Below are 133,652 nucleotides of genomic sequence, written 5' to 3' on the forward strand. Positions count from 1 at the left end.
TAGCCTGGATCATGACAATAGCCTCCTGGTCAGTGTTCCCACTTTCACTCCTTCTCCCACACTCTTCTTCATAAGGCAGCCAGAGTGATCACCTGAAATGTAATGCAGATAATGTTATTCCTGGGCTTAAATTCCTCCAGAGTCTTCCCGTAACTCTTACAGTAATACCTAAACTCATCCTTGTGCCCTTCCCCTGCCTGCATCTCCAGCCTCACTTTCTGCCACTGATGTCCTGAGTTCACTCCAGCCATGCTGGCCTGGTCCCAATTCCCAGAACATACTAAGCTCACTCCAACTTCCAGGTTTGGGGAATAGCTCTTTCCTCAGCCTGAAATGTTCTTCTCTTGGCCCTTCACTGGCCGCCTCCTGGCCTTCCAGGTCTCAGTTCAAGTATCACCTGCTTGGGGGCCATTCCTTGATACCAAATCTAAAATAGCACTGCCCCTCCCCCACTTTCTAGTCCTCTAGCATATCACTGTGTCTCATTTTTTCATAATACCTGTCGTTACTTGAATTGTCCTCTTTGAAGTTTACATGTTCACTCCTCTAATTCCCAGTGCCCAGCATGACTTCAATTAATATTAGTAGTCATTATTATTATCACATGTTAAATGCTTACAGACATTGTGCTGAGTACAATGTGTTGTTTCATTTTCACGACAATCCTTTGAGATATATACTATTATGCATTTATAATAAGGAGCTAAGAGAGGCTCAGTGACTTCCTACTATTAAAGGATAAATGGAGAAATCAGGATTTGAAGCCAGGTCCACAATCTTTTAACTACTCAGTACTTAGTAAGTCTTATTTATCTTTGTAACAACTCCCCGCCACCCCACTCCCAGGCCCAAAAATGGTAGAATGGAATTGCAAAATTTCAGAAAGGAAGATGTCCTGAAGTCTGGGCTGAAGGTCAAGGGATATTTGCTGGGAGAGAGAACACTGACACGGACTGCAAACAGGGATAATGTGACACACACTCATTTTATTCCACAAACACATTAGCCTGTTGAGTTCCCACCACTTGCCAGCCTCTGTTCTGGTACTGAGGTTTAACTCCTATGAGAAGTTCATGCCCCCAGGTGCCTCTGCCCAACAAAGGGTCTTAGGAGGATGTTCTGTTGAATGTGCTATGGGGGCAAGGGTATCCAAGTCATTTCTCAGGCAGGGACCGGCCAAAGCCATCATCCAAGGCTGTGCCTCCAAGGACCTGTGGCAAGCCCAGGTGTGTTTATTTTGGAGAAGATTGGATAAAAGGGAGATCAACATCTTCCAAAGACTGAAAAACAATCAACTCATTTCCAAAACCTCAACTACCTGAGGCAGACAGAGGAGGGTGGGAAAGTTCCTGTTATTGTTTCAACTTTAGCCAAAGTGGAAAACTTGGATTCCAGCCCTTTTTAGAGCAGCAAAGCGCTTTCCTGAGTTCATGAAAGCCCTGTGGTTGACCCCCTAGAGGTGAAGTAGAGCTTGGTAATGGAAGACCCATCCCCTGGAAAACATCGCCTCGCCTGGAGATCCATCATTCCTCCCAGGCATCCTGGCTCAGCACCAAGCCCCAGTATTACTGAGAAATAATACTGACACCCATCTAATTATTATGGAATTAATTCTCTTTGATTCTGACTAGATCCAGTTCTGAAATTTAAATTCCAGTTGGATGCTGTGGGATAGGCGTTGATTTGCAGCTTCCCACAGAACCAACAGAAAAATGAGAACAGCAGACATGGCAATTTGGCCATACTCCCCTGCCATTATGGGATCATACAGAGAGCACACTGGTATGTTCTATTCCCATGAATTATTTGGGACATTGAAAAGTGTAGTCTTACAAGCAGTTAACAAACCACATGTGAGGAAAGAGTCTAGATTCCATTGAATTCTTGTGACGGAAAACTATTATGACAAAATGGAAGATCTAAATTCCAGAAGGCATCAGATTTGGGATTTTTCTCTGCAGAATAAATATGCAGGAGCCATTCTTCACACTGCCAGCAGTGAACTCCCCATTAGGCAAACCTGACCTGACACACCCTTGCATAAAACCCTTGCTTCCTGCTGTCTCCCCAGCTCACACTCTGCATTCCAACCGCACTGCACTGTCTCCCGTCGCTGCACCGCGCTTAATCATCTCTGGACCTTGGCACGTGCTGTCCCCTCTGCCTCCATCTATCTCTGTCTAGACAAGGTTAGGTCCCTCAGCCCTGCGCTCCCCTGGCACCTGGTCCTGCCCCATCATCCCACTTTACTGTAATTGCTTGTTTAACTCTCTGCTTTCCCCACAGACACCATGGGGGCAGGGACCGTATCTGTCTAGTTTGCCTCTGACTCCCCAGAGCCCAGTGTGGTTCCTGGCACAAAGTAGAAAGAGGAAATGGACTCATCAAGTTAGACTTTGCCAATCTGAATGATCTGTGTGTTGCCTTAAAAGCCTGGGATACACTAAGGAATGAAGACAGAAGAATAACTGGGTGGGGATGTGAGAAAACTGCCTAAATGGAGTGGAAGTCTCGGCCCCCTCCTTCCTTTCTCTTCAGCTTACCCCGCTCCCAAACTTATGAGCAAAATCCATGGATTTTTTTGCTGACCACGTTAACAGTAGGGACTATAAAATTCAGCTTTCCATCTGGTTCTTCATGGTCCAAGAAAATACAGCAATTTCAAACTCCAGGGAGACAAGCACTCAAATCATGAACGCTTAGACCTAGCCTGCCGTAGAATCCCCTCCGAGTGGCATGAATTTGCTCAGGAAGAAAAATGAAGAAAGCATCATTTACCCTGTAAGGATCGATTCCCTGGGGGTCCTCAAAGGGGATGAGTTTGATGTTTCCTCATAGCAATTTCCCCCTCTGGCCTTCAAAGCCAACCTGCTCGATCTGACAGCTGGTCCTTGCTTCCCTTTCTACTCAGGCCAAGATGCTCCTTATCCTGAGGCCCATCACAAGTGAGCACTTTGCAGACAGGGCTGCAGGCTGGCCTTCCGATGGGAGCGCTTTAACATCTGTCCTCCTCATCCCAAACTGGCTGCTACTTCAATGCAAAGATGATGCATTTCCTCTTTAATGTTTCATGTTAGAACCAAGGTTAACTGAGAATTGCTGGTGAGGGATGAAACAAAAATCAACTCCTCCCCTATCTAAAAGCCTCATGTGGGACAACTTGGGCATGCGCGGGAGTCCGCCTGATTCCATTGCCCTGGCCCCCTGCACACCTCTGCCCCTGGAAGGAAAAAAAAAAGGACAAAGTTTCCAAAAGGCTGTCAGTAAGCTGATTTCCTGGTATTTGGGGCCCATCCAGAGAAGGGAGTTTTCAGAGCTGTGCTGGAACAGCCGGCCCTCGAGAGATTTGACAGCCAGTTTGAAGGCTTCAGGCAGTTTGGATAAGCATCTGGACTCTGGGTATTTTTCTGCTCTGTGATCCCTTTGAAGTTTATCCAACTTGAATAAACCTTCCAGAAATCTGGGGTCAGTAGAAAGCTTTCTTTAGAAGTCCCTCTGGATGTGCCCTGTTGCTTTCTCATGGGGCAGCCAGCCCATCAGGACAAGAGAGGTGAAAAATAGAGAAGTCAGCTTGAGAATATTACATTTCTATAACACTCATCTTGCTCTTTTTTTTTCTTACCATTCTTTTTACATATGGAGGAGGAGACCGCAGATAGGTCACGAAACTCCCAGTGGACTTTGAGGACCATGAATTTAGATGTGATCTCGACTTGCCCATGATCCCTTGACACTGATACAACCTGTTTTTGAAGGCCTTCCCTGAGATATGCAGAAGCACCACACATTAGGTTAACAAAGAGCAACAAAAGATGCCATTTGCAGTCCAGGAGAGCTGGTGACAGGGCCATGCACTGGTAGTCAGGAAGTTTCATCTCATTTCCCAGAGAAGCAGCCCCTGGTGGCCCAGGCTGGGGGCTGGGGCCTATCTCTCCTCCTGTTTGCTCAGCCTGTCTAATCACAGAATTGCTGGAGTAGCAAGAGACTGCGTGCCTCAAGGTGCTGCCAAGCTGATGCACACACCTCAGCACCTGGTGCCATTTTCCAAGGTAGGACCTGGATTGGCTTTGGATCACACTCAAGAAGTAAAGAAGGTGGGCAGAAGGGGTGGGGTACCAAATACTGGTTTCTTTAGGGAAGCAAATAGGGAGGGGCCTCTATGAGCTGGAGGTGGGGCCTTCAAACCTGCTTGTGGCCCTGTGGGGAGAGGCTGAGTGATGCCCGCTCTCTGATTTTGAGAAGTGTGCTATGAAGGGCAGGACACAAGGTCAAGAGGCCCAAAGATGACTCAGAAGCATCTAGAGAGGAGACCTGAGCAGGAGGCTCCCAGTACAGCGGCATCCCACAGCTCCACTGGTTGACCACAGAAAATGAGGAAAATGCCCTTTTTGACCCTGGGACCAAATGACAAGAGGAGGATGACGGGAGATGTAGTTGTAGCGCCAGAGAAACCGCACTGAAGTGGGATTGTAGATAGTTTTGTTTGTTTCTTTATTGATAAAAAAATATTAATAGGCATTAAGAAAAACAAAACATTCACAACCCATCACAGAATCCTGTAAGAGTTCATCTATTCCCAATGGTGTCCTTCATCTAACGGAGAGGTGATTTCAGCCAAAAGGCCCCTTCATGGTTTTCATGGGGGGGTACTGCTGCTCCAGTGGCATGGCCCCGAAACAGTCAGATGGGCTACAGTGCCCAGCCTTCCCCGGCTGGCCCATGGGGCCCGGGGGGCCAGGAATGCCAGGAATTCCTTGCTGGCCCATTGGTCCAGTGGCGCCCATCTTGCCATACCCAGGAGGACCTTGAGGACCTGGGGAGGAGGAGTCGGAGATGGAAAACCAGAAGACCCAGCTCACAAGAAAAGAAGATATAATGGTCACGGTAAATAATACCTTATACTTGGTGAATATTTCTCAGGTTACAGTGTATTTTCAGGAAGACCTGACCTGATCCTTACATTAACTTAACAATAACAATATTACTGACTAGTTTTATTGGGAGCCTCCATGTGCCAGGCACCAGGCAAGTGCTTTTTATGCATTATGCAATGAATTTTCACAATTTCGTGAGAAAGGAACTGCCATGTCATTGCGTAGATGAGGACTCAGGTGCAGAGAAGCCGCACTCATGGTAAGTGGTGACGCTGGCTTCAGAGCCAGGCCCGGGGCTTTGGTCATTTCTCTTAGGTGATACAGCCTGGCTTGAGTGACTTCACCAAGGTTATACAGCCAGCAAGATGCCAAGCAGGACTTGAACTTGCACTCCCTGCCCCACTCTGTCCTACTGTCTTCTACTGTGTCATCCAGCCTTGTTTAGGACTTGAGGGCACGCGTTGGGTCTCCCATTCCCCAGCACCATGCCCTAGTAGACTGTCTTACACACAGTGACATTACTATATACGTTGGTTGATAGGCTGGCCGTTATTTGAGGTTCTATACAACTATGTTATAAAAGGAACATAAAGAAAGGAGATCTCAGCTGGTCTAGATTTGCAGTCTCAAAAGCTGGCTTTTCCTACCTGGGGGACCAGGGAGACCGCTTTCTCCTGCAATGCCAATACCAGTGTCTCCTTTTTCACCTTTGGTACCAGGCAATCCTGGGACAAAAGAAATAAAATAAGTCCTATTCCTAGGCAGAAAAATGACACCCCTGGTCAGATAATTTGAAACACACACATACACACAAATATTATATTCACAACAGACCTCATGTAATGCTCACGTTTGCCCCAAAGAGCTACGTGTGTACCTCAGGAACCAGAGGGCAGAGCTACCTCTCATTCCTGGTAAGCCTTGCCGTCCTTCTCTGCCAATCTGACCAGGGAGCCCAGGTGATCCTGGAGCGCCTGGCCGGCCTGGAGCACCGTCCTTCCCTGGGAGCCCTGGTCGGCCAGGAGTCGCTGCCACTTCCATGGGGAACTGCATCCTGGAGGTGTAGTAACCCATCCTCTCTGTAAGAAAGGACAGGGACAGCTCACAGGGCACCCCAGCGCCTCAGAATGACTTCAGATGTTGCAGACAGGCCAGCAGCATGGAGTCTAAAATAGCCTTTCTTCAGAGGGACATCAGAGCAAGGAACTGTGGGGAGTGATCTCCTACGTGGTCTCCTGCGCCCTTGCCTCCACATTGCCTTCCACAGTGATCTTTCTGGAGCGCAGATCTGATTCGGTATCTCCCTCCTCCACCACCCTTCATTACTGGCTCATCACTGGCTTCAGAATAAAGTCCAGATTCCTTGCTTAGCATTCAAGGTCTGCTTCCCAAGCAAGATGCCTAACCCCTCCAGGACCGGGTCCATGTGTTCCCCAGTCCTTAGCTTATTAATCCTGAATGAGCAAACGAATAGGAAAAAAGCTTAAAATGAAATCACATCAGCCATCTTACAGTTGCTGCTCACCCCTCTATTTAGAGCTCACTTCATGCAGACTCGTTTGATATCAATTTTCTTGTCTGCCTCCTTTGCTCCAGTGGGGCCTCGGGGAGGGCAAGAGGGAACCATTTTATCTCTGAGCAGAGCAGGTGACAAGGAAGGTCTGAAGTCTAATTGAACACATGCCTGAAAGGGGCGGGGGTGCCTGGGGAGAAGATCTGGAGCCTAAGGGAAAGGAGGTGGGGCAGGGAGGGGAAGGAGCTGGGGAGTGGGCAGCACCCACTGCGACCCAGCCAGCTGCCAATTACCATCAAACATTTTAATGATCTCTTGTCTGATGAACCTCTTGATTTCATCATAATTCACCATGTCTCCCTGAGGAAAAAAAAAGAAAACCTGCCTCAATTACACCCCCAAGCCTGGTGCTGTCCCCCTGGGAATAGACTTTATGGAAATCAAGGATGGGGAGGAGGGCAAAGGTCCCAGAAGCCTACCACAGATACTTAATCCAAGGTCCTAACCCTCCTGAAACGGTACAAAACATTTTGTTCATCAGTGCATTTTTCTGGGGAGGGGGCACCCCAACACCCTCCCCACTCTCCCACACACAGTTAAGAACCATCCATACAGGAGTCATGTTCTTTTTTCATACAGTGTCAGCAGGAGCTTCTAAAATGGTGTATGTTCCACCCTGCATGCATGCTCTGGGGGCCAGTGCCCATGGCTGCCAGCCTTCTTCCTTACCATGGAGCCAGGCACCCCAGGCAATCCAGGGCTCCCTGAAGGTCCTGGAGATCCAGGGTGGCCTCTCTCCCCTGCAGGACCTGGTGGCCCAACAGGTCCCATGGAGCCACTCTTGCCAGGCCCGCCAGGCATGCCAGCTCTTCCCTTCTCTCCTGCTTGGCCCTTCTGTCCTGAAGGTCCAGGATCACCCTGCGAGGACAGGAAGCCACAGTCCAGCACTGCCAGGTACTGTCAAGTCTCCCTCAAGATGTCTCAAAGATCTGCCCTCACTCCATCACCACACCAGGCCCCTAGCATCACCCTCTGGACTGTGCATCCCGACAGGTTGCCCTGCCTCACTGCCCCCAGAGCGGTCTCTCTAAAAGATAGATTCATGGTGTTAGTCTCTGTTTAGGAATTCTGATGGCTCCCAGTTGCCCCCAGGATAAAAACCTAATTCCTTGGCCAGGTGTTCCAGACCACGCACATGGTCCTGATCACATCTTCTCCAGCCACACCTCCCTGGCTCTCATTCTCTGCTGCTCCGCTAACTGTCCCTGTTCTTTGCGCAGCCTCCCTGACTCCCAAGGCTGAGCTGGGTGCTCCCTCCCTCTGATCCCACAGTCTATGTCTAATCTTCTGTAAAACCTGCCATGCTCTAATGTAAGTGTGACTGGACTAAATGAGCTTCTATTGTTCAGGGCCCTCTATTTCCTCAAGGCTGGGACAGAGGGCCTGGAATGTAAGCAAGATCAAGCAGATGCTTGCAAAATGCGTGCGTGAATGAAATCAATCAACCAAGGAATGAATGAACACAGTACTTCCATTTTCCCAGCCCCAGCCAAGAACCCTGCAACAGCCCACATGAGAAGTTTGCAGAGATGAGGCTGCTCTGAGTTCTTCCCACTTCTTATTCCCCACCTGCTGGCCTTGCTGTGTCTCCTCTCCAAAGCTAAAGTTATAGATAGGAGTTGGACGTAATCAACTCGTGAGCTTCTCCTCCTAAACCCAGCCAGTGCCCACTCACCTTCGGACCAGGCAGTCCATAGAGTCCCTGTTTTCCCGGGGGTCCCTAGAGGAGAGCCAAAGCCAGGAGTCAAGTCTGGGCAGCATCTCTGAGCCATCCTGGGTAAGCAGGGGCCATGAAGGGAACATCTTCCACAGCCCTAGGTCCCTGGGCTGTGTCCACCTGGGCTCTGTGTGAGAGAGGACGACAGCCTCCCTCCCTCTGTTGACTGGCAGCTGGATGGGAGAATGATGTCCCCTAGGACGTGGCCTTGTATGGTCATGTTGGGTGGGTCCCTTGTCATAAACAAAAAGGGGCAAGAAGTCAGAATGCAAGGGTCAGTCTATGGCATACTGGGGGCTCTGGCAAGAGCTGGCGTCCAGGAAATGTTTGTTTGGAATTATTATTGGCTCTTTTTGACCAGGTACATGGTAAAAAAAAAAAGGAAAATGCAAGTCTCACTCTCACCCTCTCCCTTAGTCCCCAGTTCCTCTCCCCAAAGCAACAAGGACCAACAGTTTCTTGCATGTCTGCCCAGAGATAGTCTGTGCATATGGGGGTACGTTTACTGAATGAACAAAGGGGCTGGGGTAAGGCGAAGAGCAAGGAGAAGCACTGCCTAGGGAAGAGGAGAAGCCAGTACAATGGTACCTCTTTGCCAGCTGCACCATCCGCACCAGGCTCGCCCTAGGGAGTTGAGAGCAATGGAGACGTGAGGGGCACATGCCCAGCTTGGGTCACGTGCCTCACCTTGCCCACCAGGCATGCCCAGCCCCCTCCCACAGCCCCAGAGCCCTCACCCTCAGACACTCTAGGCACAGGCTGTGGGAACTTAGACCCCACCCCCAGCACAGCCTGGTCCCAGAGCCCCATGCTGGCAGTTCCCAGACTGAGTTCTCTGGGGAAACAGCAGTCTGTGCCTGCCTTGCTCTTGGCTTGAGATCCGGGCATCTCCCACACACCCTGGCTCTGAGTATATGTTAAGCGTTTGCTGAGTGAAGGCGTGAACTGTGAATCTCCGTTCGTTCTTGATAAGGTCCCTGGGATCCACTAGGACAGCCTGAGCCTGCTCCCTCCCCAGAGCAGGGGAGGCTGCTTCCTGGGCCCAGCCTGCTTCTCGGGGGATGCTGGGGAAGAGGAAACTGTGATTGCGAGGCAACTGGCAGATCCACGCAGGGAACTTGGAGGCTCCCGAGCCCCCAAGGTGGGGAGGGCTGGAGGGCTGGGGGAACCTGCCTGCCCAGGGTGCAGGGCAGGAATCTGAGTGAGTGGGAGGGGAGACTCAGTCCTCTGGGCAGACGGGCCAACCCACCACTCCTCTCCAGCTGGAGTCATCCCCCTCATTCCAAGCCACCAGCCTTCTGGTCATCACACTGGTCCTGGCAGAAAGTCTGCTTTGGCGGAAAGCACCCTGAACTGGGGGCTGGGAGATGGGTTCCTGCCTCAGCCACCCCACGAAGCTTTCCACCCCTGAGACTGGCAATCTGTTCCACCTGATGTGATTCACTTGGCTGGAAGCTTCAAAAGGGGGAGTGCTGCAGAGCAGCTAAGGACACAAGAATCAGGCAGGCTCTTCTGGTCACTAGCTGTGTGACTCTGGGCAACCTACTTAACCTTGCTGAGGTTTGGTTTCCTCATCTATAAAATGGGGACAATCAGACCTACTAGACAGGGTTGTAGTACAGATTAAATGACAAAATGTCAAGCACTTAGGTCAGTGCTCAGCACACTGTCAGTGGCCAGTACCTCACAGCTCTTAGTACTGAACCCTAGCTGAGGCCAGGGAGTGGCCTCTGAGTTGCCAAGAGAGCTAGAGTAATAGCACTGGGTTTCCGGCTCCTGACATTTACAGGTGTTCTGTAGTTACCAACCCCGGGTGGGGGCTGGGGCAGCACACGGGCCAGGTCTCCCCTGTCCAACACCTAATCGGGATCCGCTCTAGTGGCATATGGTCAGAGGTGGTGGCTGGCGTGCGGCCAGCACGGCACTGGCGGGCACAGCTTCTCCTTTCTTCCAGATATGATGTGATCCTCAGGCACAAGCTCCCCACCACCATCTTCCATGCTAATAGCCTCTCCTACCCAAGAAACCCCAGTGTGCTGTGCTGCACCCCACTGACAAAGCCAACCAGCCCTTTCCCCCAGGGCTGTGCGGTGAGATGCGGGGTCTTACCGGGGGGCCAGGGTGTCCAGGTGAACCAGGCTGGCCTGGAAGGCCTGAAAGGCCCCTTTCTCCAGTGGCTCCTCGGTCTCCTTTCAGGCCCTAGAGAAAAGGAAGGGGGATGGTGAGGGGGAGGAGGGAGGGAAGAGTGAGCCCACATGCCCAGAGGTAGAGACCCACGTGTGCCAGGGATCATGGCCACTGCCGCCCAGGCCCACGGTGAGAGGTAGCACTGCATGAATGAGGGGCAGGGCCCTGGGCTGGTTTCCAGCCCTCTCCGAGGGCCGTCACCACATGCTAGTTAGGGGAGGCAGAAGAGGCAGATGCCAGGGAAGGAGGGGGATGGGGACAAACTGTTCTCATCCCCTGTCCCCCCACCCCTCTCCCTTTAGAGAAGCCCACAGCAGAGCAGGGCCTGGGAGGGAGGGAAAGAGGAGCACATCACTCACCACTGCAGAGATCCCTGCTGGGCCCGGCTGACCTGGAGGCCCTGGTGGCCCCTAAAGAGAGACGAAATCAGTGGGATGGAAAGAGGCTCCAATAATAAGGCCTGGAGAGGCAGCAAGGGGTCCACAGCAGGAACAAGCCCTGAACTTCAGCAGCTCTGTTCTCTTCCCTAAACCCGCCTTCCCTTCTGGCCTTGCACTTGAGCTTCTGCCAGAAGAGGTGAGCCAGAGCTCACAGGACGCTCATGCCTGCGCTCGCCCACTGAACAGTGCACCTGGGGCTGAGCCAAGGCCGTGATCTGGGAGCCCAGTGCAGAGGGCAAAGGCCTGAGGGGATTGACCCTGGGGACTGGTGCTTCTGAGGCCTCTGCCTCCTTCTGTGCTGTGGGAGGAGCAAAGGCCAAGAGCTGGGTCTGTACAGCAGGGGGTCAGCATCAGCCCCTGGGACCACACAATAAGCTCCACAGCCACAGCCTTAAGAGCTTGCAGGCCTCCTGGGCCTCCTGCTGCACCCCTTCCCCTGGAGGCCCAGGAGACCCTGCCTGGGCCCGGGCTCTGTCAGAATGCCCTCCCTATCTCTCCACCGTCTGAGGCACAGCTACATGCCAGCTCCCTGGTAAGAGCTGCCCCTCTGAAGCCCAGGGCACACAAGCCTCTCTCAGAGCATTTCCCTCCACACTCCCAGATGGAAAGGTCCGGAGGCACGGACTCTGCCCTACTCATCTCAAATCTCCTGGGGCGGGAATGTCCAGCACTGGGACTGGCGCACCGCAGGGGACTGGGCTGGATGGACAGAGGTGAGAGGAAGAACGTGCACCCCCTGGTCCCCAGCACCACCCCCAGTCAGTGTCCAGTGGGGACATAATTCAGAGTGTGTTGATTCCCTTCATGTGCAGTGTGAGGGGTGCTAGGCTGACCTAGGGTCCCCAGTCCAAGGCCCCTGGACACCTTGAGATCCAGCATAGTGATGAGGACCTGAGAGTTCCTTTTTTTGGTCATAAACTATTTTTAACATTTCCAAAAGCCTCCTGGAAATTGTACATCCAGGTACAATAGGGCTGCAATGAAACTCTAGTGTTTCTCTCTGGAACCTCATCAGCTCGGCACCATCACCTGATCAGAGGCACTCATCAGCAGTCACCTTTTACTGATGAGTAAAGTAGATGGGAAATTCATTATTGCTTAATAAATATCCTCTTCAACTTGCCCCTGGTCCCAGGAAATTCACCATGCATTTACCAGCTGCCCCAGCCAAATGGGAGTCGTCCTCAGCTCTGTTCTTCCCACTGCTCTCTGCCCTCTGCCCCGTCCAGCTCATTAGCAAGGCCTCTACCTCCAAACACATGGCCCACCTGTCTGCTGCCACACCGCTCCACATCCACCCTTCCATTGCTGAGAAAGCCTCCCGTTTGTGCCCCCTCCTCACCATACCCCTGTGTGCTCAATCTTCTGCATCCCATTCCCACTCACACCCTTCCTGAACTCCACTCCAGCCAGGCAAACCCTGGGGCTCCCCAGACACACCAAGCCTCTCCCTGCCTCAGGCTCTTTGCATCAGCTACCTGCCACCCACACCTACCACCACCACCTGGACATTCTTCCCCCAGACTGCTGGACAGCTGGCTCCTTCTTGTCACTGAGGCCTCATCTCAAATGCCACTTCTCTAAAGGTTCCTCTGAAGTAGCCTTCCAGCCCCTCCCTGTGACATCACATGACTGCCTGATGCTTCCGCATTCATGTGCTCGTTTGTCGTGCCAGCATGGAAGCTCTGGGACCAGGGGACCTTATCTATCTCACTGCCATAACCCAGTGCTTGGAACAGTGCCTGGCATGGAGCAGGTGCTCAATAATTATTTGTTGAATAACTGAAGGATCTTTGACAAGTAAATTGGAACATGCCCAGCACATAAGAACACGGCTAGCAGCCTGGGCACCACTGGATTGGGTGAACCCAAAGACGCCTATTGCTTCTTCATGCTGGGGCTGCTCCTGTGGCCACTTCTATCAGGTCACCACCCAGCCCAGTGAAACCCTAACTCACAGAGGCAGAGACAGAAACAGGTTAACTCACAAGATGGCCGGGGGGACCAGGTCTTCCCTGGGGTCCCATGGCTCCAGGCTCACCCTGCAGGATCCAGAGAAAGGAAGAAATGACACAGAAACAGGCTTGCACACATGGGCTGTTGGGTGGGAAAGGGCAGAGCAGAGCAGACAGAACACCAGCTGGCGGCGGAGCCGAGCTGAGCCCTGGCCTCCATGCCTAAACCTTCCAGGGCCTGAGGGACCAGCCCTGCCGGTGACCATTACTGGAGAGAGAACGCAGAGCCCCCAGGCCAAGAAGGCCAGGCCCTGCCCTTTTAGGTTAGTGACCCAACGGCCTGTAGGGAGGGAAACAACTCTTGAGAGGCAGGAGAAGGTCAAGATGTGTGGTGTTGGGCACAACCTCCCCCAGCAGGCCAAGGAGAGATGGCAGCCACTGGGCCAGCGAGCAGGGGGGAGTGCCTGTGTCCCAGACTCGGCAGAGCCCAGAGGTGGTCCAGAGGCAGCGTGCAGAGTCCCCAGTCCCTACCTCTGCTCCGGGCCGGCCACTGCTGCCTGGGGGACCTGGTTTTCCACAGTCACCCTGGAAGAGAGAGGGGCAACTGGAGCTCACCAGACCTCCCCTTGGCTCCCCGAATCCTAAGGCGACCCTTCATCAGAGGGGTCCTGCCACCAGCCCTGGCTCTGACTAGTGGCCCTCTGATGCCCTCAGGATGGTAGATGGTGAAGCCCCGACCCAGTCTGCCAGGCACCATCAGCCTCAGAAGGCTTGGATGCTGGGATGGCATCTTAGCCAGGGGTCAGGTGGCACGTCCACTCCGGTTAGGCTGCCACATCTGCCTGGGGTCAGGCCCTGAAGAGAGCCAAGAAAACCTGCCTAGAAGAAATCACCAGACCTTTACCTTGGGTCCCGGAAGGCCAGGATGTCCTGTTTTTCCCTTGAAGCCCTGGAAGAAAAAGCAGGGAGCTGCCACATCCCTTACCTCAGGCCGAGGCCACGTCCCACTCCTTCCTCAGGTTAAATAAATCAAACCCACTCAGAGTCCAAACAGGGCCCACAGAAGATCTGGGTTTGAGTCACCCCACCCATCAAGGCAGAGCCTGCACCTCTCAGCTTTGGGACCGCCCAGCACCCAGTTCCTTCCTACAACTCAACTTACCGGGGGTCCCATGAGTCCAGGGGGGCCAGGGGACCCAGGATCCCCCTAGGGAAAGAGATGGAGGCATTGAGGCAGAAGCTTTGCCCAGCTTATACCCACTCCTTCCCCACTGTCTTCCCCTTTTTTCAGCCCCTTCCCCAGCAATCCCAGGACAGAAGGACAATCGTGGACAGACGGGGCAGAGGGAAGACTCCAAACAGGGCTCAGCCTTGAGTGAACCCCAGCCCCTCTCTGAACCTCAGTTTTTCTTCTTTTGGCCGCAGAAGGGGACTGCCCTTGATGGCCTGCCCTTTGCATGGCCCCATCCTTCTCAGATCCCCCAGCAAAGCCAGATCCAAGGAGCCAGGGCCACTCAAGCCCTTCCACGGCCAGAGCCTGTTCTTTCTGACACCCAGTCCAGTTTCTTTAGTGGCCTGAGTTTCTGGATATAAATTTATGACCTTCCCTGCCTGTCTTTGGTGAGACCCAGGGCATCCCACCCAGTTAGGCTACCAGGAGAACCAAGAGACCCAGGGGATCTGGTGCCGTTGGAGAAATGGGGTGTGAGAGGCAGACTGGGGCAAGGCAGGGGCACCCCTGATGGAGATGGGGAGGATCAGTTCCCTTCATCAGGATTCCCTGACTTTGGCTCTTGGGGAAGGAAGGAGAAGGAAGGGGGTGCCCTCCTCCCCCACCAGGCCATTGTCTCACCCTTAAGCCAGGCTTGCCATCCTTCCCATCCAGACCATCCAGGCCAGCAGGGCCCTGGGAACAGGAAAAAGGCATTTCTGCATGCCTGTGCCGGAGCCTGAGGAGGTGGGAGACCGCCCCAGCCCTTCCACCCTCCCCACCCCTTACCCACGTCCCACCCCGACCAAACATACACGTGCACACATGTAATGCACGTACTGCCTGTCTGTCAGGCTAAGAGGCCACACACTCACCTGAATCCCAGGAGATCCTGATGGCCCAGGAGGACCAGGCATGCCTGCTGGGCCTCGAACCCCTTCGCTGCCCTGGAAATAAGCCCCACCCCAGCAAAGTCAGCCGGGCCTTGCCGCAGCCCTGGAGACGAGGCTCTGGGCCGTGAGACTTGATGACTATAGGCTGTCAGGATCGCGGGTTCCTAACCCCCATTCTGTTTTGACCTAACCGTATATATTTCACATGCTACTCCCAAGGATCTGTCTTCATCTGCAGACATCCCCCTTTCTGCACTGCTCCTATTCAGTCTGGCATCTTCTCCAGGGTTGACCCAGGGACTGTCATGGTGGGTGCTCAGTAATGCATGTGAACTGAAGGCACACGTTGGTCCCGACAAGGTGCCAAGCCCTACATAACCTCCAATTCTTCCAGATTTAGATTGAAGAGGATGGTTCCTCTCTGCAAGGAGCTCACAGTCCAGGGAGGGTCACAGGCCCACCACAACTGGGGGCAATGCAGCCATCCATGTGCCCTGTGGACAAAGAGGCCCTGGGAGTTCAGAAGAAGGAGCAGACCACTCTGGCCGCGGGCCAGGGAAAGTGTCACAGAAGTGTCCCCAGACAACAGTCTCTGAAGGATGTCTGGGATTTGGGCAAGTGGAGAAGGGCATGCCAGAGGGAACTTCAGAGGAGGAAAAAGACTGGGAAGCGGTTACATGCCTGGCCTAGCCAGGGTGTCTGGGGAGCTCATGTGGTGGGTGGGGTGGGAGGGGAGGCGGGAGGGACACCCTCATTGGCAGAGGACCCCGAACACTGCTAGACCCTCTCAAACAGGCCAGTGGTTGTCAAATGGTACTTGTCGGAGCCCTGGGGTTCCTGGAGGAGGCCTGGAGCTGGGAGTACCAAGTGGGAGCACAGACAGTGGGAGTCTAGGACCCCTACCCTTGCCTTAGACAGAACAGCACCGCTTGAATCTGTTTTATATGTTGGGGGTTCACATAAGCTTTTGTGTAATGAAAAGGCTTGGGAACTACAAAATGAAGTGAAAACCACCACTGCAGGCACTGGGGAGCCACTGATGGTTTGAAGCAGGGGATTGATGCGATCAGAAATGGAATTAGAACATTTATTGGATAGGGAAGGGGGAGGCAGGCAGCTTAGTGGGAAGGGCTTCTGCACTCCCTAGTAGGGAAAGGGTGGCTGCTCTGGAGCAGGGCTGTGGGGGAAGCCAAGGGGAAGAGATTCAACTACAGACCCCAGAGCTGGGAGAAAAGAGCTCTGGGTAGCAGTGTAATGCCACAAACTGCCAGGGGGGGTCAGCACAGCCTCAGGAAATGTCAGCTCCACAGGGACTTGGGATAGGGAACCACTGGCCAGAGGTTTGGGATTCTCTGCAATGACCAGCCTAAGGAGAGCAGGCAGTGTTGGGGTACAGCGCCAACACAGAGGGCTCTGGCAGGGCTGCCACCCAGGTGCCCCACAGAGAAGGAAAGGTAGCACCCACCACTGCCTCCACCATAGCTAATAGGTGCTGGCTCTTGGGGGGCAGTGTGGCACTAGGCTGGGAGGGAAGTCTCAGCTCTGTGTCATCTTGCTGTGGAAGCCTGAGAGTCCCCCAGCCTCTCCCAGCCTCATTTCCTCACCTGAACAGTGAGAAGGCAGCCCAAGGTGGCCCCTCTGTAGGTCACTTCCAGCTCTGAGAGGCTGTGCTATTGTGCTTTCAGAGGAAGGAGGCTCCCCACAAGGCTGCAGGCCTCCTGCCCTGCCCTCTGGACCATGATCTGCCTCCAACCCACGCTTAGAAGTCATAGGGGCTTGGGGCTTATTACACAACCTACTCATCATATCTGGGTCACCAGAGGTTGGGCTGAGATGGGGCTGTCAGCCCCCACACCAAGGCAGAGCAAGTCCCCAAATTTATCAAGCCAAACCTAGGGGCAGCCAGTGTGGGGGCTCCCCAGACTCGCTCCTTCCAACCTTTGTCACCAGGTCCCTGGCCACGCCCACCTTTTCTGAGGATGGGGGACACCTCGAGCATGGCTGCCCTGGAGGCACTCCCCGTTCCTGCTGTTGGCAGACCCAGAAGGCAAATACCCAGAGCTCTTCCTGCTGCTGGGCTCTGGGGTTCCCTCAACTCCTCACCTTCCCCCTTGAGGAGATGAAGCTGGCCTGGGCTGGCCTGTCACATGCTAGCCGCCAACTCTGCCACTTTCCCACACACCATCTCCTGTCAGGCAGGGACCTCAGCTGCCATCCCTCAGGGCCCACTGGTCTGCCCCAGGCCCTGTCGCCCAATGGTAGTGGCTGAGCCCATCCTGGAGGTCTCTTTGCCCACCATTGACGTAACTGAGTCAGTCCTTACATTTGTGCAGGTCTGATGCTGGGGGTAGGACAGGGCGTGGGAGCTGCATGGCTCAGATCTGTGACTGTGGCCAACTTGGGGTCCTGCTCACCTTCTCCGCTTGGGGGCCAGGGGGGCCAGGTGTGCCAGCTTTGCCTGGGAATCCAGGGGGACCCTAGAGCAACAAAGGACCAGGCGGGAATGAAAGCGGGGCTGAAGGTGCAGCTCCCCATCTTTCTTCCTCCTGAGTGTGCTTCACCATTGTCAATGGGATGCACTTTGACTTCCTAGAAGCACCACCCAGGAGCATGCCTGGGGCTGGCCTGCTGGGCTGAGGCCCACCCGGGAGGCTTTGCTCTCCAGGTCCCGGCTCCTGGAGTCAGTCCTGGCCACCCAGGCTGTTCCTCTCATGCCTCCTCCCTCCCTTCCCCAGGCCCAGCCTTGCCCAGCTGGGTCTGATCAGGCCTGTACCCCTCCACCCCGACCCCCACCACTCCCCCCAGATGGGACCATAACAGACAGAGCTGGCTTTGTGTTGTCTTCACTCACCGGTGGGCCTGGAAAGCCTGGCTGGCCTTGAAATCCCTAAGGGAAGAAGCAAGTGACAGTTTGCTGTGCTACCCACTTCCTCCTGCCGGCCACCCAGGTGGAAAGAGTGACAGAGTGAGGAGTGTGGCTGCCTCACGCCACGGGGCCTTGCCCTCCACTCCGCCCAAGGTGGTGGGCAGGTGAGGCTCCAGGCCTGAGATGAGCAGTTCCACCTCCAGGGTGGGCGGGGGCTGGAGGACTAGAGCCAGTGAGGGTGACCACCAGGGAGGGGACCCGGAGGGGACCCGCCCCTTCCCTGCCTCCCCCACCCCCGCCATCCCCTGGGATCAGGACAGCCAGCCGGGACCAGTCGCTGCTCACCTGGTCGCCCTTCTCGCCCGAGTTCCCTTGGGGTCCTCGCTCTCCTCGGGGACCCTGTCACCGCAGAGAACAGTGCAGCTGGAGCCCAATTGCCCTGCCCTCAGACCCCAGGGCAGGCCCAGGAGCCCTCATGGCCGCATGTCCCTGCCCTCTTCCTCACTCACCACTGGACCTGGGGGGCCTGCAGGGCCTTCAGAGCCTGGAGGACCCTAGGAACACACAGGAACAGAATCACTCACCCTGACTGGGGGAGATCTGGGGATGGGACAGGGGACGGGGCACAGAGCTGAGGCAGGGGGTGTGGTGGGAGGCCCCTTTAAGCTGGCCTGAGCTACTGAACCAGCTCTGCTTAGTCCTCACCCACCCACCCACTCCAATCCAGCCAGCAACTGATTGCCACCTTTTCTTCTTCAGCACAGATCTGATTATAACACACTTGCTTGAAAACCTTCCATGGATCCCTCAGCCAACCAAATGGGGTGTACATTTTCCAGCCATGCTGGGTTTTGAGGCATCCTGGGATCTGGTACCAACAAGCCTTTCCTGCTTTGCCTCCCTCACCCTCGACTACTGTTCCCTTACATACCCCTGGGCCTTTGCACAGCTGTCTGCTCTATCTAGAATGTCCACCATCCCCCCCCCCACCCTTTCTATGTATTTGAAACCTTACCAAATCATTAGATGGGTCCAATCTGTTCCTGAGATGCTTCTCCCCATGGCCTCCCACTCTGGGATTCCCCAGTGCAGACACCCCTGTGCCTCCCCTGCCCCCAGCTCCATTCAGGGCTCAGCTCAAAAGCCTCCTCCTCAGAAAGGCCTCCCTGACCTTCTGTCTAAAGGCAGCCTATACCCTTCTCCAGACCCTTGCCTCGCTCCATTTTCTCCATTGGCTTTCTCTCTCGTGATTTCTATGTATTTTTTATTCATCTGTTATCTGCCCCCAACCCACCGACTCGAATATGAGCTCTGTGAGGGGAATGGGTACAACTGCCTGTTTTATTTATCACAGCATCTTCAGAACGGAGTCTAGCACCCAGAGGCCCATGCAAAATATTGGTCATTGAATGAATGCATGCCCTTGCTCGCTGCTTCACTGACATGCCTGGTGGGGGAGGTAAGATTACAGTATTACAGTTCGGGAGACTTGCCCCAGTGTCCTCAGCTAACCGCCTGGCTGGTGCATTCAGCACGGGGCCTAGCACTCCCTGGCTCCGTGGAAGGTGGCTCTGGGCTGGCAGGGGACAGGCCAGGTGGCGGGGCGGGGTCTAGAGTCCCAGGCCTGGCTCTCTCAGACCATCCCTGCCCACCTGCCTTTGTGAGGAGGAGGCAGCTCTCCTGCCAGCCAAGTCCCGGCCCGCTTCCCCTTGGCAGCCCGGCCAGCCCCTCTCCATGAAACCTGCTGGGATTCTCCTCAGATTCTGCCTCCGCAGCAACCAGCCCACTGCTTCAGCGGCAGCTGGAGTGGCTCCGGGGGCTTGGAAGCAGGGGTCATGTCTCCCGCTTCCCAGGCCACTGGGACAGCCTCTAGAGGTGGGGGAGGCACAGGCTGGGACAGCTCCGTTTGAAGCCCTTCCTCACACCCCCGCAGAGCTGCACTCACCGACTCTCCCTTCTCTCCTGCGGGCCCAGCATAGCCACGCTCCCCCTTGATGCCCTGACAAGCAAGCAGAGAGAGCAGAATTAGCCAGTGGCCCGCCCATCGTGGTGCTAATACGAGGGGTGGAGACTGCAGCTGGCATGCAGACTGGCACTTAGAGGCAGATGGCAGCGAGGATGGCGGCTGGGGGAGGAGAGGGGTGGGCCACTTCGCACCTGCCACTGTGGCCCTCAGTGGAAAGAAGGGATGCACCCACCCAGTGGGACAGTGTGCCTCCCCCTGTGTCCCCAACTCTCCCAACCCCTGCAGGAGGCAGATCTCAGTCCCTGGGTCTGGGTTGCTCAGGGTGCTGTGAGAGTCTAGCCTTCTACATGCAGAGACTGCAGTGGACCTCCCAAAGGGGAGTGGTAGGACCGAGCTACACTGCCCAGGGGACTGACAGTGGAGTCTCTGCCCAGATGACCTGGGCTGAGATGCTTGGAAGGGAGGGAGCCTGCTTGAGGGATATCCAAGCCTAGTCTTGTTCTGACCACCACCCAAGGCTCTAGTACCCCCAGAGGCAGCATCCCCTTACTCACAGGCAGTCCTGGGGGGCCCATGGCACCTGGGTAGCCAGGTTGCCCTGGAGGACCCTACAAAGAAAGGTAGACATGATGGACCAGTCCCCCAACATTTCCGTCTCCACTCCCTGAGTGAAAGGTAACCACAGCCAGAATGTCTAAAGCTGCTACTCAACAGGCACACGCCCACCCCAGGACAGCCACCACCTTGGGTCATTTTCCCAAGGCTCAGGTGCCTTGGGTTGTGACTGCCACCACAGGCCTGGGGCTGGGTGACTAGCACCAGCCTGATCAGGACCCTGGGAGCTAAGCCAGAGGAGAAAGCCCAGAGCAGGGGTTGGGGCAGGCCTGGGAAGGGGAGGGAAGGGGCATGTTGACCGCTGCTGGTGGAGGGAGGCAGAGAACCCCCAGGGATGCTGATGGAAGCTGGGAGACAGGGGTGTTTGCCCCATACAGGAACTGGGCACATGGGGCTCCACCTTCTGGGTCCTGAGGGAGTGTGAATACCCCCATCCCGAGGGACTCAAGGCTGAGGGGCAGAGTTTCAGAAGATAGTGCCCACCTCCCATCTTCCACCTGGCAGCCATCCCTGGGGCCCAGACTCCGTCTCCCCAGAGCTCTCCATCTATCTCCATCCCCTGCTGCCTCTTACCAGTTCCCCCTTCTCTCCTGATGGGCCCCTGAGGCCTCGCTCTCCTTGAAGACCCTTGGAGAGAAAAATCATGAGTAACTGCAGGGGAGGGCAGTCCCCAGCCAGCCCCAGCCTCCTCCTTCCTGCCCGCAGCCCTCCGTTTCTGGGCCAGGCACAGGTGGGAGTTGCTGGTTGCCCCCAGTACCCCCAGCAAGGTGACGACAGGGGGTGTGCCCCAGCGGGGTAACTGTTAGAGGTATGAACTCTCGCATAGGGGTGCCCCTCAGGAGCAGAACCCCCAAGTCAGGTAACTACTGAGATAAGCTCCCCCCAGTAGGGTGACTCTCAGAGGGTACATCTCAAGCAGATCTCTGTCCCTGGTGTGCCCTACGACTGTAACTATCTGCGGTGTACCTTTAGGAGCGTGACACGTGTGCTTCCCCCAGAGGGGCGACTGTCAAGAGAGGTGTCCCTAGAGTTATGTTCCCCACCAACCAGGTACACAACACTTACCTGTCCAACCCCACCCCCTCCAGCCAAAAATCACCTTCTTTTAGGGATGCAGCGGGGAGACATGTGAAGGCTCCCTCCAGAGCAGTCCCTGTCACTTTTTACGGTGGAAAGGGGTATCAGTTTCAATCAGAGCCAGAGCCCCCGCCCCTCAGTCCTCACCCTGATCTTCGTGGGTTCACCACACCGCTTAGGGGCCATGTCTGCCCCTTCTCCCTCATGCCCTCAAGAGATGGTGCCCGAACCTTTCCACCACACAAGACAGATGGCTAGACAGACAGATGGCCCCTTCACCCAAGCAAGCAGGAACAGACAAGGTCCGGCCAGAATGAGGACGTGGGGACAGATGGAGTGACAAGGAGGGCCCTGCTCCCTAAGCCTCCAGCACCAGGCCTAGGAGGAGAGGAGCCAGGCCCCAGGAACATGGAATCTGACAAACAGGAGGTTAGTTTCCGTGACCCAGGAGGGAACAACAGTGAGGACGGGGATGATTTAAACACACTTGTGACGATGACGAAGGCAGAGCAATTAACGACACCTGGCAGAAGGAGCAGATCAAGACTCTGGGCACAGAGGGGCAGGGCCCTCCGACACCCAGAAACTCAGCTGGCTGGCCTGCCTTGCCCAGCCTGGGAGCAGACCGGGACTGGAGCCGAGGAAAAGGAAAGGAAGGGGAGGGAGCCAAGCATTTCCTCTGGGACAATGGGAAAGGTGCAGGTAGGGCCGCCTTTAAATCCCTGGGGTGCCTCTGGACAGCCCTGCCAAGCAGCAGGGCAGCAAACCGGTGCCAACCTGCAATGTGAAGCCCTAAAGCTTTGGCATCTCTGCCAGGCTCTGTGCCAGGCACCTGGCAGGGCCCCAAGAACTACTTTCAGCAAATCTTCAGTCAACACCAAAGGTGGGAGAAGCAGGAGGCAGAAGTGAGAAGGGGCGAATAAAGAGGCCCCTGGAGGCACCAGCTCAAAATAAGAAGGTAAAAGAGCACCTGAGGACTTAGGGGGAGTGATGGGGATCTTGGGAAAGAAAAGGGAACCGGAGAGGGCAGAAGAGAGAAGGTGAAAGCAGGAGATGAGGGAGAAGGGAAAATGGGAAGAAGGCAGAGGCCAGAGGATGTCCAAGCTGCTGGGACCTCGGGGAACCTGTGTCGTTAGCTACCACTGCCTGCAGGGGGACAATGACAAACACGGAGGAGGGAGGAGGGGGACGAGCGAGCGAAGCCACAGAGACCTGGCTGGCAGGCGGGGGAGGGGAGGTCGAGCAGCGCTAGGTTCTTACGGGCAATCCGGGGGAGCCAACAGCACCAGGGAAACCTGGGGGGCCCTGGGGGGAGAAACAGGCAGGTCACATCTCACAAGCACAGTAACCCGGGACACAGTCTGGGCTGAGGGCTGTCGGGAGAGGAGGTCACGGAATATGCTCGAGGCAGCGGGAAAGAGACTCTTTGAAAGTCTTGGCCCAGAAGACATGGGCTCCTTCCCTTGGCTCCGGAAGGATGGCTCCGCCATCGGCAGAGAGGAGAAACAGCCCCAGAGTCAAACGGCGTCTCCCCACTGCCCGCCTGCGTCAGATACCCTTGCTGGAATGGAAGCCCATCCTGTCTGCTGCCTGACCTCCATGCGCCCCCCGCTGGACAGCTCCCTGGTTCTAAGATGGCTCCCACCAGCCATTTTTTTCCTCCAAAGAAAGCATTTTCAGTTTTTCCAGACTTTCTTAGTCACTTCTATTTTCCTGCCATATCAACACCACAGAGGATTCCAGGGTAGATGCCCCCACTCTGGCCTTTGTAGACTTGTCCTAGAGATGGCCCTACAGAGCAATGGAGGGTACCTCCATATCAGCCCCTGGCCCCTGTAGGGACTGGTGTCACCGCAGCGTGAAGAGATCTGACCAGGTTGCCACCACTTTCTTGGCTGCTAAGACCATGATCCAGGAGCCAAGGCCCTCCTGCCTAGGGCAGCCTGGGTCCAATGTGCAAAACACCACAGAGATGGGAATGCAGAGACAGGGATGCACCCTTGAGGGCTCCCCTAAGCAGGACCACAGGCAGGGCAAGGTGGAGCAGGCCAGACCCAGGGGACTCAGTGGCCAGAGTCCACAGTCCCTGCAGATGCTCTGATGAGGGAAAGGAGTGGACAAGTGGAAGTCCCCCGTTTCTGCCCTGCCCAGCTTCCTGGAGACAAGGCAGCAGAATGGTGTCAGGGCATTGTGACCCCTTTGAGACCTTCTCAAGTGGGGCAGGAAATCACATATACTTACAATAGGGCCCGGAGGACCTGGGGAACCCCTCATGCCAGGTGGACCCTGTAAAGGAAGCCAAGGGAAAGGGGTGAAGGGACTCAGGCCCCACAGAGCTCCCATGGCCCCCCAACTTTCCTCCCAGCTCACAACAGCCAGAGTGAACAGAGGGCGGCTGATGCCAAAGCAGGACCATTCATCTGACGTTAAACCCTTCAACCAGTTCATTTAATCAGCCAACAAACATTTATTGAGCAGCTATTATGAATGAAGCACTAGTCCAGGGGCTAGGGACACAGCAGTAAACAAAACAGAAAAAACCCTGCCTCGTGTTGCTCACACTCTAGGGGAAAGGTGCCCACAACAGATAGCACAGGGGCTGCCACGTGCTGCTCAACAGGTACCTGTAGCATATTCCTAAGTGAAGGAAGAGACACTCAGGGTGATGGGAGTGATGCAGGAGGGGCCTGGGGGTTCTGGGATTGGGGGGTTACTTTAGAGAGGTGGTCTCCCTGAGGTGAGGCTTGAGCAGTGGGCTGCAGGGGGGAAGCAGCAAGTCCTGGAGACGGGCTGCCAGCAGAGGAGGCAGTTGGACTGGGGGAGAAGAGGAGCAGATGTGCTCCGAGCAGTAAGAGACAACGGGTGACCTGAGGCCTCAGAGGCCCCGAAGGACTCCCACAAGACAGGGAGCCGGTGGACGGCCAAGAGGACATCTGGCTGGAATGACACTGCCCCCCAGGAACTGAGGGCCACTTAACGTGGAAGCATTAGCCCTCGAGGGCCTGCCCGGATGAGGGCTCAGCCACTGGTCTTACCTCTTCTCCCCTCTGGCCGGGCAATCCTGGGGGGCCGGGCAGGCCGGGACTCCCAGCACAGCCTGGATCTCCCTCATCGTTGTCTCCCTGGAAAAGGAAGGAGATGGCAGGTGTGAGCAACCAGGGCCCCTCCTGTGGGCTCAGGACACAGGGCCAAGAAAGGACAAGAGCCACTCACCCGGGCCTCCTCAGCTCGTGGGCGCTCCCGCTCTGCGAAGCACTGGGGAGGACAACAAGGGACCCTCTGTCAGGGGGGACAGCCCGGCCCTCCTTGCACCAGGGTGCCCCGAGCCCAGCCTCCTACCCAGGCACAGTTGTCGAAGCCTGGCACACCAGGGATGCCCTGATCGCCCTTCTGTCCTTTTTCCACAAGGGCCGCTGGGTGGGCTGTCTGCCCCTGGACACATTCCCCACAGATGCTCTGAGGAAGGAAAGGGAGGCTGGTGGGCTGTGGGTCTGAGAAGGCCAGGATGGGCTGGATGGAGGAACCCCTTGGAACTCAGCCCGGGCATCTTGCCTGGAGTCCTCCACCCACACGCCCTTTCTCCCCAGCCACATCCTTGCGGCAGCTTTGCTTCATCCTCAGGGGACCCGATCCCAACCCTGGCTCTGAGTTTCCTCCAGCAAGCAGCTCTGGTGGGGCCAAGCCAAAGCCACTTTCCAGACAGGCGTGTGGGAGGAGGCGGAGGGGCCCGTGGAGGGACCATCTGTGCCGGCTGTTCCTGCAACCTGCACCTACTGTGGGGACACGCCATGAGGGTTTAGGCTGAAAAGGCAGTTCCAGCACCAGCTTCTCTGCACAAGGGAGCAATGGCGGCAGCAGCTGCAGGAGGAGCTGGGCGCTTTGCAGACACCCTCTGGGGTGGGCCTGCCCTCCCGCACCCGGGGACCCCGACTGTCACAGGCTCCCGGGCTCACTGGGCCTGAGCAGTCTTCCCGAAGAGAAAGCCCTCCTCTTACCAGGGGTTTCAGCCTCTTTGGGTCACAGAACCCTATGGAAGCTTGGGGGAAGCAATGAGCTCTCTTCCCAGAAAAATAAAACCCACTAGTGAAAACTGGACTATGATGTTGAAGACTCTGGGGCCTGGGGTCTGTCCGTGGCGGAAGTCCTGCTCCACCCTCACTGTTAACTGCAAAGCCGGATGATAGTGGGCTCCAGTTACCCAGCACCCAGGAAGCCAGCCTCGTAACAAGACTTTACACATTACCACATTCAATCCTGACCACACAACGAGGCAAGTAATCTTATATGCATTCTGAAGTTGGGAAAGCGGATGTTCAGCAAGACAGCAGGACACATCTGAGGCAAGGGCAGCCTGGCTGGACACTGGGCTGTCTGAGGTCACAGCTGGCACTCTGTCTGTAGGTCTGGACTTCCTCTGGGCCATGGGTGCATGTGGTGGCTGGGGCCCCAGGTCAGCCCCCCTGGAGTGCCATCTGACCCTTCTCCAGACCACTATCAGTTCCTGTTTGGGATCCTTCATGGAGCACTTGATTGAGATGCCATCAGATGAAATGTTATACAGAGAAATGTCAAATCCTGCATTTGGAGTCTACAGTCACATGCCTGGAGGCAGGACTTAGAGGAACCCCAGCTTGCCAGGAGCCTAGGGGAGAAGAGCTGGGGTTTCATTGCTACACTTCACTGTGATCCAATCTGTAACTGTTGCCAGGCTAACCCATCCTCAGGCTGCTTCTGGAGACATCTGCTGTCCGCGCTGGGACCTAGGGGTGGTGGGAGGCCCAGGGCACTGACTAGAGGGGATCAGGACAGCGGGACTCTGGAGGCCAAGGTGTGGGAGGAACCCCAGAGGATGTGAGCTGGAGGAGAGTCCAGGTCTTGTCTCTAGAGGTGACTGAGCAGGGAAGGTGTCACCCTTGGTACTCAGCCAGGGAGGCCAGGCCAGACCCCAGCTCTGGGTGTGAGCCTGGTATTATTGGCAGGCCCTAGCACAGGTGGACACTCCTACCAGGCCCAAGCCCCCTTTCTTGCACCACTAGAATTGCTTCTCAAACCCCATCTCCTCCCTGGTTTGTTTCTGGATTGACCAGAGTTTGGCTGAAGCCTTCTCCCAGGCCCCAGGCCCAGTCCCATCATAGAACATAACCTTCCCTTTCAGCCCCCTTCCGATGACCTACAAGAGTACTTCCACCCTCCCGCTCTGCTCTGGAAGCTGCTGGGCCCTGCCCCGGTGTGACCAGGGTGGTTCAGGGTCTTGCTGGTAGCTGCCGCAGGCAGGCTTCAGAGTTGGAAAGCCGACAGCCTCCACTGTGTGGGTACCTTCACAGGATCCCTTCAAACGCAAATATAACTATGTGTCTGCTACCAGCCAGGCCCCAAGCTAGGCCCTCAGAGACAGATGCTTGGGAAGCACACTCCCCACAAACAGCTCCATCTGCAGCTCCCTCGGTGCGTGTGGCATCACACAGCCGAGCACTCACTACAGCAATCCCCTTAGGAGACACCCGTTGAGTTCCTTCTCCCTCCTCTTATCCGCTTACCTTCAGGAGGTGCTGTTCAATCGGTAGAGACCCCTGCAAGAGACAGCAGGGCTCAGGCAGGTGAGGGGACGGGGGGTGGAGACTATGGGATCAGGCGGAGCCTCAGGAAGCCCCGAGCCCTCCGGGCTTCTCCCAGCCTCAGCAGAGGGAGAGAGGAGGGACCCTCCCCTACAGCTCAGGGGGCTGGCAGGGAGGGCAGGGTGGGGGTTGGACAGTGAGCTCTGGCCAGGACCTACCAGTTCCGCAGTTAGGCCCGGCTGTCCTGGCAAGCCGTTGTTTCCAGGCACTCCCTGCAGCCAAGAGGAGACACGAGTGAGTGGACCCCTCTCCAGCCCGTGGGTCACCCTGCTGCATTCCCACCACCCCCAGGGCCTCTTCCCCTCCTCCTGCAGAGCTGAGAGCCCTGGCTGGCCCAAGCTGGCATCTAGTCTTAACTCAAAATCTCCAGACTATTTGGAGGGAAAGCTGAGGGGGCCTGGAAGGGTAACCCCAAAATCAATCCAACAGGGAGTTTTCCCCATGTTAGGGGAGGGTCAGAAATTGGGCGGCAGTTCTTCCATAAGTAAGTATTGTTTCTTTTTGAGCTAGGTACTTGTCCTATGTTTTCTCATTTCGTCATCACGGTTATCTTGGTGAGCTAGGTGTTGTTACTCCATCTTAGAAACAGAACTCTTCAAAAAAAAAATTCAGAGAGGGTAACTTGCCAAAGGTCACAGGACAAGGAAGGTGCAGAGATGAGATTCAGAGTGAAGACCACTGGCCTCAACCCCTCTACATCAGCATCACTCCTCAACATGTCCCCCAGAACACTCCCGCATGCAGGAAGGTGGGGTCTTGGGAGTCAGACCTACCTAGATGCAAACCCTGTCTACCAGTATAACTTTTTACTTGGGGAAAAAGATTCTCTGTGCCTTATTTGTAAAACAGGGATAGTTTCTGTGGGGCTTAAAGGAGATCACGGCTGTAAGGAGCTTAGTACAGAGCCTGGCACGCATGATGCTCACGCAAAACGTGTGCTACCCAGACTGTCTGTTTCCCTTGCAGACTCACAATGCACATTTGCATATTAAATCCACCATGGAGGCAGGGAGTATGTTCCGTTTTAAATCCCCCATGCCCAACAAGGAGGAGGCATGCATTAAGTACGCATTGAGTGAACGCACCGCTGCTCACCCTGCTCTGCCCACACGGGATTTCCTCCGCCCGCTCTGAGAGCTGGCCTCCCTTCAAGTCCCAGCTCCCAGCAGCAGAACACACCACCATGCTCACCAGCCCACCCTATTTCAGGCCAAGCTTTACCAGGCCTGGGTCAGACCTGAAGTCAGCCTCCTCCTGCACCCCAACACTCTCTTGTTCTGCATCCTAAATGAGTTAACAGGGTAAAGTGCTTAGAACAGTGCCTGGCACAGGGAAAACACCTTGAACGTGTTATTATAATTATGCCCCTGGATTATTATTCACCCCCTGCTCCACTCTCCACTGCCATGTGTTAGTTCAAGCCAGATACTCTGTGATTTTTCTTTCCTGCCCCACTAAATGTCCCACTTGTTCTACTGTAGAAGTGAAGAGCTACCTATTCAATATTTACTAACTACAAAGCCTCTGACACATTTCTTAACCTCTGTGCCTCAGTCTCCTTTTCTGTGAAATGGATAAGAATGACAGGAGATTACATACATGGGCAAGTGCATGCTGTATCTCTCAGAGCCTGCTTCTGCACCTGCAGACAGAAACTTTTGGGCCTTCCCTTCTTTGGAAGGACAACAGGAGACCACCTGGCAGAGAGGGCCTGCACCCTGCCTGGCATGAGGCAGGTGCCTGTTAGCAGCTGCCTCCAGATGGTGCCAGCACTGGCACCAGAGCAGGACTCCAGTCTCTGCAGTCAGTCTTTTCTGCCCTGTTCCCTAAGCATGTCTAGGCAGGGTTCACACTCCATCAGCATGTGCTTGTTAATGGGTCACTTTGAAATGACTCTCATGCTTCCCCAAGCAAACTGCAAGCCCCCTGCAGACAGATTCCTGCTTCCTGGCAGTGCAAGAGGATGTCCGGGCACTTGGTAAATGTGTGGCTGCCTATGGGAGACTGAGAGTTGGCTCTAGTTCTGAGTTTTTGATGAGATGAGAGAACTGAGGTTCTGGCAGAGAGTCCCATCAGCAGTGGTGACTCCCCAGAGCAGATTCTCAGCCCAGGGTGGAGAGGGTTGGGGAGTGTATAAAATCACCCGGGCAGGAGGGAATCATTTATAAAAAGCTTCCATGTAGAACCTCACCCCTGCTGTTTTGAGAGAAATCTTCTGCATCCGTGGATGTTTTGCTGCCCTTGTCTAGCTTGGATTAATACTTAGTCTATAGGCACACACCTGATCATCTACATTTGCCCTCTTACAACACTAAACTATGTTTTCTACCTTTATCTTGCATCTACCTACCACTTCAGCATTTTATTAAAAATAATAATAATAATACAGGGAGAAATGTAGGATCCACGTATAAATCAAGTATAAAAATCAAACGAATATTCATATTTGACCTGATTGGTTATAGCTCATAATGCGTGATCAAAACCGAAGGTTTCTGTGATGGCTGCCCTTGCGCTGTTCACCATGTAAAAACTTAGTCACTATGTAAGAATTTGTTCTCCATGTAAGAACTTGTTCGTTATGTTTCAGAGGATTGGAGACTGACGAGAATTAGGCTTGGGGTGGATTAATGATTGTGCATTGAGCATTGACTCCCCTATACAGAATTTTATTGTTGTTAACAACCATTTGATCAATAAATATGAGAGATGCCCTCTCAAAAAAAAAAAAAAAAAAGAAAAGCTTCCATGTGATTCTGCTCTGCCGCTTTGGATGAGAATCAGTCCTCCAGGGGCTGGGAGCCAGACATGCAGAAGGCACTGCGTGTGCCTCCTAGGACCTCTGGAAAATGTGGCCTGGTGTGCCCTCCCCTGGGGAACTCTCCTGAAGGGGAGGAGGAAGTGGCAGCATCGCCAGTTCCTAGCCAGACAACCTCAGGCAAGATGCTTCGCCTCTTGGGGCCTTAGTTTGCCCTGCTGTGACTTGGGGATAACAACCACCCTTCTATTGGAATTGTAAGATGAAAGTGTAAGTTGGAGATGTAAGGCTCAAACAAATAAGAGAATGGATGTAAAATCTTAATAGTAGTCATTGTAATGGTGGCTAAATGCCTCCAAAGTATTTACTATGTGCCAGCTCGGCTCTACATATTTCACACAGATTAACTTGCTTAAAACTCACAAAAGCCCCATGAGGTATGTACTGTGATTATCTCCACTTAACAGATGAAATAGTTGAGGCGCAGGGAGGGTAAGTAACTTGTCCAGTATCACACAGCTAGCACATAGCAGAGCTGGGAATCAAAGTCAGACTTCCTGGCTCTGGAACGCCCACTCTAATCACAGCGATCCATCTCCTACAGCTGTCCCCTCACTATCTCTGGCCTCTTTGCTATTCCCCCAAACATGTCAGGCCCATTCCCACCTCCAGGCCTTTGCACCTGCTGCTTTCTCTATCAGGAATACTCTCCTCACAGGCTCACCATTTCCTTTAAATCTTGATTCAAATGTTACTTTCTTTTCAACGCTTTTCTCAAATATCTTTTCTGTGCCTTCGTCCCATTTTCTATGCCCACCTCCTGCTTTTTCTTTCTTCTTAGCACATATCATTTTCTAACATACAGTATTTTATTTATCTTGCTTATCATCTGTCTTTCTTACTAGAAGGTAAGCTTCAAGAGAGCAGGGATTTTCATTTCTGTCCACTGCTGCAGCATCAGCATGTAAAAAGAGGGCCTGGAAAATAGCAGATGTGCAAAGCTTCTTGTTCCATGAATGAATGCTGAAGGCTGCTCCAAACAGCGCAGCTCTGTACCAGCGTAAAGGATGGCTTGACCCAGATTCTGGGCTCCTAACAGCTGGCCGGGGCCTGAGTTTGCCCGATGTCAGTGGGGTACCTAGACTCGTACAGACCATTCCTTGAGAAGCGGCTGGGAGCATGCCCACCTGCCCTGAGGGATCAGTGGGCGCTCCACGCCACTCTGGGGAGCAGGAGTGCAGAGGGGGAGAGTGACCAGTGTATGTGCTGGGCGAGGGAGCAGCGCCCCCGGGGTCCGGCCTGGAGCATGAGTCCTACCACCCTGCCTCCCAAACGCTTATTCTCTCCTCCCTCTTTACCTGCAGCCCAGGCATTCCAGGGGGGCCTGGTGGTCCGGGAACACCTGGAGGACCCTGAGGGCAAAAGAAAGAATCAGACCCAGAAGAAAGGTCTGCCCCCTCACTGAGGGCAGCAGTTTAAGGTGGGCAAGCCGCAGGGTGCTGGCGGACAAGAGGAGAGGCAGAGGAGACCAGCGACACACACCTGCGGGCCCGGCTGCCAGGAGCTGCCCATCCAAAGTCCCGGAGCACCCTGGGTGGGAGTGGGGGTCGCAAAAGAAGGGGAGAGGTTATAGGCAGCGTCCACACCAAGCGCAGGGCTGCGTGGGGAGGCAGCTGGCTGTGGCGCAAAGCCCTGCAGGGCCCCTTGCATGTTGGGCCGGGGCAGGAAGCCAGGCCTTTCCCCCTGGGATGGGGGGAAGGCTCTCAGCACCACTTACCGGCATGCCAGAGAAGACAGGGTCTCCCCGGGAAGGGCAAGAGCACTCTCCTGGTTCGCCCTGAAAAGACAAAAACCTTTGTCAGAGGAGGGTAAGGTTGGAGGGCCTTCTGGAAACCAACATCTGGGAGACAGTCCAAGCTCTAGGGATGGAGAGGCCAGGATGGAGAGGATCTGTCTCTTATGATTGTGCCCAGTCCAGTCAACCTCTCTGAACCTCAGTCTCCTCATCTGTAAAATGGGGAGAACAATACCGAATGCACAGACAGGCATGAGGGTGGAGTGGATTAATGTACAGAGAGTCACTGCCACATGGCAAGCTCTCGGCCCATGGCGGCTGCTGCTACCATCGTTTTCCATTTCGGCAGCATCTGCTACACAGTATTCTTGCCTCCAGCTCAGCCGGGCTGCAGCTCCACACCTCTTGGCCCACCCTGGCTTCCAGGCCCTTCTTTCTTGGCCCCTCACTTCTCTGCCCCTGTGCCAATAGTTCTTCCCAACTCAGCTCTTGGTCCTGCCCTGACTCGGGCCTCATTGGAGAATGCACCTGCGCTGCCACCCCACCCCAGGGGTCTTAAGGGCTCCCTGGGTCTGGTCTCCTGGGTCAACAAACAGGTGGAATAGAAAGCAGGGCCCCTGCTTCCTGGAACCACGGAGCCAGTGGGTAGCAAGGAGTCCAGGTTAACTCCTTAGCTCCTGTTCTCCAGTCCAGAGCCCTTACCACATGCACAGGTTCCCCTGGTGACGGGGCTACAGGGCTGCTAATTTCCCCAGAATATTGGCTACAGATCCTTAGGACTCACCTTCTCTCCGTGAGGCCCCTTTTCACCCTGCAGAGAAGAAACACACAGAGGTGAGTATATGGGGTGTAGAGGCAAAGCCAGCTGTGGTTTCCTGCTGCCCCAAGACACGGTACTCACTGGCACCCCTCTGGCTCCCGGAAGTCCAGTCTGTCCTTGCTGCCCACCAGGGCCCTGAAGGGAGAGAGACCAGCGTTGGTGGGCAAGGCGGGACGGAGGTCAGCCATCTGGCCCACCGCAGGGGAGGGTGGTAGGACAAACAGAAACCACCCCAGGAACCCCAGGGCCCAGGTCCCCACACTGAGACACAGGAGAGGAGGGAGGAGGAAGGAGACAGGCGTTTCCTGAGCCCCACCTGGGTGTCAGACGCCAGGCATGGAGTGCCCGACAGACGGGGAACACCAAAGGGCCCCCAGCTCCTGCCCTGCTAGACAGGCGAGAACACTGAGGCTTAATGACATCTGGTAACAGACCCAACAGCATGACTGTGCCCAGGTCTGCGGTGCCCAAAGTCCCTGCCCTCTCCTCTCCCCCTTTAGTGCCCAATAGACATTCTCTCTGTCACAAAGCTTATCTCAATTGGCAATGGAGAGAGAGGAATTTCAGCCCCTATTTTATCAACAAGGAACTGGAGGCTCTGAAAGGCTGTCACTTGCCTAAGGTCACACAACTAGCACAGAGCGTGGGGCCAGGATTGAGAAGACTCCCAGATGGGATTCACTTTGAGGAAAGAAGCTCTGGAGACGTCAGCCTGGCGGCCCAGGGGCATTCTGACTGCTGCCTCCCTTTGAGACATGCCGCCTTCACACATGGGACTTGAAGCTCCATGGGCCAGAGCCGCCTTCACCTTCAGCCTTGCTGTTAGCGCTGCTGGGCAATACAGGCTGGCTGTGATTCCCAAACGAGACTCAATTTCTCACGGGGTCCATAAGACAGAAAAGATATGGCTCACTGGGCTACTTTCAACATTCCCAAAGCCCAGGAGAAATTATACATTTGCCCACAGCCCAGCATGGCACAGTTTAGCTGAAAAGTAGCATTTCTTTGATTTAGGCTAGAATTATAATATCTTGTAAAATTCTAGTGGGTTCGTGTGGAGCAGAAGCTGACTATTATGTGGGTCTTTGGTGAATGAAAATGAGGAAATGTATTTATTATTACTTAACCTATGCAATTTTTTCAATAGACACATCTTCTAAAACATGGGAATCATTGGTGGGACAGTAACGAGAGGTCTTTGAGGGTAAAAGTTGGAAGAGGTAATGAAGCTTGTCTAGATAGATCTGTGCTGTCCACTATCATAGCCAATAGCCACATATGATTATTTAGATTTTATTTAAAATTAAGTGACATTTAAAACTCAGTTCCTCAGCCACACTAGCTACATTTTGAGTGCTCAACAGCCACATGTGGCTAGTGGCTACCATCTCGGGCAGTATAGAATAGATTTCCATCATTCTAGATAGTTCTGTTGGGCAGCGCTGGTTTAAACGATCCCAAATGGCTTCAAAGTTTGAAGTGAGCGTGGGGGAGTTAACATATGGACTTTGAGTCAAACAGACCTGGGTTCAAGTCCTGGCTCTGCCTTCTCACTCTTTGGCCTTCAGTTTCCTTATCTATGAAATGGGGACAATAATAGCCATTCCATTCCAGGACTGTTGTGAGGAGTAAGTGAATTGCTGTTTGTTAAGAACTTGGCACAAGGCCTCAGCAGTCATTGCTCAAAAAATGGTGAAGATCAGCAATGTTATTATTCAGGGACTTCCCTCAAACAGTACCGTCTTCCTCCTCTGAGGCTGGGCCAGGCTGCGGCCCCTCTCCTCCCATGTCCCATGTTGGTGGGACAGGCAGAGACAGCCCTGGGCCCTCTTCCTAGCAGCAACATCCTTGTCCCCAGCAATGCCTCCAGCATGGCACACAGAGAGGACCCTTACCGGAGGCCCAGAGACACTGGCTCCAGGAGGTCCCATAGGTCCAGGAGCTCCTTTCACCCCTGGAGATCCCTGTGGAAGAGAGGGCGCAAAGGTGGTAGGGCAATCCAGCAGATGAGATGCATCAGACCAGGGCAGCCCTTGGATGGGCATCCACCACTCAGCTCCCGTGTCCCCTGCACCCATGGCCAGGACACTCCAAAGTCTGCAGGCCTGGAGGCTCACCTTGGTACCCTTCTCTCCAGCAGGGCCATGTGGTCCCCGAGGTCCCTGAGGCCCCTGCGGATGGAAGCACAGGTAATCAGCCCTTACCCTACAGTGGCCCCTTCTCCTGCCAGCTTCCTAAGGCCTAAAGCAGACGTACCTGAATGCCAGGCAAACCCTGGGCTCCAGGTTCCCCCTGTAAGTCAGAAAAGGCAGACTGGGCCACAGCTGCCCAAGCCAACTGCCCCACTGGCAGGCCTGGTCTGGGGTGGAGTGTCCACCAGTCCAAACTCAGGAGAGCTCCCCAGGGAGACTCTGAGGGGCAGAGAGGCAGGGGCCAAAGTCACCATCCCTGACAGAGGCAACGGCGAGCCAGGGCTACTGCCAGTCCCTTAGCCCAGGGCTGTGCCTTTAAGCATTTGGGGACTGGCAGAGCCTGGTGGTTTTTGGGGTATATGGGAGTAGGCTGCTGGCTGATGGAAGTGTTGGTGGGGGAGCAGGCAGGTGAAGGTAAGGCTGGAGACTCACCTGGGACCCCTGGGCTCCCATTCCTGGTGGCCCAGGTTCTCCCTGAAGAGGCAGAAGGATAATTCTTGGCTTGAAACTCCCCACTCACCCTTGACCTCTTCCTTAGTCCCTTCTCCTTAACCTTCTCCCCTTCTACCTTCTCCCTTCTCTGTAGCTGATCTCATTCCCCACTTCAGGCCCACTGCCCCCATGGGTCTCCCCAGCCCACCCTCACCCACACATACCTGTATGCCCTTTAGTCCAGGGGGCCCTTGAACTCCTGGTAGGCCAGGTCGGCCCTAAAAGACACAGATGGCCCATGGGTCCCGCAGGAAAAAGAAGGCAGGAGGGACAGAAGGCCAAGCCCAGGCTGGGAAGGACCAGAGGGCTGGCACTCGGGAACTCACCGGTTTACCAGGCCGGCCCACACCTTCCAGGCCTGGCTCTCCTTTGGGACCTGGCTTCCCAGGCAGTCCTGCCATGTCTGTCATCGCCCCCTGCAGGCTGGGGCAGGCAGTGCAGCCATCACCCTGGTCAGAGATGGGCACATGAGCCCGTGAGCCAGGGCTGGCAGCCAGGCCAGGAGGAGACATCAGAAAAGGGGTCCTAGTACCCTTCTGAAAGCTCTGCCCCTCTGCTGCCCCCTCAGCCTGGAAAGCAAAATAGTAGCTGACACTCCTAGCTGTTCTCCCTGCCTTGGAGAAGAGCTGAGACGCCTCGCTCCACCCAGTGATTCCTGCATCCTGTAAAACCCACAGCTTGACTCCACAGTTCCTTCCTTCATTAGCACTCGGCCTAATTTCTTTTTGTTCATGCAAAAAACTGCCCCCTGCCTGACTGACCTTTTCCCCTTTCGGCCCCATGGGGCCCCGCACTCCAGGCTCTCCTGACAGTCCCGGCCGCCCCATGGTGCCTGGCGTTCCAGGATCTCCAGGATTCCCAGCAACACCCTGTCAGGAGTAAGGTTCAAGGAGGGCAGAGGTGACTCCGCTGGGGGCAGACCGCCTCTTGGGACCCTCAGATATTCAGAGCCCTTTGCTGGGGCTGGGGGCCAGGCAGGGAGTGGAGAGTGGGCACAGGGCAATCAGGAGAAGGCAATGGGGTGGGTATCTGAGAGGATGTGGTACCCACAGAGGTTCTCTCACCTTCTGCCCCTTCAGTCCCCGCTCTCCGGCCTTGCCCTGGGGAGAAAGCACTTCCAGTACCCACCCACTCACACAAGACACCCCAAAGTGCCTGGCACTGTGTTAGACCCAGGGAACACCACAGTACACAAAACGGGCCCGAATCTCTGCTCTCATTCTAGGGAAGCGATACTGAATAGATTAAGAAAAGAGGCTTGAGCCAGAGTCATGCCTGGGTGACCCTGGGCAAGTCACTCAACCTATCTGTGCCTTGATTTCCTCATCTGTCAAATGGGAATGATAAAAATAGCACAGGCTTCTAGCTGGCAGAGCCCCTGTGAGATCAGAGGACCTCACACACGTGGAGCGGCACAGGCACCCGATGTACACAGGAATAACAGCAAGCACCACAGTGGTGACTCTCATCTCCTGAGGCCCACTGGGTGCTGCTAAGTCTTAGCTAAGATCGCACACATATCACTCCTATGCTTTACAACAAAACCATGCACAGGAATCCCAGGCACACAGAGGAAACGTTAACTTGCTCAAGTCAAAGAACTTGTAAAAGGAAGAGCTGGAACTTGAACCCAGGTCTGTTTGGTCCCAGACTGGGGCTCTTTCTGTACATTTTACCAAGCTGGGTCCCAGGATAAAGGCAGAGGCCTGTCAGGCCAGCTTCCTGGGCACAGAGGCACTGACCCCTCCAACAACGCGCACCCACTCTCCACTGTCCAGCAAGCCAAGAGACCCAAGCAAAGTCCCTCCCCTCTCTTGAGCCCAGCTTGTATCCCAGTGCTGAAGACCCCAGAACTCACCTGTTTTCCTGGCAGGCCAAAGCCTGGAGGCCCAGGGTCTCCCTTCTCCCCAGGAGGCCCGGGCAAGGCCACCATGGGGCTGTCCCCATCCTGCAGCTTGGACGGGGCTGGGCATGGCTCACAAGGCTCCCCCTGCCAAGCAAACACACAGGATTGGGGGGCCCCAGGCCAGGCTTGGAAGGGGCAACCTCTGCTGGGCAAGGGATATCTCAGGAGAGATAGTGGGAGGACAGGTAAGAAAAGAAGTCATCAGGGGTCTTAAACACCATGCTAAGGTGTCAAATGTTACCCTCAAGCAGTGGGGAGCGTCAGAAGGTTTGAAGTAGAGCAAGAAGAGTATGTGTTCATGAAATCTGCCCTGGCTGCAGCGTGGAAACTGTCGCCAGACTCACCTTCTCCCCTTTGATGCCTGTGGGTCCCACTGGCCCTCGTGGCCCCTACATAATAAAAAGACATGTGTGATACCCAGCATCTGCCTGCACTGTCCTGAGTCACAGTCCAGGCCTATCTGGCCCTGGTAGCGGGCAGCACCTCCCACCTTGTCCTGCTCCCCAGAGCTGGTGCCACGATAGCACACTTACCGGACTGCCGGCTGGCCCTGCCTCCCCGAAATCACCCTGGGAGCAAAGCAGAGAACCCTGGGTCAGAGCTGGGGGGCATTTGGGTGCCAGGTCAATCCCAAACCACAGACCACAAAAGGCAGCCCCTTGGAACCTGTAGGCTACCTCTGTCATTTCCTGCCTAGGGAAACTGAGGCCCAGAAAGAGACAGGAATTTCCCCCAAGGTCCTCAGGGAAATCCGTGGCCAGCCTGTCTGTGTCCCCAGCCTCACTTCACAGAATCCCAGCCCCACACTCAGCCCTGACCCAGCACACAAAGATCATTAATTCTCCTATCCAAAAGCTATTCACTGGACATCTACATGCACTGGGCACTGGGCGAGGGGCTGGTAGATAGCAGTTAAGAGCACAGGCAAACACGCCTTAAGGAATTTACACACTTTTGGGGTCAAAAAGGACTTTTTAAATAACAGTAACTGCAAATAGCAATGAGCGCTGTAAAGGAAATAAACAACCAGAGGAGACAAAGTAGGCGGGGAGGCCACTCAGGGTGGTCAGAGGAGTGTTAACCACAATTATCATCAGAAAGATGAGAATAAGACCAGTCAATGAAAGAATGGGGAAGGGCAGACAGGAACAAAGTGGGAGTTGCAAGTACAAAATCTAAGAGGTGGGAACAGTCTTGACATACTCCAAAATGGGAGGAGGGCAGTACATCTCAAGCATGTGGGAGTTGGGGAGGGGGAACCATATGAAGCAGTAAAGGCGGGCAGGGGCCGCTCACCAGGGTCTTGCTAGGCATAGCACAACTTCGGTACAAAGTCAAGTCGTGGAAAGATTTTCAGCAGGAAAATAATGTAACCCAAGTTCTTTTTACAAGGGTGCTGGGTGACAAAGGGACTGTTGATAAGCTGCTGTGGCAGCAGGCAGGCCAGACAGGGGGCTGCGGCCACCATCCGGGTGAGAGATGACGGGACCAGCCTAAGGTGGTGGTCATGCAGGTGGAGCGAAGCAGGGAGAGATGCTGCTGGCAGAACTGTCAGATGGAAAGGACAATGTGGACAAGGGAGGACTCAGGGTTGCCACCAGGTTTGGGGTTTGAGGAGCTGGGTAAGTGCCATTTCCTGAGGTGGAAGAGCAGCTGTAGGGCGGGGGTGCCAAAGCTCCACTGGAGAAGTGACAGGTGTGGTTTGCCCGGAAGAGCTGAGTCTGAATATATTTCAGTGTTTTTCACACTTGAACACTTGTACACCCACAGACCCCCTCATCTGAGTAACGCTGCGTCGTAAGTTCAGCGCTCTCACTGGTCTCCAACACAATCCTAAACACAAATGGTGATATGGCACTGAAACTGAGTGACCCAGAGGAATAGTGAAGGTTACAGACACTGGAGCAGATTTCCTGAGCTCGAATCCCAGTTCTGCACCCAAACACCTGTGTGAACTTGAGGCACTGACTTGGCCTTTCTGCACGTGTTTCTTCATCCATAAAATGGGAATAATGGAGTACCTACTCTAGAAGGTTTAGTAGGATAAAACAAGTTAATATATGTACAAGCACTTGGAGCAGTGCCTGGCACATGACAAGTGGTAAAGAAATGTTAAATATTATTATTTTAAGTGTTAAATATTATTATTTTATTATAAGGTAGTCTTAAATGTGCACTGTAGTCTTAAATGTGCACTGATGAGTGTACCTCGCTGTGGATTTACAGTGTGATATCTTGTCTATATCGGCTCTAATCTCTGCCCAGCCCCATCTCCCACCTCCCTGCCAAGAAGTCCTGGTGTCCCTGACATACAACCCAATCTCACCTTCTCTCCTTTCAGTCCTGTTGGTCCTGAAGGCCCAACTTTCCCCTGAAAAACAATCAAGTCACAGTCACAGCATCTCCACACTCCCGCCCCCCACCTCTCTGCAAAGCTCCACGGGTCCTAGAGTCCACCCAGATAGAGAAAGGTCAGTTCAGAATTATACATCCCCCAAGCTTGCAGGTAGCTAGACAATTACACATCCCACAAGCTTGCAGGTAGCTAGACAGCTTGGTTACTTGTTGTACAGCTGGGCACTCGGAGGTCCTAAGAGGGAGTCCTGGGGCAAGTAACCGGAGCAGAGCAGGCATGGAAGGAGAGATTGGGCTGCAGGCCTGGGACACCTGCCTCAGGGTCTCCCTCCTGGTCTCTGCCTTGACATCTGGGCCTAAGGAGTCAGGGAGGCCACTGGAGTGGGCAGGATGAGCTGGACTGGGCTGGGCTAGGGAAGCAGTCACTCACCGGAAGGCCAGGCAAACCGAAGCCAGGGGGGCCCATGTCTCCTTTGGCCTCTTTAGAGGGACCCAAATGCTGGGCCCCTACAGCTAGGCTGCAGGACAAGCAGGACTCCCCCTGGGGGAGGGAGAGAAGAGATGAGAAAGGCTCCCAGTTGTCAGAGGGCGGCAGCTAGGAGACTGGGGTGCCCTCACCTTCTCTCCTTTGAGGCCTTGGATGCCAGGGTCTCCCTGTAGGGAGAGAAAGGTTATGGGCTAAGACTGGGCATGTTGGGATACCCCAAACTTCCTAGCCATATATGAGAACAAGGTCACATGCCACAAACACTTCAAACCCCCAGAGGTGCAAGGTCAGCACCCCAGAGCCAGGGTTCATCAACCTACATAAAGATGGAGGAAATCAGGCCAGGCTAAGCTACCCCACTGGAAAATTCCTTCACATACCCGATCACCTTTTCGTCCAGCAGCTCCCAGGCCCTCCTGAAAGAAAGTGTCTATGAGGGAGTGAGGTGGGGGATCAGGCGGGACCCTAGCCCAGCCCTGCCATCTCCTTCCCTAGACCCCAGCCAATACCTAATTCCAAGCTGAGGGTACAGCTCACTAGAAGGGCTGGCTCCGCCCCAGCTTGGCCAAAAGGCATCTTAGAGCTTCCTCAAGAGCCCAGGGAGGTTGCCATGGAGACCTGGGGTGGTCTCTTAGCCCAGCCCTAAACTCTATGATTCAGTCTCCGCACCCACTGAACTAAGAGCCTAGACCCTCTGCCCACAGTCTCTCTCTATGGCCATGAGGAGCACCCAGTTCCTCTGCCCAAGTCCCCTCCATGATCATACTCCCAGGATTCTTGTGGGGTCCCTCAGTGACCACCCAGGGCACTCACCCTGGCTGGTGCAAGTTCCCCTGGTTCCCCCTTGGGCCCTGGCTTTCCAGGGAGGCCTACAAAGTTCTGAAGCCCTTCAGGCAGCATCGGGCACACTTCACAGGGGTCACCCTAGCAGAGAGGAGAGACCATGAGTGGACAAGGTGGGGCTGAGACCCTGGGGAAGACAAGGAGTGCTGGACACTGAAGGGACCGGTGCCCTACCCGCCACCATCAAAGAGGACAGCAGGAGAGCTGGAGGCGCTTTCTGTTCAATCAACTCATTCATTCAACTTAGGACTCTTGGCCATCACAAACCATAAGAAGTCACTGCATCCATTCACAGATGTGGAAACTTGGGCCAAGAGAGAAGCTAATGGACTTGCCACGTACATAAATCATGTGAGTGGCCAAGGCGGGACTTGAGCCCAGCTGACTAGGTCCCAAGCTAGGCTGTTTATTTAGTAATCTCACATGCACACCATAGGAATGAAGAAGGGACAGGGGTCCCCGGAGGAGGCCCAGCATCCCTGGGCACAGAGCCCTTGATACTCAGTGTCCCCTTCAGAGAGGGGCTCCCACTCCCACCCCAACCTGGAACGGTTGGGACTCACTTTCTCTCCCTTCAGTCCTGGCACCCCCGGCTTCCCCTGTTGGAGAAGAAGCAGGTGGGTGTTAGTGCCAGGGCAGAGGGACTGGTGTACTGGGGAGACCTGAGGACCTAGCGCCCCTCCCTCTGGAGGCCTTGGGAGAGCCGACCTGGGCACGGTGGGGAGCAGCTCCCCACCCCCCTACCGACCAGACTGGGGTCACTCACAGGTTTCCCTCCAGGACCTTCCTTTCCTGGCACCCCGGAGCTGCCCTGTGGTCAGAAGAAGGGTTAAGAAGGAGGCTCCTGGCTGGGACTGGCTAATTCACCCCTTCCGCATCCAGTCCTCTCCCTGGATGGCAGGACCATCTCTGCCAAATCTCCCATCTCCTCTTGGTCTGTTTGGTCAGCAGACACTCCCTTCCTGATACCCATCCTTCTCCATGTCTAAACCCGAGTCCTTCTGGTTGAACAGGAAGGGAGCATGTGAGGCATCTGTGCACACTTTCCCCAGTGTGGCAGATTGGGAGGAATCTGGGTGACCCCAGAGGAACCACAGCAGATAGACAGACAGACAGGTTTTCAGGGCTTCCTGCTCATCAAGGCACCAGGCCCTAACATGAGCTTCAGCCATCCAGTCAAGTATACTCTGGTCATTCCTAGACTTGGGCCTGCCTGGAACCCAGGCCAAGGCTCCCACATCAGCAAGCACTGGGCTGGAAATACTCCCCACCAAAGGGCCTGGCTGAGCCAAGCCCAGACTCCTCCTCTGAAGGCCTGGCCCCTTCCCCTGCACTGCCGCTGCTCCGGCTGCCCCCAGCTCCGTCTCCTCTCTTCCCACCAAGCAGGGAGCTCCCCGCTGTGCCCACAGTCCTGTCTGTGCTTACCTTGTCTCCCTTAGGTCCTGGTGGGCCACCCGGGTCCCCCTGAGGGCAGAAAGAGGATCAGGTAGAGGCTTCCCGAGGCCTCAAATTATAGTGAGATATACTCTAACCCCTTCCCCCAACCAGGACATCTGGGACTGAGCCTTATCTCCCCACCCCTGGCCAGGCAGGAGAAGGGTACGCTGAAGAAAGGATGGCAGGAAGGACAAGGGTACTCACCGGGGTCCCAGGAAGTCCTGTCCCAGGGGGCCCAGGGAGGCCAGGGGGCCCAGGCTCTCCTGCCAGCCCCTCAGGCCCGACAAAGCCAGGGTCTCCCTGGCACAGACGTAAGGCAATCATGAGAGAGCTGTCACCTCAGCCCCACAACCCACTCCCCACCCCACAGACCCCCACAACTCACCTTCTGCCCTTTGGGCCCCATGACGCAGATCTCACCTGGCCGGCCCTGTGGGCGGGTGGGAGGATGTAAGAACACCCCAAGGCCAGGTACCCCTGAGGCAGCAGCCCACTGCTGGGACCAGTCCATACCCACCTACCCAAGCTCACCACCCCTCCCCAAAGCCAGACTCCAACCCAGCACCCGAAGGTCATCAAATGTCAACCTCAGGGCACTAGAGGTCAGGGCATCTTAGGCTGGGAGTAGGAAGCCTGGACTCAGGCCCTTTTACACCCCCTCCTCGCTATGCCTGCTGAGGCACAGCCCTCCCCGCCCTGGGCCTCTGTTCTGTCTGAGCAAAGGATGCAGTTTGGATTCCAGCCTTTCAAGATCACATGCTGAGGGAAGTGGGGGTGTGGTAGGGACGGGTCCCAAGCACCATACATCTCGGCCTGGCTTTCCCGGCGAGCCCTTGATGCCTCCATCTCCCTTCTCGCCTTTCTGGCCCTAGGGAAGCAAGAGGCAAAGTGAGGAAGGTTAGGGACAGGGGTTGGAGGGACCGGGGCAGCTCCATCTCGGGGAGACACAGCTGTCTTCTAGACCCCTGGCCTCTGTCTCTCTTGAGATGGAAGGGCTTCAGTCACTATGGGAGGGTAGACCAGGAGGAACTTCCAACCCAGCCAGCCACTCGCTCAGGGAGTCTGTGCCATTTCCCTCTAGGTTTGGTGGGAATGTGGACGAGGCAGGATGCTTGGGGGGATGGAAGGTGCTGGCGGCTCTGTGCCCAATGACCCCATTCTCTTAGGAGACTTCAGATACCTCCCTCCTCGTGAGTGCAGGGCCCACAGACCTCCCTGGTACCCGCCCTTCCAAATCCAGGCCCCTTACCTTCTGGCCTGTGGAGCCTGGGGGTCCTGAGGGTCCCTGAGGTAAGAAGGGAACCCAGAAGGAGGGATGAGGACAGGAGAGTGAGACCGGGCCGGGACCCCCCTGCCCCTGCCCTATCCCTGGTCCCACACTCACCAATGCTCCTGACTCCCCCTTCTCTCCCTTCAGGCCTTCTGCACACTGGACAAGAAGACAAGGTGTTGAGAGGGGCCCAGGGCTACGCCATGGGCTGCCAAGGGTACAGGCCATTACCCTGGGGCTGACCCCACATTGGCCCTGAAGTAAGACTCGCCTCCAGGTCTTACCTGAAGTGGGGCATCTGGGGAGATTCGGACACAGTCACTGCCCTGCGAGGAGGGAACAAGGGATCAGGGTGGGGCCCTCTTTTGAGGACAGGCCCAGGAATCCCAGTCTCAGTTGCTCTGAGAAAATAGAGGTTTCCATACGTACACTAACCCCTAGAAAGACCCTGGTGGTCAACCCCCAGTGGGGCCAGGCTGTAGGTTTCTGGCTGAAATGATGGTATAGTGGCTCATATCCCAGCCCACCCCCAGGGCACAGCTGGGAAAGGTCCTGCAGCGGGCATGGCTGGGGCACTTACCCGGGCTCCCTTCTCTCCCTTGGGGCCAGACAGGCCAGGCAGGCCCTGTTCCCCTTTCCCTCCCTGTGGAGGAGACCAAAGAGGGAGCTGGGACCACGGAGGGCACATGGGAACCTGGAGGAAGCTCTCCCCGATCTGGTCTCCACCCTCCACCACACATGGGTGCGCAGATGAGCACTGCCCTGCCCCAAGCCCCCACCACTCCGGCAGCATATGGATTCCATGCACCTCACCCACATGCCCCTCCTACCCCAAAAGGCTATATGTTTTTTACTGGAAAAAAGTTGATATACAATAGTATATTGGTTTCAGTGTACAACATAGTGACTCGATAGTGCAGATTGTTGCCTCGGTAAGTGAAGTTACCCCATTACCATACTAAGATATTACAGTATTATTGGTTATATCCTACACGTCGTACTTCTATTTCTATGGCTAATATATCTTATAATTTACAGTGTGCACCTCCTTATCCCCTCCACCTATTCCACCCATCCCCCCACCCTCCCCAAAAGGCTATATTTCACCAATCTGTAGTCTCACCCACAGGGAACTTCCCTCACACCAACACAAGCACGCTACCTCACACGCTGCGTACCCAGGGACACATGGACACATGTGCATGGGCACATTTGTGGAGTGGCAGAAACCCATGATGGTGAGTGTCAGGCTATCTGAGTTCAAATCCTCCCCCCACCACTTACTGGCCTGTGACTCAGGACAAGTCATATGACCTCTCTGAGCCTCAGTTTCTTCATCACTGAAATGGGATTCCTGTCCGCAGCTACCTCAAGGGGTTGTGGTAAGGAAGAACTGGGGTGTGCCGGGTGAAGTGCCCAGCACAGGGCGCTCAGTCAGCGCTAACATGAAGGTGGGCCCAAGAATAAAACTGTCTCCACCGGCACAAGCCCACCACCTCACCTGTGCACCTGTGCCGCCGACCCCATCCGCATCCCGGCAGGCCCACGGGTACGTGGGCGAGCTCCCCGCGCTACAGCGGGCTACACACGTGCAAAGCTGCATCCCAGAGAGGTGTGCAACCACTCCCACACACAATCACTCCAACACACCCAGTAACACACCTGGGCACAGTGGGGCCTCAGTTTTCATGAAGCAAAATGATAGTGCCTACCCCTCAGGAAGCTGGAGGGAGTGGAGGAAGGTAAGAGATGTGTACATGTGTGGTCCCGGGCCTGATGCACAGCAGGGCCTTAGGAAAGGGCAGTTCTTAGCATCCTTATGCACACACCCACCCCTACTCCCTCCAAGACACACACACCCCTAATCACCCTCCCCACACTCATACAAGCTCCAGGAACACACAGCCATGATATAAACACACAGCCGTGGGTCACATGCTGTGGGATGGGCTGGGCCCACCAAAGAGGACAGGAGTGTCCTGTTCTTCACTTGGGGCTCACCTTGAGGCCAGGGGGACCAATTGTGACCTGGGGGAACAGAGAAGAGAGCATTATACCTCAGGGAGGGAGAGTAAACTGGGGCACAGAGAGGGCAAGTGATTTAGCCAGGGTCACACAGCATGGTGACAGGACCAACAGCCTGAATTCCAGCGCCTGCTCTGCCTCACAATCCAACCAGCCTGCTTTGCACCCTCATGCTGCCAGACTTGTGGAGGGGTCTGACCTGCCTTCTGAAACCCGCCTGGTTTTGGATAGCTCCACCCCCCAGTTGTTAGGATTCCTGATCACTCGGTTGCCATGGTAACCCCTGCACATCTGGGGACCATCAGCCTTACCAGATTTGGTAGGGGGCTGGATAGGAAAAGGGGCAGGCAGCTGAGGGGTATTTTCCAATGTTCCCCAAGACCAGGGGTTTGGCGCTGAGGGGACTCAGGGTTGTACTCTTTGTGGACCAATGTGGAATGTCAAGTCAGAATGTCAGGCCGTGGGGACGTGGTACTGCTGTTGCCCACAGGAGAAGCTCAGTTGGGTCCCGGCTGGGCTTGCACTGAGCTCCTGTTCTTTGTATCTTCTGGACCCCCGGAGGGAGGGCTGGGCCAGGGGCAGCTAGGGACACATAGGAGGTGAGGTTCTGAGCCAACAAGTGCCTTGGGGGCTGGCCAGCCCTTTCCCTTCTCTAGGGACCCAAGATAATTCGGGAAGCCTCCCCGTAGAGCAAGCCTGAGTCCCTGTGGGTGAAAAGCTGGGATCAGCCACCAAGGTTCTGGGCCTGCCAGCCACCACTCTGCCCCCATTCCACCCTGGACCCTAATACATCGCCCAGATCACAGGGCATGAGGCTTCCTTCCACACAGCCCTGGCTTGGCAGGGATGCAGGTGGGGGTCAAGCCCAGCTCTGGCGGATGGACAGGAAGGGAGTGTGAAAGTGCACAAAGACCCCCTTTGTCCTTACTCAGGAAGCTGCCAGGCCAGCTTCCAGCCCACTCCCAGCCCCCGCCCGCCTCACCCTGCACACCCTCGATCCACTCACATTGCTCTCCTGGGCACCATGGACACAGGGTGGGCACTGAAAGGGAAGGACGGGCCGGCAGGTCAGTTCTGTTGGCCCAGGACCAGGCCCCTCCACCCCATATATATACCAAGCACACAGATGTCCTGGGTAGATTCTGAAGGAGCAGGAAGGAATCCTATCAAACAAGCCCATCAACCCAGAGCCAAGCCATTTATCCGATGAGGAAACTAAAGCCCAGAGAGGACAGCAATGGGCTCTGGGTCACACAGCATGTAGTAGCAGAAGGAGGCCCAGAATCTGGGGTCCCATGGCCAAGGCCTGGGCCTTCCCATTGGTGCCCGTGACCATTTGCTGCCAAAGTGGTGGGAGTGTCCAAGGCTAACACCACCCCCAACCTCCCCCCTTCCCCACCAGCCAAGGAGAGGCAGCAGACAGATAGGGCCCAATGTCAGTTCCCCAGGAATGCTGGGAGCTGTGTCATCATCCTACATCCCACACCCTCAAGGCTTCAGGGCCCCAAAGCCTTGAGCAAAGGGTTTATGCTGGCACCTCCTCAACCAAGCTCTTTCCACCACTCGACAGGAGGCTCACCTCATTGGCTGCTGTCTTCTGACGGGCCTGGGAAGACAGAGGGCATGGGGATGGGCAGGGGACAGAGGGGATGATGCACTGCTCCCAGCTCCCTTCCCCAAGAACCACCAGGAATGGGTGCCCCAGCTAGTGCCTGGTGCTATGCCTGTCCCCCCACTCATCCTTCCTTCTCAGAGCTGCCCCCTACACAGCCTAAGCTCTGTCCAGGTGAGATGAGAGTGAGGGTAGACTGTCTTATTCAAGGGGTTCACAGAGGGCATAGAGAGCAGCAGAGGGTGCTGTGGGCTTCTCCCACCCACCACCATCTCTACCTTCGTTACCCTTTCTTCCTTCTGGCTGATTCTTCCCGTCATCTGGGCATCCACCTGGGCACACAGAACAAAGGGGAGCTCTTGAGGAGGGGGCAGTTCTGCAGCTCCACTGGAAAGGGGCACCCAGGCAGGGGCCTGGACCCTAGGTGCCCCATCAGCCTGACAGTTGACACCTCCCAGAACATCAAGAGCTCAGGCCCTTGGCACCCCCATAAGCCCCGTCCTTTTCCCCCCACTCACGTGATGTCAGAGAAAACAAGACTATGAATCAATGGGATCCTGTGTTCCTGCAGCCAAAGGTTAGGCACGATGCCCAGTGGGCAGGGAGGCTGCCCAACCAGGGGTGGGGATCAGGGAGGAACTGGGCTTCCCTGGCACCCTAAAGAACCTGAGAGTGGGCAGGGCATCTGGCCATGGTGCTGGGCATAGCACTGGCGTGGCACTGGCCAGGGCTGGAACCAGGACAGCAAGCAAGCTCCGAGGGAAGCAGTGAGGGCTGGCCTCTGACCCCAGATACCCCTGTCCTGGTGAAACTGCCTTTGGGTGCAGGCCTGGTCTTGCCCCCAGCAGAAGGGGCTGGGGTGGCAGCAGTGAGCATCTGGGGAGTACCAGAATGCAACAGGCAGGCAGGCACAGGTCACCTGGTGGGCTGTCTGCCTCCCTGCCTCCTACAGGACTGGTGCCAAGTAGGTAGGCTGCCAGGCTCTCCCTACCCAGGCACAACTGACCCTGTGGCAGACCTTGGCCAGCTGCGGGAGAGGTGATCTCACTCATGCCTACCTGTGCCCGTGTCTGCCTGCCCTGCCCACTCACCTTGCTGTTTTGAGGCTCCTCCAGGCAGAAGCAGTGGGTATAGACTTTGCCTTCTGTCTGTGGATTGATCTCGATGAGCTCATTGCTCTGGGTGTCCCGGCGGGCCTTGGAGGTCTCTTGGGGACACTGCCCAGCATGGGGGAAGGGCTGGAGTCAGTATAGAAGACAGACTCCCCTCATCCCCTCATGCCTAAGGTCTCTAGGCATCCCCTTCCAGCCCCCCCATCTTCAGTACACTGTGCCCTGGGCAACACCCCAAAACCCTCGCCATGGTGGGGTTGGGCCACTCACCCCTGCCGGTAAAATCTCACAGCAGCCCTCCTCCAGCACGAGCTCTGGGTCACAGTAGATGTGTGCCTGCTGGAGGTCAAACTGCAGGGGACACACAAGTCAGTTTCATCTCATTTTATCAGATAGTTCTATGACCTGGCCTCCAGGGAGGCATAGACACGGCTCTGCCCAAGATTCACCCTCAGAGTGTTTCCAGTCTGTCCTGGGACACCATCAAGAATACAGCTGTCACCAAAAGCAAAACTAAACTACACGTGGGGGAAAGAGGGAGAGTGGGGAGAAATATTTCACTTTGGCCCAGGGGAACAAGGGTGGAGAAGGTTCCAGTCGAGCTGGGCCTTTATTCCACAGATGGGCATGTGCGGAAAAGCGTTCCAGGTGGCAGGCAGCAGCACAGGCAAGGGCAGAGGAGTGGAAGCACTAGGTGAGGTGGACAACTAGGCTGCACCTGACCAGAGCAGAGCTGCCTGGAGATGTAAAGGAAGACGAGACTGTAGACGTTTATAGGGATCAGACCATGAAAGGCCTTGAATGCCAGGTAAACATGTCCGGGCTACATCTGGAGGATGATTAGGAACCACGAGAGGATTCTGAGCAAGGGAAGGACCTGGTCAGATCCAGATTCCGGGGAGCTTTCAGGGTCCCAGAAGGTAGGAGCTGAGGCCACAGCCCAACCTAGCACCCACCGAGACGGGTTTGCCCTGCTCAGCATCCAAGCCCAGGAAGACGTGGCCCACAGGCCGCATGGGTCGCCGGGGCCCCAGGGGCTGGGAAGAAGCCGAGGTGCAGTCCATGTGCACAGAGGCCACACGTTCAGCCACACTCAACACCAGCTTGTGCCAACGCAGGTCAAAGAGCTGGGGCACCAGGAAGATGCAGGACACAAAGTCACCATCTTGGCCCCGGGCCCGGAACTCCAGGCTCTGATCTTGGCTATTGACTTCCAGGGAGATCTGTGTGGAGTTGGGAAAGGAGCAGAATAGAAAATTAGAGCTCTAGAGCCACAGCATGGCAAAGTTAAGCACTTTCAAGGTCACTTCACAGGAGGGGAAATTGAGACAAGGCAAGGGAAGAAAGTTGGCTGGTGTCACAGAGCGGTATTCCTGGGAGAGTGGGATACATGCAGGTGGGGTGGGCACCGGACGGAACAAGCAGTCACACACAGGGACAGAAGCTGGGCTGGACTGGCACTGCTCGATGGCCCAGGAGCAATGGGGTTGGAAGAGGGGGCCAGGCTCACCTGTGGATACCCATCTCCATCAGTCACTTGAAACAAGTACCACGTGTTCTGGCGGGTGTGTTTCTTCAGCAATAGTGTGAGCACCAGAGCAAATTCATTGGGGAGGCCCTGAGGGAACACCCGCCTGTGGGTGGAGCAGAGAGGGCACCCTGAGACTCAGGTGAGAGCCCCGTGCTGTCCACCCTGAGCCCTCAGGACTGCTGAGCCCACACCAGACAGCCGCCGGCCCATGCCTCCACACTGACACACACACACACACACACACACACACACACACACACACACACACACACACATCCATTCATTCCACAGCCATGTACTGAGTGCCTACCATGTGCCAGGTGTGGGTCTGGCTACTGGGGCTAACAGTGGTGAAAACACAGCAAAGGTGCTTGCCCCCATGAGCCTTCAAGACTGAGGGGGGTGGACTGGGAAGTAAAACCCTAAACAAAGAATCCTCAGAATGCCTAGTTCGCTATTTCATTACAATTGTGGTAAATGCTTTGAAGGAATCCAGGATGCCCTGGAATTCAGAATAACCAGGACTGGAGTAGGAGGAGAGATGCTGAAAAAAGATTAAAAGAGTTCAGCATGACAGGAGCAACAGGAAAGAGGAGCATTTGGGGAGGTAAGCTGAAGACGGAAGCGGAGGCCACACCTGCCAGGTACTTGTGGGAGTTTGGATTTCACACATGTGGGTGCATGTGCACATGTGCACGCACATGCACACACACACACAACTCTTGTCAAGTTCCCACCCCCACCCTGGGGTCTTCACAGTGCCCAAAAGCTATAGGCCTGGGGAGGAGCAAGTCTGCATTCCCCACTCTGGACCTTCAGCCAGACCCTGCCTTGGGGCTGCCTTCGCCCTTGCCTTCCTGTCCTGGCTGCCCTGGGAGCCAGGAGGATCTCCAGTGTGCAGATGGGAAGCCTAAGGCCCAGGGACTGAGGCCCGGCCCAAGGCCACTGCGAGCCAGAAGAGGGAGGGACAGAGGGTGAGCCTGCCAGGTACCTCCTCTCTGTTCACACTGTAAGCCCCCAAAGTGGAGACCGGGCCAACTCCCGGCAAGGGGTGGGATAAAATGACCTACAGGTACCCTTGGGCTTAGGCCCCACCTCCAGACTGGCTGGGGACTGTGGCTGAGGCAAGTGTGGATCCCCAGTGGTCACCCTCAGGCCTTTACCGTGTGGGCTGGCTGAGTGGGGCTGCCCCCAGTCTCAGGATGAGAGGCCCCTTGGGGTTGCGGATCTTCTTGATGGCAGATGTCTTCATAAGGCTGAGTCGGTGGATGAGATTGAAGCCTTTGGGGGTGACATCAGATGAAGAGCTCAGTTGGGCAGGTGAGGAGGGGCACAGTCACCCCAGGAAGACGGTGGTAGGGGGAATAGCAGGATGAGATGGGCACTCACCAGTCACGTTGGTTGATAAGTGGCTTCTGTGTTCCAACTTGAGTCCTTCTTGCTGTGAAGGTGGGCATTGCTCACCTAGAAAAGAGTTGGCAGTGGGGCACTGAGTGGCTCCAGCCGAGGGAGCTGCACAGCCAGGCACTCAGGGATCCTGGGGAGGAGCGAGTCTGCATTCCCCACTCTGGACCTTCAGCCAGACCCTGCCTTGGGGCTGCCTTCGCCCTTGCCTTCCTGTCCTGGCTGCCCTGGGAGCCAGGAGGATCTCCTGTGTGCAGATGGGAAGCCTAAAGCCCAGGGACTGAGGCCCGGCCCAAGGCCGCTGAGTTCACAGCAGAGCAGGACCAGAGTTCCTAGAACCCAGATCCTCAAGACCCCGAGGCAAGGGCCATGCCAGCAAGAGAGAAAAAGGGAAAAAACTGGGTAGCCCTAGAGCTCAGATGGGGTGGGGAGCTGTGTATACATGTGCTCCCTCCACGATATACACCTAAGTGGGGGCAGAGGAGCACATCAGGCATAAGGAAATGTCAGGTTCACGCACATTTATATTATATACAAGTGCATGTGCATGTCTGCACATGTGTGGGTTATGGATGCCCATGCCACCAGGGTTGCCTTGTGAGGCTGGTACACGTGTTCTCAGCAAGTGATGTTCCCCTTCCCACATCCAGGCAAAGAGCCCAGTCACAAGTCAGAGCTAACAGAATGACTTTTCAACTCGTTAACCACCTTAAGAAACAGTGAGAAGAGACTGAGGGCCTGAGGGGACCACAAGCTCAAGGAAACCACCACAACCCTGGGGCTTCAGACAGGTTAGATTAAGGGGGTAAAGGCTTATGGAGAAGGGGAGGGCTTAATTCAGGTCTCTAAAACCTTGAAGGGACAGGTGGGCAGTCACAGGCCTGCCTCCTCCTGGGGCTGATAGAGCAGAAGTGTAGGAAGAGGTGCTACAAGAGGAGAGACAGAGGCTAGCCGCAAAAAGGCCTTCCCATCAATGCAGACGGGGTAGCTGGGACAAGACAGTGACTACAGCTCCTACAAGCTGGGCACTGGACTCCCTGGCTGCCTAACTGGAAGAAGGAATCCTGGATCTCTAGGCCCAGTGAACCCACTGGAGTCTCCCTCCCCCAGGTCTGGCCAGAAAGACTATCACTGTCTTCAGCATCGGCTGCAGCAATGGGTGACTCACCCCTTGGCGATGGACCCGGATTCCTTACAGATGTTGAAATTCTCTGCCCCAACCCCCAGGGGACCCGGTAAGGGAGAGAGCAAGGCACACACACACACATGCAGAAACGCATATGTACACACACACCACAGGCAGTCACATGAATCCCCAGTGCACATCCCTCTCACATCTGCACCTTGGTATTTCAGCTTCCTTCAGCTAGATTTGGGTTCTAGGAGTTCTACTTCTGCTCAACTGGGCGGCTAAGCTGCTGAGCCCAGAGGGCACCCAGCAGGGCAGGGCAAGTTGCCCGGTCAACTTCCTCTGGCTTTGGGCCCTGGAAAGCTGCACCCTCTGTCCCATCCAGCGTCTGGGCCTTGAGGCAGGCCCTTTATCCAGGATCCAGGGCCAGCCGGGGAGGAGGAGGAGCACGTGGGCCAGAGGATGGATTCCGTACCATGAAAAGGACTGGAGAGGCCTGGGCCTCTTTCAGACTGCGTCTCCTTCTGCAGAGAGAGCTTACCACCTGCTCCTCCCCACTGCACCAGCCCTACCAGCACTTGGCATGCAGGACAGGTTTATGTATTAGGGGTAGGGGCTGTTTTCTCACACACACAGACACAGGAATATGTACAGAAGCACACAGAGACTCTGAGATGCAAACAGTGAGGCTCAAAGACACACGAACTCGCAGGCGCAAGCACGCACACTCTAGCTCGCCTTGCATAGGCTCAGGTGGGCAAACACCTCAGGCCACCCTGAGCCCAGTCCCAGACTCTCCTATAAATGCCTGTATGACACAGGCACACAGTGATATATATGCATAGGCACCCCAGGGAGTCAGTCACAGGCTTATGTTACCCCGATCTTCATGTGTCATCTCACCTGTATCTGCCCCATGACTGCAGATGACCCAGAGACTGAGCAGCCACAAGCCAGGAGCCCAAGATGCCCACATCCTTGTCCAGAGAAGACGGCAACAGCCGCAGCACCTGAAAACCATCGAGACCGGGAAGGTAGATTCCTGAGCTGACACAGCACAGTTCCACACACGGACAAGCAGAAGCCAGCCCATGGGGACCAGGCAGTGGTTCTGGGGTGGCAGGAGTTCTGGCCAGGCATCAGTCCCACTCACAGGCCCAACCACATGCCTTGGGTTAGGATTTGGGCCAGGGTGATATTCAAAATATTTAACCACTAGTATGGCACAGACACCAACAAGGCAGAGGAGAACGCTGGCTGGGGCATTGAAGCAGGATCCAGGTGGCCTCTGACTGTGCCAGTGGGTAGTTATTGGACTGAGGAGAGATCAGAGGGCCCTGGAAAGCCAGGTCAATTGGAATAGAGAGGAGACTTGAGGCAGAGCCTATTTACCAAGACACTTGGAAGTATTTCAATATTTTACCAGCTAGTCTGGTACCTGGTAGCTGCGCCTAGCTCAGCCAGGCAGCCCTGCCAGGCACCCACAAGGTCAGGGGCTAACGACTGGGCTGAGTCTCCTGGCAGGCATCACAGGGCTGTGTGTGGGCTAAGGAAGCTTCCCTCACCGGGATAGTGGGTGGGAGTGCAGGTCACCAGGCTCAGGACCTTGTTGCCAACCTCCCCTGCTGATGGATGCTCACCTTTTAGTTTTATTAAACCCTGATGGATGGGCCCAGATAAATCAATACAGGCTCAGCAAGCAGCCAACAGAGCCATATATCATCCAGCCTCCCCTGGGATGGGCAGCTCAAATGCACACACACACAGAGTCATGCATGTGTCAGCATGACACGCACAGATATACAGGCACATATATAGAGAGACTCATTCATGCCAGTGTGTGCATACAAACCTACCTGAACATAGTCATGCTCACAGAGAGACACATGTTCACTGTTACACCCAGACAGCAGTGGGCACACACACACGTGCACACAGCCATCCTATGGCTACCCCACTAGAAAGCCCTCCTGTCAGGAAGTTCTTATGCAAGTCTGACCTCATTCCCTCCAATTGTAATGGAATCATATTTCCCCCTCAGTCCTCCACCGGGAATGAGAGTAGGAAGGACCCCTCGCCTCAATATACTTGGCAGTAGGATACCCAATCCCTGTCCTCCTGGGGCAAAACTAGTCATCCCCCAATTCATTCCCCATCCTAGTGGTAGGTACGCCCCATCTCTCAGACTCTCCCCTGGCCTCCCCCTCCTGCCTGTCAATGAAAGGGCTGCCAACTGTGGGAGGCATGTGCATGCATGTGGAGGCGTGAACGCTGATGTGCTACATGTCCCCTTCCTGATCCTAGTCTCTGGCAGCCAGAGCAGGGGGCTACAGGGATGGAAGAAGAGAAGCTTCCAAAGTGATGATCCCACCCCAATACAAAGGCACAGATTTGAAGACAGGGAGAGTCAGAACTGGGATGAAGATTAGGTCTCATCCATTATAGAGAAGGAGACTGAGGTCTAGAGGGAATGCCACTTGCTCTAGGTCACACAGCAAGTCCGGGACAGAGGGGCTCTTCAGCCCAGAGCCCCAAGACCACCCGCTCCATCCCCACTTACCTTGGTTGGGGATCCCCAACCTCCCTGAGTAGTTCAGGCAGCCCACGGCAGCCAGCCACGGGGAGCAGGGCCCAGGTTCCTCAGGCCCACTGGGAAGCCCTTGGTCACTTCTGGCCAGCCGAGGGTCCCCAGCGTCCCAGGTCCTGAGCTCTGGGGCTGATTGCTGCCCCGAGAGCGCGCCTGCCGGGGACTGCCGGCCACTCCGGCGGGGAAGAGGGGGCGGATCCAGGGGGCTGGGGACTTGCCAGAGCCGCTAATGGAACACAGCTGGACCCGCCCGCCAGGCAGGAGGAGGGAGAGAGGGCCGGAGGGGGCTCCAGGGGCGGCAGAGGCGGTGGGACGCCCAGTCCCACTCGGGGCCTGGCGGGGCTCCCAGGCCCGCCCCTCCTACTTCCCCGCCAGGTGAGCTAAGCGAGGGCGGGAGGCAGGGCCCTGCGTGCCCAGAGCTGTCCTGCAAGGGGGCTCCGGCGACCGGCGGCTGCCGGCGTGTGAGGAGGGGAGTCCGGCCCTTTAAGAGCCAGGCCTGGACCTTGAAAAGCCTTCCCGTGCCACCCCTTTCTCCCTCCCTGGCTGGGCCTCCAGAAGGCTGGGGTGGGGGGATGGAGACCCTCCGCCCCAGGCCCCCTGCACCCGTGACGTGGCTACTGCCCAAGCCTTCTTGGTCAGCTTTTTCCAGTTCAGCAGCCTAAGATTCCCAGTTAGTCTACTCCTCTGGCTGAACTGGGGCGAGGGCCCCCCTCCAGGAGGGTGGCTCTAAATTAACCCCTTCTGCTCTGGCCTCATTCCCAGGGGAGTGGAACGCAGCGGGTCCCCTCATTCTCCCTTACCCCGCGAGGCTAGAAGAGCTCAAATCCCCGTCCTTGCCTCTTGTTTTGTGCCTTCAAACTTACTGTTTAACTATGACTCCATTTTCTCATCTGTATGATGGGATAATGATTACATATACCTCCCAGGGCTGTTGTGAGAAGGAAACGAGTTAAAGTCTATAGAAGTGTTTCCCACAGGGTCTGGCACAAAACAGCCAAATAAATATTCACTGTTATTCTAATTGTGGACAGGGCAGGAGGAAGGAGGGGTGAGGGAGTGAAGCTGGGATTCAAGCTTATTCTCCAGCAATGGAACAGGGTTGGTTGCTTTACAGTCAGGAAGGAAGCAAGAGGGATTGAGGTTGGGTGAGAGAGAGGACTTCCAAGGAGAAAGAAACAGGTACTGTATCCATTTCTGTCCAGAGGCAGGAGGATGATCAAGGTGACCCTCTCAAGGGCCTCCCCCAGAAGCAGCAAACAAATTTCTGGGTACCAAGGCTGAGCAACTGTGGAGAAATAAGTTCAAGAGGCCCAGGGGTGGTAGGAATGGGTATGGGGGAAGGGGGAGCAACTGGAGTGCCTTGATGGGGGACTTCCTGTAGAAGCAACAAGCTGGCAAGCTGGCGCCATAGCCCTGTGGCCCCTTCCAACCCTGGTGGGGGCAGGGCAGACCTGAGATTTCCCGCCTTCAGAGCCAGAGGCCTGAGTCAGCGGAAACCCCAACCATGGCCACGGAGGCGCCCTACTGTGGTCCCTGCACAGAGCCAGCCAGATGTGGCTACCACAGTGGTGGGGCCTGGGAAGTGCTGAGCTCAGCAGGCGGGAAGTGGAGGGGTGGAGCTATCTGGGCGCTCTGGACTGAGGAGTGGGTAGGCACAGGCCCAGTCTGCCCTTAAGGGTCTGCCCCATGGGAAATAACAGATAACACATATAGGTCAGGCTCTGAGCTAAGAAATTCACATGAGCGAACTCCTTTAATCCTCACAACCACCCTGGGAGGGAGAGCTCAATTCTCATCCCCATTTTACAGAAGGGAAACCTGGAGCATGGAAACAACACAACTCAGCTTGCTCAAGATCACATGATCAGTGGACGGTGGGGCAGGGACCAATGCCCAGCTAGCCTGGACTCACAGCACAAGTTCTTAGCCACTATGCCATCGTGGGCCCCTCCTACCCTTCCCCCATTCATACCCCAGACTCTCCCAGGCAGAAGGGAATGGCTGGACCCAGAGCAGCCAGAGCTGGATGGACCTGAGAAGGGGGAGTCCAGATACCTTCCCACAGCCCCCTAGGGTTCTCACAAGAACAGCCAAACCTGGGGTACACCCTGTGCCTAGAAACACTATCAGACACAGTATAGAAATGTGCCTATGCCCCTTCCTCCCTCTGATGCATATGTGCACATATCCAGAAACATGCAATCAGATATGCTCTCAGCATGTGTGCATAGATTCCACATGTATGTGTAGGTACTTATGTACACACATGCACATGATACTTGTCCATATAACACAGACACACATGTGTGAGCACAGATGAACCCACATAAGTATATACCCGGACATACTCAAACTCAAAAGATGCACAATTTTCAGAATGCATGCATATAGCACTGCAGGTACTTGGATATCCACAGAGAGACACATTAATGCATACAGAGACGTGTGTACATACAACAGAAACACATGTGTCCACAATCACTCATCTTTTCAAGAAACCTGGAGACCTATGGCACATACACACATGCACACAGACACAACTGGCTCCCACAGAAACCCCCATGCAGTCAGGCATATACTGAGCGCACACACTTACATGCATGTAGTGACACTGGCACATTCACATGCACTCAGCCCCAGGAAGCCCTGCACACCAGCAAGCAGGGTACCCTGTGGGGCTGGGCTCAGTGCCCTCACCCCAGATGGCATCACCACAAGGTAATCAATGCTGTTAATCACCACCAGCTGCCCTGGAGCCTGCCTGCCGCTGCCAGGAGGGGCTACCAAGGCCTCCAAGTATGCCCAGATGCCAGCAGTGCCCAAGGGCCCACCCTCTCCTCTGTCCCAGCTGGCCTTTGGGGAATTCCCATATGATGGAGGCAGCACCTGGGGCTGGGGCAACTGAAAAGCCAGGATAGGCCCAGGAGTCCCCACACAGTTGAGCAGAGGTGACCTGAACCCACACATGCACACAGGCACACCTGGGCCCTGGCATATGTGCACACATATGCACACACAGGCATATCACACATGGTCAAAAGAGACCTCTTGGTTATTCTCCACAGGTATGCTTCTCCCCATCTTCCTTATACTGATGAACATCACCATTCATTCAGACCTTCAGGCCAAAAATCTAGAAGTCATCCTTGGCAACTTCCTTCCCCCAACAGCCCATCCAATCCTGTCAATTCTAGCCCCAAAACACAGCCCACACCCACCCACTTCTCCCCACCCCTGCACGGAGCTACCACCTTCTTTCGCCTGGATAGGTGCAGGAGCCTCCCTTCCTATCCAGCAAGGCCTTTCCAAACTGTGTCTGATGGTTTCACTCCTGCTGCATCTTCCAGATCTCATTTCACCTGGAATAGAACTCCAAATCCTTCCCTCTGTCTTACCAGGTCCTTCATGACACGGCCTCTGCCTCCCCGTCCAGCTGCCTCACCCCAGAAGCTATGGCCCCATGGTTTTCTTTCTCAGTCTTGAATTCACCAAGTTGGTTTTTCCCTTGGGCTTTGGCCCCCAACTCCTTCCTCTACCTGGAAGGATTTACCCCGATCTTCTCTAGGCTGGCTCTTGGACAGGTCTCACCTTCTAAGTCACCTCCTCAGGGTGGCCTCCCCTGACCACCAGATCTAGAGGAGCCCCAAGTCACTCCAGATCACATGACTCTCTGTGACTCTCTGCGCAGCTCTGGAGCTTGAGTGTGGGCTGCCCTTTTCTACTAAAAAGCAAGAGGTCTCATGAGGGGCCTTGTCCCCTGGTACTGAGCCTGGCACCCCATAGGCACCCACCAGCGAGTCAGTGGACAAATACGCACAAGCCCTGTCTGAGCTCCCAGACACAGGAGGTATGACACACATGCACACACATGAATGTACATGTGTGCAAAAATGCACACACACACGTGCAGCTTCTGGGCACAGAGGAGAAACTGAGACCAGAGAACCAACATGTCTCCACTCCTCTGGCTTCTCGCGTGTCTCTGGCCTAATGACTCCTCACTGTCTCTCTCTGACTCTGGTTGTCTCTCCCACGGCCTCTGTCCTCTTCTCTTTGTGCGTGTGTCGAATCTCTGGTTCCCCAGCTGTCCCTCCTCCCTCTCGGGGACTTTAACCCCTTCTCTAGTTTGCCCTTGTCTCTGTTCTGAACTCTCCTGTTTCCCTCTATTTTTGGATCTGCTTCTCTAACTCCGAATCTCTTTCTCTTTGTGTCTGGTCTCTGTCTTCTTCTCACACTTCTGTATCTTTAAGGCCCTGTCCCTCTTTATCTCAAAGCTCCCCTGCTCTCTGCATCCCCTCACTCTGTCTCTGTCTCTGCCTGCCTGGTTCTGCCTATCTCTGTCTCTCTTTCTGGCTCTGTTTCTCTGACTCTCTGACTTGGCTCACTCTGTCTCTCATTCTCCCTCCCCTTCCCCTTGCCCTAAATCAGCCCTGCCACCACGTCTCCAAGGCTGTCCATGTCCCTGTGGCAGAGAGCCCCATCTTTCACCTCTGGTGGCAGCTTTAAAGTCCCAGTGGGTGGGCCTGCACACCACATCCTCTGCAGGGCCACGGTGAGCTCCACACTGACACATGGCCCTGGCAACATTTAGGTGCCCAAGCAGGGTGTCTCACTTCAGTCATTCGAGGCTCCAGGCACCTGCTTGGTGTGACTGCCCTGGAACCTCTGCAGAGTTGAGCCAGGACTCTGACAGGTGCTGTGGTGGATGTGGCTGTGGCCAGCCAGGTGGACTCTGGGTAAGGAAGGGCAAACACTCTGGGCATCCCGGGCCCAGCTTGGTTGCCTCCTGGGCTCTGCTAACCTGTTCTCAGGTCACCCATGGAGAAGTGACAGGACCGGAGTCCTGGATTCCAGTGCTATCTCTACCTACTGTGTGACTCTAGACCCTAGCCTCTCCACCATAGCACGAGGTAACCTGGTGGTGCGTCAGAGCACCTAAGAAGCACGTTGCCTGATTTCTCTTCCTCAGCAGTTCTCAACCAGAGCGATTCTGCTTGCAGGGGACATTTGGCAATTTTTAGTTGTCACAACCTTGGGGGGCCGGGGGGGCTACTGGCATCTGGGGGTAGAGGCCATGGATGCCACCACACTACTGTGCACAGGACCCCCCCACAACAAAGACTTATGGGGGCCAAAATGCCACCTGTGCCCAGCTGGAGAAACTCTGCTCTACCCCAAGAGGAAGATGCTGCCCCTCAGAATTCCCACACTCTCTGACCTCCTTTAAACACTGAGTCATATTCTGACCAGGGGTGGGGGCTGCCGGGGGACACCAGAGTCGGATCCTGGCTCTGCCTTTCAACACAGCAGCTAACATTTATTGAGCCCTGCTAAGGCGGTGGCCAGCACCACACATGGGAAACTCATTTTAGTCTCACAACATCCACAGGAGGCCCAGGCACCCTCTATACTCAGCATAGGAGGCAGACAGAGAGAAGTAACCAGTTCAAGGTCACATGGCTGGCAAGGATGGAGCTGGATTTGAACTGGTCATTTGGGACAGACCCATAGGGCAGAGTCCTCTCTGGAAAAGGGTCTGCACAGCAGGGGATAGGGCAAGTCCTTCTCCCTCTCCGAGCCTCCATTTTTTCATTTGTCAAATGGGATCTACTCCCTCATTTAACCTGGCAACAATTCTAGGAGGTAAGGCGCTGTTGTCATCTCTACTCAAAAGGCTAGAAAGGCAAGGATTCTAGATTTAAGTCTCCAGATCATAGGGCTGGGATGTGGTGGAGCAGAGATTTGAACTCGTTTCTGCCCAACCCTAGGGTCCACAATCTTAATTAGGTCACCCAATGGCTATAAAGCAGTAGAGCCGAAGTTCTCAAGCTTGGAGGACTTGCTAAACACAGATAGTCAGGCCCAACCCCAGAGTTTCTGAGCCAGTGGTTTGCTTTTCAAACAGGTTCCCAGGCAATGCTGATGCTGGTGGCCCAGGGACCACATCTGGAAACTCCTGCAGTAGAACTTGATGTTAGATCACTTGTATTTGGGTTCAGATCCTGGCTTTGGCTCCTGCTGGCTCTATAATGGCGTTATCACTTAACCTTTTCCTCTGAGAAGCAGACATAACAGTAGTATCTATCACTTAGGGTTTGCTGAAAGGATTAACGGAGATGAAGACGAAGGTAAAGGCCCTCTCATGGTGTTGGCACCCAGTGAATTGTCATAGATGCTCACCAGCATGTCAACCCCAACCCAGACATCCCCTCTTAACCCAGACAGACTGAAAGTCCCAGAGAGTAAAGGGATAAACCTTCCTCCTCTCCTGTCTACCAGCCCCCTCCCCAGGCCTGCACAGAGCAGGCAGAGATGACGTCTCAGAACAAGCGCAACAGTGGCAGTGGGATGTAGCCCTCACCTAACCAGGCATACCACGCAGCCTCTGTTCCATAGCACAGGGCCTCCTGGAGCAGAGGTGCGGGTAGAGCATGGGCCGCATTAAGGTCCCCCAGACTGACCTGGCTCCAGCCTTCTTCCAGGCCCTGCCCCACCCCCCAGTGATCCTTTTGGGGGCAAGATTTGGCCTCCCAAGACCCTGGTGGGATAGTTTGTACACCCTTACCCAAACATCCTTTTGGCTACCAACCATCTCAAGTCAGTCCTGCTGTGCTGTGTGACTATTAGCCAAACCCTAGGCCTCTCTGGATCTTAGTTTCTTTACCTAAAAATCAAACAAGAACTCAGCATAGTGGCTAAGGGTGGAGGCTTCAGCCCCAGAATAACTAGGCTCAAATCCCACCTCTACTATTTACTTACTAGCAAGAGGAGTCCCTAAATGCTTCCCTCCTCACCATACCTCCCCCAGGAGACGACTTGGCTTACCAGCCATGAAGGGGAGTTTGCACTTGGAAGCAGCTGGCAAATCACTGCACCTCTTGGAGTGAGCTTCACTTTCCTTATTGATAGAACAGAATTGTCCTCAGCTCATAAGGGTGCTGTGAGGGTTACCTGAGATGATACGTTTAAAGTGCTAAGCACGGGTCCTGGAACTTGCCAGATGCCAGCTATTCCATACATACTGAGAAAGTGTAACCCTCATCACCACAACACACACCATGTGCTGGGAGGCTTCCCTCCCTCCCTGGCGCGCGCACACACACACACACACACACACACACACACACACACACACACACACACACACACACACACACACACACACTTTTAGCTATGAGACTATGGTTTCTTTCTTTCCCAGTAGGCAGTAAGGAAGGCAATTTGGAACAGTCTCCCAGAAGGGGTAAATCTGATCGAAGCTTAGAAGAGGGAGGGGTGTAATCAATTATCAGCCATTGTTTTATCTGAGTGTCTTTGTGCCTTGCTAGACTGTAAGCCATATGAAAGAGCTGCTCTTGTTACCATTTTTATCCCCAGAGCCGATGACAGAGACTATGCGCTTTATAAATATTTCCTGCCTGAATGAAAGAGGGGGCCCAGCTCCTTCCAAAGACAAACCTCTCTTCATGGAGGGCAAGCCAAGGAGTCTCCTGGGTGAAGCATGGTGAGGAGGGGAACATTCAGGGACTCCCTGATTTTTCCTTTGCATGCAAAAGCTTCAGACAGTTGGACTCGTAAATTCTTGGAATCCTGGAATCTCTGGGTGGAGAGAAGTTTTGGCTGCTGCCCAGCCCCACCTCCTCCCAGTAGTGCCCAGAGATGGGCTGGGGAGCCCTGACAACCTAGCTAAAAAGGGAGGCTGAGGGAGTGGGCAGGAGAGGGGAAGGCAAAGTTCAGGGTGAAAACCCAACTTTTGCATGGAGGTGGAAAATAAAATCAAAGATCAGAGAGGGTTTGATCCTGGCTCTGCTAGTTCCTGGCTTTGTGCTCTTCAGCAAATTCTTCACCTCTCTGAGCCCTTAGTTTCTGTATCTGTAAAATGGGGTGATAATGGCAATACTTAACCACAGGAATTTCAGGGAGAATTAAATGAGACAATGCATGAACCTAAGCCAAGCCCATAGTAAACACTCAAAAATGTTCACTATTAACATTATTATTTCTGGGCAGGGCTAGTAATTCACCAGGGACTCTTGCCCTGTACCTCACACCCATGTTCACATCTGACAGTCCCCCCTACCTCCCCTCACTATTTACATAGCTGATTTCATGTAGCTTTGAGAGGTCAATGACATTTCTGACAGATAAAGGACAATTTTATTCCCCCAAAAGTGGCTTAAATAACAATATATAAAGAAATAAGACCAACTGGAATATCATCAGCTTTGACCATTCAGAAAGGGCCTGACACTGGTGTTTGGACGAAAAAGGACAGGTGGTGGGAAAGAGCCTAGAACTGGGGACCTGGATTCAAGACCAGGATCTGCCTTCATGCACTGGCTTGAGGAGGGTTTCTGCCTTTGGCAGCAAGAGAAAGCTAAATGTGGGGACTCTAGAGCCCCTTCCATTCCCCAAATATGAGGTTCTTAAACCTGTACAACCCAAACATGCACCCTCCTCAGAATGGCCAAACCTGTGCACAGCCCAGGATGCCAGTTCCCCCTTCCCGCCACTCAGAGCCAGGTTCTCCACTTCCATCCAAACGTCCCTGTGACTATGGCCCCCTACACCACCTTAGTTGAGCCCCTCAGAGGAGGGGAGCTCATCTGTTAATCTCCTCTGTACATCCAGAGGGGGAAAAACTAGGTGCCAAGGTGGTAACTAACTTGCTGAGCTGGGATTGAACCCAAGTGTGTGTAACTCCCCAGATGTCACTGCTGCTTTTTAAAAAGTAATTTTAATCATCAGGACCATCCCCTGTATCTATCATAATTCCCATTTTAGAGGTCAACGGGTGTCATTCTCAAATGAGCACTTTACACAGTAAGGAAACAAGCCCTAAGAAGTGCTTGCTAAGAGGCAGAGTTGGGATTTGAATTCGAGCTATTATAGCAGTCTGCTGTGCGATAGGCCCCTTCCCCTCGTTGGGACTCAGTTTCCTAATCTGTAGAATGGGGATGTTAGCTCCAGAAACTGTAAGATCCAAGTTGGGACTTTTTGCTGCTCTGAGCCCAAGTCCCCACCCAGAAGCCTAGAATAGCTCCGTGGGCCTGGGCGGGAGAGAAAGGCAGGTGCGGACGTGACTGTTCCCCCAGGGATGAGGGCGGGGGAAACGGGGGAGCGCCGCCGCCAGACGCACAAAAACAACTAAATAAATCAGTGCCAGGAACTCCTAATCTTTCCCGGCTGTGGTTGCTACTGCTCGCCCGGCCCAGGCTGCCATCGCCTGGACTGCTCCCCGGCCTGGGCGGGAGACATGGCATGGCCACGAGCTCAGAGCCCCGCCAGCGGAGTCGGAGTGATGCCCGACCATCCAGGCGGCCTCGGCTCCCGGAGAAGGGCGGGAAGCACTCCCCGCAGGGTGACTCAGGCTTCCCAGACCCCCTCCTGGGTGGGCACGTTCCGGCGCCTTGGTCTATTTTTAGTGCCGGCTCCAGGCCGGAGCGCTGCAGAGGGGCAGGAAACGGGGAACTCGCGCGGGCGCAGGCCGACCAGCGCCTCTCTATCGGGCTCAGCCCCAGGTCCTCCAGCAGTCTACCTAGACAGGAATGGAAACACTGGGGGGGGGGGGGCGGCGCAGGCCCAGAGAATGCGCCCCCTTTCCTCCGGCCCCGCTCGAGACCCGGCAGTTCCAGGGAGCTGGGCGTGGCCTCCGGAGAAAAGACCTCTGTTTTGTGGGGCCGGGAAGCCTCTCGACTGCTGGCCTGTCTGGCTGCTGGACTGGGGGCCAGGGCGGGCCGCGCTCCAGGGCAACCAGAACCGCTGCCGGGGAGAGGGCCGGAAGCTCCAGGTTGCGGGCGGGGCGCGCACCCCCACCACACCCAGCCGCCGGCCACGCCTCGAGCCCCCTAGGGCCCGCCCTAGGCCGGGGGCCGTCCCGACTCCACCCTAGCCCCGCCTCCTGTCTGGCTCCGCCCATCTCTGGCAGGCAGCGTACCCTATATCCCAGGCCCAGAGAGGCCAGATTGCCCGGCGTCGGACAGCCAGAGGCCAAGCTGGGCCTGCTTCTGGGGGCTGGGACAGAAGCGAGAGGAATGGGGGCCTCCTCCCGCAGTGTGGGGTCGAGGAGGAGAGTGTCGAGAGCAACAATGGAACCCTTGACGAGGCGGCCTCTAAGCTGCGGACGTATCTCCGAGGCCGACGTGGCTGAGGCAGCCCCGAACACGTTAGCACCCTGGTGTACGCCGGCACAGAGCCGCACGCTGAGGCACCTGGGGCAGAGGTCTCTGGGCCAATGGCCCTACTCCTGAACCCTAGAGGCCGAGGCCACGGTCCTCGGCTGTGCGGACAGCTGATGGTCCCAAATACATGCGCTCTCGTGGCGAGTTCACGGACGCGGGGTTGAGGGAGGCCCATCCCTCTGCAGGGTGAGGGGCAGAGGATGGGAGGCGGAGCTGGTGTCCTGGCGCCAGCCCTCCATCTAGTGGGAAGTCTGGGAATCGCAGGACGCAGAGGTAGGGTTGGGGGGAAGGGTCCATGGCACCCCAATCCTTCCTCTCCCTGGATGTCCCGCTGGCGCCTGCGCACCACTACCCTGTCCAATCTGCTCCACCTCAAGGATTCGCTTCAGGTAGCCATTGGAAGGTTTTTTTCTCCCCTCTTCCCCAAAAAGGCCAAGTCCTGTCCCTTCTTTATAATTATCAATGGGTTATGCCCTCTTCTCTCCATCACAGCCGCCCACCACAGGTTCAGGCAGCCACCATCCTTGGCCTGGATCCCTGCAGATCTTGCCAATTGCTCCCTCTGCCTCCAATTTTACGCTCTCCCCCACTCATTCTTCTACCAGTCAGCTAGTGTTTCTAAAGCAGAAACCTGGTGGAGTCACTTCCTTGATTAAAATCTTTCGATGACTTCTCATGGTCAAGATGAACTCCAAACCATGGCTTGGGACTCAGGAGGCTCCTCATCATCCAGCCCCACCTTGTTCAGTCCCAGCCAGTTCTCACAGGCGAGTCGTCAGTTCTTCACACACCTCTGTTGACTTCCACAATGAGGCCTTCGTACCTGGTGTTCCCTTTTCCAGGAACACTTTTTTCCTTGTAGCCTTCAGGGCTCAGTCTGGCAGAAACTCCTCTCCTTAGGAGGCCTTTCCTGACCCGTAGGTGAGTTAGGTGCCAAGGGGCTGAGCTCCCACAGCCTCCAGAGCATCACTGCCCTCTCAGAGGGTACAGTCTGTCAACACCCATCCACTCTTGCGTCTTGCGGCCGGGTAATTTATCTAGACGTTGTTTTGTTCCCTTCCTGGTTCAAGCAGGTAGCCAAGCCCTTTGGCTTTCCTAGCCTCAGGGAACTGTGCAGGGCTGAACACAAAAGCTACTTGAAGTCTGATGGCTCACCCTGACTTTTGAAAAAGCTAACCTCTTGGAAATGACTGTAGTAGGTATTCCTGAGGGACAGGGAGAGAGCAGCTAGGTGCAGAGGGGACAGGAGTGGGAGTCCTGTAAGTGGTGAGGACCTGTGTTCCACAGCCCCTCCTCTGACAGGTGATGGGGGCGGTGAGGGGTGGGGTGCACCTGGGAAGGCTGCAGCCCTAGTTCTAGGGTATGAACCTTAGTGCCCAAAAGTGACGGAGGAATAGCTGAGGGGCCAAACCTCCAGGAACCACATGGACTAGGACAGTGGGCATCTCTGCGTGACCAAGGTAAACCAAAGACAGGAGGCATTTCCTCCATGCTAACACCCAGATGTTAGTTAACACCCAGCAGGTCCTTACACAGCCTGCGGAGGGGGTGGCAGGGGACTCCAGTGATGCTTGAGATTGAATTTTCTGCCAACTCATAGGAAAGGGCTTAGAGTGAGTCAGATTGGAGCTGATTTAATGAGAATACAGAAATGGAGTATTTCTTGAGTTTGTGTGCCAAGATTCCTACCTGCTACACATGTCTGTTGTAGCCCCAGTACAGGACTGAGATTGTGTGTGTCTCATTCAGAATTGAATCATCAGGACCCAGCGTGTTGCCTGGCACATAGTAAGTGCTCAAAAGGTATTCATTCAGTTCACTTTTCCTTGGAAAAGTTTGAGAAAGAAATCCTTCTAAAACTCAGGTCTGCTTCAGCAGCCCTCAGAATAAAATCCAAATCCCTGTCATTGCCCACAAGGCCTGCTAGGATTGGAACATGCCTCCCTTGTGGCCTCATCTCTGCAGTCCATCCTCCCCACACTCTTCTCCCCAGTGAACCACACAATTTGCAATTCCCCAAACTTGCCAGGTTGTTTCATGCATCCGTGCCTTTACTTAGACACCCCTGCCTTCTGAAGTGCCCTTTCCCCTTTCTCTGCCTGGGCTTTCAATTAGCCTTCAAAGCTCAGAGCAAGTGTTTCCTTCTTGAAGAAGTCTTCCCTGGCACTGAGCCCCCAACAGCAGAGGAGATCCCTTCTGCTCATGAACCTATTGCTCGTCCACGTCTGTCTCCCTCTTCCCCAAGCCCTGTCTCCTGGACTGCGGTATTCTCTAGTGTGTGAGTCCTCAGTGCCCAGCACTGCCACGCACAACATAGATTCTCCATAAATGCTCCCTGTTTGCTGAGCGCTACCCCTGCCCCTCCAAGATGTGACCTTGAGCAACTTCTCACTTCTGTAGATCTCTTCTTTCTGCAGAATGGGAGGAGTAGAACTCAGTGGTCTATAAGGGGCCTTACTTCCCTTTGTTAGACTCAGAAATGATGGTATGTAAAACACAATTCACCTGTGTGCTCTGCAGGCCAGCTAAGGACAAGGCACGCTAAGACATATGCAGTGTGTACATAGCATGCATGCACAGCCACTGGGAGGAAGACCCTGCCGAAACTGCTGCACATGACGCTCACACAAAAGTGTACATGACCTTCTGGATGTGGATTCTCTGGCCTCCCAGCCCCCATCTACAATCAACCTAGTCCTGACAGAGAAAAATTCAGTAGCAGCCAGAGCTGCCAGTCCAGCACGTTAATATGCAAGGAATGAGCCTCCTGCAAGACTGTATGCCCTGAGGCTGATGTCCTAGGGGGCTCTCTCCTTCCCAGGCCTGCACATGCAACACCCTCCCCCTGTCCCCCAAGCCTAGATGGGGACACAGTTGGCCTGTGGCAGGTCACAAAAGGCCAGAGCTTTAGCTCTAACTGCTTCCTGGATACCCTCCTCTTGATGTCCTATGGGAACCTTAAACTCCACATTCATTCATTCATCCATTCAGTAATATCTATTAAGTTCATATCATGTGTCAGGCAATGGTATTTATGTCAGTGAATATCACCCTGTTCTGCCCTCAGAGGTTCACAGTCTAGTAGGGCAGACACAATAAACAGAAAACAGGTGCTATAATTTCAGGTCAGGAGAAGCAGTACTGTGAAAGTATTAGGCTGATGTGTTAAAAAATGACTCAGAAGGGCAAGGGGTGGGCAAGGAAGGCCCTTCTGGGGAGATGGCATTAGAACTTCAATCAAAAGATAAGGAGCCAGCAAAGCAGACCACCAGAGAAGAGCCTTTCAAGTGGAGGGTACAGCATATGCAAAGGCTCTGAAAAACCATGGAAAGTATTCAAGGAGCAGAAAGGAAGCCATGTGACTGGAGCACCAGCTCAATCAGTAAGGAGAGTGCAGGAGACTCAATCAGATCAATGTGCAGGGACCAGATCAGGCCCCATCTTTTGGGCCCAGTGAGGAACCTTTATTCTAAGAACAACAGGAGGCCACTGGAAGATTTTGGGCAGAGGAAACAAAATCCATCCCTTCCCCCTGCTTCCCTCCTCCGTGGTATCCTTCTTAGAGACTGGCTTCCTCATTTTTATGTTGTCAGCACCCAGTTCAGGGTGTGGCATGAGTTGGCATCAGACAACATTTATAGAATAAATGAATGACCAGGTCAGGCTCTCCTGGCTCAAGGCATGACTGAGGCGCCCAGAGTGGGTCAGCTGGGCGGCTGGAGCAGCTCAGGATGGGAGTTGCCACAGCTCGGTGCTCCTGAGCCTTTTGGTGCCAGGAGGGGCACTGAAGGTGCCTGGTGGCTCCAGCTAGCTGGTAATGAGCAGCCTCACAGCAGTGTTGCTGGCAGCTTCTGAAGACGGCATCAGATTTGGCAGCTTTTCAGTGTGGGAACTCTGGTAGCACCCTTGGGCCACCAAGGCTTCCCCTGCCCATCCCTGACCCTCTGAAAACTGTACAAAGTGATCAAGTCCCTAAGAGATTTCTCAGAGGAGGAATCTGAGGCTCAGGGAGGTTGTTTAACTTGCCCAACCTCACTAAGCAAGTTGGGGGTGGAGCTGCAATCTGAGCACAAGCATCGTCCCCAAAGTAGACCCCATTCCCTTCCTAAGGGCAGGTGGCAGGGGCTGGGGAAGAATGCCAAGGGGCACAGTCCACCTGCCCATATCTGCATCCACAGGCTGACAAGAACAAGCAGTGGAGCTGGACTCCCGCCCAGCCGTGAGGTGGGCCCTGCACTCCCCTTAGCCTCTGTGCTGCCCAAATGGGCTCTAAGCCTCTAAGCTCAACACACCCCCAAGCCCCTCTGTGGGGCCTGGAGATGCCCCCTTGTCTCAAGGTCCCCACCCGGGCTCCACAGTGTCCCACAGGCACAGCCCTGGGCGCCCAGGCAGGGCTGCAGGAGCCTGAGCAGGCACAGCTCTCCTTCCCTCCCTCATTCAACCTGCAAGCACATCTGCTCTGTGTCTGGATCTTGCTGGGAATTAGACTCCCTCCCGCTGCCAGGGGGAGTAGATGACCTCCCCTCCTCACCTTACCACCGTACCTCACCAGAAACAGGTCTCAGAGAAACTCAAAGGATGCAGATCAGTGATTATCAGGGAGAATGGGAGGCTGGGTGCCTCAGGACTGCGCTCCCACGCGCAGGCTAGTTTGCCCAAGTCAGCCCAGGCTGAGCTCTGCCCCTACTCGGTTCCAGCCCCCCTCCCCCACAGTGGGTGGGAAGTGACAAATGAGCCTGAGGAAGTGGAGGGGGGGTCAGCAATCGATGGCATTAACATGGTGCCCAAATTAAATATTGACTTTCTTGGTTGACTCTAGGGACAGCTGGATTGATGGCTGGGGCTGTGTGGTGCCACCGGAGGGGATGGGGACATACTAGCCTGGGGCAGCCCAGTGGGGAGCTGAGGCTTGGGAGGAGGGTTCATCCCTGCTCCTGTCAGGTCAAGAGGTGCAGGGGAAAGGGCTGCAGAAAGCCCAAGGCACTGTGTCAATCTCTCTCTCTTGTGCCCTGGGAACTCCCCATGGAGTCGAGTTTCCTCCTCCCAACAAAGTCTTACAGCCAAGGTTCGTTGAGTGCCCATTCCTATCCCTCCGTCCCTGCGCCACCCCACCCCCCTTCTGCGGATGGCCTGCAGCCCGACATATGAGCAGAATCAATCTCTGTGATGATATTCATTACTAGGTCGCAGGACCCTGCCTCCCAGGATGGTAGGGCTGGTTATTTTGGGGCCATCATTATGTGAATCTTGGGGAGCGGGTAAGGACAGCCTCTCCATTCCTGCAAACATTCCATTATACTCTCCAGCTAATTCACCTTCCAAGCCTACAGTGGGTCCTGAGCTCTCTCCCTTTTCAAAGCTCCACTTCAACAAATGTCTATTCCATCTTCACTTCTTCACCTCCCACTCACTCTACAGCCTGCCCCAATATGGTTTCCTGACGTGCCAGTGACTCTAGTCTAGTTCTTGAATTCTAGTTCTAACTACCCTCTTCCTACTTGAAATTCCCTGTTGACTATCTCTGAGGTATTTCAAGGTCAACATTCCTGAGACTATAAAGTCATGATTGTCTCCCCCAAAACTGGTCCTTTTCCAGTGCCCTGAATCCAGTGGCACAGTCATCCATCCAGGTGTGTAAGAACAGAGGCTCACAAGTCATCTAACTTCTTCCCATACTGTCCACCACAGGGCTGACAATTCCCCCACTACATACACACTGACTCTGCGCCTCCCCCATAGCATGCCCCTAAAGTTTCCTTCATATGGATGGTCTCCTCACTGGTCTCTCTGCACGCACCCTCACTCATCAGTAACTACCTCCTTCCATATCCCAGCCACCCCGAGCAATCCTATTTAAAAATTTGATTGTGCTAGATCTTACTACACTGATGGACAGTGACTGTAATGGGGTATGTGGTGGGGGACTTGATAATATGGGTGGATATATTAACCCCAATGTTGCTCATGTGAAACCTTCATAAGATTGTACATCAATGATATCTTAATAAAATTTTTTGATTGTGCTAGTTCCCTGCTCAACACCCTTCTTAACTTCCCACTAGTCTGAAATGTCAAAACCCGATTGGAGTCTGCCTTGCCCTGGGCACTTAGCATGTATACTGAGGAACCGAGAGGATAGGGGATAAGGGTCTTTCTGGGCCGGCACATAGGAAAATCCAAGTCAGAAAGGATCCAGTGACCTGTCCAAGGTCACATGGCAAGTGAGTGGGGGAGTAGAGACTGAGGGGCAGAGAGGAGCACAGCCCTCAACCCAGGCAAGTTTTGTCCCTGACAACAGAAGGGATGAGTACTCAGCAGCCTCTGCTGCCACTGTGGTTGCTGTTTGAGCAGAACCAACAAGATGATTACTAAACTCCTCCTCAAACCAGATGCTAAGCAAGAAACTACGAGGGTAGGAGGGGAATGCACATCACAGCTGAGATGATAGGGGTGGCCAGTGGAGCCCAGGGCTGGGAAGGATCAAGACAGGCACACAGCAAACCTGAGGTTTTGGGTGGTGGCTCTGAGAAAGGCCTGAGCCATGATGTGGGGTGGGGTCTTCTGGCACAAGGACAGGGACGGGGGGCTCTGTTTGTGGCAACCCCAAGCCCCAGGCCCCTGCCTGGGGCCAATCAGAGCCCTTCCTTGGGGTTTTCAGATTAGAACTCAGGAGAAAGGCTCTTTCCCTGTGGGGGGCGTGTCTGAGTGAAGGGAGCTGGGAGAAAGAAACCTGGTGGGCCTGGGGCAGGGCGCTGGGGAGTTGTGGGGGGCATGAGGAAGCTCGCCTGAAAGAATGAAGCTGACTCAGAGCATCTGGAAGGGTCAGAACTTCGGAACTTTGGGGGCACTCAGACCCTGGGACCTGCTTCCCAGGGCCAGCCACACATGCCCACTGCTGTCCTGGCTGCAGCTTGCAACTCCTGAGTGAACAAAGTTCCCTTCTGCCTCAGCTGACTGGTATCATGATTCCAACACTCCTGGCCACAAGTCCCAGTAGGCCCTTACAAGCTGTGGGTGTTGCATCCCCCGAGCCTTGGTTTCCTCATCTGTGAAATGGGGGAGTCGCAATACCTACCCTGAAGACTGAGTGAGCACTTTGTACACGTAAGTGCTGAGGCTGCCCCAGAGGAGTGAGGCTAAGGTGATGAGCACCATCACAGGAGCATGGAGGCCTGAAAAAGCCCAGGGCCCGAGGACTCTGCCCCCTCCTCTGACCAGGCTCACAGCAGGCAGGATTCAGAGGAGCCTGACAGAGCCTGTGCCAGTAAGGCCCCCACTCCTCCAGCCCCTCCAGGAGGCCGTTAGCTGAGACACCCCCACCTCAGCAGCCAGCCCCTTCTCCCTCTCCCCCACCCTGGCTCCTATGGCACCCAACTCATCCCTGTGACATGTCAGCCAGCCCCAGAGACTGCCAGCCCCCCAAGGGCCTGCATCTCAGTGTGAGTCCCTGGGGGCAGGGCCCAGAGTATCCATGCTCCTGAATGACCAGGCCAGCAGTCGCACCTGTGGCCCTTGCTCCCGATGCCACCTGACCACGGAAGAGCCAGGGCCCACTGCGCCATGTCCACATGCTGATTATCCTGATCACTTCTTTTCCTGGGTGCCTGGGAAGTGAGCACGGGTCCATCCACTGAAGTGTGTGAAGAATACACCCAAGCAGTGAATCTCCCACCCTTGCCCTCTGGCACCACACCAACCTAGCCCCTCTACCACACCCCCACCCTGAGCCCTGGAAACTGAGGCTCCACCACGGCCCAGCTCCCTGCTGCTCCCCTGCAGCCATGAAGGCCAGGTCCCAGGAAGCTGAGCTCAAGCGTCCTGTCCCATCAGGGAGAGGCTGGTTAAGGGTGGGGTGCTCCAATGTCCACCAAGTCTGGGCTTTAAATCCCAGCTCTGTCTCTGATGGTGGCCTTGAGCAGGTCACTGTCCATCTCTGGCCTCATTTTCCTATCCACAAAACTGGCAACCTAAAACCTTGCAGCAAGGTTGTTGTGAGGGGTCAAGGGTCATGTGTGGAAGCTCTTAGCACAGAGCACAGCCTGAGACCAAGTGTCAAGTGTTAATAGTCAATACTTAAAGAGCTTCTTGGTACCAAGGCCTCACTAAGGCTGTATATGTATCAATTTGTTTCATCCTCACAACAGCCCCTAGGACTAGGCATCATGAGCATCGCCAGGTTACAGAGGGGGAAGCTGACATCGCAAGGCTCTGCCTCGGCTCCAGCCCTGGCAGTCTGGCCTCTGGGCCCCGGTGAACAGCAGCCATGACTATCAAAGTCACTGGAGAAGGCCAGCTGCAAGGGTTCCATCCCACATTCCCAGGCCCCAACAGGGCAGGAGATGTGTCCAAGGTCACCCAGGGAGTCAGGGGCAAAGATGGGGTGAGAGCCCAGGCACCCCCCCCCAGTCAGGGCTGATCTGGCCCCATCACACAATTTGATGACAACGAGTGATGTGAACCAAGGAAAAGGAGGAAAAACAGTTGGGATCCCAGGGCTGGGCCTTCACCTGGATGAAGCAAAGAGTTCAGCAGCAAAATCCACAGAGTGAAGTTTATTCCCAACAAAGTTCCCCTCCCCCCTCCCCAGCCCAGGACAGGGACAGACAGGCTGGGGTGAAGATGGGGCTCCAGTGGCTAAGGGGCCTCTGAGAAAAAGGGAAGGGCCCCGGCCCCCCAGGTCATGCCACATCTGGCTCCCCCAGCCCAGCCAAGTCCACTGCGCCTCCCTGCCCAGCCCTTGGGAGAGGGGAGGGGGCGCTGGCTCCTGGGCAGTTCCAAAGTGGAGTGTGAAAATAGAGAGATATATATATTTATACGCAGTGTGCAGTCCGGCGTGGTGCTCACACCTCTGTCTGGAAGTCCCCGTCGGGTGGTTCTGTGGGCTCCCAGGCTGTGGCTCGGTGCAGGGCCAGCCGTTCTCGGGGCTTGGGGGGCAGTGAGCCCAACGTCATGGACTTGAAAGTGCTCCAGCTCTGATGTCGCCGCTGTTGGGACAAGCCAGGACGCTCCCCAGGGCTGGGCTTCTCCTGTGGGGGAGCAGGAAGGGCCCATGGAAATGGGCTAATACCCTCTTTCCCATGACACAGGCGAGCAAACTGAGGAGGCCAGAGTTACTGAGCAATCGGGTGCCAAAGTGGGGCTCAAATCCAGATCCGTGTGGCTCCAGAGTTGGGTTCCTGACCTCCGTGCTCTGAATGGCCCCCTCAGACCATGGGTCTTGTCTGCCCACCCACCTCAAGACCCTCGTGGAGCCTCTGTCAATGCTACCCATCCCTACCCAGCCCCCGAACTGCTGCTTAAGCCACGGGCAGGCCCTTGGCGAGACAGGCTGAGGTGGTCCAGGCAGGGGGGAGAGCAGAGAGGGAATGAGTCCCTCAGAGCCCACTTAACCCCACCCAGCCCAAGGGGACTTACGCTGGACATGCTCCATTCAGCTGTCCCACCTGAGGACACACTCCACCGCTTCTCCCTCTGCAATGGGGGCCACGGGTCAGGGTCTGACCCCAGGGGCCAACACACTAGATCAGGCCTTGAGCTTCAGTCAGGGAAAGCCAAAGAGGAGCCCTCACCTTGGCCGTGGACTGACTGCGGTAGCGGTCAAAAGTGTGGAACTTCTGGTTGAGCTCGTGGTAGAGTTCTGAGTGTCGTTTCCGGGTGTGCATCACCTTCTGGGAGCCACAGGATGTCAGAAGAGGTGTTCTCCCCTGGGGCAGTCCTGTGAGCCTCACCCGCCCCTGCCCAGGGCCCTCAGCATGTTGGGGCCCCACATCCCTGCCTGCTGCTGGCCCTCTGGGACAAAGCCTGGCTCTCTCTCCACCCCAGAGCTGGGGGCTTGGGCAGGGAGAGGACGTTAGGAAGATCCCGAAGAAGCCATAGGCTTGGGGTCCTGGGGTCAGGCTCGGCAATGGGGCTTGGGCTAATTTGGGGCACGGACCCCCCAGGGACACCACAGATAGATGCCCCCACTGCACACACATGCACACACGCACTGAACCTACCTCAAAGTCCAGGTCTGAATACCGTAACTTCTTTCGCTGTAAAGGAGCACCAGGGAGGCAGTGGAGGAGAAGAAACTTTTTTACCACATGCACAGGCCTTAGAGACCAGACTCTGGTAACCCAGGGTCTGCTTGCTGCACCCACCCCCCACCCCTCAGACCCAGAAGTTAGGAAACCTTAGAGGGCAGCCCTTGGGTATGAGGAGCCAAGGCACTACTCCGCCACAGGGCTGCAGCTCAGGCCCGGGTCCAAACTCCCTGCTGCCCCTACAAAGCCTGCACATCTGAACCTGCAGGTAGACGCTCACGCGGAGCACACACACACACTGGTGCACACACACACGCACGACTGCACACGGACCAAATGTCACAGTGCAAGTTTCCACTGTGGCAAGGACACAGATTCCAACACAGGATCACAGGGCAGACGCTCCTTCCTGTGTCTTCTCTCTACCCCTCTGTCCCATCTTGCCTCGTTCTCCCTGCCAGCCACAGGCTCCCTTCTCTCTGGAGCCCTCCACTTATCCTGCAAACACAAGGACTCAGGTTTTCAGGCCTTCCTTTGACTCCACCTTCCCTTTTCCTGATGAACCAGGCCCTGCCTCCCTGGCCTCCCTGGCCCCTCCTGCCTCTCCAGACCCTCACTTTCCAAGACCACCTTCAAGGCTCCAACGACCTACAGTCTCCAGTGCCACTCAGGGAGGCCTTAGTGTCTTGGAATGTTGGTACCAGGTGTGTACATGAGACCAAAGCCAACTTTTGCAGGTTACACTGGGGAAACAGGTCCAGGAAAGAGAAGGGATTTGCCCCAAAGTCCTCAGGGGAGACGCTAAGATCACCATCCAGAGCTCCCAAGGCCCAGGCCCGCAGACATGCTCACCACCACTGGCCTTCACGACACCATGCTCCTGGTCCTTCCTCTTCCCTGCCTCCCTTCTCCACCACCCATCCTGGCTTCCCAACACTGGGCCCTCCTCTCTCTGCCCTGGACCTTCTCCTGCCTCTTACCATGCACATGTTTTGTCCTCCATGTTCCCAGCCACATCTGTCTGTCTGGAGGCAGCAGGACACCTCTCCCTGTCCCCCAATATCCACAAGGCAACACACACACACACACACACACACACACACACGCACGCACGTGCCCAACTGATAACACTCGGAATTCCCCACCCCAACCTGCTTCTCCACCTCCAACGCAGTGGCCCACACCAGAATTCTGGGTATCATTCTTGACCCCTCAAGACACTGCACATTTATTGCTACTTCCCACGCAAGGAAGAAGCCCAATGCCGGCCCCTCCTCAGTGCCCAGCCACAGCCACGTGTCCACAGAACAAAACCTGCCACGCTGAGTGCACCCCTCCCCAGTGTCAGCGTTGAGTTTTCTGTCTTGGTTACGCCTTCCTGTTCTGCCATCTGCAGCAGAAGCAGGCACCAAATGTTCAAGAAACATTTTGGGAGACAAACTATACACTTGCGAACCCCCTAGCTGCTAACTTACTTTCCTCTGTGCGGAGGTTGGGGAGGTTTCTGAGGCCAAACATGAGCAGCCAACAGTGTCTGAGCCGTGACTCCTGCCTCTTTCCTTATCTACATCCCCCTCAGCCCTCCAACCAGAATTCCAGAATGTTCTAGAGTTCTGCAGGGGGCCACTACCACCTGCTTGATTCCCTGTGGGAGCAGGCCTGACGCGGCCAGAGGGAAGGTGGGGCACCCACAGAAACACACAGGCAGGGACAGAGAGGGGCTTACATTCTCTCAGGAGAGGGTCAGTCACCACCGGCCTGTGGGCAGTGCCTGAGGCTGCTTTCAGGGATGGTAACAGCAGCAATTATCTAGCACTTTCCACCTGTTCCACACAGACATTTATGTTTTCTATCAATCAGCCCTCGAAACAACTCTACAAACAGGCTGCTGTGCTATCCCCACTTTACAAATGAGGAAACTGAGGCTTAATGAGATTAAGGCTAAGAAAGATTAACGGGGGCTCAGAGGGAGATGCTGCTGAAGATGTCACTGATAATTAGCAGCTCCCAGATCCGAACTCAGACCTGTGTGACTCTGAGACCGACTCCCAGCCCCTACAACATGGCTTCCCTAACAATACAGCCCCTGGCCTGAGCCCCAGGCCCCTTAAAAGAAGACCTATCCTAAGCAGCACTCCCAGGTAGGCACTAAACTGAGTGTGAATGCACCTAGAAGGACACCCTCAGCACATGAAGTTCAAGCCCATCTCAGGAGCTCAGAGAAGCCAGGATTCCCTGGAGCTGCCATGAGCAGGAACAGAGGGAGAAATGCACAGTGCACACACTCCCAGGGGCTCTGTACAAAGGTGCTGCTTTGGGGAGGCTGCTGGGTGTCCCTTCCCGACTGCTGCCTGTGACTCAGTCTCAGGCACATGGGTGCAGGCCTCCCTCCCCCACTCCACGCCCTACAGCCCTCACCTCCAGGGAACCCAGCTTCATGGTGGAGCCTGGCACGGTACGGGGCATGGTCCGGCTGCGCTCCCCTGGCTCGGACACCTGGCGGGCACTGGGCGTCGGTGGTGGTGGCTGGAAGGTCATCCCGTATGGGTTCTGCAGAGCCCCATAGGCAGGGCCCAGTCCCAGGCCAGAGTGGTCCACAGACAGGAAGCTGGGGTAGCCTTCGGTGTGGGCCAGTGTCTTGGAGGCCCTCCGGGGTGTGCCCTCGGGCCGGGCCCTCGGGGGGTCCTCGCCACCTCCACCCCCGCCGCCAGGTTGTAGGCTCAGAGTCCGCCGGGGCAGCACCATGTAGTCCCCCTCGGAGCCTGGCTCGGTGGGCCGCAGCCATGTGAGGTCTAGCTGCCGCAGGCCACCCTCCCCACACATGTACACGGGGTTGGCCTCCTGGGGGGGCGGTGGCTCCCCCAGCCCTGGTGAGGCTGCCATGGGCACCAGGATATTTCCAGGCAGTGGTGAGAAGCTGAGGCCTCCCTCAGGACCCACAAGGCAGGACTTGGGTTCCTCATCCTCGTCCAGGGACAGGCGGGACAGTGTGCCCGTGATGGTAGATGGGTTGCAAGTGTTGACCTCCTTGAACAGAACTGGGGGCAGGAGTGGAAAGGAGGTGAGTCCTGGGGAGGAGAAGCCCCTAAGTGCCCCTCCCAGGCTGGCAGGCACCAAGCCTCCAAGCTTGGATAGAGGAGGAAACTGAGTCCTCGAGAGATGACTTGGGTGGCTGGTACACACTCCAGAGGGGTCAAGAAGACAGCTGGCCCAGAGCCCACAGCAAGGCAGGGCAAGGAACAAAGGCAAGGCCCAGCTCCCACAGGTCAGTTCCTGGCACAGTCCTGACCTCTGACCCCACAGCCCCAAAGCTATCAAAAGGGTCTTGCTTCTCCCACCTCCTGGGTAGCTCTTCTGCAGGAGACAGTACTGGAAAGAGATTCTGCTAAAAATCATGGAAATGATATGATAACATAATAGCCACTATGTGCTGAGCACCCAGCTAAGCACTTGATGTCCCCTAATTAATTTAAAGCTCAAAGAGGTAAGTTGTTTGCTCAAGTTGTACAGTAAGTGCTATTCACTGCCTTGAATCCGATTTATAGCTGTCTGACTCCAAAGCTAAATCCCACAGCCAGAACCCATCAGGGCCTCCCATGGGGCTGGGGGCCCTCCCTTCTTACCCACCCCTGGGGGCCATTCTCAGCTCTGCACTGGCAGACTCACCTGTCTGACAAGCCAGATCCACGTCCTTTTCAAAGTCTGACTATAGGCAGAGAGGAACAGAGCAGGTGGGCAGAGAGAGGATCAATGTATCAGGGTTGGGAGAGCAGGCACACGCCTGCCCTGGGATCCACCCAGAGGTGCTCACGACCCAACAGAGTCCAAAGGGCCCAGCACGTTCTACTCCAGCCCCAGCTGACAGGTGGGGAAACCGACTGGGGGGAAAGACTTGCCCAGTTCCAACCAGATGCCAATGGCTGAGCCTGAATTAAACCTCGTCTCTGTCCCCTCACTCTCATGGATGGGAAGGTAAGGTGCTTGGGGTAAGGGGCTGGAGGGGGCACACTCAAAACCCACCCATGCCCTGCCCAGGCCTCCTCACTCACCAGGATCTGCAGCTGCCCATTCTTACACGAGTCGGGGGAGTCTTCACTCTCATCACCCCGGCACATGCCCATCTGGCACTTCACCACGTCCTGGACCTGGGGGCAGTGGGTACCTGCTGGGGCTGAGGCCACAGGGCCCCTGGCCACAGCTGGCTGAGCCTCCCACCCCAGGCACCCAGGCAGGTGTGAAAGGAAGAAGTACATCCAGCGTAGGGGACATCAGAGGGAAGGAGGAGCCCTAGGAGGCCAGGAGGTCAAGGCCAAGGTGCCCTAGGCTATCAGCTGCCACACCGAGGGCTGCTTAGCCGGAGGCCTGGTCAGGACCCTCAGTCCTCCCCGTCTGCACAGCGCGGAGAAGCCAGAGGCCTCGTATGGGGAAATACACAGGCAGGGCCAGGAGAAGCCCAGCCCCACCTCTCGGCGCAGGAAGCAGTGCACAGCAGTGATGACAAAGCCCTGCGCAGAGTTGAAGACAGCGAAGAGGGCCTGGAAGAGGACGGAGCGACGGTCCGTCATGGCCAGGACGGCAGACATCCAGGTGAGCGCCAGCAGGGGCAGCACCACGCAGGAGCTCCAGAGCGAGGCCCTGAGGACGGCAGCACAGGGTCCGTCAGGTGACACTGGGGGACAGCACTCAGCCTGGGGCCCTTAAGCTGCCCAAGACTGGCAAGGCCCCGAACTACAAGACCTCAGTAATGTCCCCAGGCAGAGAAGGGTTGAGGAGCTGGAGGCAGAGAAACAGAACAGAGATAGCAGAGAACTGTGGGGCCAGAGCAGGGACTAGGGGTGGAGGGGGACAGACACAGTGGGACTGAGCCAAAGACAGAGGCAGCATCAGGGGACAAAGACAGACAAGGTAGAAAGAGACGGTGGCAGAGAAGAAAAGGAGGGGGACAGATGCAGAGGCCATGAGCGCCAGCCCCAATCTGCACAGAATCACAGGCCTGGGCCAAGTCCCCAGAGATCCTGGGAGAAGAGGAGAGGAAGAGAGACAAGGAGAGGTAACAGACAGCGAGAGGGCACAAGCCAGGCAGAGGCACACAGAAAGATTCAACAGGCAGAGCCCAGGGAGGGCGTCCCAGAGCACAGATCTCTGGGGAGAAGTGGGGCTGGGGCCAGGGCTAGGGAGGCTCTTTTCCTTCAGCCCCCCAAGGAGCAGGTGCCAAGCTCCCAGGGGCTGCTCAGAGCTCCGGGCAGAAAGATCACGGAGAGGGAGCTTGGGGTACAAGCAAGGGTCAGGTCCAAACCCGCACATCCCCACCTGCTTGACAGGAGAGGGCAGAGGAAAAAAGGCACATGGGCCCTGGCATCTAGGCACCAGTGCCAGCCTGCCCCCCCCACCAGCTAAAGCCCACATGGGGGGCAGTCCTGCCCCACTGGGCCAGGTGCCACACCCAGCCCACTCTGCCTCTTGGGCAGCCCCAGCAGGAGTCAGGCAGGGATGGGAACAGCTCTGGGCAAGTGAGAGAGATGGGCAGGGAGCCAAGACTTGCCCTGGGCAGAGCAGTACAAGGCTGTTCAGCCTGGCAGGGGGTGGGCACAGCAGTCTCCACGGCCCCTGGGGGGCAGAGCCAAGACTAAGAGAGGGCCTAATCACAGTCATAAGTGCTACCATTGATTAACCACCAATTCTCTGCCAGGCCCTACGCTGAACACTTTACATACATTAGTTCACACTGTGATCAAAACAACTCCAATAAACAGGCATGGGGATTATTATCCCAATTTACAGATGAGGAAACTGGAGTGTGCCCAGCTGGGAGAGAGAGGCAGAGCTGGGGTGCGGACCCAGCTTGGCTGCCTCCAAAGCCCAAGCTTTTAACTGCTAGTTCTGAGAGACTGGGTCAGAGAGGCAGACGGCAGCCCAAGTGAGAGGGAGCGTTCTGCTACACGGAGCTTCCCGGAGATGGTGCCAGCCACCTCCAGAGGCAGTGAGCTCCCTGACCCTGGAGGTATACAACATAAAGCCGGATCCCCGCTGGTCAGGGAGACTCAAGTGGATTTCCACCATGGGCTGCAAGTTGGGCCTGAGGCCCTTGTGGATTTGTTCATCCTTCTCCTGTATAGCTGGGATTTTTAAGACTCTCAGCTGCCAGGGCAGCAAACATCTCAGTGAAATAATTCTCTACCTCTAAGATTCTCTGTCTCTCAACTGATTGTGAGATTCAGTGACTCTGAATCTGAAGTCTCAGATTCTATGACAGATGATAAGACCCTGTGATTCACACATTCTAACATTCTTAGCTCCTGATTGTCTTATTCTAAGATTCTATCACTCTAATTCTAAGGTTCTATGGACTCAGAAATTCTAAGGGCCTAAGATTCCATGAGCTTCTGTAAGTTGGGAGTGTAAGGAGGGGACTGTGGCTGTGCCTGGATAAAACAGAAGCTGGGAGTGCAGCAGGGGCAAGGAGCAAGCGGTGGGCACAGGAACCCAGCATTTTCTGAGAGGCACAGACATTCACTCCTCATTGTGCTTTGCCACCTCGACATGGAGCCCTTGAGAGTGTGTGGCAGCTGGTGAGGCAGGACAAGCTTTCCAGGGCTCTGGGCTGAAATCCCTCCCCCACCCCACCATTGGCACTGCCCCCCATTCTTTTGCCCCACCCACTCCCACCCCAGCCCCGGGGGGCACAACTAACATGGCGTTCCTGGCCGAGGCTGAGCTGAGCAGGGGGCTGGGGACCGCTCCACACGCTGAGCAGGGGAGGAGCAGGCTGGCCCAGGGGCACCGCTCCGACCTCGGGGGCGGCACAGACATGGGAGAAGGGGGGAAACACATGGGAAGTGGGAGGAGACAGGGCAGCGTGAGCCCCAAGTGGGGTGGGAGGGGGAGGGCAGACGAGAGAGAAAGAGGTGGGTTAGGGTGGGCGAGGGGGCTGCAGCTGAGCATCTGGGTGCCCACCCTGCCTGCGCCCTTGATGTACCAAGGTCAGGGAGCCCTGGTTACATCATCAAACCCTGAGTCTCCAAGAACCTTCCCTCCCACACCACTTCCCACAAGGCCAAGCACAGAGACAACCCCTTACCCGGCCCTCTGCTTCTTGGACTTGTCTGAGATGCCATCACGTGCCATGAGCTTGTTGAAGACAATGATTCCGATGAGCATATTCACCTGAGGGCACAGTGTGGTGGGCATCAACATGTGCCCCCCTGGCAAGGGAACCCCCAGGTGGAAGCTAAGAGTGCAGGAAGGAGGTAGATCCCCTGGGGCCATGCCCTCCCAGGACACTGAAGGGGCACGTACCAGGACAATGACCGCTGCAGGGCCCACAAAGGCATAGAGCAGGCCACCCTCCAGGGAGAGCCAGCAGCTAGATTGTTGGGGAGAGAGGGACTGTCAGACACCCAGCAGCTTGCTCCACACCCTCAAACACCATCTCTCAGTGACCCCTGGGCTGCCAGGCCCATGTTACCAGTGGGGCCGAGCCCCAGGCACGGTTTACAGGGATGGTTCCTGTTGAGCCTTGGTTTCCCCTTGAACAAAGGCCCCACCCCTGGGACTACCATGGGGATCAAACAAGGCTGACCCCTGAGCAAAATGGTTCTTAGAGATTATCCAATCCCTCTACAGTCAGGGAAACTGGGGCTCAGAGACCAGGAAGAATTTGCCTAAAGTCTCACAGCAGGCATGGTCCAGGACTGCAGCCTGAGAAGACCTGATGCCCAGTCTGGTGCCCTAACAGGTCCACTGGCCCCCGCTGCCCACCATGGGAGGCCCACGTACTAGCTGGATGTACCATATCCTTTGGTGCGGGTAAAACCGACAGACACGGCCACCACAAGGGCAGGCAGACCTGGGGGAGCAGGGGGGACACGGTGAGACGGCTGCCGGTCCTCAGAGCCAGCTCATCCTCCTAGACCCCCAGCTCAGCTGTACCCTGTGCCCAGAGAGTGGGGCCGGGGCCACTGAGCCACTGCTGCTGCTCCTGACCCCAAGGCCCCGTGACAGTCCAGCGAGGCCAGGCTCACCCCAGCCCAGGCAGAGGAAGCGCTTCCGAACGAGGCGGGTGCGCATGCGTCCGATGACAGCCAGGTAGGATTGCCAGGCCTCGGTGAGCACCCAGCAAAAGGAGGAGAGGAAGAAAAAGTGCAGGAAGGCAGCCGTCATGGTGCACACACCCTGCAGGGAGAGGGGGGAGGTGGCCCTGAGCAGCCGTCAGGGCGGGCGGTGCCAGGCTTCCCACACCCGCCGCTGGGCGCTGCCACGGCCGCCTACCCAAGCTCCGCCCCCCACAGAGCCCTGCCAGGCACCCCCATCTTTCTGCACCCACACACAGCACGACACAGGCCCGGTGACACGCACGCAGCACTCAGCATCCGGGAGGCGGGCGGGCAGGCCACCCACGCACAGACAGGGCTGGCAGGGAGGGGACAGAGCACCTGCCACGTCACGGCCGGGTGGGCCCCACGCCTGGCACTCGCCATGCTGGCACTGTGCGGAGAAGGCTGAGGGGGCACAAGGGAGAGCCGGCACAGATCATCCATAGGCAGGTGGCACAGGAGGCCTCACTCGGGCTCCCACGCGCCTGCAGACACGAGGAGGCCCAGGCTCCACAAATGCCACCCGTCCAACACGTGTGCACACAGGCACTCATCTCACACACACATTCGCAGATGTACAGACATTCGTCACTCGAGTACACATACACCCCCTCTCCAACGCCCTCACGTATGCTTACACACTATTTCCCACACACCCCCTCACCCAACACACAGCTTGAGTGTGTACAAACACCCGTCACTTGAGTACACACACACCAACACACGCCGTCACCCCCAAACACTCCCCACCCTCGCCCCATCACCCCTCCCACTGAGGCACCCCCATGAGCCTGCACCTGCCTTGCTCAGCACCCGAGACTGGCCCACAAGGATCAGGATATTGGATGCTAGGATGGACAGGCAGAAGTTCAGCAAGATGATGGAGCGTTCTGATTTTATGAACCTGAGAGGGCACAGAGGGCAGAGACAGAGGAGCTAGCTGCCCCACCCAACCTGGAGTAGCTGGCCACCTCCTGCCCACCCCACCCAGTGGCCCACCTACCTCCAGAAGGCGGCATAGATGGCAAGGAGGGTGAGCAGTGCCATGCAGGACACGGCACAGCCAATCACAAGGGGGACCGAGGGGGAGCCTGCCAGCTCCAGGGTCTGGGGGGAGATGATCAGGCAGTCCGATGGGTCACTGGGAGAGGACAGTGGCCGGGGTGCCCTCACCCACCCACTTGCTGCCTAGTACAGACTGGTACCTGCACCCTCATCACACCCACAGGCAAAGGGGACTCAGTGTAGACCCAGTTACACACATGGATGCATACTTACACTCACCCACACACAACCAGACATGCACACGTGTGTTTACCATGAGATCACCCACCACCACACCTCCCCCCAGGCACATGTGTCACTGTGAGCACCATGCCCCTCGGGTGGTGCAGACGTCCATGTGCCATCTCACAAGAGCACCTGCTCAGCGGCACATGCGGGATCACCCAGGTCCCTGCCAACACCAGTACAGATGGCCACAACTCCCCTGGCCAGGCCAGGCACTTCCCTCCCACTCACCAGGTCCTTGGGCGGCTGGGCCAGCACGGCAAAGGTAGACAGGTGCTGGCACTGGCAGCGGGTGTGGGCTGCCTGTGTCTCCAGGGTCTGGCAGCTCTCAGTGTCCCAGTCCCCGGAGCTGGCATCTCTTGGGTGAGCGGAGAGATGGAGTGAGCCCCGGGCCAGCTCTGTGGCCCCATCCTTAGTGCTGGCCACTGCCCAGGGCAAGGCCACATCCAAGAGGCAGGCAGTTGGGAGCCCCAGGATGTGCCCTTGATCCCTTAGGCCAAGAATGGCACCAAGGAGCCCTCTGGCCTTCCAGGCAGGGGAGGAATCCTAGGGCTGCACCCTTCCCCACACAGAGCCCCTGCCCAACTCACGCTCTGGCGTAGTCCCAGCTGGCACAGCGGGGATCCGTCGTGCCCTGGGGAACAGGAAACGTGAGCTCAGTGTGGGGTGGCGAGCCCACCACTGCTCCTGCCACAGCAGGCCCCACACAGGTCAGAGGCCCAGCCTGCTCTCAGGGCATCAGGCCACCCATGTTGGGGTCTACCCGGGGTCCCTTCCTGGCCCCCACTCACGTTGATGATGTAGGAGAGCTCCACTGTGATGAGGGGCTCAGCTGGTGGCTGGGTGGGAGGCCGCACTGTCACTGTCATCACCCTGGAAGTGACGGCCAGAGGGGGCCTGGAAAACAGGTACAGAGGTCAGCTGCTGCCAATGGGAGCCCAGACTCAGTTGGGAACCTGAAGGTGCTTAGGATTGGGGACAGGAGGATACCAGGGGCCAAGGCCAGGGGCATGCCTCGAGTTCAGTGTGGCCCAAGACTTTGGCTGGGGTCCAGAGCTCAATCCAACACCCCAAACCCTCCTTGAAGCCTCTGGGGGCTGCATGGACGTCTTTGAGAAGCAGCTGTGTCCAGAGCCAGTCAAGTGGTCCCAAGGCTATAGAAGGCTGCAGACGGATCTGTGTAGCCAGCACAGGCTCAGTCCTCTTCCTCTCACCTGGGCCTCCCGGGACCCTCAGCAGCCCCATCCACCCTTCCCAGGGACTCACCTAGGGGGTGGCAGGATGAGGCCAAGGGTGCGGTAGAGCACAGCACCAATCACGAAGTAGGAGGAGGACTCATCAGGGTCTGCCGGAAGGAGGCGCTGGTGGGAGTGCCCCGGGCCAGGGGGCACTGTTCCTGGGCTCCGTCCCCTGCCAGGGCTGCCTGCTGCTCCAGATACAGCCAGCTTCCCCGGGGAGGAGAGGCTGAGCACCTCCTTGGGCAGGAAGAGGCGATCCTCTGAGTGCCGCACCCAGTCCTTCATGCCCCGGCGGCCCCGCATGGGGAACGTGATGTCGCTAGACACGGCTGAGACAGGCTCTCGCTGAATGCTGATCACTGCAGCGGGAGGAGGTTGGGTGGACCACAGCAGAGACAGACAGGGGATGGTCACAGAGGAGGAGACAGATGTGGTAGAGACACATCAGGAAGGCAGAAGCAGACACCGAGGTTGGTACAAACACAGGTAGGGAGACACATTCACAGAGAAACGACACAGAGATGGAGGAGAGGAAGAAACATGGAGAAATACATCAAAATAAGGAGTTAAATGAGGGCAAGACAGGGCCGAGAGAAAGAGCAAGAGAAAAATAGGAGAAGCCCTCAGAAACCATCCCTCCGCCGTGGTGGCCTGGGTTCTGCAACAGCCAGCACCCCTCCCCGACCAGCTTGCCCGTACCCAGGTTGTCCGTCACAATCAGAGAGCTCTGGAAGGCCTTGAGAGCATCGCCCACCAGGTGAATGAAGTCCTCCACAACACGAAGCAGGTGCACAGAGCCAGGGGACACCTGGAGGCAGAGCGTGTAAGGGCCCAAGGCAGGGGTAGGTCACAGGGAGGGACAGGAGCCTGGAGGCCCAGCCTCACCTGCTGAGCATCATCCCATTTGTCCTTGTTCTCGGCATCCACCATGAAGCTCACCACCTGGAAGAAGCGCTGGAGAGAGAGCAGTGAGTGTCAGGAGGTCCCAGGCCCAGGAACGGTAGGTTCCCCAGCACAGCCAGACTTGCCACTCCCAGCAGACTCTACCGTAGGGGCCTGGCCTCCCCTTCCGTCTAGGGCTTCTGCACCTTCTCTCCCTTCCTTCCAGGACAGGGTAGTACCTGCACATCGTCAGCCGAGGGCACATAGGTGGCCCTCTTGAAGGTGTCAGTGACATTCCTCAGAATGTCCACAGAGAAGAGCAGGTCCCCGCTGTAGTAGGTGCGCCGAGCCAGAAGCTCCTGCAGGCTGCGCACCACCTGTGACATGCCCTCGCCTGCCAGCATACGCTGCCCCTTCGCCAGGTGCTCCCGAAGCTGCAAGTGACCGGAAGGCCACTGTCACTGGACTGTCAGGAGCTGGGACCAGCCCCTAGCCCATCCCACTCCAGTCCACCCATTGCTTGCATCCAGGGAAGGAGAGCGGGGTGCGGGGGGAAGGTCAGATACAGATGCTGAAAGGGGCTCACAGGAAGACAGAATCCAAGAAAGAGAACCATAAAGAGAGAGAATCCCCAAAAATACTTAGAAGTGACTGAAATAGAAATAGGTAGAGAAAGAACCTTGGTACTCAGATGTACATATAAAAGATGACCAGCACAACACAGGGACAAGGTCCCTCTCTATCCTGGGGGATCAGGCATGCTCTGGAGTGTAATGAACTTTCTCTCAAATACAGGCTCCAAGTGCAAACACCTATCAAGTACTAATTCCAGTCAGACAAACTCATACACACAGGCCACGTTCTCACCCCACGGCAGGCCCTGGACTGGGCACTGGGACACAAAAATAAATCTAACTTTGTCTCTGCCTTCAAGGAGCTCCCAGTCTAACAGGATACAGACATTTCAACGAGCACTCATAAACACCTAATGACTGAGAAGCTCAGGGAGCTGCCGAAGCGCAGCAGTACGCACAAGGGATGAGGGAAGGTACTAAAGAGTTACGCCTTGAGGTGTGAGTAGGAGTTTGCCAGACACGGAGAGGCACAGCCAGGCAGTAGTGGGCACAGCATATGTATGCCAAGGCACATGGGCATTAGCAAGACTCAAGCTCCCTCCACCCCCTACCAGATCCAGTGTTGCCCCAGCCCAGTAGGGCACACTCACTGACAGATAAAGGTAGCGGTACTCATGGGAGATGCAGCGGGCAAAGCTGGGCAACCCCCAGTATGCCACACCCTGGGCACTGAGGAGACAGCGGCGGCTGGCAGATCCTGCAGGGGGAGAGGACAGAGGGATGGGGGTGGGAGCTGTGCTCTTACCCACTTCACTCCAGACCTCAGGTTGGATGCTTAAAGAGACTGGGGGCCCAGAAGGGGACATCAAGAATGGCATGGGCGGGGGCCTCTGGGGAAAGCCACCCCACCCCTCACCTGAGGCATTGGGGGGACACTTGTTGTAGATGATCTCGCCAGCAGCCGCCTTCTTCCACGTCATCAGCATCACATACTCATCCCTGCACATCTCATGGAATGCTGTGGGTACAGTGGAGGGGCTCAGCCAGGCCCCACACTTATCCCCCAATCCCCAGGGTCCTGCAAGCAATACCTGGACACCTCTTCTCACTGCAAGGCTTCACCTCCTCTCCGGTGCCCTCGCAGGGGTAGCCCTGTGCACCCGTGGCCTGGCACATGCGGAAGCGGCGCTGCCAGCCTGTATCACAGGTCTTGGAACACAGGCTCCATGAGTTCCAAGGCCCCCACTTGCCATCTGCAGCTGCAGGAGAGAGGGGGTGTGAGTGACCCCAAGTGCCCCCAGGTCCAGGGCTGCCGCCTGCTGCCCTTGCACTGAGCACTCACCCGGGCACTCGAGGTTGCTGCACTCGCGGGTGTCAGTGAGGGCACCTGTACACGTGGCCCAGGCTGGGCCTGCCACGCTGCACTTCCGGCTGCGCTGCTGGGTCCCATTAGCACAGGATGTGGAGCAAGGGCCCCAGGGACCCCATTCTAGCCACTGGCCTTCCACTGCATGGGGAGACACAAGCAGAGGTGGCCGTTGAGCAAGGGGTGCAGGGACTGGTGGGGGCCGAACACCGCAGGGAGATGGCAGTCTACTAGGCATTCCAACTTGAAACAGGCCAGACCCACTGGAGAGGGAGGGATGAAGTGGGGCTGGAGTGAGCAGGTGGTACCTGGGCCTGGGCCTGCCTGCCTGTCACCAGCTCCAGGAACACAGGACACCTCTCCACTCAGCACCAAGGCAAGTGCTCTCTTTTGGCGAGGGAAATGGGCCCAGGGGCACCTTCTGATCTTTGCCCACACTTAAGCCCAGCATTGTGTCCCCTCACAGCCCAGCTGGCTATAACATCAAAGTGCCATGAACATCAAGGGTAGCCCAGGGCGTAGGGGAAGGGAAAATGATAAGCAGCCCCCTTCTCCTGGGGTCACGATGTGCTAGCTCCAAGTCTGGGCTGAGCCAGGTCACCTCCCACACTGGCAGGTATACTTCGCCAGTTTTTCCATGCTTGGTCAAAGTTCATGGGACCCCCAGGGCCTAGTAGGGCACTGGACCTGACTGCCTCCCCCGAGTCTCCCAACCCCCACCCGGCTGCGCAGCGCCCGCCTGGAAGCCCATGGGCACTACTGACCCGGGCAGGCGGCCATACTGCAGAGCTTAGTCTGCAGCTCGGGACCCTCGCAGGCCTTGCCGCCGTGCTGGGGGGGCACGCAGGTCCGCATCCGGCTCCGGGACCCCCGCCCGCAGCTGCGGGAGCACAGGCTCCAGGACCCCCACTCCTCCCACACGCCGTGCACTGCAAGGAAGCACGTGGCCGGTGGTTGGACTGCACCTTGGCCCCGCCCACTGCCCATCCGCCCACCAATCAGGAGCGCCAGCAGCTCTGCGACCGCTCCTCATTGGCTCTGTCCTGGGCGACTCAGCCCTTGCTGGGGATGTGGGAGACACAGGCTTCTAGTCCCAATTCACACAGGACTCCACCTGTGGTCACCTGACAGGGAGATCAGGATCACCCAGAAGGGAAGCCAGGGGTCCTTCTCTTCTGTGGGCACAAGAAAGCCCAGGAAAGATCTCAAGATGCACCCCACCCTACCCCACCTCACCCCTCCCGATCCCAGACCCAGAGCAAGAATCCAACATGGCAGACTGGGGCAAGAAACCTGCCCCTCCCAACCGCAAGCGCATGGACACACAAATAGACATGAACCTCTACATGGACACTGACACAAACAGCTCACTCTGGAATACAGCTTTGCCTCAGCCCTTTGCAAGCTTCTGCGACACCCCCAGATATCAGACCCTGCCCAGTAGCCCTACTCTAAACCTACAGCCAGGAGCTGGTAGTGGACTAGGCACCACTTCGCTACCTCGGGGTGCACTGTCCTGCCCGCCCCTCATGGCCAACCACTTGTCTCAGGCAGGCACATGCACATTCTCAACAACTCCATGCTGAACTGAGAAGGCTGAAGGGTCCAGGGGAAGCACCCTGAGGAGGGAGAAAGGCAGTCTGAGGAGGGAAGGGATGATCAGGGAAGGTTTCTTTCCTTTTTTTAAGTGACATTTGTCTTAGATCTTGAAGGACAGGTTGAATTTTAATAGCCAAGGTGGAGGTAAGGCAGATAGGACGAGAAGCAAATGCAAGGAGGTGGGGAGAGCGCAAGGTGCTGGCATGACCAGAGGGTGGTGAGAGTGGTAAGATGAGCTTTGATTACCAGGGCGCAGGCATCACAGGAGTGACATGCCCATAACCGAGCCCACTGCTGTGGACCCTGGTCTGATTCATCTGTGTCCCTAGTGGGGCTGGGCACGGCATGGGGGACAGCAAAGTTTGCTGAATGAGAGGAGGAGGCAACCAATCATCTTTGGAGGATTAACCTGCCCGAGTCCCAGGCAGGACCTAACCCTGCAGGCAGACCAGGTGGGAAGACGGGCATACCTGGGCAGGTGGCTGAATTGTTGCAGGGCCGGGTCTCCCGCAGGGGCCCGCTGCACAGGGTCCCATAGGGGGAGGACACACAGGAGCGGGTCCGCACCTGCAGACCCTGCCCACACGTCAGGGAACACACGCTCCACGGGGACCACTCCTCAGCCGCCGGGTCGCCTACAAGAGAGGGACAGCGTCGGCGGTGGGGAGCATCTCCCAAGCACTCGGTCTCATGGGACTCCTCCTACCCTGACCCCAAGCAACAGGCCCTCCAGGGGGCAACCCAGCCCTGCCCACAGGCCTACATGGCAGAGACGCGACTGAACTCCAGAACACAGACACAGACGGGCACACACCGAGCACACATGCCAGCAGACACCACCCAGCCGGGCCCCCGCCGCAGAGGAAGGGAGGCGGGCCCGGTTACCTGTCTGCGCCATGTATAGCCCAGGCTCATCCGCAGACCTTGGCCACTGGGTTTTCACCTTCGGTTCCTCTTCCGGCTCCTCACCTGGAACACGGAGGTGGTGGCAGGGGTCAGCAAAGGCCAGCTCTGTCCTGCCAGAGTGGCACAGAGAGGGCAGCCTTGCTCGCCCTCTGCCTGAGGGTCTGGAACCAACTGCAGGCAATGCTGAGTGAGCATCACATCCTGCCCCCTGCCCCACCACCATTTCACAGATAAGGAAACTGAGGCTCAGAAGGCCACAGAGGACTCGCGCAGAGCCTCACAGCCATCTTTTCCTCCTCTTGCCTCAGCCAGACCAGGGTGACTGGAGAGGAGCGGCCACTCATATTCATGAGCTCTGGGAGGCTGCCGTGCCAGGTGCCGTCCATGCCTGTCTCCTTTAATCCTCCCCTGGGAAGTAGAGACCGTGTCTGTTCAAAGATGAGGAAACTAAGGCTCAGAGAAGGGAAGTGACCTATCCAAGAGCACACAGCTCGGTGAGCCTGAAGCCCAGGCTCCTTCCCCTCCCACGGCTGACTCTCAGAGCTAACAGACCACCCCCAAACCTGACTCTCAGACACAATTCATGCCAAGCCAGGGGCTGAGTCTTAGGCCTGGATTCTGCTCCCCAAGAAGTACTAGACTGTGACCTGGACACGCAGGTCAGAATGACATTCCTCTGAGACCGGAGGGCGTAAGGGCATCTGGCAGCCCCTCCTCACAGAGCCCTGTGGCTGCAAGAGCAGCAGGTGTTGCAGGAGGCTGCTGCCGCCTCAGTCCCAGCCTCCCCGGGCTCTTGGCCACCCTGATTTATGTGTCTGGTCTAAGCACTGGAAGCTCCGCCAATGCTGCAGGAGGGGCTGGGAGCTCCCGTTTTCCAAAGCCAGCCCCTCCTGCTCAGACATGAGCTCATCCAGGCCCTCTCCCGCATGCTGGGTAGCAGAGATGGGGGGCAGACGTGAGTGCAGAGGGCAAAGACCCAGCCCATGAACAGGCTGCAGGCAAGGTGGGACTGGAACAGTATTTTGGGACAGGGCTCAGCCCATGCTGCCCACAGACTAGAAGGCACTCCTCTCCCCCACCCCCAGGCTCTCTCCTATTTCTCAAAGCCAGGTCAGCTCCAAACAGGCATTCTTGTGTTTAAAAGAACCCAAGAGGGCTGTGATCTTCCTGCCCCCTGCTGCCCAGTCCATGCTCTGCGTCTGAAAGCTCTTCTTGACCAGGCATGAAGAGTGGCCACCCTGAGCTGCCCACCGTGCATGGGCCCCTGAACTGTCACTCAGCCCAGCTTCTGGGTGCATCAACTCTGGGGCCTGTCTTCCACTTCAGCTACCAGTCCCAGGACCTGACCTACATAATCCCCAAAACTTCTCCACCATCTCTGAAACCTGGGCACCAGGGAAGTTTGGGAGTCAGGAAGCTCTGCTGGGACGTGGACACTGACCAGCTGTGTGACCTTGGGCAAGTGTCTTTGCCTTTCTGACCCTGTTTTTACCTGTAAAACAATACTGGGAATACTCTCTACCTGGAGGGCTGACTAGAGGATTCCCTGACAGGAGCCCATGAAGCCCTCACCACCCTGCTTGGCACGTGGCAAACACTCAAACAACAGTAACTACCTGCTTGATTTTTACCATCCCCCTCCCCTCACAACCTCCACCCCTCTGCACCCTCACATGCCATTATTCTCCAGCCCCTGAGCGTCCAGCATCTGCCGTCCCTCCTGGCCTCACCGAATCTGCCTCTACCAGGACTACAGAGAAGGTGTTGGCACCACGCCCACTGGCTCCAGAATCTCCTCACCCAGCCCTTCCGCCGCACCTGCTCAGCCAGCCCCCCACCCCAGAGCCTTGTAACAAGCCGCTTTCTCCACGCCCACCCCCAGGCTGTGAAGAAATCTCCAGCTGAGCCAACTGGCACCGTGACAAGACTTGGGGCCGCACATCCGCTGGGCGCCCAGGGCTTCTCAGCAGCCTTCCCGGCTCCCTACTTTCCCCATTCCACCTCGGCTGGCTGTGCCAGACCTTGACCTCTCTCCTCAAGCTCATCTCCACCCACTCTCTGCAACAAACTCCTTTACAGAGGAAGCAGAGGCTGTGACCCGGGAGGCCCTGACTGCTTGCCCTACCCCTCCAACTCCCAGCTTCCCTGCAGCCCTGCTCCTCCCAGGGGCCAGCCCCTCATCCTGGCCCACATCCTCCATCCGCCTTCTGGGAAGCCTCCGTCCGTTACCCCCTCGCTCACCAGGCTCGTCAGCATTCACTCCATGGCAGCCCGTGAACAGACCTAGGTAGCCTCCATTCTGGGGGAGCCCCCTGACCTTCCTTCCTCTTCCAGCCACTGCCCTCCAGCTTCTCTTCACCATCGATGAGCGGTCACAGCTGGCACTTCAGTTTCTCACTTGCCACTCACGTCCTGGCTCAAATGTCACCTCGCCGGGCAATCCACTGCAGCCAGGCTTCTGACCACATCTTTCTGCTGAACTGTTCTTGACAAAGTCATCGACACCCTCCTTGTTGCTAAATCCTATGGACACTTGGCAGGCCCGGTCTCAACTGACCCCTCAGCAGCATTTAGCCCTGTTGACTCCTGCCTTGAAACCCTCCCCTCCCTGACGCTCCTGGTTTCCTCTCACCCCTCTGGTCCTCTGTCCCCGTCTCCTTCACTGCTCTATCTTCCTGCTGCTTCCCGTATAAGGCATCTATGCTCGTTCTGCTTTCACTGCACACTCTGCACTCCCACCTCAAGGCTTAATTATCACCTCCTGAATGGCTGCTCCCAAGTTGTTATCCCCAGGAACCCCCAACCATTGTTCATTCCTGCATGGACTCCCATCTGCTGAACAGGTCTCTTGACAGGAGGCACTCAAACTCAGCAAGTCCAAAACAGGATCGTCATCTCCTCTCAGACCTCTACCTTCTTGTCCTCACCTTCTTCACCTAGAAAACTCCTGCTTGACCTTCAAAACCCACTTCAGATGACCTCTCATCTGTGAAGTCTTCCTTATTCCCCACTCCCTAGGCAGAGCTGTCTGCCCCTCTTCTATGTGCTCTCTCATCACAGATGATTCCATCTTTTGACTGTCTGGACTTCCTCCCACCCATGAGCCCTTGAAAAGAAGGCTCTATGTGAACCATTTCTCTGACCATGGGGAACGTGGGCACAGAATCCGGCCCAGAGAGCTATCAACAAATGTCCATGAACACACCGCTCCCAGCCTCCCCCTACCCCCCACGGGGGTCACTGGAAACAGTCATTTGTAATCTTGAGTATCAGCTCTGTTCAGCAGCCCTTCACCTAGACTACCCCCAAGCCTGACACCCATTTATTAATAAACATTCTAGAGATGCTGTTTGACTTGCTGCAAATCCAGCTGAGAGCCCCCTCATCCAGCTCCTGTTTTGGTGTCTTGACGATTATCATGTCTGTGGCAACCTCTATCCACCAGCCTGGCATCCAGTAAAACCAATCAAACATGGACACATGAAAGACCAGCCTGACCTGCTTTGCATGGACTCACACTGCGTCCTGTGGTCTCCACATCCTCCACTAACCGCTTACCCATGCTTTGCTGGCTAGCTCCATAATATCATCAGAGGTGATGTCGGTAGTTTCTAGAAACCACCCTATTTGGAAATTAGATCATGTCCCAAGTCCACATCTTGAGTCCTCTTGGCCTCCTGGGCTAAGCCAGAGCAGGGAAGGGACACGCGCAAGGCCACACAGCTGGAGCCTATGCTCACTGCCCTCCCCCGCCCCCAACCTCAGGTAGCAAAATAGCCTGGCAAGTTACTTCGCCAACGTGGGAAAGCCAGTTCACCCTAAAGAGGCTAACGTAGGACCAGAGGTATCACCCACTGAAACAAACGTTTATTCAGCATCCACGTGCAAGCCCACATGGCTCTGCACCCAGAACAGGGGGGCATCCAAGGAAACTGAGCCAAGAGCAGTCCGGGCAGAGGGACGAGAGCTCCCAGAAGCGCCAAGAGTTCGCCTAGTGGGCTCCAAGAGACTGCAGGACCAGGGGCTCTGGCGGTGCTTGCAGGCCTGCAGTCTATCAGCCTGCCCCACGAGCTGCCTGCCTGGCAGAGGACACACACACTTCCCCCAGCTCCTGATGACCTCTTGGCTGTTGCATTTTGTTCTGATAAGGTAACATTTCCCACATGGCTCCTACGTGCCAATCACTGGGCACTCTACACCATCTCATTTAATCCTCACTGTGAGGGGATCTCCATTTTACTAACAAGAAAAGAACCAAGCTCCGAGGTATCACGCCGGAGAGGCTGATGTAGGATCTGAACCCAGGCCTACCTAATTCCAGGGGCCACACTTCCCACTGAACTGTGCTGGCTCTGACAAAGTGCAACTCAACTTGGACCAGTTCAAAGACACCTGTCCTAATTCCCACGGGACCCTGAGTCACTCCCTTGCCCCACCAAAGCCTCTCATAGTTTATCGTCCTGTTTTCACACCACTTTCTGATTGTTTCTCTGCACATCTACTCCCCCCTTCCCCAAGCCTGCTTCTCCCCTGTAACTTCCAAAGTGATCCTCTGGGAGCCAGGCTCCAGCCACATACACCTCCCTGCTAGGGAACCTTCAGTGGCTCTCCACTGCTACAGCTACAGTGTAGACCTCTGAGCCTGGCAGGCTCTGGCCCCTGCTGACCTGTCCAGTCTTGTTTTCCCCTCCCCACCAGGCAGACAAGCACACTGCAAGGCCATGTGGGCCAGTGAGAAGGACATAGATTCTGGAGCCAGACAACTCTGGTTGATTCCCAACTCTGCCAGTCTTATTGTGTGCTGCTGGGCAAGTCACCTCACCTTGCTGAGCATAAACATCTTCAACTGAAAATAAAGATGACACTCCCTACCACAGGTTCACAGTGAGAAGTCCATGAAACAAGGGATATGGACCCCTGGAATACTCTCAGTGAAAAGGAGAATTTTTTCTCTATCTGCTCGAATCTTCTACATGCCAAATGCCACCTCTTCCAGGAAGCTTTCTTAGACTGATCACACAGGAGCTTGGGTCTGCTGGTCCCTTCTTCTGTGGCTTAGATCCCACGCTGCCTCCAGCTGCTGCTGTGAGTATCCTGGCCTCATCACTCTCAGGGGCCCTGAGGGAGGGTCTCAATCTCCCTCACCCCTCTTGCACTTAGGGCCTAGCTCTGAGCAGCCAGATATAAGACAGGCATTCACCAAACATGGGCCATATATCCCCGAGGGCTCCTCCACCTCAGCCACACAGGGGCCACTCTTGTCTCCCCACTGGCACTGGCAGGCAGGGTGGGCCCAGGCTCTCTGCCATTTGAGCAGGACTGCAGACACCTGCTACGCAGTGCTCCACAGACCCTGCCCCCCAAACTCCACACAGTCCAGCCCCCTCAGCCTCCTTTGTCATGAACATGTTAAAAATAACCATGATAATCATCAGTTCCACAGGGAAAGTCTTACAATTTACAAGGCAGTGCTCCCTCCCAGGGCTCTCTGCATCCTCCCTGAGCCTGGCCCCAAGGCCCTGAGTAGGCACCAACTGATCCCCTTGAAACATGCCTTTGTCATGTCCCTCCATGGCTCCCCACCCCAGCAGTGCTTCTTGTATGTCAGAGTGCATCAGAATCCTAAGGGGGCAGGGGCAGAGGGAGGTGGCTTTAGAAAATTCCAAGCTCTCCCTCTGCAATCCAATGCAATCCAATGCAACTGGGTATCCCTATGGGACCAGAAGCCCAGCCAAAATGTCAGTTTCCCTCTGAGGACTTCCTCCCAAGCTGTTGGCCTATTGGTCCAGCCTCCCAACAGAGCTGGCTGGGTCCCTGCCACCTCCTCCATATAGCCCAGAGCTCCTGGAGGGCAGGGACCACATCTGACTTATCATGCCTCCCCCACCATGGCCAACTTCTTGCTGCCTTAGCCCTCAGCCAACAGGGTGATGTCCCAGTGCTCGGGGATGGCACTTGGAGCCTTGGCCCCATCTCCCACTACTGGGGCTGCCATCCAGTAAATCCAGCTGCTACAGCACCCTGAACCCGCCACTTTTGCACCCCCACACCTTCCCTTACACAGGCTGTTTCCTCCTTTGGGGTTTCCCAAAGTGTACGGCAGAAAATGACTTGGGGTGGCTCACAAATGTGTCATCATGCACTGTGGACTGAGGAAGTTATCCCACCCCCAGGTCTTTCTGAATGAGGGTGACCATTTGCCGTTCTGTCTGGGATAGTCTGGTTGGCGCCTGTGGCCCTGATGTAATTAATAGGACCTCCCATCCTTTCTTATAACCTCAAAAATACCTTGGTTTAGATGATAAATTTTATGGCCACCTGACTTTACTGTTTCCAAATGCATGAAAGATAAAGTCTCTGTGCAGTCCAAGACTTTAACACATCCCCAGCACACACTAATTTCTCTAACAAATTGAAAGGAGTGGTCGGTATCTAGCTGGAAGTTAATAACATCAGTTTGTTTTCACTGTGATTGTTTCTTTGGTTATCTTCTATTTCAGAGAAGTGATACTCTTCTTCTATTTATGGTATGGAATTTCTTTTTAATATATTAATCTGAAAAGCAATTCAATTTAAAGAAAAATTCCACGGGCTAGCGAATTCCTACTCACTCCTCAAAACCTAACTCAGAATCACCATCTTTAGACTGCCTTCCCACCCCTTTGCAGTTTAATCCTCCCGCTCCGCTTCCTCCCTTGACACCTGGCCCCTCTACATCATACCTAGTACACTAAATTATGACAACATGCAACTATTTATTAAGAATGTACCGTGTGCCAGGCACCCACATTCTCTTGCTTAACCCTCACCATTACTCTATGAAGAGCTCTACTATTCCCATTTTACAGGTGATGAAATGGGGGTGAAGAAACTTGCCTGTGGTCACACAGCCAGTGAGTAGTGGGAACTGAATCTGGGGTGAGTGACTTCAGCCTGTGGCCTTGACCACCACTGTACACTGGTGGTCACTCTCTCCCACCAGAGGGCAGGTGTGTCTGGTTCAGGCCTAGCACAAACTCCACTCTGATAAAGACATGAAGACATGTGATGAACAGGCTGGGCCTTATCTCTGCTGAGATGTCTGGGGAAGTCTGCACCCCACTCCTCATCCTGTGAAGGGGCACACAGAGCTTCAGCAGCACAGATCTGGGCTGCAAGGACCTTCCAGGAAAGGCACCCCACATGCTAGGTCTGCTCCCACCCTACCCTGAGAAAGGCCCTGCCTCCCTAGTGTCTGAGCCCCAAACAGGCAAGCAGGGCCCTACTTCCAGCCACCAGACAGGCTGGCCAAAACAGAACAGCCTGGCCTGAGCACTGAGAGGAGAAAGGAAACCTAGGATGGCGTCAGGTGGGTCAGGCAGCTTCCTGGAGACAGGGCTTGAGCTGTGGGGAAGAAGTTCTGGAAAACAAGGGCAAAGGGCCTTTCAGGGGAGGGAAACAGCCCAAGCAAAGGCAGGGAGACCTGAAAGCAGGGGGCTCGGGGGCCAGTGAGGAGCCCTGGTTGAAAGGGCAGGAGAGAATTAGAAAGAAAGCTGCAAAGCAGGTGGCAGCTGGGTCTGGGGTGGGGCCGAAATGCCAGGTTGAAGAGTTTGGGCCACAGTGGGGAGTCACTGGGCCTGGATGAGGGATGTCACACACTGAGAACTGGTGGTCCTGAGGCCCCCGTGCGGCAGCCCTTTGTCCAATCCATACAGCAGAGCAGCAGAGTGGGAATTTGAACTCTTGCCTCCCAGGCCCAACACTCAGGAGACCACAGGCTCAGCTGGTGACCATACCTCAGGAACGGAGCCTGGGTGACAGGGAGGGTGGGCTAGCAGCAACCAACCAAGGGTGGGACAGTGCCCCTGGTGGGAGGCATAAAGTGTGTGTGTGTCTGCGGCGGGGCAAGAGTGAGAGACACTTCCGCCCAGGTGTCACTCTGCACAGCCGTCCCCACTGGCCAGTGCCTCCTCAGCAGTGGAGGGTCGGCTGGCAGAAACTGTAGGTTTCTGGGCTCTGCAGCTGACACTGCCTCTATGAGCCACCCCCTGCCTCCCTGCCCAGCCTCAGCCAGCCTCCGTGCCAGTCCTCCGTCAAGCTCCTTCCTGCCTGCCTTCTCTTTCTTCCTCTCCCCTCACATAACAGATTGCGGCAGCAAGATGGCACAAATATATGGCTCAACTCACCAAAAATAACAAGAGATCTATCAAAGGCAGTTTGCGTGAAATTAACAGGCGCCTGTACCCTCCTGTCAAACGCACCCGGCTCTGAGGCGGCCCAGGCCCTCTGCTCCCTCACTGCCCACCAGCTCCTGGGCTCATTGCTCTTCCAGTGCCAGCCGAGGCACCCCTCACCACCTGGCCTTGCCACTGATCCTGCTCGGGGTGTCCCAGAGAAGGTGAGCACAGTTCTGCCCCAGTGCCTGGCAGAAGGGTGGGACTGGGCTCTCACTCTTCCTGTTCACCACCATCCCCACCAGTCTTGTTCTCAGGCTGGCTGTTCCATGTGCCAGCCGGTTCTCCTGCAGCTGGTATGGGTCCAGCTGGCCCAGGGGGAGGAAGGAGGTGAAGGGAGGCATGGAGGTGAGGCAAGGGCTTGATACAGTGGTGTTACCAGGCACAAGCACTCTGGGCCCTGATGATGCCACTGGCCCTCAGATGCTCCGTGCCACATGGAACAAACTGAGTTGCACGCCCATTGCCTCTTGACTCACAAAGCCTGGGCTGAAGGGAGGAGGTGGCAGAGAGGAAGAGTCTCTTGCTTGCCAGGGGAGAGGAAGGGCCTGTGCCAGCCCAGCTCTGGGCACCAGTGTGCCGTGTGGGCCTACTTCTGATAGTTGAGCCCCTGCAACTCCCCACAAGGGCCCTCCCAGCCGGCAACCCCATGGAGCAGCCTGGAAACATGCCAACAGGCATAAACAGAGGTCAGACTTGGGAAAAGCTGGGAGCCCAGGGCTCCCTGCTCAGAGGTGATACCAGGCTTCATGTCTAGGGACAATCAGCATCCAACTTCCACCCAAACTCAGTCCCAGAAGCCCCTGCGGAGGCTGTGATGATGGCAGGGTCAATGGTGTCCTTCTGGTCACCAGCCCTCTCTGACCCCCAAACACATCCCAGCTACCAACCAACTCCTGCTTCCGGCTTCAACCAAGCCCAGCTGGCTGCTTCTGGCTCTGTCCTCCACATGGCAGTCTGCCCAGATGGTGCCTGCCCATGGGGGCAGAGTCTTGCTCTGTCCATTGCAGACCACTGGGCTGATGGACCAGGGAAAACCAGACAAAAGAACCTGTCCTCTGCTGAGCACAATGGGGGAGGCCTGCACAGAGTGACAGGCAGTGGCCACCAGGCAGGAAGAGCCATAAACCTCCAGATATACGCCTGGCACTCTCCACTGATGTTCGACAAAGAAGCGAAATTCAATTACTTCCTGCAGGCACTAAATCCCAGGCCAGCCTCCAGGGCCTGTAACCTGCCCACAGCCTGGCTGTCACTCGGACGGCTTCATTGACCACTGTTAGAGGCCAAGCTGGCCTAGGGGAGAGGCCAGATCAAGGCCACTGGGCTCTTGGCCATGCATGGGAATGATGCCAGATATTTCAAGGGGAGGGTCCTAAGAAGCCCCCGCACCAAAGCACTGGGAGAGGCTATTACCATAACTACTCCCTCTAATTAACTCAGAGTTATGCCCTATTTTACAAAGAAACTGGTGTCAAAAAAAGGGGATCCACTCAAGGTAATAGTCAAAGATAGCATCCAACTCCAGGGCTCCTCCAAGCAGGAATGGTGACAGATCACATGCCTCCAAAACTACTAGCAGCCCTCACACTCCTCTCCTCCACAGGAGACTCCCTGCCTCCTCATAGATACTCTCCCCAGATGCCCCTTCTGACTTCCAGCCCTGAGTGACATCCTCATGATGGTGAGCCAGCACCTGTTATCCCAAATGGGGAAACCAAGGCCCAGAGAGGGGAGGGAACTCCCTGTTAGTACCAGAGCCAGGGACCAGATCCCAAATCTGCCTCCCTCCCTCCCTCCCACCCCACTCCCCGCCAGGCCCCCAGCCAGTCCCTGGCCCAGCACCATTCAGCAGGCACGTAGCATCTAGCCAGAGGGCTTGGGGCCTTGACGCTAGGAGGAGCAGGGTCATTGGCAGAAGGGGGCTGGGGCTGAGGGAGCTGGGGTAGCTGCAAAAGCAAGTGGGACTCAAGGGCTCGCAGAGCTTTTGCCCAGTCAGCAGAAAGCTCCAGCAGCTGGCTGCCTCAGTCCCAGAAGCCATGGGCCCAGAGGGGGGAGGCAGGGGATGCTGGGAGCTGAGCCAGCCCAGCCCTCCAAGGCAGCCTTGAAGCTCAGGCCTCTTCATCCAGGCACATTCTTCTGCACCTCCCTCTGCTCTGACCCTGGGGCCACTGCCAAGAATCACTGACCCATGTGGGCAGGAACACATCCCTGCTCCCTGCCCACTCCAGCCTCCAGGCAAACTTGTCAACTTGCAGTGCCAGGGCCTGCCACAGTCACTCACAGCTTTGGGCCTTTGTACACACTGCTCCCTGTGCCTAGGATGCCTCACCACTGCTTGGCTTGGCTGGCTTCCACTTGAACTTCAGATCTGTGCTCCTGTATCACTTTCTTCGGGAAACCTTCCTGGACTGTCCAATTAGGGGGTCCCCAGAGCAGCGTGGTTTATCACATTGCACTGTCTGATCTATGCCTCCTATCCATCCACCCACACTGTAAAGTCCTTGAGAGTGAGGTCTGACCCCAGTTTTTTGTGACCCCAACATCTGACCAAGGCTGGACACAGAGGGGACATGGGTGAATGATTACATGAATGGCCCCGGGATCCACCAAGATGGGTACCAGAGGGCACCATCAACCCCCTGGACACACCCACCCCACCAGAGCCCTGCTTAGACTCACCATATCTCATTTCAGTTGTGAATAGGTCATTGCTGCTCCCCGAGTGCAAATCAGCCTCAGCAGGTGGGGCCGGACCCCCTGGCACCAGGGCATTGGACAGGGTGTGGGCAGCAGGTGGCCCTGGAGGCGTGGCAGTGGCAGGGCCGGCCCCTGCCTCACCAGGGCAGCTGCAGCCTGGCTGGGCAAAGCCACAGGCCCTGCCAGCAGTGCGGCCACACTCCTCACTCCAGCGGCAGAGCACACCGCAGGTGAACTGGCTGGAGTTGTTGTTGTTGATGAGCAAGACCTCGACAAAGCGGAAGGCCAGGGCAGCGGGAGCCAGCAGGCGCGGGGCCTCCGAGGGCTCGGCCGACAGGCACAGCTGCACGAAGTTCTTGTCGAAGTGCAGGAAGGTAAAAGGGCCCACGCCGCCGCACAGTTCCAACCCTGCTGCCTCCTCCTCCTCTGGCCGCCCCACCTCTGCCTCTGCCTGGGCCACAGCCTCTTCAGGGCTAGGCCGCAGGCACGTAAAGTTGACCAGGTAGTGGTCCAAGGGCAGCAGGCGGGGAGCAAAGTGGGTGCACACCTGCTCCTGGCGGTTGAAGCGCAGGTAAAGGGAGTATTTGGTGGGGTCAGGGTTCTCCAGGGTCCAGGAGCAGCCTGAGGCGATGGTAGGAAAGAGGTCCTGCAGTGAGAAGGCCCCGTAGAGCACGCCCGAGGCCAGGGCTGAACAGGCGCTGGGAGCGGGGTCGAAGGCTGCGGCCAGGCGCAGGGACAGAATCACAGATAGTAAGAGGGGACAGGCTGGGGTCATCCTATGTCCCTTGCCCTGTGGAGAAAGACAGTGGTCAGTGGGCCTAGGCAGCACCAGCATGGGCCCTGTATCTCCTGGGGCTAGCTGCAGGCAGGGGGCCTCGTGGCTAAGACCTTTATATTCTTTTAAGTCACCCAAGTCCATCTGCGTGATCTTAGACAAGGGACTTAACTTCTCTGAGCCTGTTTCCTTACCTGTTAAATGAAGGCATTTGGGAGCATGCCTGGAACCTCGTAAACCCTTAAGAAACATTATTGCATCATGTATATAAATGTTGAATTACTGTGTTGTACACCTGAAACTAATGTAATGTAATACTGTGTGTCAACTACCCTTCAATAAAAAAAAAAAAAGAAACATTATTGCTATTATTATTTTATGGTTCTGCCATCAGTCCTCTCAAACACTAGCATCTGAGCCTGAGACTCGGATGCAGCCCCACCCCACCACCCAACTTGCATTCTCCAGAACTGCTCTCAATCTCAGTGTGTCATGATCTGCTATGAGGTGTGTGCCACTCCTAATCCAGCAGTAATTGTCAAAGTAGCGATGTTTGACAACGATTTGCTTTTTCATAAATCACAGCAATTCAAGGTTATTCCCAGAACAATGTCATTCTCACTCACTTGCTTTACTGAGTGGGAGAAAAAGGGGAGGAGCTACCACCACTGTGCACAACCTGAGCCAGCCCATGGGAAGCCATCACAAGTGTGAACATTGGATCACTACTGTGGACTTTCGGTTGAAACACAAGGGAGAAACATTTGCAAAATGGGTGTGGTAATGCCCCTTTTCCCTGCCTGGTTTCGGGCCTGCTACCCACAGTGAGGCCACCAAGCCATCTCCCTGCTTGTAGCTCCCACAGCCCTTGCTTGGAAGTCCACATCACTCAATCATGACCTCTGTCCTTTACTGTATCCCCAGGGCTAGCTCGTTCATATCACCAGTCTTCAAGCTCCTTAGAGTAGAGAACAGTTCACTGATCCCTCCCTCCCACAAAATGCTGCACTACACTGAGCACCCAGCAGGTGTTCATGTCCTCCAGGTATAGGAGGGCACCCACCCCCTAAGCCCTCCCCTCACAGACACACGGGGCAGTCAGGCCAGAGTGGACAAGGGCTGGTGGGCGGGAGGGCACCTACCCTCCCGCCCACCAGGACAGAGCCACCGACTACAACCTGGTGCCTGGACTGGCTCATCCCCACTGCCAGCCCTGCCCCCTGGGAAGTGATCCACGCTGCTTCCCTCCTCCATGCCCACAGTATAGCTCACAGCATTGGATGGGCCCCTAGAGCCTGGTTGTTCCACATTAGAGGAGAAAAGATGAGGCTCTGAGAGGGGACGCAACCTGCTCAAGATCACAGATGAGTGGCCAAGCTGGGACTGGAGTCTAGGACCTGTGGCCCCAGCCCAGGTTTCTCTCTCATCCAGTAATAACTTCTTGCCCTATCCCCTTCCTTACTCAGACTTCAGATCAGACCCGATGGGCAAGCCATTAGCTCTGGGAACTGTGTTATAAACAGGTGTGGCTAGATTTTGTCAAGCGGCTCCCTGGGCACAGATTTCCCCTTGGCTGTTCAGAAGTCTAAATAGTGGCTGGAGGAAGATGGGGGGCAGGGATTTAGAACCCCAGAATTCCAATCCCTGTGCAGCATCCACGGAGCTCTTCACTGTCCCAGATCCCACATACTGTAACTCTGAGCCAAGCCCTAGCCACTAACAAGTATTTACTCCTCCCTAGCCACAGGAGGATGGGGGAGAACAGCAGGGAGGCAAGCTCAAGGCAGACCCATTTACTGGGAAGGACCCCCTCCCTGGATTATTCAGCAGATGGTAGAACCAGCTGTTTCTACTGCCCCTCCCCAATTAAAAAAGGTACCAGACCCCTGGCACGCCTGTCCCAAACTATTCAGCCCGCCCAGCCTGCTGCAGCACCAGTGAAGCCAGCGGCTGATGATGAGTGACATCCAATCCCCCCGCTGCCCCCAATTATTTTTAAGCAGGCTGCAAAATTCAGGCCATGGCTGCAGCTCAGCAGAGGGGAGGTGGGGGTTCATTATAACTAGCCTTGCCTCCCCTAGTTAGAGCAGGGCGGGGAATCTCCACACACACACATGGACTTGAACATCCCTATGCCCTGCAGACATCTACACGAAAGCACATATGCACAGACACATAATAGACAGGTGTCTACATATGTGTACACATACACAGATTGATGTAGGCTGATGTAAACCACAGATGCATAAGCTCACCTGCACAGAGGGGTGCACACATTCATATGTACAAGGATGTAAAGAGCCAAACACTTGTACACACACAGAGAGATGTAAATGCCCTCTAGTGTGAACCTCCACAGGTATTTGGTTCTTCAAGGCTTAGCATATGGCAGCCAAGTGTTAGACAGGATCTGACCTACCGCCCCTTCCTTTGTATTCCTGAAGCTAGGGGCTCAGATTCCTATCCCCGACCCCCCAGACCTCTGCTGCTCCCTACCCCATAGCCCCAACCCATCAAGAACACTAGAGCCACATCCTTCAGGGCCACAGCCTGGCTTCTCCCGAATTGAACCGCCTCTAAACCCTGCACAAGCCACCTCCTCCACTCAGTCTCCTTCAGACACTCCTTCACACCAATTCTGGAATTTCGCTCTGGGTGTATATGACCCTCATTATTCCTGCTGTAACATAAGACCTTTTACAAATCTCTTTCTATATCACTCCCTACCCACAAAATAAGGCAACAGGCCCAATCCCAAACTAGGTTTGAGAGAGCCTCCCCTGGGAGGGGACCCAAAAGGACCTTTGCCTCCCAGGAAGCCCAAGTGGTTACTGGCCATGATTAACCTCCCTGAGCCTGGGTCCCCCTCTGGAATGGAGACCTCTGATCTCTGCTCTGAGGATTTCAAACTCCTTCTCCCTCAGCCTCGTGGCAAGTTCCCAGCACAGAGCCGGGCACAAGGAAAGAGGTCACACCTTCTCTTCCCCATCACCTCTCCCTCTTCTCAGAACTTCACAAACTCCCTCTCTTACCTGATGAGGTCCAACACTGCCTCTGGGAAGGCTCTTTGAGTTGAACCACATGAGAGGCTTTGCCACCTCCAAGCCCAGTAAGACCACAAACCCCTCCATGCACAAGAGTTAGAAGGGAGAGGTATGGAGTCAGCTCTGAGGAAGAACTTCCTGGGTCAGGAAGTTAATGGAGAGAATAATCTAAAGGCCTCCTCCCTCGGGACCTCCTGGGCTGAGACTGGTGATTTGCAGGCTGGAGTAATCTCAGTCTCAAGAGCACCGCACACCTGCCGCCTCCCAACAAACCCGAGGATCCCACCCTTTGCCCAAGCACACTCAGACTATCTTCTTCCCAGACCCCACAGGCCTGCCCAGCCTCGAGTTTCCCCTCTGCACCAATGAAGAAGGCTTTCGAGCAGCTCAAGGGCCAAGACAAGACTGGGGGTGGGGTGGGAGATACCTCAGAGCAAGGGCTGGGTCTCCGGGATCCCCCAGGACAGACCCCTATCTGCCCTGGCGGGCTGGGAGCTGTGGCGCCAGGTGGCGGGGCGCCGAGAGCCCGGCCACGGGAGAGGGAGGGGCGCCGGTGGGGGTGGGGGAGGGGGCGCGGCGGTGCACACAGCGGTAGCGTTTATCCACCTGGCAGCTCCGATTCGCCCTCCCGTCACTCACCCTCCACCTCCTGGGCGCTCGCTGCGGGGCCGAGCCTAGGCTGACACGCGGGCGAGGACCCCCCGCTCGGGGCCTCCTGGTGCCCAGGCCTTGCACCGGCCGGAAGGCGGGGTCCTCAAAGATCCTCTCCCAGAGCTCTGGCACCGAAGAAGGTGCACACCCTCCATCCAGCCCCTGGAGCTGGTGGGCAGGGCAGAGGGGAGGGGACCATTCCCCCCACTGCGGCCCCTCCCTCCCGGAATAGCAGAGAGGGTCGCTCCGCCTCTCTCGGGGCTTTCTCCATCCCGGCAAGGGGCTCCGCAGGCCTCCTGCACACCCCCAGGAAGGGAACGAGGGGCGGCCCCCACCCCAGGGGGCGGTGCCGCGAGGGCGGCGGGGGAGGGGGCGGTGACTCAGCCGCCCTCCGCCCGCCTCCCCGGAACTTTGCAGCAGCTGGAGCCACCGTTGCTACAGGAACGGAAAGCTTTTGTTCCCCAATGTCAGGGCTGCCCCGCCAGGCGGGAGGCTGGGAGGCTGGCACTCCCCGGTGGGACCCCTGACAGAACCCAGGACCCTTCCCGAGGACTTCCAGCCTAGCAGAACGTGGCGGTTCGGCCCCTCTCTCTCCCCCCCGTACCCTATACCAAGCAACTTCAAACCAAACCCAGGTTTCTTCAAATCTTTGGGGCACTCAAGCCAGGTCACCCCCAACTCTCACCTGGAGCACTAACTGCCCTGGAAAGTTCCTGATGGCGTGTGACGTCCTGGGGGCTGGTAGAGGCTCCTCTGTGACTGTTCTCACGTGGGCCCCCCTAACAGGCAGCCTACCCTGAGGACCTTGACTTAAGGTTTCTTCTTTGTATTTATCCCACCTCTGCAGCGTCTCACTTGAACCAGGACCTCAGAGACCTTGGCTTGGCTTTTACTGATGCCCTGCTGGCCAGAGCTGATGCCAGAATGGTCGAGTAGGTTATTGAAGAATGGGTGAGGTTTCTGGGGAGACTAACAGCCACAAGCTCCCTGGGCCCACTGTGGGGGAACTAGAGGTTATTTTCTGCCTTTATTATCTTCAGTAGCTTGGAAGGAAGTCACTAGAATCTGTTCTGCATTTCTCCTCTGGAACTAGGGGTGGAGTATAGAAGGGCCTTACCTTGGCCTTGAAGAGAAACAGTCCAACGCTCCTATCATTATTGAGCACTACTAAATGCCAGATGCTCTATATAGACAATCTCCCAACAATTACATGAAGTTATCACTGACCCATTTTCTAGAAGGCCATCTGAGGCTCAGAAACGTTATGTAGCTTGCCCAGGTCACACAGCTTTTGAACCCAGGTCATCTGACCAAAAGCTGAGTTCCTAACTACTTACTCAGCTCCACTACCTGGTGGTTGGGAGGAAGGGAAGAGGGCAGAGACCAGCTGGGACTTCACTTTGGGTTACAGAAATGTCTACCACACCCACCCACCTCAGGTGAGATCTATCCCTTTCTGAAGAGTAATTGGGTGGAGGTAGGGAGCAGAAGAGGGGAGGAGAAGGCAAGAAATGGGGGAAATCTCTCTGCCAACCTTTGTCCAGAGAAGACCTTTCCTCACATCCCTGCCACTACCAGGGTATACCCCTGTGGCACCACGGGGACCCTCCCAGGTACCTTCTCTGCCCCAAGGCCAGATGGATTCTCCCACCGCATACCCCATGCCCAACCCAGACAAAGTCCAACTTTCCTCCCACCTCCTGTGGGGACTGCTACGGGGTAGACAGAGGCTCCCTGGGGACACCCGGCCAAGCCCAAACAAGCCCAACCAGACCATCTCAAATCCAGAGGCCAGTCCTGTTGGTCTGTGCCTAATGGTTAAGAGCTCCAGAACTGCTGCTGGGATGAGCCCCTCATTCCACCCCACCCCATCCCACCCCCACAGCAAAGTGGGCTGACCAAGGCACGGCTAGCACAAGGGGGCACCCGGCCTCACCCACCAATTTCCTTTCCCTAGGGACTTCCCAGCGCCAGTCCCGCAGCCACGGCTGCTGCTCAGGCTGCGGAAACCTGGGGCTGCCCGTGGGAGGAAAAAAGGGCGGCGGGTCCAAGGCTGCGGGCAGGGGGCGCCAGAGGACGCCCAGGGGCCGGCCGGCAGCTGGCGAGGTGGGCAGGCGGGCAGTATCTCTACGCCTGGGAGCCCCTCCCCCCGCGGGAACAGACCCTTCGCCCGCTCTGCACAGGCCTCGGCGCGGAGGATTTCCCTCGGACCGAGCCCACTGCGGGAGTGGCCACCAACTTCACCGCCTACAACCCCCACCCCATCACGCCAGCCCCCGGGGCTGAGGGTGGGTGCGTGTGGTGCCCCACTCTGTGCCCCAGGAGATGGGAGGAGAGGGATGGGGGATGGACAGACTCCGACCAATGATGGACACCGGAGCCAGGGATGCGGGGCCAGTCGAGATCCCGGCTAGAGAAGAGGGGGCTCGGAGCAGACAATGGGGGTCACAGCCCCAAGTCCAGGCTGGGGGTGGGGGGACTTGCAGCAGAGATTGGCGAGGGATAGCGGGACTCCGGGCCGATATGGGGGAGGGGGCAATCGGGAAAGAAATAAAGAGGGGAAGCATGGTTGGGGTACCAGCGCGGGGAAAGGCAGTAACTATGGGCAGACATGGAAAAGGACCGGAAGGACTCTTGGCCGAGATGAAGTGGAGGGGAGGAGCGGGGTCCAGCATCCAGACGAGGAGAGAGTATTAAGCAGGGGAGACACAGACGAGCTGCTGGTTGGACAGGGGCTCTAATCTAGGTGGGGGGCGCACTGCTCGGATCCAGGCTGAGATAGGGAGAGACTGGAGATAGCGACGGGGTAAGGCCTGGGTCAGGATGGGGGCCGGGGGGCTTTAGCAGAGACGGGGAGGGGGAGGAAAAGGGGCTCACCAGGGATGACGAGGGCCTCGGCCCCAGGCTTGGAAGTTCCCAAAGAGACGGGAGTGGGGAGATGCTGAACGAACTCAGTTCGGGCGGGGGAGAATTGGGCAGAGATGGGCTAGGGGAGCGCCCCGAGTCCCGGCCCGTGCGGAAACTCGGGACCGCGCCGGGAGGGTTCGGTGCGGGGCCGGATCTGGTTCTGAGATCGCGCACTCACCTGGGCGCCGTCAGCAGCAGGAGCGGGGGCCGGCGCTGGCGGAGGCGGCCACGGGGCGCAAGTTTGCCATCCCTAAGGCGGGGGCCTGGCCGAGCGCGGGGCAGCTCGCGGCAGCCGCGCGAAGGGCCAAGGCTCACGCTCCGCGGAGCGGCGGGTGCAGAAAAGGCGCCGCGGAGCAGCGCGGGGCGGGCGCCGGGCCGGGCGCGGGCTCCTGCCGCCGCCTCTTCGCCGCGCCGTCCCCGCCCCCCCACCCGCCCCGCTCCCCCGCCCCGAGCACCGCCCGCACCGCGCACCGCCTCCTATTCGCGGGCAGCGGCCGCAGCCAGGGGGTCTGAAAGCTGGCGCCGCATTCTCCTCTGTCTCTGAGCGCTGCCGCTGCCGCTGCCGCCGCCACCACCGAACCGGGTTCCTCCGGCCGCTCCGGCCGCTGCCCGCAGCGCGCGCGGGGCCGAGCGACGGCCGAGGCGGGACGCGGCGCCTGCGCGGGCCGGGCCCGGGAGGGGGCGCGCGCCGGGCCGGGCGCGAGGAGCCGCGGGAGAAGGGGCGGGGGCGACGCGCGCCGCCTCCTGTTAAAGGGGGAGCCAAGCCAGCCAAGCCAAGCGCACCCTCCCCCTACCCGCCCTGGGCCCCAGGCGCCGGCGCGGGAGAAACCCCGGGTAAGCCCCTGCCCCACCCGCGGCCTTCTGGACTGCAGGATCTGGCGATCCGCGACGACCCTCCAGCGATACCCGAAGCCGGAGGAATCTCGCGCAGCCAGGGTCTCTGGGGCCCTGGGGACTGAAGCATTTGTCCCTCGCCATGTGCGTTGCAAATTGCATTTTCCTATGCATGCAGGTGCCACTTCTGTGCGCTGAACTTTGCATCTGCTTATGCACACAGGTGCCCTATGCGTGCACTGCAATGTTGCCTGGCTCTGTGCATGCAACTGCTACACACATGCACAGTATGTTAACATGTGCTGAGGTCCGGAATGCATGTTGCGTGTTCCTGTGGGTAGGGATGCTGTATGTGTGCAAGCTTCCAACTGTCACTTGTGTGCTGAGTGCCTTGGGTCTCTTTTAATAGGAGCCACATACATACACTGCAGTGTGGTATGTTGGTGCATACTCTGGTGTAAACTGCAATGTTGCATGTCTCTAGGCATGGGAACACTATACGTGTGCAGTGTATTACATGTTTTCCTGAGTGCCTGTCTATTCCCACAAGTGACTTTTCCTGTGCCAGGGGCGCCCCCATTGTGCATCTGTTTGTGTAGAAGCAGCAGAAATGTACAGACATGCCCCCTCCTCATCCTGGCACTGTGCCCAGGAACATTTGGGTGGGGCCAGAACCCACATGGTAAAGGCAGTACCCAGGGAGATGCCCATGGCTTAGGGTCCTGGTCAGGCAGTTTGTGGCCTGGGCATGTTGCCACCAGGAAGGTGGGCTGACCAGGGACACACTACATCAGCCAAAGACAGGAAGATTAATCAGATGGCTCTGGTCAGAGTAGGAGCCATCAGGGGGCAGCTTTGCAGTGAGAGTGGGGTAGTTTCAGGAACCCTACTTTTCTCTGGCCAAGATGGGGCCAAGTCTGTCGAGAAAGGAAGTTCCCAATCTACTCAATCCCAATGCCACCTGTCCACTGAAGCCCCTTGTGTTGTGTCACCCTGGAGACCCAGATAGGATAAGAAGACTCCACCGCTCCCGAGGGACAGTACCAGGAAGAAGCAGAGAGAGAAGCCCCCTGTTGTCTCTCCCCCCTGCAGCAGTCTGTGACATTTGTTGTGAATGATTGTGAGAGATTATCGACTTTAATGGAAGGAGGTAATAAGGGGCGATGAAGGAATCTCACCCATCACCTTAAGGGAATTTATGAGGCTTTATGAGTCTGGGAGGAGAGCTGGCACCTTTCCTTTCCCAGCAGGAGCCCAAGGAGGCCTGTGCCTCAGGCCTAGTACTAGCAGGCAGGGCTCCGGGGTCGTCGCTGGACACCCTCAAACACACCAAGGGTCTCTGGATTTGGAGTCTCAGCTGTGACTGTAAAAGCCACGCTGGGCAAGCCTTGCTATCCGCATGGTGTTGAGCGCCACCCCAAGGGCACCGGGGGTGGCGGGGGGCTTCCTTACTTAGGCATTGTGAGGGGCAATGGAGTTGCTGGGGTTGAGGCCTTAAGAAGGTGGACGAAGGTGGGGAGAGTGGTTGGGACTGGGGTGCACACAAGGATGTAAGGACAGGCCCTCAGAAGACTCCAGGACCCTGTCCTCCAGAGCTCCTGCCCCTCCATTCCTATAGGGATCTGCCTCCTTCTTTATGAATATTCATGTATTAGCATGCTGAAGACCCAGAGGCCCCCCCATTCGCCGCCTACCTCCCCCCCACTGGAAACTCTGGGCAGGTCTCTTGCAGATGTGATGCAGCTGGATCCCTGAGGCCTTCCCCCTCCGCTCCCCCCGGGGATCCAGCTGGGTACAGGCTGATGGGAGGGGCCAGCTCCAGATAGACAGCAGCATTTTTCTGTTTCTCTGTTCCTTGTTAGTCCTCTGATTTCTTGACCCCATTCTTTCTGCCCCCAAAAATGTATGCCCTAGGAAAGACAGGTGGTCAGACAGAATGAGGACCTAACCAAGATGGTACCCATACCCTCTACCCATACAGGGGCAAGGTAGGGAGGTCAACAAGGCAGGAAGGACTGTGGAATCTGGGTGGTATGAGCAGGACCTCCCAGGGGTTGGGCAGAAGCAGGTTAGATTGGGGCAAACCTCTGGACGGCTCTCCCAGAGAAGGCTCCCTGCATCAGGGCTTTCCCACCTCCTTTCCCAGGAGCCCCTGCCCTTCCAGACTCACTCTGGTGATAATGCCTCCCTGGGAGGACCTGGAGTAATTACAAATCGTTTCCATATTCAAATCCAGCTGGTTGAAGAGAAATTACTTCTCTGGCAGCCCAAGTGGGGGTGGGAAGAACAAGTTTTAGCCCCAGAAGGGGGCCTCCAGGGAGCCTGGGACAGAGACTGGGCAAGGGAAGGGGTTGCAGCCAGAGCCTGAGCACAGAGGACTTGTGCAGAGGGGAGAGACATCCCCCTGTGTGCGGCCCCCACCCTACACAGGCTTGGCAAAGGAAATGACCTTCCCTTCTTCCCTTTACAATCCCACCGGGGAACCCTCTGGGACCTCTGATGGGATGCAGGGGACCAATCCCAAGGGCAACTAGAAGTCAGGCTCTCTTCCCTTCTCTCACACCGTCAGGATGGATGACCTTGAGAAACTCCCTTCAGCTTTCTGGGCCTCTGTTTCCTTATCTGTGAAATGGTATACATGGGCTCACCTGGGCTCCAGTACAACAAAACATAGGGATTACCAAGAGCTATGCCACCAAAAGGGACCTTTTTAAAAAATTACTTTATTACCCATCAATTTGTATTTGTGTTAACAGGAACAACCACCAGTGGCCCATTCTGGAGGCAGCCCTCAGTGGGGCAGCTCAGGAGAGAAGAGTGGATCACGGAGGGGCACAACCCCAGCCTAGCCTGCCTGGCCTCAGCCCTGCCTCCCACTGGGCCAGCCACCGCTATGCTTCGTTGCTCTTTAAACAGATGAGAAAATGTTCTTCTTCCCTTCCCAATGATTTATTTGGCCCGAAGCCTGGGCAGGTTTCCTTACAGCCAGGAAGGCCTAAGAACACCCCTCCCTCAGCCCCTGCCGGCCACTGCCAATCAGCCAGGTAGCCATGGCAGCCCAAAGCTGCAGGCACCAAGATCTCCTTCCAGTCCCTCAGCCCTACCCCAGAGCACTATCAGGAGCTCATACTGTCTCCCAAAGACATCCAAATCCACATGACAGTCTTCTACCAGGGGCTGCCCAAGGCTCTTATGACAAATACCTCACTGCTCTGGATGTCTCAGATCCTGGAACGGTACCGGGGAAAGGGTGGACAAGCCCTCTGCCTGTGGAAAGTCCTGCACATCTAGCCTCTATCCTTCCTGCTACAGATGCCAAAGGGGTTCAGAGCAGGGGCAAAAGCTGGGTGTTTGTTGTTTTCTTGGTGCTGTAGATTAGGGGGCAAAGGGAAGATTGGTTGCTCCCTAGCCAAACCTTCCAGAAGCTCAGTGCCTGGTTTGTGTTTGTGTGCAGGGCTCTGGGCAGTAGCTGCATTCTCAGGCCCCTGGCCCGTGGGGCAGAGGGTATAGAAGACCCTTAGAGTCCTTGGTGATCTTCCCATCTTATACTGAAGGGTATGCACAAGAGCTTCACTCACTCATTCAACAAATATTTATTGAGTGTTTACTATGTTCTAGCCAGTGGGATCCAGGCCATCAGCAAGTTCCGTGGCTTCTACCTCCCAAAATATCCCAAATCTATTCACTCTTCACATCCCCACTGCCAACAACAGAATCCAAGCCACCATCATCTGGTGGCTGGATTCTCCTAATTTAATCTCTAGGCTCCTACTTCTACCTTCCCACCCCAATCCATTCTCCCCAGAGCCCACTGAGCCATCTTTGCAACATGTAAATTAGAATACCTCTTCTTAAGCCCTCCAATGGCTTCCCACTGTTATTAGCACCATGACCTTCCAGGCCCTTCATGATCTGGCCTTTATCAGCCTCTTAAGTCATCTCCACTACCCCACCCCCACCCTACCCCACCCCCACACTATGGTGGAATAACACAGGCCTCCTTGCTGTTCTTGGAAAACTGCAAACCCTTCTTCCCCAGCAGTTGCCATGGCTGACTCTTCATCAGCAAGGTCTCAGTGCCAACATCACTTCCTCTAGGAATTCTCCCCTGATTACACTAAAGCAGCCCTATCCACCCACCTGCAAAGCTCCCACCCCATGGCCTTGTATTTCCATCATAGCACTTGCTACTCTGCAAACATGTTGTCTTCTTACACACGTGTCATCTGTTTGCCCCACTGGACTATGGGTTCTGTACAAGCAGGGACTTTGCCCACCCATTCAGAGTTGGATCCCCTGGCACGAAGCACTATGCCAGTACATGGTAGGTACTCAGTAAATACCTGCTGAGTGAATGAATGGTGGAAGGGCAAGCAAAGACCTCACAGAGCTTCCACTCTGTGATCCTTGATTGATGTTTGTCCAATAAAACGGTGTTTTGCAGTTTCCCAAGTGATGAATCAGAAAGAGTTCAGGCCCTGGGATCATGCAGATCTGGATTTCTGTCTCTGTCACTTACTGGTTGTGTGACCTTGGACAGGTCATTTATGTTCTCCAAACCTTGGTTTTTTTCTTCCGTAAAATGGAAATAATGATCCCAACTTAGCACAGCTGAAATGAATCACATGAGATGATAAAGATGAAGTGCCTCACATAATGCAGCCCCAGGGAAGTGTCATCTGTGTGAATGTGGGCCCCTTTCAGTCTTACTCATCTGGGGACATGGAGATGACTCAGAGTGGGGCTCTGACCTTGAGGCCCTCCCAGTGCCCCCTGCTTACCCAACAGGGAGAGAGGCATACCAGTGGGAATTCTTACCTGCTGAGATTACTGCAGAGAAGGAGGCAGCTGGAGCCACAGTGAGACCTGGACAGTGTGTGTCTGTGATCTTTGTAGAGAAACTGAGTCTGGATTCACTTCTCTGTAGCACCTCCTCTCCTTGTTGGGAAGCCCCTCTTCCTTTTCTGCCTTCCTTGTGTGTATAAATACACAGATGCATGTACACACAAACCCATCTCCACATACTTACACTGTCACTGTCCCACAGACATACATACTTGACTGGGATATACAGGTATATAAATAACCACACACACACACAACCCCAGACACACACACTCTCCTTTTTTCTGGTCCATTGGGGACCTATCTGGCTTACCTATCAGCCCTGTCACCTCCTTCTCTAGGCCGAAGTTAGACACAATCCTTCCAGGTTGACAGGAGGCAGCCCAGGACTCACCTTGGTAAATTCTCTCTGAAGCCTAGTCCCACATTCTCCTACTGCAGGCCTTAAAGACAAGGCGCCCTGGCAACTACTCTGGACACCCAGAAATGACAGCACCATACTCTGTACCCACACCACAAGGCTCATGGACAAACGTGGGGGTGGAGGCCCTGAGAAGAGCTGCCCTCAGCCTACTGCCTGAGTGGAGGGGGATGGGGAATCCCTCAGGGAGGGCCTGGGACACTTGGCAGGCATGGGGCACACTGGCAGTGGGGGGCCAGTGTGTTCCCACTGTCTGGGATGCCCCAGGTTCTCTCCCCCGGGCTCTGTGCCACCTGGATCTGGCTGGACTGGGCTCATGCCAAGCAGGACACAATGAGCATAGCAGGCAGAGGTGGGGGTGACCTAGAGGTCTAGAAAACTCATCTTGTTGGGCCCCTCTGTGGGACTGACACTGTGCCAGCTGCTTTTAAGGTATTGTCACAATCAGCCCTCACAACAACCCCTTAAATTGGTAGGTCACCCCCACTTCACAGATGAAGAAACTGTAGCTTTGGGAGAGGTGGAAAAGAACCCATGCCTCCCTCATTCAGTAAAGCCCTGCCTTCATCCTGCCTCATCCTTGTCTTCCCCAGCCACCCCCCCAGCGGACAGACCAAGCACAAACTATAGAAAATAATATATTTCAGGATTAGAGCTTATCTTCCAGAGAAGACCAGATCTGTTAGGGTGAAATATTTGAGGTCTGACTCCCAGGGCCTGGTCCCTGGGCAGAGAGGCTGAAACTGAACACCCAGATTTGCAGGCAGCAATCAGAGTTGCTGAGGGCATAGGGTCTGACATCACACAGGACCATGACACCCTCATACCTTCCTGGTGGGCAGGGTCACACTCCTCAGTGACACCTCTTCATGCTGACACTTCCCGAAGAACATGCCTCTTGCTTGAACACACATCACCTCATGCTGCCAGTAAGGGGGAGGGGAAGGCCTTCTATCTCACTGCCAATCCTGGCACAACTCTGACTTCTGGGGTCCCAGGTTTGGGGGCAAGGCCTGTGGATAGGGTAGGGGCCAAGTGAAGAAGGCTCCTGAGTGTTGTGGCTGGAAGGAAGAGACCCTGGATGCATTGTTGAGCCAGTGTTCTGTGTGTCAGTGTGGGAATGAGTGGGACTGAGCTCGGGTACATGTGTGGGTGGTTGTGTGCGTCAATGCGTGGGGGAAAAGTCTGTGTGTGTGTGTGTGTGGTGTGCCTGTGTGCAGGTTTGCATGTCTGCCTAGGCCTCATACGTCAGAAGCCTGAGCCTGGCTCTGGGGATCTCTGGTGTGTGTGTGTGTGTATGTGTGTGTGTGTGTATGTGTGTGTCTTTGTATGCAGGGTGTTGGGCATTTTCATGCATTTATTTTTCTGTTTGTGAAGATGACTGCTGTAGAATGCATACATGTGTGTGACGCCGAGGGCTGTGCACCTACTTGCTCAGTGCCTGGGTGAATGTGGTGTGTTGACAGGGCAGTGTTTGTGTTTTGTTGGACTTTGTGTGCAACCAGAGTGTGTGGTGCCTCTTTGTATTCAGTGTGTGCTTGAGCCTGTGTGTATGTGTTAGGGGAAGTGTTTTCAGGCCTTGTGTGTCTGTGCCTTTGGGTAAGGTGTGAGTCAGGGCATTTGCAGGCCTGTGACTGATTGTAGCTCCGTGTGTCAGTGCCAGCCTATGGTGTGTGTCGCTGTGTGTGTCTCTGTGGGGATGTTGTCAGGCCTTCAAGTTGGTGGTACTATTTGGTGTGTGGTTGTGGGCCTGAGTGTTATATATATGTGCCTAGATGAGAGGTGTGGGTTAACGTGTCTGTGTGTATGACATTGTGATTCTTGTCTTCCGGGACTTTTTGAACTAATGCTTCCCCGGAAGCCACCCCACCTCCCAGCTGAGATCTTGCCCATGCTTTTTACTCCCAACCAGCTTGGTGAGCTCTGCACTTGCCTTGGTGAGGTTGCGTGCCTGAGGGAACTCAGAAACTGCTGGCCTTGGGCCAAGGTCACATGGAGTGTGGCACAAGGGCTCCTCCTCCTACTGCGCCCAGCACTCCCCTTTTCACAAAGGGCCCTCCTGCCAAGGCCGCCCACTTGTTCTTACCCTCGCCTGCCCAGGTCTCCCCTGAAATGAATTTTAATTTCCCCTGGGGCAGGAGGCTATAATGAGTCCAGAACCAGCAGAGGAGTGGCGGGGGTGCAGGCCTCAGGGTTGTCCAGCTGTGGAAGGGAGCGCGTATTTGAATTTCAAAGGCAGCTGGGGCCCAAACGGGTCTGCGTTGTGCGATTGTGTGTGCGGCGCTGCTGTGTCTGCTAAGGCGCGCCTGAGTGTGTGGTCGGTGTCTGGGCGAGTGTGTTTTGTAGCTGTGCCTTTGTGAGGCCGTGTGCGTGCCTTGCGTGGGCTGTGGGTGCGAGTGCCAGTGAGCCTGGGTTCAGGGATCTCTGTCACCGTGAGAACGTCCACGCAAGCGCGTCAGCGTGTCTGTGCGCGCTTGTGGCAAGCGTTTGCATCTGCAACTATTTTTAGGACAAGTCTGTGGGACCCTATCTGCGTCTCTGGGTGTCCGTGTTCCAGGCCCCGCGTGTGTGCGCAAGCGTGTCAGTGAGGTGGGGCTCTCGCTATGCAACTGAGTGGACAACGGCCACAGGGGTGTGCGGGTGTGTCAGTGTGTCTGGCGCGCGTGTGGACGCGCGTTTGCGAGTCCGTGTGGGCATCTGTTTGTAGGAATGAGTCTGTGGGCGTGTTCTGTCATTATGTGTCGCGGCCCCGCCCCTGTGTGAGTCTGCCAGTATGTCCCAGCGTTTGTGTGCTTGGTCGTCTGGGTCGTTTTACGTCTCTGCAAGTGCGCCTGCGAGTGTCAAGGTCTGTGCGAGTGTGCGGCGCAGGCATGGGTGCGGGAGTGTGCGGAAGGCGCAGCACACGAGCGCGGGGTCCAGGCGGGTGCAGCAGGCGCGCCCCGTGACCCCTGTTCCCCGGCTGCCCGCGCTGGTGTCAGCGCCACCGCCGGTCCTCTCTCGGTGCCCTCCCCACAGGGTCCCTGGGCCGCCGTCACCCGGGGCACAGCCAGCCCCTCGGGCTGCGGCCCGGCTCACCGACCCGCGGGCGCTCAATGAGCTCTCTGGAGGCAATGGCCGGAGAGGATGGGCCCTTAGCAGGAGGGGTGCAGGGGAACCGGTTTCACGCTCTCGCTCTTCTGAGGGTATGGGGGCAGCTCATCAGTCTTGGGCAATGAGCCTGCGTGGCTCCAAGATCTTTGCTGCCTGAGGCTGAGCCACAGAGGCAGGCTAGAGCGTAGGAAGGACCGCGGGTCCTAAGGGGGCATCGTCTCCTAACAGGCAGACGCGCGCGCGCACGCACACACACATGAGCCCTAACTCAGACACACGTGAACACATTTCCAGGCACACCTAGCATACACAGGGGCGTGGGACAAGCCCTGGACGCCAGACTCAGGGCCAGGCCCGCTAGTGCACATGCAGGAATGCACACACACTAATTCAAAGACATCAGCAAATTCATGTGCACATCTCATACTCAGTTGAACTCACTTGAATCCTTGCTGGGTTTTGGACACTGGGGAGAATAGGGCTGAGGCTCAGAAAGTCCTAGAGGAAAGGGACAGCCTGGGTCACTCCATGTTCCCTTCACTCTGTCAGGCGCTAGGCTGGGGGGCCCTGACAGGGATGGCTCATTCTGCCTCCTATTTTCCAGAAGCTGGAGGGATGGGGTGGTGGGGACAAAGACTCCAAATCCAGTTGTTTCCAGCTGTTCCCATAATGCACCATCCCATAGCATGACGCAGGTAAGGGGGGTGGCGCTGCCCCTTCATGGGAGGTCCCAGGAGCCTGGCTGCACACAGGGAGGTGATGTCCAGATGCCTCAGGGAAAAAGTAAAAGGATCTAGGAGCAGAATACTGGTTTCAGGCCCTCCGCTGCCAACTGGGAACATTTTGAGAAGGGGTAGGGGCTGACTCCTCCCAGTAAGGCTAACAAGGGGCTCAGCACCAGGGTACTGCTCCAAAAACATTGAATGACGAAAAGGAATAAGTGAGTCAGAGAATGTAGAGGATCACCTAAGGGCTGAGGGATCACTGTACAGAAGCCGAAATAGTATATCCAGGCTCTGTGGGTAGCTCTGTACCTGTGGGGGGGGGGGGGCGCAGGGGGGCTGTTATGTTTGGGGGAGGATGTGTGAAGCTGGAGGTTAGGCTGGAAATACATCACGGAGGGCCTTGTTAGCTAAACCAGAGACAGATTTTATTCTGAAAGCAACAGAGAGCCATGAAAGGTTTTGAACAGGAGAGAAACATACTTAACGTTTGTTTCAGGAAAGGCAAATGGAAGGTAGATTTGGACAGCCAGGATTGGAGAAGAGGACTGGCTAGGGGCTCATTTGTTGATTCATTCATTCAACAAATATGTATTGAGAGCTTACTTAAAATATCTGACACTGAGTGAATCAGATATAGTCTAGGACCTCAAGCAACTTCTAGAACCTGACCACATAACTGCTGTGCTTATGAGTTTACCTTCCAGTAGGGGAGGGGAGGCAGACACAAAAGCATGTTAGTGTTGATAAGTACAAAGAAGGAAAATAGAGTCAGATAGGGAGGTAGGAGTGATAGAGAAGAACAGGGGGCAATTTGGGGTAAGGTGGTCAGGGAAGGCATTTTTGAGAAGGTGACATCTGAGCAGAGACCTGAAGGAGGTGAGGGATATTTGGAGGAAGAGCTGACCAAATAGGAGAGATTGCAAGTGCAAAGGCCCTGAGGGGGAGTGTGCCATTTACTCAGGTGGAGAAAGACTTGTGGGAAGTCGATGATTTCTATTTTGGACATGCTGCATTGAGGTGCCTTCAGGACATCCAGGGACAGTGGCCAGGAAACTGGAGAAATTTGGGTAAAGAAAGGGATTAGGAAGAATGGAGCCTTGGGAACTGATGCAGGTGAGATTAAGGATAGACTGCAGAAAGGAAAATGGGGAGCAACCTGAGGCATGAGAGTCAATTTCCAGGAGACTGGCTGCTAGGGATGGGGAGTGGAAGTGGGAACCATGTGACTAAAATGGCATCCCTAGAATGGGCCTGGTACTAGCTGCCCTCCTGATCCTGCCTCTCTATATCCAAGTCGTTCCCAAGGGAGAGGCTCAGAGCCTCTTGTCTGCCTTCATTGATCCTCTGACTTTAACCAGTGGCCATCCTTCCTAGGCGCTCCACCTACAGCATTTCCTACCCAATTTCCTGGTACCTTTCCCTGCCCCCACAAAAAGGGCACTTTTATTTGGAAACAAAAGCCCAACAGCCACGGGCCAAGCCATCCTGACCCACAGTCAGACCACAGCTGTGCTCACTAGGCAGGTGACCTGTATACCTGGCTCAGCTCTGCCACCAGCTCTCATGAGGTTCCTCCCCATACCTGTCCTCAGTCACCCCATCTGTAAGATAGGTGGCAGCTGCTACCCTCTTTAAAGGCCCTTTCATCTGTGAGATTCTGCCATTTCTTTCATTTCTTATCTCAGCCCTGATGGCATTCAGGGCCTCCTTTCTTAGAAACATTTCCCCAGCCTTCTAGACCCTCCCTGCTCCAGCGGCCCCCCACCGCCTCTGGCTCCCCAGGCTCTCCTGATAAGGGGCCCAACTAATTACATTAGGATTTCATGCCAATTAGCAAACAATTACACGGGGAAATTGGTGCCTAATTTGGAGCAATAACAACAGCTCCATTGGCCGAGGCAGGCAAGATAGCTGCTGACAAGACTTGCCCCCTGCCTGGCCCTATTAGAGACCCTGGAGGGTGGGTGCCAGTTCTCCGCCCTGACCTGAGCCAAAGTCTGCAGTTCTCCTTTAAGGATATTAAAGCAACTGGTTTATGCTGAAGACAAGGTCTATCCAGGCCTTTGCTAAGTGAAGGGAATAGAGGAAAGGGAGGAAGGGTGGGTTGTGGGGACAGAAGGAAGCTGAGGCAGACAGGGCCACTTTCACAGAGGACTTGGAGAGGATTTGGGAAAGCAGGGAGGAGGGGAGACATGGGTGGACAGTAATTAATGTGAACAAAGGCTTGGATGTTGGAATGTGTCATGTGAGCTCAGGATTGCTGGAGAAACCAGGTGGGCCACACAGAGCACAGGATGGTGGGGAAGCTGAGACCCGAGTGGTGGTAGGGCCAAGCTGGGAATGGCATCACAGGGCATTTAGACATTCTCCTGGAGGCCTTGGGAGCCACTTGGAGGCTGTGGGTGGGAGGAGGAGGAGACTGTGCTGAGACTCATCTCAGGGTCCTGACCTTGGACTACCAGCGACCACCTATCCCACCTACAGCTGCCATGGGCTCCCATCTGGTCTGCCCCTTAACATCTCTGGAACCCATTGTCCTTGTTCAGAACCACAGAGACCAGTCTTATCCCCTGTTCATATTTTCCCCAAGTGATCACCCTAAGGAACAAATCCAACCATATTCCTCCTTTGATTAAACCCTCAAAGGCTCCCCAGTGCTCTAAGGATAAAGTTCAAAATCTATACCCCAGTATTCACTGTCGTTTACCACCTGGCCTCTGCAGACTTCCCAGCTTTCCCTCTCCTCCTGCCCTTATGTCCATCCTGTGTCCTGGGCACTAGACCTCATTTCCTGATCATGCCAGGCTCTTCTCACCTTTCAGCCTTTGACCATGTTGTTCCCTCTGCTTTGATTGCTCTCCCAACACCCTGTCCTTGTGACTAAATGTGTCCTTCCAGGCCCCCTCCTTCCCTCCCAGAGTCCTCCAGGAAGACCATTTCTTCTCGCCTCCAGGCTCCCTTTGTAACCTCCTTGTGTGACTCCACTTGCTCTCTCTCAGACCAGCTGGTATCAGCAGCCACCTGTCCCACTGGACTCAGAGCCACTCATGGGCAGGGTCTGGAGCCGATTACACCACGTCTCCTCCATCCAGCACCAAAAATGAATAGAGAAGACAAAGAGATAGATAGTATAAAAACATTTTCCTGAGGATGCTGATGAAACCGAGGCAGAGATCCAGAGAAATATTCATGAATCTGATGGATGCTTCACATAGAAAGGAAAGCTGGGTCAACTTTCACTCTGTCCCCTGGAGCCAAGCCTTGCCCACATGTTTTTTTCCTGAATTCCCTCACAAGTAGCTTGGAGTACCTCACTTCAACCCACTCTTACCCAGCTTTTTTCACCTTTGCTTTCAACAAATGAGATAAAGAAAGCCCCTATAAGCTAAGATATCCCCAATTAAAGGCAGCTTTCATGAAGGCAATAGCACAACAGATAGAACTGCAACATGAAGAACTGTGGGCAGACTCAAGGAGGACCTCCCAGCCATCAGAGCTCAGCCCTAAAGTGATCCCTAAAGGAATGACCAATGGGGAAGGGGTGGGGGACCTTGGCCTATCTAATAGAGAACAAGCAGAGGCCATGGCTGGAACACAGACCTTCCCGAAGGCAGGGGGTGACCTGGCTGACTTTCCTGAGAGCTCGATTCTCATGTGGGGGGCTGCTACTCCATCTCGAGGCCCATCAGTCACGTTAATTACCAAGAAAAAGCCGATTTCTCCTGATTTCCAGACTCCAAACGACAGTATCATTAGGCTGGTAATGTGCAGAGAAATTGTGCGTGTCTGTCTGGGAGCAGGTCCTGAGCCAGAAAGGGTGAGGGCTCCCCTGGCTAGGGTTTGTCACCAAGATGCTTCCTGGAGCAGAAGGCCAGTCTCAGGATGAGATGCCATGCCACCAGGGCAGAGGTACTCTCCCTCTCTGTTCAGTGGGCACCAATGATGGTGATTAAACCATACCGGACAATGGTTTGGGTAACAGCCTACAAGACACAAACCCTGCCAGATGTGAACAGAGCCAGCTGTTCCCCTCTTGGATCTATGCAAGGACACAAACCCCCTTGTCTCAGCTGAATTTGAACTCAGGCCTGCCTGCTGCCATGGCCCATCCCAGTCTTGCATGGACCCTTTGCTCTCAGCTCCCCACTCACCTCTAGACCAAGAGGCATCTGTGAACCATCTCATCCCTCGCGGGGGGGGAGTTGGCCATTCCTTCACATTCCTTCCTCCTGCATCAAAGCCAACACCCTGAACATAAGCAGACCACAACAATAACCACTGCTCACAGGCCTTTACACGTCTCTTCATATCCTTCATCCTGCTTAATGTTCAATCAAACCCACTAACATACGAGGAAACTGAGGCCTACACAGGCCCACAATATTCAAGTGTCAGAGCTAAGCTTGACCCCCGTCAAGTTTGCCTAATGTCAAAGCTCAGGTTGAAGACAGAGTCTTCAGTTCAGTCCATCCAGTACTCTAGGAATGCATCCTCTGTCTCTGCTCCTGACAAAAGAGCACTGGACCCAGTCTCTCTGCCCTCAGGAGCTGAGGTTAGTGAGGGAGAAGTGGAATGTAAAGATATAATTACAGCTCAGTGTGATCTGTGCATGACATGAAAGAGGAGATACAAAATGTTTATCCTCACCAGTAATCAAAGACATACAAATTAAAACAACAATTCAATGCAGTTTTACCTGTTGAAATTAATACAGTGTTTTTTTTTTTTTTTAAAGACAGCACCAGTGTTGGTAAGAACTGAAGCCTGGGGCACTCTCAGACTCATTGATGGAGGAGTAAGTTAGGACAACTTTTCTGGAAGGCCACTGGGTCAAGAGTTTTAACAACAGAGCCCTTGGTCTTGTTAATCTACTTTTAGGAACTCAACCCAAGAGAAAAAACAAAGTTGTTGAAAAAGAACCTTGCATTGGGATGCTTATTACCATTACTTATAACTGTGAAAAATCACAACCAACATAAATTTCTAGCAAGAGAGGACTGATTAAATAAATTATGATAAATCCATATATAAGAATATTATGCAACCATTAAAAGTCACTGTTCTTGAAGAATTTTTAACAACCTGAGAAAATGCTTGCTACGCAATAAGTGAAACAAAGCAGGAAGCAAAACTACACATAGAGGGTGATCTCAATCTTATAAAGTATTTAATTAATTAATTTAAAGAAAGTCTGGAAGGAAATAAACCAAGAATTAATCTGAGAGGATTATGGGTGATTTGGGATTTCAATCCTTTTCTGTTTTTTCTAGACCTTCTACAAATTTGGGAGAAGGAAGTCATTAGAAGTATATGCAATGTGCATGTGGGAAGGGGTAGCCCAGGTAGCCCAGGAGAACACTTAGGTTCCTAACCCAGCCTGGGGAGTCAGAGAAGGCTTCCCAGTGGAGGTGACGGCTGTGCTGAATCTCAGAACCAACTGAGGTAAACCCAGGTGGTGAGCAGAGACCAGACTGGGGAAGGCTGTAGAAAGTAGAGCTTTGTCCTGAGAACAAAGTCACAGGATCCAAGTTGTGTTTTAGAAAGATCATTGTGTGGCCACAGAATGGAGAGTGGGGAGGGGTATGGGAAATAGGGTAAGGAAACTTGGCAAGCCATTACAAGGCTGTTACATTGTCTGGATGAGAGAGGGTCTTGGCCTGGGCTGAGCAATGGTGGCTGAAGAAGAGAGGAGCCAGTTAGAACAGTGATTATGAAGAAATTTGACAGGACTTGTGATTAATTGGAGAGGGGAGGCTGGGCAGGGGAGGCTCTGCCTCTGGCAGTGACTGTAGAGTGCACAAATACATGTACACACACACACACACATGCACACTCACGTGCATGCACTTGCATGCACTCAGGAGATTTAGATTGTACTCCTGCTCATGCAAGAGTGACTTTCTTCCCCATGTTCCCCAAAGGGGCAGATCTGGGGCTTACTGGATATTTGGCTGCAGACCCTGGAAGAAACTGACCTTGGCCCAGTCCCACACCCAACCTCTGGCTCAGCCTGGGGCACCTCTGTGCCTCAGTACTCCCAGCCAGTAGCCCTGGAAAGTGGGAGTGGGCAGGGTTAAGGGAAAGCCCATGCAGGGGATGGGGGAGACATGGGCAAGGGCACATATAGAAAGTCCACAGGCTTCCCTTGGGACATAGATATATACTGTCACATGTCACACATGGATCTGGATCCTGAGGAGAACAGTCATCCATGGGGCTTCTGAGAGTAAAAGCCACAGGCGGAGATGTACCAGAGACACAGCCTGACATAGGCTGTAAGACACAGGCCCTGGAGCACACACAGTCACACACCCACAGTCAGACAGCCTTCGACAGTCAGCCCAGACAGGTCTCACACTCAGGCCATTGTGCTCAGCTGGAGCCCCATGGTCCTCCCTGCTGTCCCACCCCCCGCCCTGCACCCCCTCTTCCCTTCCCAGGAAGATGGGACAGAGGGCTGGCAGAGGGGCCAGCACAGGGGACTGGCACAGGGACCAGCAGCCAAATGGGGCAGCCAGGAGGGAGGCCTCTGAGAAGGGGTTGCCAAGGCAACAGGCTCCTGCAGAACCAACCAGGGGCTTAGATTCTCGACTCTTATTTTTAGAAGTTGGGCCGGGGCTGGTTGGGCAGGCCAGCAGGCTAGTCTTCCTGGCACGGTGCCTGAGGGCACAGACACTGGCCATAATGCCCCGGGGGGGCTCTGGTGGGTACTGCCCTTGCCAAGGCTTCTTCCACACACAGCCAGCCTCCTTCCCCAGGGTCGTGCCCTGGGCAGGATCTTCTACTCCCTTCTGTCTGCACCACATCTCAGGGTCCTAACTGCAATACCCTGTAACCTCCAGGCCCCAGGAGTGCGGCCAAAGCCCACCTCCCACTGCAGCCTGTTGATGTCTGTGGCTTAATTTATAATGTGTTGGGGGAAGAAAAATGGGAGACTTTGCTAGATTTGTGTGGTGGTGTATGTGAGGTTTGTGGTCTTAAAAGAGGAGAGCAGAGAAGGGTGGTGGAGGGCCTGGGCCTTGGTTGCCCCCCTTGTCTAGACCCTCCCTGTGTCTGAGCAGAGAGCTCCTGAGGGTGGCAGAGGAATGGTGGCGAGGACAGGGAGGGACCAGACAGACCCAGGTGGACACAGACTGGACTAGAAAGATTCTGGGAAGCTTGAGTGAGCTGACTTTATGGTGACTCCTCCAGCTGCTGGGGATTTCTCTGTTAATCTGGGACTGCTTCATTTGCATCTCATTTGCCTATATTTGCATAACAAGGGCCTGGCTGGCACGAGAGATTGAAATTCCTAGCCTGGGTAATTGCATAAAAAAGCCTCTGGAGAGGCACAGGAATCCTGGGGCCAGAGAAACAGAGGCTGGGGGCTGGATACATTGAATTGTCTGTCCCCATTCAGTCCCAGAGGCCTCCACTTGTTCCCTAACCTCTGGTGTAAGAGGGGTGGCCTGTCAGTGAGAATGGGGTGGGAGTGTCAACAAGATTGAGACTCAAGTCATCCTTGAGGGCCCTCCTCCCCCACACCTAGAGGGAGCTGGTCACAGAGCCTTCCCTAAGAGGGCAACGGCCCAAAACTGGTAAGGGCAGAGTTGGGAACAGGGTGCGGTAGGGAAACTTTGCAACCTCTGTCCCCCTCAGCCCCCACCAGTCTGCTTAAGAGCTGACTCAAGCCAGAAGCGCTGGGATTATATTTTGGGTCTGCCACTTACTAGTTCCAATATGCTACTTACTAGCTCCTGGACAGTGGAGACCCCACTTTAGATGATCCTACTTTGGCTCTTTTCTGCACAGGATGAAGAATTCGAAGGTCCACAAGCCCATAGGGCGTGGCATGGGAATATGGGCATGCAGGGGGGCTGGTGTATGTGAGCACTGCTGCATGTGAGCCCATGTGTGTGAGATTTACTGTGTGTGGTCAGCCGGTGACTGGGCTGCTGGGTCTGGGGGCAACTCTGAGTAGGATTTTGTGTTTGTACTCATGGCTGTCTATGTTTGTGTGCGCATGATTGTGTCCTTGTGGTCTGGGATTTCTGTGTATGATGGTGTCTGTTCCAGACTGTGGGCTAAGTGCATGGGTCTGGGGGCTTTCCATGAAGCTCAAGGGGAAGGCAGATGTGTGGAGGGCCCTGTGGGGACTAAAGCTCTGGCCTTGAGCAAGGCACCCATTCTCACCTGAAGCTCCAGCCCCCCCTTCTAAACCGTACCACAACCCAGGACCCCAAAACCACCTGCCCAAATGCCTGAAGCCAGTTGCCAGGGCCTGGGTGGCCTCTTTCCCATGTCCTTTCTCCTCAAGCCCAAAGGGCGGCAGAAGGGTGACTATTTGCCAGAGCGTGGACCAAGCAGGAACTCAAGTGTTGGGGTATCCACAGGCCTGCATACAGTATAGGCTCCTCAGTGCTGTCCAGGGTCCAGAGGGAGAAGAGGAGGCGGGTAGGTAGAGGCCTAGGAGCCTCCTTCTGTATTCTTGTTCTGGGCTCTTTAAACACTTGGAGTGGCTATGAGAAGCTGTTCTACCTTAGGCAGGTTACTTAACCTCCCTAAGTGAGTCCCCAAGTGTGTCCCCAAGTGAGGTTAATAAGAGTACCCACCTTATAAAGTTGTTATGAGGAGAAACTGAGTTAATTCATGTAAAGCACTTAGAACAGTGCCTGGCACAGAGTAAGAGCATGTAAGTATTACTATTATTACTGTTATCCTGGGTTTTGGCATTTCTTCCTCCAGCTGCAGAGGAAGCACCTTTTCTTTCACTTTAAGAGACTGAGGAAGAAGGGGATGGAGACACCTCTTCCACCCTCTCCTCCTCCCTCAGAGCCCAGACCCCTCTTTTCTCCCTCCCCAGCTAGTACTGCACCCCCACGCCAGGACGCCTGCCCAGCATGCTAGGAGGGCAGCCATGTCATTTGTTTAATGTCCTTATTGGCTGACTGAATGAGTGAACAAATGAACGAATGAAAAACTAAGACTGAATAAGTAAAAGTCAAACAGAAGGCGGGACTGACTGACCAAAGGGCAGACTGACAGGTGGATGTTTGTGCTTTGGGGTTCCTCAGATTTGTTTCTTGTTTGCCTTCATTAGATGGTAGGAAGCAGACGGGGTGGGGCGTGGGGGGCCTGGCCAGGGTCTCTGCAAGGTCAGCCCTGGCTTTGGTTAGTGGCTCTTTCCTGAGGAGGGATCATGGGTACCTGCACCTGTGGAGGGTGGGAGATGCAGGGCGTGCATCTGGGTGCTTTTGTGTCCTGTGAAAGGCTGAGTGTGTGGGGCTATCTCTGTGTCAAACCACGGGTCTCTGTGTCCCTGTTCCGAAGTTCTTCCCTGCCCAACAATGAGAGGCCCTGGGGCAGGCTGCATGCAGGTCTGGGTGGGGGTGGGGGGGGGTATTGGTGAGCCTCATTACCTCCTTATTTACACCCTTACCCCTCTGGCAGAGCCAGGCCTTAGTGCACCAGCCTGTCAGTTGGCAGGTTAGTGGTGATGGAGAGCTCTCCTGGGGCCTGGCGGCCTCTGCCATCTGGCCAGGCTAGTGTTGGGGAGAGTGGGGGGAGCCCTCTGGGCCCTCAGGCATGGCACTAGGTTTCTCTCAGAGTGATGGGAATATGGGCATACAAGGGGGCTGGTGTATGTGAGCACTGCTGCATGTGAGCCCATGTGTGTGAGATTTACTGTGTGTGGTCAGCCGGTGACTGGGCTGCTGGGTCTGGGGGCAACTCTGAGTAGGATTTTGTGTTTGTACTCATGGCTGTCTATGTTTGTGTGCGCATGATTGTGTCCTTGTGGTCTGGGATTTCTGTGTATGATGGTGTCTGTCCCAGACTGTGGGCTAAGTGCATGGGTCTGGGGGCTTTCCATGAAGCTCAAGGGGAAGGCAGACGTGTGGAGGGCCCTGTGGGGACTAAAGCTCTGGCCTTGAGCAAGGCACCCATTCTCAGTGAATTCCTGGCTTGGCTTTCAATTGGCTGAAATAAACCTCAAGGTCCATTTCTTTAGAAATTATTCTCATTTCTCTCCTACCTGGGTGAGCCCAGAGGTGCTGGGCCCCTCTGGAGTGGCTAGAAGTCCCTGTCAGGGAAACCCAAGGAGTCCTAGAGGATCCCCGACTGTCCTTGAGCCCCGTCCCCTGGAAGTGGACCCTGGCTTCAGGTATCACCAATCTTCCAGGCTCCCTGGAGAGCCTGCCACAGACTCTCCCTTCACCTGCCACAACAAGGACAGCGGACACAGGTACAGCTACTCTGAAGCACAGGCACACATTTACCCAGGCATGGCACTGGCATAGCATCACACACGAACTAGAAACCCACACATGTAGTCACAGATCCACTGGACACATGTACATGTACTCACGTGCACATCACAGCATACAAACACTCATACAGACGCACAGACGTAGAGGTATGTGGGTGGTCACACACAGGAACGCTCCCACAAGTTGGTAAGACACCTGCAAGGACACACATGCTTAGTTCCAGGCCTGCAGACGTGCCTGCACCCATGTTCACACATTCTGTGCCTTCTTGCCCTGGCTCCCTTTCTCAGTCCCTTGCCCTACTGCGGCTCTCACCCACAATGGACGACCCTCTGAAACGTGGGCATCAAAGGAGGGCAGATACCATATGCATGTGGGATTCTATGAGTACGTGGCTGTGTGTGTCTACATGTCCAAATTTGTATGTGTGGGAGTCACTAATGTCTGGTAGTCTGTATGTCCATGTCTCTTGTAAAACAGAGCGGTGTTTCTTTGTGACGCTGCAGGCATTTCTTTGTATGTCTGTGTGTATTTCTGGCAGGACCTAAGTGTATCTGTGCATATCCACCTGTGTGAACTGAGTGTGGGGACAGTGCAGAATTTGTGTGATTACATCTTGTGGACCATCTCTCCACAAAGGTATGTATATGTATGCATGTGCACATTTGCATATATGTGCATTTCTTGTGTGTATATGGCTCCGTGTTCCAGAATCCACAGGCTGGCTAGGCTGGCTACCCTCCCAGCAGAGGCTGTGGCCTTGGGTGAGGCCAGCGGGACTGGACTGAATCCCTCAGACATCGACAGTTGTATTTACAGAGCTCCAAGTAGGACATAATTGCTTCTATTAATCTTTCTTTGGTTGTTAATTGCTCACTTATCGGGTTGTGTATTATGCCGACTGTTGCTCTTAATTCGCCTCCATAGCTGCAGGTGTTTGCTGCCTTATTAACTGTTAATCTGCACAGCTAGGGATGGAGACTTAATTGGCCCCCAGAGTAGGATGCAAGCAGGCCAGCCGGGCACTGCCAGGCTCTCAGCCTGTCCCTGGAACCCTTACCTGTAGAGCACAGGTGGTTAACAGGGAAGGAATTGGCTTACTGCCATCCACCAGCAGATAGCAGACAGCAGCCCTGCATATAGTAGTCAGAGTGACAACTGCAGGGTGTGCCCCCACATAATCCTACCTCCTCCAGGAAGCCGACCAACCAATCAGAATCCAGCTCTTTAACTCTCTCTCCCCATCACGAACAACCTTCATCTACCCAGAAGAGCCAACCTCATTAATTTTAATTATCTGAACCTAATTGAGAACTGAGAGACCAACGCAGAATGGAACTGGTTCTTCTCCTTTAACACCTCCTCTGCCTCCCCTGACCCCAACAGTCAAGGCTGTTAAGGTTACAGAGACACTGGGAGAAAGGAAAGCAGGAACGGCAGAGCAGGAAGGGCTGAAGTTAGATCCGGGAAGGACTTTCCAGATTTTGAAGATCCTATCTTCAACAACTGGAGTCCAGACAAGAAGTTCCAGGAGAAGATCTGCTGCCCCATCCCAGCCATGTGCAAGGGGTCCCTCTCATTCTCTGCTTTCACGGCTCCAAGGACATGTCTGCAGCAGGGAAAGGTTTCTCCATACTAAGCTGACTTCTGCCTCCCTTGCCCCAAGTCAAGGCAGAGGAGTCCCAATTATCCACAATGGGGACACTGAGGTCCAGAAAGGGCAAGCAAGTGGCCTCAGGGTCCCCTAGTGTTCTCTGGTAAAGGCTTCCAGATATGTGGCTCTTCAAGCAAAGTTTCTGCCTTCTGCCTCCACCTAGACTCTGCTCCAGCTCAGACACCTCAGTCCTGCAGAAGACTTTCTCAATCACCACCTTCTTAGCCCTGGGCTTTAAGCCTCTCAACCTCAGCTGCCACTGTGCAGCACCTCAGGCCCCAGTGCCTCTGAGACAGGAATTCAAGGTTTCTGGAAACAGGTGGTCCCTAAGAGAGACAAGGGTGTGAGGGTGGTGATCAGGGGATTGGGGTCCATGCTTCACCAACCTGGCTTCCAGCCTCCAAGGACAAAACAGGCCAACCTACAGCCCTCATCCTGTGCCCAGAATCCGTTCAGCTCGGACATCTGCAGGTTCCTCCTGGTGTTTAGTTGTATTGTCTTGAGCTGCGAAGGAAGTCAATTTGCTTTGGTTGGGTCCTGAGGTGGAAGATTCTATGAAGAGAGGGAGGAAGCTACCATTAAGTGCCTACTCCGTGCCAGTAAAAGTGGCATCTCACTGACCCCTCACATAACCTGGTGAGATAGGGATTAGTAGCCCTATTTTCAGAGAAGGAAACTGAGCCATAGGGAGGAGAACTAAACTTGCCTAAAGCCACATGGCCAGCAAAGGGCAGAATTAGAATTCCAACCAGGCCCGGCATTGCCTGGCTGGGCTGGGTGTCCTTGGTTAGAGGTACCTTTACTGATTCACGCTAATGGTTCAGTGAGGTGACTGGGGGCTGGGAGCCTGTGGTCACTAATACAGTTTACCCACCAACCCCACATCTGGGAACTTTAACAAGCAAAACACTCACGGACGCGCGGCCCATAAGCCCATGGGGCGGGATGAGGAGGAAGCAAAGGAACTACTGCCCTTAGAAGTTCAGGCCCCGCCTCTATGTTAATGATGCAGATATATGCAAATTTTACAAGCAACCGCTCAAACCCTTGGGAGCCATGTGGTGACATTGGAGGGGTTGCTATGGAAATCTTCAAACGACCCCCTCCCCCCTACCGTTCAAGTCAGCCCGCAGACACATGCACAAAATCCCAGGGTTCCTCGCTCCGGAGCCCAGAGGATCACGGAGTCCCGGAGAGTGTGAACCGGAAGGACCCTTTAGGGACGGCGTCTCGCCGCGGGGAAGCTGAGGCGCGCAGAGAGTCGCGGGGAGAGCAGCGTTGTGGGGCGCCTTCTACTAAAACCGAGAGGCGCTAGGTGGCCCTTCGGTCCCTGGCGACTCCTACCCCGGCCTAGCAACGTGAGCCTCGCCCAGCGTTGCCTAGCAACTCCCTCGAACTTAACCAACGCTCGCCTAATCCGCGCTCCCGGCCTCCTCAGCCAAAAGCAAAGCGAGGGGTTTAGGGACTGGGGCCAAAAGGTGTGTGGAGGGCATGTTGTCCAGCCCCCAGTCTCGAGGCAAGCTGCAGAATTTCGGGGTCCACTTAGAACCCTCTCCGCGGGGCGAGGTGTTAGACGGCTGTGTGATCACCCCATTTAGAGAGGGGAAAACTGAAGTTTGTAAGGAAGTACCAGCCGTGAGTGCCCCCGGAAGGCTGCAGGCTGCAATGCTCTCCCGTCCTCCTGGGAGGAGGCTCTGGCTGGGCCTGGGGACAGGGGCTGCACAGCCCTCTCCGCGCTACCTCCTCCAGTCGCACTAGGAGAATGACCCAAGTCGCCTACTCAAGATGATCGAGCTGTAGGCTGAATAGTAGTTTGAATCGTTTACATATAGCACGGAGGCTGTGGCTCCTCGGAGCCGGGAAAGTTCCCGAAGGAGCCCCGTCCTCTCTTGTGCTTCACCTGTCCTGTCCCTTCTCTGTCCTCCGCCCCTCCCCGCCCCCATCCCTTACCCGCCCCGCTTCCAATCCCTTCAACTAAAATCCCACTTTTCCCCGCCCCCAGCTCGCCTCCATCCCAAAGCCGAGGGCCCCCTCTGCTGTCGGCCGCGGGTAGGGCAGCAGCAGAGCTTATGGGGCAAAGAGGGACTCCCCTCAAACAACCAACGTCCCCCCTTTCCCAGTACTGCACGGTCCAGTCCCCCCTTTGCCAGTACTGCACGGTCCAGGGTGAGGCTAGTACGTGGGTAGACGTTGAGAAGGGGTGGCAGGGATACAGCCCCTCGGACCTGGGCAGGGTGGGCAGGGGATGAGTTGGGGGTGCTGCCAGAAGTTTTCTCCTCCAAGCCAGGCCCTGCTTGTTGATGCTGAGGTAGGCAGTCAAGGAGCAGCTAGTTCCCGAGGCCTTCTCGGGAGGTACACCCACACCGAGATGCTTTCCGACTGCAGCTGTTAGGAGCTCATTCCAGGCCCCAAGCAAAGCAGCACCGTCCAGCCCTAAAGCCAGCCTCTAACCCCACCCTGAGTAGCCACGAGTACCAGTCTTTCTCCAGTATCAGTCTCTGGGAACTGGCAAGAGGTACAGAGAGGAGTCATCCTATATGGATCTCTCAACTTCGTCAACAGAGGACACACAAACACACACACACGCTCACAGACACAGACATACATAGTGAATATGGTGATACCCCTCAACTACCCAAATAAAAAAT

General features: G+C 55.6%; 2 protein-coding genes and 1 long non-coding RNA gene across 34 annotated transcripts; 1 reads left to right on the plus strand and 2 right to left on the minus strand.

Annotated features, from left to right (window-relative positions):
• Positions 1–4,476: 4,476 nt before the first annotated feature.
• Positions 4,477–54,906, minus strand: COL16A1 (collagen type XVI alpha 1 chain). 10 transcript variants are annotated; one of them, XM_036885182.2, is made up of 72 exons: positions 54,717–54,892; positions 53,060–53,166; positions 51,013–51,087; positions 50,787–50,904; positions 49,603–49,726; positions 49,049–49,315; positions 48,363–48,443; positions 48,072–48,197; positions 47,268–47,312; positions 46,948–46,974; positions 46,375–46,410; positions 45,345–45,371; positions 43,924–43,986; positions 43,628–43,669; positions 43,458–43,502; positions 43,323–43,358; positions 42,879–42,941; positions 42,459–42,503; positions 42,278–42,373; positions 42,062–42,100; positions 41,403–41,447; positions 41,200–41,235; positions 40,607–40,717; positions 40,174–40,209; positions 39,925–39,960; positions 39,737–39,847; positions 39,278–39,322; positions 37,485–37,520; positions 37,296–37,340; positions 36,904–37,035; positions 36,110–36,145; positions 35,807–35,914; positions 35,372–35,494; positions 35,210–35,263; positions 34,986–35,027; positions 34,618–34,653; positions 34,479–34,532; positions 34,257–34,325; positions 32,443–32,496; positions 32,326–32,352; positions 31,524–31,583; positions 31,289–31,336; positions 31,105–31,158; positions 27,147–27,200; positions 26,911–26,943; positions 24,713–24,829; positions 24,587–24,628; positions 24,409–24,495; positions 23,615–23,659; positions 22,634–22,678; positions 20,870–20,923; positions 20,236–20,289; positions 19,661–19,714; positions 18,225–18,269; positions 18,061–18,114; positions 17,701–17,736; positions 17,264–17,326; positions 14,832–14,903; positions 14,599–14,652; positions 13,909–13,953; positions 13,651–13,695; positions 13,278–13,331; positions 12,780–12,833; positions 10,711–10,761; positions 10,274–10,363; positions 8,753–8,788; positions 8,123–8,167; positions 7,117–7,305; positions 6,681–6,747; positions 5,777–5,953; positions 5,522–5,599; positions 4,477–4,813 (listed from the first exon to the last, which is right to left on the minus strand). In XM_036885182.2, the coding sequence occupies exons 2-72, from the start codon at positions 53,130–53,132 to the stop codon at positions 4,611–4,613; spliced, it is 4,869 nt and encodes a 1,622-aa protein (XP_036741077.2). In that variant the 5' UTR covers positions 53,133–53,166; positions 54,717–54,892; the 3' UTR covers positions 4,477–4,610. The 10 variants fall into 10 exon arrangements, with proteins under 10 accessions (XP_036741077.2, XP_036741075.2, XP_036741080.2 ...); XM_036885180.2 differs by having other exon boundaries at positions 47,259–47,312; XM_036885185.2 differs by lacking the exon at positions 24,713–24,829 and having other exon boundaries at positions 47,259–47,312; positions 54,717–54,893.
• An 18,555-nt stretch (positions 54,907–73,461) lies between these two features.
• Positions 73,462–109,844, minus strand: ADGRB2 (adhesion G protein-coupled receptor B2). 23 transcript variants are annotated; one of them, XM_036885303.2, is made up of 31 exons: positions 109,653–109,844; positions 101,794–102,601; positions 90,878–90,961; positions 90,463–90,627; positions 89,158–89,322; positions 88,370–88,534; positions 88,119–88,286; positions 87,944–88,045; positions 87,678–87,784; positions 86,692–86,886; positions 86,456–86,524; positions 86,270–86,378; positions 85,599–85,929; positions 85,124–85,229; positions 84,923–84,966; positions 84,564–84,690; positions 84,046–84,149; positions 83,844–83,946; positions 82,971–83,121; positions 82,726–82,795; positions 82,246–82,312; positions 82,028–82,113; positions 81,641–81,739; positions 79,413–79,584; positions 78,999–79,094; positions 78,616–78,655; positions 77,368–77,987; positions 74,923–74,958; positions 74,494–74,592; positions 74,339–74,395; positions 73,462–73,950 (listed from the first exon to the last, which is right to left on the minus strand). In XM_036885303.2, exons 2-31 carry the CDS (start codon positions 102,584–102,586, stop codon positions 73,765–73,767), a joined length of 4,716 nt encoding a protein of 1,571 aa, XP_036741198.2. In that variant the 5' UTR covers positions 102,587–102,601; positions 109,653–109,844; the 3' UTR covers positions 73,462–73,764. The 23 variants fall into 23 exon arrangements, with proteins under 23 accessions (XP_036741198.2, XP_036741178.2, XP_036741179.2 ...); XM_036885283.2 differs by having other exon boundaries at positions 109,660–109,765; XM_036885284.2 differs by lacking the exon at positions 109,653–109,844 and adding an exon at positions 109,367–109,603 and having other exon boundaries at positions 74,494–74,589.
• Positions 102,056–113,958, plus strand: LOC118912331 (uncharacterized). Its single transcript, XR_005024770.2, has 3 exons — positions 102,056–102,185; positions 107,129–107,213; positions 112,779–113,958. It is a non-coding gene; the product is annotated as an uncharacterized LOC118912331 (long non-coding RNA).
• Positions 113,959–133,652: the final 19,694 nt, after the last annotated feature.

The sequence above is a fragment of the Manis pentadactyla genome, chromosome 4 (assembly GCF_030020395.1).
Source record: "Manis pentadactyla isolate mManPen7 chromosome 4, mManPen7.hap1, whole genome shotgun sequence".
Classification (NCBI taxonomy): domain Eukaryota; kingdom Metazoa; phylum Chordata; class Mammalia; order Pholidota; family Manidae; genus Manis; species Manis pentadactyla.

Excerpts from the sequence above, each read along its gene's own strand:
- COL16A1 (XM_036885180.2), bottom strand. The coding sequence starts at position 53,132 with ATGTGGGCATCTTGGGCTCCTGGCTTGTGGCTGCTCAGTCTCTGGGTC. Across the intron at positions 43,670-43,923 it reads AGGGAGAGAAGGGAGCCCGG|GGCAGTGACTGTGTCCGAAT; the intron begins GTAAGTGCCCCA and ends CCCTCCTCGCAG. Across the intron at positions 37,521-39,277 it reads CAGGACTGAAAGGAGAGAAG|GGTGATTTCGGGGAGGCAGG; the intron begins GTGAGATTGGGT and ends CTTTGCTCCCAG.
- ADGRB2 (XM_036885303.2), bottom strand. The coding sequence starts at position 102,586 with ATGACCCCAGCCTGTCCCCTCTTACTATCTGTGATTCTGTCCCTGCGC. Across the intron at positions 86,887-87,677 it reads ACCGCTACCTTTATCTGTCA|CTTCGGGAGCACCTGGCGAA; the intron begins GTGAGTGTGCCC and ends GGTCACTTGCAG. Across the intron at positions 77,988-78,615 it reads GGATCTGGCTTGTCAGACAG|TTCTGTTCAAGGAGGTCAAC; the intron begins GTGAGTCTGCCA and ends TCCTGCCCCCAG.